Here is a 144,179-nt window from a genome sequence, read left to right on the forward strand (position 1 = left end):
TTTTCTTAGAAAGAAATGCAATGGTTTTGTGTAGCAGTATCAACCTAAGTTTAGTTATATAAAAAGATAATGACATGCGGTAGCATTACCTGAAATGTATTGAGAATGGTAAATTAGAGATGTTTCCTTTTGTTACTGTGTTATACTGTCATAAACAGTTTGTCTTTAGTACTATCAATGTTGTGAATATATCCTGTTATTTCTACTGTTTTTGTTTTTATGACATATTTAAATATTTAAATTCAATCAATATACATAAATATGTTTTTTTTTGTTTTTTATTGTTGATTTGTTTATGTACCTTATGTTCTAGTTAATATTTAAAAAATTCATTACTTAATTTATTTTTGTAAGTGTCTTATAGATGTCTAAAGTTATACAATTGGCTAATTTAGGTCAACTATTGTTTGTTCTTTATTTTGTTATTGGCATGATGATTTGTTTTGCTCACTTTGTAGTTGTTTTTTTCTTACTGTCATCAGTTATTCAACTAGGGTTATTGATATAAGATATAGTCAATAGGTACAGTTATTAAAGTCAGTTCTTTATTTGCATACATTTTGTTGCAGTTGCAGTTGATTATAGCTACTATTACAACTACACCAAAAGTAGTATTTAAAAATATGGCTATGTAATTTTTAATTATAATGAGATATTTGATCAATTTTTTATAGAATATTGTGAAAGTATAGACTATTCTGGCATGTTGATATATCTTTGATGGGCGGACATAAGAGTATAACTGCATTTTTGACCATTTAACGATTTATATGAGAAAATGTGTCTTGTGTATGCCGGCATCAATGGTTTTAACAGTATAGTTACACCATTCGGTTCAAACAGAATAAAAGTAATAACCCATTTCTCAAAATATGACTTCTGTAGCAAAATAATTGGGTTCATAATAATGTTTTTTTGCTCTCCTGAAAAGTTACACTTTTGCAGTTATACTCTTATGTCCACCCATCAAAGATATGGCTGTTTTAACATTTTTAACATTTATTTGATTTAAAAATTCAAATCCTTCGTTAGAGTTCATTTTGTAAATCAATTTATTGACATACATTAATCAATGCATTTATTAAGTACTCTTCTGGCACAAAAGCATTTTTATAATTATTTTATTTATTCGTTATGATTTTATGATACTATTTATATTATACTATATTTCTATTCTATGTAGGCTTGTAATTCCATGTGGAAAAATCGAATTTCTTCCGAAAATGCCCAAGTTTCAACCAAGTTAAATTTTTTCAAAAGGACTTAAAAACCATGTTGTTTTATTTTGCTATTTATATTGTGTAAGGATATTATTTTTCTCATTGATGTGTAAGGATATTATTATAATGATTTTATTTTCCAAATAAAGTTTTAGTGTAGCATGAAGTGTGTCGTTTCTTTAATATCGTTTGTATTTAAAACATTCTCATAGTAAGAAATAGTAAACTAAGTCACATTTTATTATTATTGCGCTATGCATACATTAAGATCGCTAAAATCGTCGAATAATACCCGTCTAGGTTGTTATTCAACGGTAGTACAATAGTGGTGTAGTGGTAGAGCGCTCGCCTCATAATCAAAAAGTGTTCTGAGTTCGATCGCCACCACGTCCCTGGCAGTACCGCGCTCAACTTGTTTCTCCGCGTAGCGATCTTGATCGTCATGGTTTGTGTTTCGAAGTTATAGAGTTGAGAGAGGGTTGTAACAACAACTAAAGCAGCCTCCTTGACTGTAGTGTCTTTTTCGGCTTTGAGGAGGTAAATTAACACACAAAAAAAGGCTAGACACGAATTGATAAATTCTCTTCTTTTCTTTTTTCTGGGATAACATCAGAATGCTGTCCTTATTATTTATTTGCGTAGAATCAAGTAACAATTACAAATTTTACAATCATTAAGTTTAAGGATTAAGGATAAATAATTTAACGTAAAACATTTTGCTAAAATGCACAGTTAAATTATTTAGGAATACAATAAACTTCCTTGTGAGATGACTATTTTATTTGATATAATTAATACGGGTGAATGGCCTATCAAAAAGCTTTTTCTTAAAAATATGTTTCTTGTCATACTATACTATAAAGATAAAAATTGCGATTAGAATATACGTCGTGAGTTAAATATTATTAAAAGTAGTAAATTATCACTATAAAAATGCCCTTAAGTAATAACAATTCGCATGGCAAAGGAAATGCTTTTAGTTCGGTTAACGTATGTTTTTTTTTTAAATTTGTTCGTCTGGGTTAGCAAAATGCCTCGATTGTTTAGTTTGTCTACTTATTTAACGATCTACTTATTTAACGTGACTTAATACGTTAAATAAGTATCCGTAAACTAACGCATGCGCAGAATATCATTTTGTCTACTTATTTAACGATCTACTTATTTAACGTGACACCGGTAATATAATAACAAAAAGCCGTAATAAATCATAACACTTTTTACACTGCCGTTGTCGGATTTTTCTAAAATTTTCAGTAAAGCGTCTTTTAAATTACCTGCTTCATGTCGCCCATTAAGTTATGCAAATCCCAAACAAAAACCGATGAAAGTAGTTTTGTCAGAAAAGAAATGTGCATTTGCAGATATGTAAACTATAGTTTTGACAGGACGTTCACCCATCAGTAGTAATAGATAAAACTTTAATTGAGCATAATTTAGACTTCAAAAGATCAACTTTTTCTCGATATAAATCTGTTAAGAGACTTAACTTTTTTCGGCAAAGCACTTTGTACTTTGGATTTAAGCAAAAAATAAATTCTTTAAAGGCATTACTTTTTACCAACATTAATGGAAGACAACTGGCAATAATGAATATCAAAAGACTTTTATCAACCTTATCGCTATTTTCTTTTGACAAACCACTCATGTTTCGTTTCTTTTTCGGCGTTATAATTTCGTGATCATGTTCAAAATGGTAATCTAGTATACTTTTTGATGTTTTACTTAAGCACTTTTTAGATCTGTTATTACTACATTCATTGCATACCCATTTTGATGTTTCCTCCTCAATTGAGTAATATTTGTATGTCGCTTTAGTAGTTTCCTCAATGGATTGTGTATCAGTTTCAATTTCTTTTTGACTGGATGAAAAACTTAAACTGGTTTCGCCACCGTTATGATTTGGAGAAAACGTATTATTGTTTGACATAATTTAATTATTTAATTTCTTAAAATAAATTTATAGATATTGTTTAGAAGAACTATTTATCTTCTATATATATAAAGGGCAATGTGTGTGTGTGTGTTTGTTTGTTTGTTTGTTCCCTATAGAAATCCAAACCGCCGGACCGATCTCGATGAAATTTGGCATGAGGGTAGTCCTCGAGGGGGAGAAGGTTCTTAGCTGGGTTTTGACCCCGTACCCCGATCCCCGGGGTCAAGGGGGCCCAAAAATGGGCCCCCCTGACCCCGGGGTCAGGGGGGACCATTTTTTGGGCCGATTTTTTAGGCCCATTTTTGGGCCCATTTTTGTGTACAGATATCAGGTAAGCCAGTTTAAATATTGGCCCGGGCAACGCCGGGTAACTCCAGCTATATATATATATAAAGGGCAATGTGTGTTTGTGTGTGTTTGTTTGTTTGTCTTCTATCTTCTATATATATAAAGGGCAATGTGTGTGTGTGTGTGTTTGTTTGTTTGTTCTGTATAGAAATCCAAACCGCCCGACCGATCTCGATGAAATTTGGCATGGGGGTAGTCCTCGAGGAGGAGAAGGTTCTTAGCTGGGTTTTGACCCCGTATCCCAACCCCCGGGGTCAAGGGGGCCCAAAAATGGGCCCCCCTGACCCCGGGATCAGAGGGGACCATTTTTTGGGCCCATTTTTGTGTACAGATATCAGGTAAGCCAGTTTAAATATTGGCCCGGGCAACGCCGGGTAACTCATGCTAGTCTAATATAAAGCAGGAAACCGTTACTTTGAAGTTTCAATAAGGACATTCCATAAAATTTGTTGCGTTGAGAAATTTATGAAGTTATCACAATCAAATCAATTTAAAGGCATTCATTAAAATTCCTTTTAAATTTAGAAATACCATAAACCATATATAATTTGTGAAAAATAGGTAATTAAAATGTTTTGTCTGTACATGTATTGCTCTAAATGTTATTTTACTGAATTAAATAACAATTTTTTTTTTTATTTTCTTTTTTTGGTAGTTTTGCCCCCTTCTCCACGAAAATGTCATGCTATGGTAGTGATATGCCCATAAATTTAGGCATATCACTACCAAATTTTTTTTGTAAGTTTTAGATTGATAAATCATTTTTTCTGTTTAAACTAAATCATAAAATTACTTATATTAAACAATATTAGTAACAAAAATTTAATTTATTCTTTTTCTTTTTAATTTAATACAGTATATATTGGTATATTTGTGTCAGATTAAAATTACGAGTCTCTTTTTTAGGCAGGCCTTAGGCAACTGCTTAGTTTACCTAATAAGTAATCCGCCACTATACCGAATACATAATTAGTTAATTTATTTTTTACAATTTTAAAAATAAAAATAAAAGTAAATAGTTTAACATGATATTTAATTAAACAATATAAATTTAATAAAAAATTTTAATTGTCTAAATTTTACAATCTAATTATTGCAAATGAATATATTAGCGTTTTAAGAATGTAGAGCTAACTAGTTTACGAGTTCTTAAGTCAAAAAATGATTGGAGGTGTTATATAAAGGAAATCCGAATATAGTTCCGGCACAAAACACAACTTTTAAAAATATTGCACCATCTATTTTTTATAAATTTGTTTCACATAATTATTTTTATTATTACATATAGTTTAATTATAAATTGAAAACTATTTCTATTGAAAAACCTGACAAAACACTGAAAAGCAAACCTTTAAGTTCATGGCTTTAGTAAATCACAACTGTAAATTGTAACTTACAGCAATTCGTAAAGGCAAATGAATAAATACTTGCAACTCGAATAATTTATTTTTTAATAAATTGAATTTTTCAAGATTTCATTTTTAAAATGGTTGTAACCGTCTCTGTAGCTTACTCAGTCGGCGCAAGTTGGTATCACATCAAGAGCGTTATTAAAATTATTGCTGGCAGGAAAAGAAAATGAAAGTCCTCGCTTTTTAAAATTTGCTGACCGGCTGGTCTGAGAAGTCTACATTTCCTGACTGACTTATCTAAAAAAGACAAATTTGCCAACTAATTTAACTAAAAGTTAATTGATGGGGTGTCACACACCTTCACAACCAACCACCCCACTTCTTCACGCCGGCATCTCGTTAAATTTCTGGTATCTCTCTCACTCTTTTCGATGTCAAAATATTTAATCAAAATTTTTATGATAATTATTTGATTTTAATTAATCATTCTCATGAAACAATTTTTACTTTATTGTTTCATAAACGTAAGGCGTCGTTACAAGTCATTGCGCTGTGAAATCTTTTGTAAACGAAAAATGAAAAATAGTCTCTCCAGAGTTTATACTGTAATTATAATTCTCTACTAATAATAATTCACTTTTAAAAGCAAACGATAGAGTTAACATGCCTAATCAAATTAGGAAAGGAGCAGCCGATAGAAAAGAGCTTTAAAATGCTGCAAAGAAACGCAAATCGTTAGCTGGATATTTTAAGTAAAAAAGTTATTTTGTTCTTCTTTTTATAATTTTGGTGATGCGGAAGTTATCGGACAAAATAAAAGCGTCAATAACTTATTTATAAATAAAAAAACAAACTATTATTATATTTTTTTTAAATAAAGCATTTTTCTTTTAATAAAAATATATTATTTTTTATATGAAAAAACACCACCATCTGCAATTGATCTCAATTTTGCTCTGACGCCTTTCATATGCGACTGTAAAAAGTTTAAATCAATTTCTTGTAGTTTTAGTTTAATGCGATCAATCAAAACTTGTTCTGTTAAAGCTTGCCAATCTCCCTCGAAAACCTTCTGTGCCAAATGTTCCCAAAAATTTTCAATTGGTCGTGCTTGAGGCACATTTGGGGGATTGGATTCTTTATCAACCTAATAGACATATTGGTCCATCCAATTTAGAGAACCTTTAGAATAATGAGAACTTGCTAAATCTGGCCAAAATAAATAGTTAAAGTCTCCATGATACTTTTGAATAAATGGAAGAAGTCGTTTTTCTAAACATTCATTAATATAGATTGATTAATTGATCGCTACAGCTTTGGAAGTGCGAAACTATGGCTCGGACATACCACGGTCAGATATGGCTATCCACATTAATAATTTTTTTGGAAATTTCTCTTTTCCTATAAAACGAACACTTTTTGGGCATGTCTTTTTGTTGTTTGTGTAGTATCCAGAATTTCCAGGCATGTTGTCCTCTGCAAAACAAAAGTATTTTTCGTCATCGATGACTAGAAGCGATTTTGTGTTATAGAGTTGGTTAACTAGTTTCCTGCTTCTTTTCTTTGCCTTTATTTGTTGTTTTATAGTGTATTTTGGAGTCTTTTCACGTTTTCTATATTTAATATTCATTTTTTTAACTGACGATCAATTGTCGATTGATTTACACCGAATTTAATACCTATTTTTCTCTGACTGACCCCTTTTCGATTGTTGACAAGTCTCGTTAATTCGGCTTTCTTTTCTCTAGTCCAGGATGTCGGACGACCAGGATGCTTTTTATCAAAAAACGATTGAACAGTTTCAAGTCTTTTCAGGTTATCATATATTGTACTTCGAGCAAATCCTTCCTTTTCAAAATGATTTACGATTTTTTTTTTTTTTAATATTAGGTTTATTTACAAAAAACATTTTTAGTCGCTTTCGAAAAGATTCTCGTTCAGCTGCATTTAACCTCATTTTAAATAATTGTGTTTCAAATAATAAAGTTTATATTTTATAGAACGTTTATGCCAACGCATAAAACCACAAAAACTAGTTATTATGCTCAAATAATGAAATTAGGATTTGTCCGATAACTTTCGCATCACCCGTTAGTTAGTTTGATTAGTTTGATATTAACTAGGTATAGATATTAACTAGGTATAGATATTAATTAGATATAGATTATATCTACACGTTAAATTTTTTTATGGTAGTACTTTTGTTATTACTTGTTTTTTATTGTAATGTTTACGCGAGTTTTTTACAGAAATAACGTACCTGCAGAGAGTCCCCATATATATTAAATAACGGGCCTTAATTATACCTTTTCGCCCTCGACACCATCATTTCAGAAATCAAAATACGATTCCAAAAGGCAAATTGCATTGCTGCTAAAGTTTTATGCTTGTTTCCCTCGATAATTTGCATTGAGGAGATAACTGCTTTCCAGGAGTTAGTTAAAATGTATAAAAGTGATCTTCCAAACTAAGAAGCTGTAGATCAAGAGTTCATGTTTTGGAAAAGAAAATGGTCTGCTATTAAACCTGAAGATAGGCCTAATACTCTAGCTAAAGCCATTAAAATCTGCGATGAAAATCAATATCCTAATCTCTTTGAGCTTCTAAAGATCGGATGTACACTACCCGTAACGTCTGCTGAATGTGAACGCAGCTTTTCAGCAATGCGAAGATTAGGAACATGGTTGAGAGCCAGTATGACTGCAGATAGACTTGTTTCATTAGCCATCATGAATATCCACTACAATGAAATTGTTGATTATAAACAAGTCTCAAAATTATTTTTTACTTTACATCCTAGAAAATTGTATGAAATAAGTTTAGTTTTTGAATAAAAATTTAAGTTTTTGAATAAAAATTTAAAGTTTATCAAAGTATTATTAATCTTTGTATCGATACCCATTTTCTAACAAGTAGCTTGCTTATACCCATATGCAGTATAAAAATAGAAAAAATATTCGGAGAACAATAAATTCGTTTATGTAAACATTGTTTACACAAATATAGTTTCACGAAAATTTAACAAGATATTTGTTTTGTATTTTAAAACTGCCTGTTTTTTTCAAAAACGACTCCCCCTTAAAAATTTCACAGTACGGCCCTGGTTATTAATAACTATATTATATAAATTAATTATATTATATATTTATTAATATTTTAATAATATACTTTATATATTAATAATATATAAAATAAATTATTAAAGGGACAAGTTAGGCGAAAGGGACAGTTTGTCCAAGGCGGCAGATGTCCAAGGGGAGCCAAAGAAAAAGAAGGTATCTAAAAAAAAATTAAAAAAAAAAATCCTTCACTGAAACTATAGAGGAATTTTGAGAAAAAGCCATGCTACTATTATTGAGACTAAAAACATAGTCGACTAATTTTAGTTAACTAAAACATTAGTCGACTAATTTTAGTTATTCTAAAAAGTTAGTCGGGTAATTATAGTTAGGCTAAAAAGTTAGTCGGCTAGTTTTAATTTCGGTTTTTTTAGTATAGTTAGTTACGATTTTTAGTTTTGGTCACAACGCTAGCGGTAGTGGTGTAGCCCTACCACTACACCACTACCGCTACAATTCGATAATAATGTAGTGGTAGAATTCTCGTTTGATTAGCGAAAAGTCTCGAGTTTGATCTCCCCCACGCACAGTGGTCTAAAGAACTTGATTTTTGGCCAAAATTAAAAAAAAAGAATCTGTAATTTTTGTTATTATTATTATTATTATTTTTAAACACAACATTACCCAAGCTATTCAAAAATATATAGGTTTCATTTTTTTTCTTGAAAGAAAAGTCAATAACTGTACCCAAAAGCGATTAAAAATCTATGAATAATTTCTTGCAAAAATACAACATTTTTTTATTTGTGTATAAATTTTAAACTATATGCTCATATGCATGTTTTTTTTTAAACGAATTTTATAGCATAGAGTTTATTTTGAAATGATAGTAATTTTTTATTATTGTATTTTTGCATAAGTTTATTTATGTTTATTTATGTTACGTTTGAAACTAGCATAAAATAAGTCTTTTCTTAAATTTCAACTTCTTCCTTAAACTAAAGTCCGCAAGCATGGACTTGATTAATATGATTTTATTAAATCCGATTATGCATATATTATTCAAATAAAAATCAGCTGCAGATATAATTATTTAAACCAACTTTAAAGCTCCCAAAATACATCTACTTTATGTTATCAAAAATACTAGTGTCTCTATTTTTGTTTTATTTCTATAAATACATGTTCAAGAACATTGTTTTTTCTTTATACAATCGTACTTGCTACCTAATTTGTTAAAAGCAGTTCAAATACTCATTTTTATTAAAATTGCATATATTTAACTAGATAAAAATACTTAAAAAAATGCATATTATAGTAAATTTAAAGTCCATGTAAATTGCAAAGTCCGCTATTAAAACATTATATTTATAGTATATTTTGAACATCTTTTATCGCTTAATAATTCCTAAAAAAATCAGCTGCAGATAATTAAATAAAGGTACTAATATTGATTGCAAACTATACCGTATTGACACTATATTTGCGTTGTTTTTATACCACATTTTTAATCGTAACTTTGTTATTAACTGTACGTATACTTTTTATATTGTCGTTTTTAATTTAATGTTTTGACTTTAAATCATCACCTACAATTTTCAACTAAAATATTTAGTTTTGGAATGATACAAAAAAAATTTTTGTTGGGAAGGTGCCTAATTTGTTTCACTCACGTTTGGGGCGTTTATCGAAATCCAACTCAGTCAGATTTTGCTACAAAACTTTAATGCAGTATATTTTTCATTTAAAGGGCATTAAAAAAGCACAAGAAAAAATACCAAAAAAGTCACTTGAAGGAAAAATCAAAGTAATTGGGCGAGCTAAAAATTTGTTAAAACTAGTGACGAAAAAAAGTTAGTGCATTTTAGAAGACGATGAAACTTGCTGTAAAAAAGGTCACTGAATGCTTCCAAGGAATCAACACTATTATCAGTCAAAAGGTTATAAAGTGTGAATTATTGAGGGAAAAAGGACATGAACAAATGTTAATAAATTTCGAGGTTTAAAAAATAATAAAAGAGTGATACAAAGTCAAATTGATGACTTAACAAAAAATTAAATTATTAATATTGTAAAATCGAGGATTGATTTAATGTTGTTGTTAAAATAAAAACTAAATAATTGATTAAATAGTTTTTGAGAAAAATCGTCCAAATTTTAAACGATTATATTGTTATCAGTTAATCAACTTTACAAACTTTTTATTAAAATCAATCACCACCGGCAAATTTTTAAACAAGCCAAAATGACACTAAAATAAACCTCTTTGAATTCAATTATAGTTCTATGAAAGTTTTAAATTAGAACTACATGTGAATGAACTTGAAAATTTCAAAAAATTCCTAGTTGAATATATTTATTTTGGCAAAACACATGTTTTGGATATTAAACTTTTTTTTTTTAATAATTAAAGATACTAATTTTATTATATAGAAAATAGAAAATTTTCAATAAGGAATATAGAAAACAAAACTATACCAAATATATCAAAACAAGAACAATTTAAGAAAATTACTAACAAAATATTTTGAAAGGTTTTTTATTTGTACACAGCACATATAAAAATGATTAAAACACATTTTCTTAATAAAAACGTTTACATTGTTTCTTTATTAACTGATTCAATTTTTAGTAAATCGAACTGTTAATCGACCGTGCGCTATTTTGCATCATCAATGATAACAATTAGCTCTTTTAAACACAAAAAATGTATGAAAACTTTTTGTTTATATTTCATTTTGAAAAACTTTTTAAATTCTCTATCATTCACAATAAATAAAAACGTAAATTTCTAATTAAAAAAAAACAAACAAAAAAGCAAAAATATAAACTTTACCCGCTATTTAACTAATTACTAAACCTAGTAAACGCAAAATCATTTATCTTTTTCAATAGAGCACAAAATGTTATTATTATTCATTGATAAAGGTCGCAATTTAAATATATTTTATCGATATTGCACACAATATAGTTAGTATTGAACGCAATATGATTAAGAGAAAACGCAATTTGGTAGACCATCCACAGTATAGTCTCAATTATAAAAATATCAAAAGTTATAATGCTATTAAAATTTAAATTGTTACCAAATATTGAAATTGCTTATATAAAAATATCTCTTACTAGTATTAGCTGTCATCGAAGGTTAATATTAAAAATCAACACTGAAATGATCTTCTGCTGACTTTTCATTTAAAAATTCACTCAGAGTGCAATAAAATAATTTAACATCAAACGTGGGTCAAAATATGGAATCATAATGGCTTCAATAACTTCTTTATTCGCCGACTGTTTCCAAGTTTTTCGTTAGTATCATTATGATTTGATATTTATTACTTGGAGTTGGTATTTAGTACGACCTGCATTAAGCTGCCACGACTTAAGGATTCTACATTTAAAAATTTGCTTGCCTGCGTTTCTTTACTTCCATTGCTTCAATAATAGGGTGACGTTTGACTTGGTAACGTCTACGTAAATCTTCTATTTCTCTTTCCATATCCGTATCAAGCGAACTCATTCTCTGTTGAAGTTCTTCAAATGAGAGATTCTTTAACTAAAAAGCAAAGTGTTAAAATAAAAATACTTGTGCATAATTTTTTTATAAACGTTTCTTGTAGGTACAAACTCAGATAAGATCATTACATACAATTTATTGTTATTAAAGGTTCAATAAATTCGTTTATCTATTAATAAAACTTACAAATTCAAAATCAATTGGTCCTAAAAGTTTTCCTGGTACATTTGGATCTGACCCTTTAAGCATATTTTCATTGACTCTTTTATTTCCTACTATATTTCTTTGATTTTGAAGTTCTAATTTCTCAAAATGTTCAAGATACGCAGGTCTATACTGTGTTGACTTTCCTGTACTTGATTCCAAACCTAAGAAAATAACTTTTTGTTAAACAAAAACTGAAATACTCTGACACGGAACAAATATTAAAGTTAAAGACTAGGAATAAAAACTTGCTTTTCATTGTACAATCATCCCCATCATTAATTACCATAGTTCCCATGTTTTCAATCATAGTACCAGAGTTAATTGTAATCATTGTATCCATTTCGTGACCAATCATTGTACCACTATTTATAATCATTGTACCATCATTGGAATCAATATCATTGTTCAATATCATAGTTCCCATATCTTGATTTGCCATAATAGTGTCTGTGTGAGCTGTCACAAAGATATCCTACAAAAATTTACAACTTATCTTAAAAAATACAGCATACTAAATTTCAAAAATCACCTATTAACACAGAACTTTTGAAAAAAAAAAGATGTCTTATTTGTGCAAATATACGTTATTGTTTTATATATACAAATGTGCGTATATATAATATACTATTGAAGATAAAAGTATTTTTGCTGTAATTTTCGCCTTACAAACAACATACATATAGCCGGCTTAAATATATATGTATATATATATATATATATATATATATATATATATATATATATATATATATATATATATATATATATATATATATATATATATATATATATATATATATATATATATATATATATATATACACACATATATATATATATATAAATATATATAATTTAATATCATTAATTTAATATCATATATATATAATTTAATATCATATATATATCAATTTAATATCATATATATATAATTTAATATCATTAATTTAATAAACAAAAAACTCATTAAAAGTATTTAATTTTTAAACTAAGAACCTGATCATTGTCATCAATTCCATCTTCATCGTCGTTTCCATTGTTTTTTTCAACTTCTTCTTCACGAATGCGCATTGCATCACTTAACATTTGTGCTAACACTTCTACTGGTTTTGAGTTTTTAATGAATGGGTGCTACAATACATATGAGAGATGCAAAATATTTATACAATAAATTCTTAAAAAATCATAGATATAACATGTCATATAATGTCATACGCTATCCCAGGAGTGGCCACAACTTTTTTAATGAGGGCCAAAGTTAGCTTTTCAGTTTTAAGTGGGCCGGAGGTTTTTAAAAATAGTTTATTTTAAAAATATTGTTGATTAAAATTTTTTAAAATTTATTAAATGTATTTTCGCCAAGGAATACCACGCACACTTACAATAGCTAGTTATTAGGTACAGTATAAATAATAGTTTTTCGGTAATTGTGAACCTGCCTTTTTTTCACAATGTTTTTAATGTCAATCGGCAACTAACTAGTTGCGAAAATATTCTGAAAGTTAGCATTTGTCAGTATAGATCTGGTTTTAGATTTTGCAAATTTTATCCAAGAAAACGCACTATCATACAACTATGTACTACCAAACAAGACACTTATCTTTTTTGCATTGCCAACTAAATTGCTGTATTTATTTTGGTCAAGATTTTTGTAAAACATCATCAAATTTTGTTGATAATACCTCTCTCTAAAAACACCACTGCATTAAACATCAATTAACTTCCTTTCGAATTTGAATTTCAACAGAGAATGGCACTATAAACAACTTGATTTTGTCAGCATTTTTCTTATTATTTGCAAACTTTTTTGTAACTTTTGTTTTTAATTTAGCAATACAGGTAACAAATTCTGGTGTGTTTCCATAATTCAGCTAACCCAAGATTAGAAATGACTGAAATTTCCAGTCCTTAACTGCTGCTTTTGCAATGTTAATTTCATCTGAAAAGCTAGGATAAAGTTATACATTTCAATTAACTGATCTTTTCTTTGGAATTCTTTGTTATACTGTATATCTCATCTAAGTATAATAAAGCTGACCACCATATTTATAGTCATTTTCATCAAGAAATGTCTCATATTACTTACTTTGCAAAGGGTTAGACTTAATGCTGTTTATTGTTTGAACTATTAAAGGCAAGACATTTTCCACATCCATAGCTTTTGCTATTAAATTTTGCTAATGAATAATACAATGCAGCATAATTAACAACAAGTTGCTTTTTTCCATTTTGTTTTATAGTCTGATAACAACACCAATATTTTTTCCAATCTGCAACACCATCTGAACACCATCTGCAACACCAATCTGAACACCATCTGCTGTGAATGAAATCAATCTGTCGTAAGTCAAGTTGAAATTTTTAAAAATTTTCTTAATGGCCAGCAAAACATTTTCTCCAGTTGTTCCACCTTGCATCAAGTAGCACTTCAGTAACAAGAAAATCTTTACCAATACCACAAGTAAAAGTAGCCAATTGAGCATTTTGTGATATATTGATTGATTCATCAATAGCTTATTAATAACATAATGCTTTTATTCTTTCAGCAAATCACAAACTCAGATCATCAGAAATACCACCTGTTCTTTGTCCAACTAAGTAATGTTCCAATTTTTTAGCATTTACCTTCCGTACTTTGTTTACACTGATTATATATTTTTCCTTGTTTGCACTGATTGTAAGTTTTTGAAGGTTTTGAATTATAGTTGCCTTAAATTATACTCTTTCCGCACTGGAACAGATTTATTACATGTTAAACATTCTGGCACCTAAGTAAATTCACCAAAAAAGTTTTTTTGCCATTCATTGCTAAAAACACTGCCATTGATGCCATTTTGGGTAAATTTTAAATAATTACAAATAAATTTTCAAAGTCAAAAATTTTTGACTAAAACTAAGATTGTAAATATTTTAAAAAAATTTATAAACTTTACATATTTTACATTTTTTGTAAAATAATCTCTGTTTTTTTGTAAATTAATTGGCTATATTAATAATAAAAATTTATATAAATGAAGGGCCACAAAAATGGTCAATAAGGGCCAGATTTGGCCGGCAGGCCTTATTGTGGCTACCCTTGTACTATCCTTCAAAACTAGGGAAACTCTGACGATAAATACTCTCGTAAATAAAAGTGTTTTAAATTTTTTTAAATTATTAATTTAATTGTAAATTGACTTTATCTTTATTAGGTATACTATTTGCTAACAAATGTGGAATTGAATGGTCAAACAGAAAAATATTGATAATGATAGAACTACACATCATTTAAGAACAAGAACTACATATCATTTAAGAAAAAAACAGAAATGTACAAAATTTCAAAAACTGATAAACTAACAAATATAAAACTTAAGGAACTGCTGAAACTAAATATTTAGGAAGATTTAAAAAAAAAAAAAGACAAAAAAAAAAGTATTCTTCATGCTAATCGTAGAGTAATTAGAAATGTGAAAAAAATCCATTTGTTAGTACCAACTAACAAAATGGATTAAATGTGAAAAAAATCCATTTGTTAGTGCCGACTAACAAGTTGGATCTAGCATTTGTTAAATGCAACTTGCGAATCAGAACTAGATGTTTCAAAAAACAGTGTACATCAACATTTGGATGTAGGGTTGTCAGCGCTCGAAACAGCTGATCAACAATCAATGTTTGTCAACTTTAAAAAAAAAATGACACTTTGAATTCCAAAAAATAAATTTGATTGTCAACATTTGCAAGTCTAACTTTATAACAAAAATTTAAGCATTAAAAAAAAAGTATCTTAAGGTTATTAAATAAGCATTAAAATTTTAATGTTTATGATTGATAAATTAAACATATAATATATAAATACATAAAAGTTTTAAGACCATATCAAATTTTAGCAATTAAAAAAAAACGCTAAATTTATATTAAAAAATTAAAAAACTGAATAATAAAAAAAACCAAATGTTTTTGATTGATGGAATAAACATAGCATTGATTTTGTAACAGTCTTCAGTTCAAAGTTTAATAAACTGTAAATGAATTTAATTTATATACATATAAATTTTTTGCTTCTTGAACACTGTTAGGTGTTTCTTAAAGATTTTTGGGTGCTGATCACAAATATCACATCAAAATTCACGTATCACGTACGGTTTAAGAGAATTCTTCAATTTTATCTAAGTTTTTGCTTAGATTTATATCCAAACATCTCAATCCAGTTAGTGACTCATCAGCAACATTTTGTGCAGTTAGTGTGTGTGTGCATCATTATAGTAAAGTACAAAAAGTCTGTATTAATATAACAGTAAGCAAATTTAATGCTATAGCTGTTTTGCTTTCTGGCGATATGTCTCGTCAATGTTGTAACAGCTGCGATACATTCTGCTATATCTGTGGCAAATGTACACTTGTGTCTCAGAGATGTTCTATAACTGCTCTTGTGAAGAAAGCTTATCATCTGTATTTTGGCTGCAAAATTGGTGACCAAGACAAGGAATGGGCGCCTCACATTTGCTGCACAACATGGGGTGTCAATCTAAGAGCCTGGCTCAGAGGCACTGGTAAGAGTATGCCGTTTGCTGTTCCGATGATCTGGCTAGAACAAAAAGACCATGTGACGGACTGTTATTTTTGTTTGACTAATATATCTGGTTTCTCTTCCAAAAACAAGAAGTCAATTGAATATCCTAATTTGCCTTCAGCAATGAGACCACATGATGACAGTCTTCCAATTCCGAAACCACCCGAGGATTGGACCTTAGATGAACCCGGATGATGAAACTCCAGTGCAGGTTACTGACAGTGACATTGACCCAGATTTTGAACTTAGCTCATCAGGTGATCCATATCTAATAACGCAGTCAGAATTGAACGATTTGGTTAGAGATTTGGGTCTGTCAAAAACAAAAGCCGAGTTGCTGGGCTCCAGGCTGCAGGGATGGTGTCTGCTGTCATTAGGTACGAAAATTTCTATGTTCAGAAGCCAGCACCATGATATCACTAAATTTTTTGCTCAAGTCGACAGTTTCTGTTTCTGTTGTGACATTGAAGGATTGTTCTTGGCCTTGGGTTGTGATCACAAACCAGAAGAGTGGCATTTCTTCATTGATTCGTCAATGCTAAGCCTGAAAGCTGTTCTGTTACACAATGGCAACGTTTATCCGTCAGTACCTGTTGGCTACGCAGTACACATGAAAGAAACATATGAGAATATGGAACTGTTGCTCAAGCACATCAAGTATAGCAGTTACAACTGGAATATCTGTGGAGATCTGAAAGTCGTTGCTCTGTTACTGGGACTGCAGCTTGGCTATACCAAGTACTGTTGTTTCATCTGTGAATGGGACAGACGTGCCAAAGAGTCACATTATTGTCGACAGAACTGGCCACTCCGCAAAAAGTTAGTTCCAGGACAGAAAAATGTTGCACACAAACCACTTGTCGAGCCGGCAAAGATATTTTTGCCTCCTCTACACATAAAACTTGGACTCATGAAGAATTTTGTAAAAGCACTGAACAAGGAAGGTGAAGGTTTTCGCTATTTAAGACAGATGTTTTTAAGAATAAGTGATGTGAAGATCAAAGAAGGCATTTTTGTTGGTCCCCAGATCAAACATGTTATGAGTGACAAGCGGTTTGAAGAGCTGTTAGTTGGCCAGGAAAAAAATGCCTGGAAAGCCTTTAAAGACGTTGTTGACAATTTCCTGGGCGATTACAGAACGTCAAACTACGTTGAAGTTGTAGACAAACTTATCCGCGCATACCAGAAAATGAAGTGCAACATGTCACTCAAGGTTCATTTCCTTCACTCGCACTTGGACTTCTTCCACATGAATCTCCGTGCTGTCAGTGACGAACACGGTGAGCGGTTTCACCAGGACATTGCTACAATGGAGAAACGATACCAGGGCAACTGGAATCCGTCAATGCTTGCTTAGTACTGTTGGACACTGCAACGTGATGCACTAGAAGTTGAATACAAAAGAAAATCAGGAGCAAAACATTTTTAATTCTGTTGAACTAATGGCTCATGCAGAACATAAACGTGATTAAATAGGTAAACATACAAATGTCTATTTCTTAGAGTTCCTACGTGATGCAGTAAAACAAAAACTATATTTGTGCATACCCTATAGGTACCTGTCATAATCACCTAAAACCTTTCAGGAAGCAAGACTTTTATTAAAATTTGTTGTGCAGTGTATTCAGACAAACAAACAATTTGACGTTACAAAAACTATATGCTGTTCGGTTAATTGTTAAATTTAAGGAAAATTTAATTGTCTGGAAAATTATTTGATCGTCTACTTTTTAATTTTTAACACTATTGCCAATCAGTGTTGATCAACAACCTTTAAATAATTATTTCGAGCACTGAGTTGTAGAGTTGTTCTGCAGCAAAAAAACCATTCATATTGACATAGAACCGAAAAGCATGTTTAAAGTTTGTAAAGGTCTACAGAAATTGGGTGGTAATACAATGGAGATTAATATTATGATCGGATGATTCGATGTTAACCTCAGAAGTTAGCAATTTTGTACTTTGATTAGTAAGCGATTAAACATAATGTAAAATATAGAAACATGGGGGTGGTAAAGATTTGATATTTTTGGTGCAATTTTCATGATTTTCTGGATTTTGACTACTCTATTGCATTATATGTTAATCCCAGAAATGTGCCCAATCCCAGAAATGTGCCTAATCTTTTTATTTGTTATTTGTGCAGTTTATTAGAATTTTTCTTGAATCAATTAGTCTATAAATACATCATTTTTAATTAACATACTTTTTGTTTGTCCATTTTTTCAAACCTAAACTTGTTTCCAAATGGGGTGAGAAAAAGGTGTTTGCGAGCAAAGGGGTGTGAGCATTAGGTTAATTTTTTTAACTGTTCATTAAAACTGTTAATTAAATTCAGGTTGTGCAATAGCACAACCTGAATTTAATTAGTGCTAATTTTATATTTTTATAATTAGTAATAATTTTATGATTACTAGAAAAAGTTTTTAATACAAAATAATGTTACAAGATCCAAAACTTGCAGAATAAAATTTCTTTTTTATATCACAAAGAATAAACTCCCATAAAAAAATAATCATTTGTGTTCTCTTTGTGATTACGACAACATCTTTATTTTTAACATTGTCATATGATCATACATACAACATCTTTGTTTTTAACAATGATCATTGTTAAAAACAATGAAAACAAAGAAATTGTCGTAATCAGAAAGAGAACACAAATGTATATATATTATATATATATAACAATCATTAATAACAATCAAAAAAATAATTATCCATAACAACCATCATGGTATTTATCATCACTAACAATAACAATAACAAATAGTATTATATTGTTTTACTTTTTAATCATATCAATATCATATTGATATGATATTGATATGATTGTTATTGTTAGTGATGATAAATACCATGATGATTGTCATGATTGTTATTGATAATTATTTTTTTGATTTTTAATAATGATTGTTAGTGATTATAAAATACTATTAATAAAATAATGATTAATTATCATTAAATTAATAAAATATTAGTATATAATTCTAGTATCAAAGTGTACAATATATAACTTTATCTCTGCACTACTTTAATTTCTGACAAATACTGCAATAATTTTTTGTGCTAAAAACACACTTTTAACACAAGTTAAACAATACATATATACACCATATATATTTATAATAACAAAAAAATCAAAATAAAAACAACTAAAATTTAATATAAAAAACCTGGAGAAGAGCTGTTGCAGACAATCTATCATCGGGGTTTTTTACAAGACATTTTGAAACAAAATCAATCATATCTTTAGACCACTTTTCAGGATGTTTAAAAGTTGGAGGTGGTTTTGTAGGAATCATAAATATTGCCTATTAAGAAATTTTAACTAAGTTAGTTAAAAACTAAAAAAAATAGTTTTTAAAAATTTAAAAAAATATTTCTTTTGACATTTTGAGTAAAACAGAAGATAAAAACAAAATTTTTTTTGGTCAATTAAAAATAAAAACAGCAACTTTTCAGAACGTATTAAAATTATAAATTCATGCATATATATATATATATACATATATATATATATATATATATATATATACATATATATATATATATATATATATATATATATATATATATATATATATATATATATATATATATATATATATATATATATATATATATTCCTATAGTTTATGGCAAAGAAAACATGTTTGTGGTAAAAATTGGCTCTTTGCTTTTTTGTGGTATTAAAGCTGATGAAGTTAAGGTTAGATTATGTTAGAACACATTAATTTAATTGCAGAAAGTAATTAAACCACAAAACCCTAAATTAAAAGACTAGAATGTTTTTAAAAACATTCTGAATGTTTTTATTTTATTTTTTAAAAACAAAAACACTCTGAATGTTTTTATTTTTATTTTTTAACTGTAAAACATGCGTGGAGTGTTGCTACATCGACTATCTTATAGCCTGATTCGCAACGGAGTGCTGTTACATCGATGACAATCAACCTGACTCACAACGGAGTGCTGTTACATCGACTGACAAATAACCTGACTCACAACGGAGTGCTGCTACATTGACTGACAAATAGCCTGACTCGCAAAGGAGTGCTGCTACATTGACTAAGGGTTTAGTTCGGGCAGGCAGTCTATCAAATAATTAAAATTTTTTTTTTTTTTCGGTTTTTAAAATTAAAAAAAACCTTAAAGTGACACTTTATGATAAAAACTTAAAGATGCAAAAGTATATATATATATATATAAATATATATAAATACATATACAAATATAAATATATATATATATACACATATATATATATATATATATATATATATATATATATATATATATATATATATATATATATATATATATGAGCAAGAAAGTGCTTGATGAACTAAGTCAGAGCTATAACATATAGTATTTGAATTTTACCTGATGCACTGTGCTCTCCTGAGACCGCCAGGGTAAATTTTGGTTTACTCTAAATTTTTTTGTTTATTTACTGTTATTGGGTTAAATAAAGTATTTTAAAATAATTTTTAAAATCTAAACTAACTTTTAAACATAGAAATTTTAGATTTAATTAACTAAAATGTCTAAAATAAATTGCGTCATTTTATGATTACATTATCTATTGGTACCAAATGTTGCAATGCAGATGAAAATAATTATTATTACGGTTAAAAAAGATCATATAAAACTTATATTTTTTGTCAAAATGGCTGACGAAAAATGTCTGATTTGTGCATGTTGTTTTATTTCCTTTGGAAAAGAATCACATAAACTTATTAAAGTAACTCCCGCAGTACAACTTCATATTCAAAATTTATTTTGGAGAGAATATGATGTAGAAAAAGAGTGGTGTCCAAAAAACATTTGTAATTCTTGCAAAACAAATTTTTATGTATTGAACAGGGGTGAAACATCAAATTTAAATGATTGGATTGAGAAAATATCTTAAATTAACAGGCAAAAACTCAGAAGATCATCTGATATTAGTGAAATATCTGAACAGATCACAGCAAATAATCAAGATATCATTGATAAAATTGTTAAAAAGATATGTCCTTCTTGCTTTTCTACAATAGGTATGATTTCCTTAAACAAATTTAAAATATTGTATAACTTATATAATATTTTAGTTAATAAACTATTTCTTCAATTATTTAAAAAAAAAAAAAAACGCATAGAGTCTATGCTAGTCAATGCATAATCTATGATAGACTTATTAAATATTAGTGCATTATTTTTATATGTTTTACAAATATAATAATATCAGAGTTTTTCCTAATTTAAATTTCTATTTAGGCAAAGGAATTTCTAACTTTTGCTGTAAGAGCAAAGCTGTAAAAAACCTAATTATTAAGGTCTTGGAAATGTATCCAGTGAGCAAGTTGCTTCTGGGATTCTCAAAAAAAAAGTTTTTGATTTTGAAAGTCTTGATGATTGTGGTGTAAAAAGATCATTGGTTTTGGCTTTAGTTGAAGATGTTTCAGAGCATAATGGTAATCTTAGCAAAAACTATTGAAACCACTAGCTCTGGGTGATGTAAAATATTCAATAGCATTTGATCTAAAATGTGGTAACTCTTTATTTGGTTTAAGCAGTCACAGTGGCAAGTATGCATGTCTCTGGTGTGAAGGGGAAAGCACTCTTGAGAGTGGAAAAAAAGGAACCTTCAATTGGTATCAACTACAACAAGTTCATTGAAGATGGATGCAAAAAAAAAATCACATGATGGAATTTAAAAACTGTATTTCTCCTAGAGTTGGAATCTTGATGAACCTCTAGAAACTTTAGTAGAACATCTCATTCCTCCACCAAAGTTACACGTTCTTATTGGTATTACTTCTATGTTTGTAAAAATGTTAATTACACTGTGGCCTGATTTTGATTTGTGGCTAAAGTTGAATTACATAATCTTTAGAGGTTACCAAGGAACTGGTTTAGATGGTAAAAATTCACAGAGACTTTTAGATAAATTAGATAATTTAGAAGTTAACCTTTTAAGTGCAGCCTCTATATTACCAAATATAATGTTTCTCCAACCTGTAGTTAGCTGTCTTAGAAAGTTTTCAATTATTAAAACAAAAGGTTTTAGCATGTTTATTAGAGAATCTATTGCTGAATCAGTTTTAGATTTAAAAAAATCTGCAACTTCATCTTCTGGAAAAGTTTAACTACCAATTAAATATAAGCAGGAAAGTTCATATTTTTGTATGTCGTTTTGTTCTTTTTCTTCAACATAGTCAGTTTAGGCTTGGTGTATATGCCAAGCAAGCAGGAGAAAGTGCTTATCACTATCACTTTCAAGTATGGAAACGATACAAGTGTCGTTTGGAACACAATGATTATGCAAAACAGCTTAAGAAAAGTGTGATTGAGTTTGGTATAAACAGTTTCAAGTAGTCCTTTTCTCTTCTTTTAAAACTATTTTTACCAAAAAAATGTTCAAAAGTTAGTTTAGATTTTAAAAATTATTTTAAAACACTTACGTAAATCCAATATTAATAATTAAACAAAAAAAATTAGAGTAGACCAAAATTTATCCTGACAGTCTCAGGAGAGCGCAGTGGATGCCTGATGATTGCAACAGCATGAAACTTAAAGTTGTTAACACATATTTTTATTTTCTATTATATATATATATATATATATATATATATATATATATATATATATATATATATATATAATATATATATATATATATAATTAACTAACCAACTAAAAACTTTATTAAAAAAAGTTAATCTTAAAGTCAACCCTTTTATACATCATTTGTATAGTATCATGTAAATGAAAAAACTTTTTATTTAAATGCATTTTTTTATAATAATAAAACTTTGTACATCAGTAGTTGGTTAAAAATTTTTCAAGTCTGAAACTAAAGAAATTAATATATATATATATATATATATATATATATATATATATATATATATATATATATATATATATATATATATATATATATATATATATATATATACACATACAAATGTATATTAAAAACTACCATCAAAATTTTGTAGATTTTTGAAACACTTTTTTAATTAAAATTTCCTAATATCTGAAACAATAATAATAAAAAAAAAACATCGCAGTAACACTCCAATTAAAGATAATCCTATAACCTAAAATTTATAAATGTGTACATAGGTAAAAAAAAAAATTTTATAACTAAAAAATTAACAACGATTAGTCAGAAAATTAAACAAATTAATTTTTATTAAAATAAGGAAGAATAAATAAACTAACTCTCATAGGATGAATATCAGCATGTGGTGGCTTGCCTTCTGCCATTTCCAATAATGTAATTCCCAATGACCAAATATCAGCTTTACAATCATATCCTATCTCCTAAATACATTTACTAAAGTTTTATTTTTTGAACCTAACATTTAGTGAAATATTTATTTATTTTATTTAAAAAAAAATATTTATTTATTTACTTAACAAAACAATGAAAAATTTTTAATTAAGAAAATTGAATTTCAAACAAAAACCAATTTACTTAATTAAATTATAAAAGTGAATTAAAAAAAAAATTGCTTTTTTGTGCTTATTCAAAATAAGCTTGGAGATAAAGGATAAGATAAGAGATTTTTAGATAAGCTTGAAGATAATTATTTTCTTTAATTATTTTAATGATTTTATTTATACATATATATTTAAATAAGAAAATAGGATGACCAAACTTTCACAAAAATTTGAAAACATTAAAAAAACATTGTTGTGATGGCTGAAGAATAAAAAAATTTGTTATGCTAAAAAGATGAAAATAAAGAAAAATATAAAATCACACTTGTATAACTTCAGGAGCCATCCAGAATGGAGTTCCAATGACTGTGTTCCGTTTTGCCATTGTATCCTAAAATACAATTGTATTATATCCTGTATCAAAAATACAATTGTATTATATCCTGAACAAAATTGTATTATATCCTTGTATTATATCCTGAACAAAAACAAAGTAAATGAAACTTACAAAAGAAAAAGTTCACGAAAATATATTAGTCAAAATAAATTAAAAACACTTATACAAAGTATAAAAATCAAATATAAAAAGTAAAATAAAAAATAAATAAAAAAAATAACAAGTAAAACTTACAGTCAACTGACCAGCAACACCAAAATCAGCTAAAAATTATAACACATAACATAACAATACTTAAATGTAGTGGGTAAGCATTTAGTGTATGTATGTATGTATGTATGTATGTATGTATGTATGTATGTATGTATGTATGTATGTATGTATGTATGTATGTACGTATGTATGTAGTATGTATAAATAAAATAATTATAAAATAATTATAATATGACTCAATAAATAACCAATCAATATAATCAAAATAAAATAAAGTCATTTTTATTAAATAGATAGGTTAATATTATAAGAGAAAGTTTGCTTATTAATATATATATATATATATATATATATATATATATATATATATATATATATATATATATATATATATATATATATATATATATATATATATATATACATACATATATATATATATATTTTTTTATTTCACCTCCTCAAGGCCCAGAAGGCCACTACAGAAGAGGAGGCTACTTAATTGTGGTTATAACCCTCTCTCAACTCTATAACTCCGAAACACGAACCTTGACGAACAAGGCCGCTGCGCGGAGAAACAAGTTGAGCGCGGTACTACCAGGGACGTGGTGGGGATCGAACTCGGAACCTCTCGCTTATGAAGCGAGCGCTCTACCACTACACCACTACCGCATATATGTATATATATATATATACACATATATATATATACATACATATATATATATATATATATATATATATATATATATATATATATACATATATATATATACATATATATACATATATATATATATATATATATATATATATATATATATATATATATATACATACATACATACATACATACATACATACATACATACATATATATATATATATATAGGCATTTCCAAAAAATCACGCACGGAAACTCGTATATGTTTTGTCTATTATTTTAATAATAATAAAAATGGCGATCTTCAATTTGCTCTCATTTAATTCTAACCTATATAAATATTTTGTGAACAAAAAATGGTATACATTAGCAATGTTAACAAAGAATAAATTAAGTTTGAAACAGAATCACGCACAGAACAGAAAAACTCAAATTTTAGTTACTAGATAAATAAACTTTAATTCCTCAAAAAATTTAAGTTTCAGCGTTATATATATATTTTTAAATGATGTTTTAAACATTAGTAAAGCTTTCCAAAAAGTTACAGGATTGCACTATGTATCATAGAGTCACAGCAATCGTTGTAATGCAGTTCACAAATGATCACGCACGGTAGTCACACACGGAAGTTGCGAATTGGTTGATTTCCTGTAGATATTTTTTTAGAAAATAAATTGCTTGTGAGTATTTTAAGTGAAATATTATACTTCTACGACTCATATTTAGTATATTTTCAATGAGAAATGGCAGTTATCAACTATTTCTAGCTAAAGTATAGTGCTTTGAAAATTGTTGTTTATTTTCAAACAGTAGCGATATTATTTCACAAAAAAAAATAAAATGATCAAAATATATATATTTAATTTATTCAGGTAGCCTAAAATATGATAAAAATATTTTTGTTATAAAAGTTTTTTAAGAAAATTATAACAGTTTGCATATTGCTTTAAGTCTCAGCTTTTAATTGCTAATACAAAGAAAAAGAAAAAATCACGCACAGAAATTGAAATCCCCATATATATATATATATATATATATATATATATATATATATATATATATATATATATATATATATATATATTATATATATATATATATATATATATATATATATATATATATATATATATATATATATATATATATATATTTATATATAGACCTGGCCGAATTATTAGAAACACTGTTATAAAACTGCTAAACTAAAATGTTTGTTACTATATTTTAATGTTCCACTCTATTTATATCTGTGTTTTTTAAATTGTTTGTGCTATAGGTGAAGGTTACTGAAAAATAGGTATTTTATAAAAAAAATTTATTGCCTAAAATAGGTAAAGCGAAAGATTTAACTCTGAGGAAGGTTTCAGCAGTAAAAACACAGATAAAAAAGCGGGGCTACAACCAGAGGGAGGTTACTGAGAAATGTCACAACCAATAGGTTTTATTGTGCATTAGATAGAGGTGGAGAGGTTAAGCTATTGTTCTAAACATTTCTAGTTTCACCCAAAACTGTAAGGCGCCAGCTGTGCAATGCTGGATTGACTGCTAGACATCCTCTAAAGAAAGCTAAACTAATACCAGTCATAATGAAAAGTACAATAATATGGGCAAATCAGAACAAAGAATGGACTTCTAACAACTGGACAAAGGTATTATTCATTTTTATCTTATTTAAATAATGAGTACTATTTCCTTTTCCATTTGAAAGTGTTTACTTGCAGTACAGTCTACATGTATGCATTGAATTAACTATTTTGGATATCTTGTTGTTATGCTAAGTTACATGTACTTAAAGTACATTGCATTATTGCTGTAATTGCTTAATACATAATTTGCAATACTGTAAATGCAGATCCTGAGCAACATATTCTTTAGATTGTTTTGTGATTAGAGGTGTGTTTCAGTGATGAGAGCAAAATTGATATCATTCAGGAGTCCTCACTGTTTGTTAGAAAACAAAGCAAAAAAGCTCTGTCTCTAGAATGTGTTTCTGTAACTGTCAAGCATCCCACTTCTGTTATGGTTTGGAGAGCTATCTCTGCTCAAGGTCCAGGTTGTCTGCACATTGTGAATGGGATCATGCACCAGGACCAATACATTGAAATCCAACAGCAGTCCAACCTGCTTCCCCCAAATAGCTGCACAGTTCCCTAACGACAATGGAACTTTCATGCAAGACGGAGTTCCTTGTCAAACAGCAAAAAGAATCACTTAGTTCCTGAAACAGGCAAACGTCCCTTTGCTTAACTGGCCAGGAAACTCACCTGCCATGAACCCTATTGAGATTTCAACCTAACTGACATTTCAACATGATAATTTAATTACAAAAAAGTAAAAAAATCATTTTTGTTGAATAAGTATAAAATAAATTTACTTGGTTTTGTGCATAATAATTTAATTTGGTTTATTTATATTAACAAAGAACTAGAGTTTTAAATAATTTATCTCTATGACAAAATATTTTATTGTTTAAGATATTATTGTTTTAACTTTGTCAGGTTATTTTCAAAAATAAAAGTATTTCATAAATATATCATAAAATAACTTACATTTCATAAACGTTATAACTATATTGCATAAATAATTCTTGTTATAAATAATTTATTTCATAAATACTAAAAATGGAAAAAAAAAGTAATTTATAAATGGTTATTCCTTAAAGCAAATTTAATCGCAATTTTAAATAGCAAAAAAAAAATAAAAATAAAAAATTAACTTTACTAGCTAAAGTTAAATGGAAGTGTTAAAATCTCAATAAAAGATTATGTCTGCTGATGGTTCGAGGGATGTATTACACAGTGATCACCTATACTCTTTTCTTTTTAAACTTCAATTCCAACAAAAGAAAAAAGAGTACTTTCCTTGTGCCAAAGAAGAAAAGAAAAGGGGAGCGGGTATTACTAACTTACTAATAAAAATAAAACTTAACTCATAAATTACTAATAAAAGTAAAATTTGATTTGCAGAAATGCTGTAGCCAAATTTCTGACAACAGCTTAAGTATGGCTGAAATTTAAATTGGGTTGCAAGCACTAATTTTACAGATAAATCGACTAAAAAACTACTAGATTCTTTATCTGAAATATATTCAGTTGAATTATAAGCTCATATCAACATTTTTCCTCCTGCAACTGCAAAAACTGCATCAAAGTGTATTAAAAAATTATGACAACATCCAAAACAGGGCAAAAAGTTTTGCATTACTATTTGTATTTATTTCTGAAAATTGAAGATGTCCCAGATCTTTAGTGCAAATCAATTCTAAAGGTCTAAATGGAAAAAGGTAATGAGTAGTTTCCCTCAAAAACCAGTTCTTGCATCACTGCTATTTGTGTTCTTCATCAACGACTTACCAGACTGCATTTATTACATTATACACCAATGATGGCAAGATCATAGGAGTTATTGAAGTCAATCAAATTTTCTTTGACTATAAAAACTCAAATCGGACATTGACAGCGCTGTTTATTGATCACAAAAATTCAAAATTTCAATGCAGAGAAGTGCAAAATAATGCAAGTTAGTGTTTGGAAAAATTAATTAACACAATGGCTGACATTGACCATAATAGACACAACCTAGATCTATAATGCATAATACCCAAGAACCTAAAAAAAACAATTTTATTTTCTACAAATACATTTTTCATTAAACTCAGCATATAATTTACAAAAAAATAGCCTGTTTAAAACCTCAAAAAAGATTATCCAATACACTGGCACTTTTTTACAAACCATGTTGCAAAACATTAGAATGACAAAGTTGATGCATCTTCAGTAAACTTTTTAAACAAATATGCTACTTTGGCTGCAGCAATATCAATTATTAGCATTGGAAAATCTGGTGTTGCTTTCCTTCATCAAAATTAAACATTTTATGTATAGGTTTGATAACTGATAATTGTTAATTGATATAAATTTTATTATTCTTCAGCTAAAGTCTCATTAGGTGTTGCACCACACTGATCTTGCATTACAAGCTTTCTGACACCAGATGATCAGCTCAGAATGGTGCTACAAAATTTATAACAAAATGACCAATGATAATGGAAATGCAATTTTTTTCCGTGAGATCTCTGAACATTAGCTTTTTGTTTGTTATTCACCTCCCCAAGGCTGAAAGGACCACTTCAATCCAGGAGGCTACTTTCTGTGGTTACAACCCTCTCTGAACTCTTTAACTATGAAACGCAAACCTTGGTAAACATGACTGCTGCGTAGAGAAGTTGAGCATGGTACTAACGGGGATGTGGTGAGGATCAAACAACAAACTTCTTGCTTATAAAGTGAGTGCCACTTCACCGCTACCATATTGAAATAAATGTCTTCAAAATTGTGCTTCACCATTTCCTTCAACAAATTCAATCTAAAATTGGCATTGTGAAAACTGTTTCTTTAAGATCAAGAACCAGTAAATATAAAAGCTTGCAAAATAGAAGACAACTTTATGAAAGAATTTTTCATCTTAATAGTTTGAACAAGTCTTCATTTTTCACTTCCAGAAACACAAGCTTTCTTAACCAAATGTACTCAAAAGTTCTATAGCCTATTTTCCAATCTATATGTATACAAATCGGATTTTTAACATCATGCCAGTATTGTCAAAAAGGGTGAATGACCTTTAAGAAAACCATACTTGATTACAAAAAAGATTGTAGAGTCAATCCCAGTGAACACAGGGTCTAACAAATTATCTTTTGAATGATCAAAATATTCAAAAGACATTCAGAAAGTTAAAAAGATATTTAAAAGCCATCTTTTTTTTGCCCCATGCCCACTAGATTATTGAACAAAAGCATGTACAATAGGTACACTGATGTTGAAAATAAATTGGATACATATCTGTTGTAAGATGACAATAATGATAATAATATTTGAAGAATCTGTCTATCAACTCTAATTGGTGAATGCTAAATGTGTTGCATATGGGTATTTTAATTTAGATGGATTTCATGAAAATATGGACGTAAAATAAGTTTTAGAAATAAAAAAATACTGTCACTAACTTGTATAACTGTACATGCTTTTAATTTAAAGTCCTTTTAAAAATATGCATGATAACAGAGGCGTCTAATCCCCATTATGCCCCAGGCGTCATAAAAGCTCACGGCCACCCAGTATATATATAATAAATAATCAGATAATACAACAATTTTTTAAAAATATATTATTAAGGGACCATCCATATATTACTTACGCATCAAGGGGGTAGGGGGGTAGGTTGTGTCCCAAGTTGAGTAATTTGCGTATAAGTGTGTATGAGGTGGTGGTGGGAGGGGGTGGAGGCTACAACAAATGTATGTATGCAAATACAAAAAATTGAGGAGGCAGTTCACGTTTACTTGCCCATTAACAATAGGTGAACGCTGCTCACATTCATGGCCAGTTAAGTTTATAAAGGTTCAACCTTTATAAAAAAAAAAAAAAAGTGATCACTATCGCGTGCATAAATGGAATTGGGTTAGGGGATAAGATCATCAAGCATACAAAACTTATATGGAGGGAAGGTGAGGGGGGGGGGGAGAGAAAAGGGGGTACGACCACCGTGGGGAAAGGGGTGAGTGGGTAAGTCCGCTAAGCAAACGTATGCATGGAGTGTGGTGTGGGTATAAAGATATAGGAGGTACAAAAGGGGGAGGGGGTCAAAATCTAGAGTTTTTGCGTACATAATATATTGATGGACTCAAATGACAGCTAATAGAAAAGTATCAAAGAGAAGTACTAATCAAAAAACCTAATTTTGAATGACCCTCTGTGTTTAGAAGAATATTTCCAGCCTTAATATCTCTAAACAAAAAAAAAGTTTAAAATAGGTTTTAGAAACTATAAAAAAAAGAAAGATAAATATTGTAATTGAAAAACAAACCTGTGGATTTTTCTTCTCAGATGTAAATACTCTAATCCTTTTAATGTGTCTCGACAGATGCAAGCAATTTCATCTTCAGTTAACTATGAAGCATATATATATATATATATATATATATATATATATATATATACACAACATTAGGTCTTAAAATATTTAAAAACTACATGGCCCTGGAAAAATTTAAGGGTCCCTAATATTATCAAAAACAAAACTTTTTTCAAAAGCAAATAGTCACTATGGTGTTTTAATTGAATACAAAACTTCATAAAAATATTGGGATTTACTTGTTTAAAAATTTAAATTAAGCAATATCAAAATTTACCAGAAAAGTTAATGACTTATAAATATGCCATATATTTTTGTAATTAAATATAATCAAAATTTGTAAAACATTAACAAACTGTTTTATTTCGAAGACGCATGCAGTCTGATACAGAACCAGCTCCACAATATTCCATTACAATCTAAACAAAAAGCAGTAAACATATTTAATTACTTCCTACCTTCTGCTGTTATGCCTCTCTCCCAATCCTATAACCACAATACATGAGCCTTGACAAAGACTGCTAGGTGGAAAAACAATTTAAGAGAGGTACTAACATACTTCGTCACTAACATGGGGTTGCTATGTGATACTTCATCTCTTAGAAAGCATCATAGCTGTTATTATATTACTATCGAATAATAATTAAAACTTAAATTAAAAAATTTAAATTTTACAATCAATTTTATTACTCTTTAATTTTAATTCAATCAAATAATAAAGTTATTAACTTTCTGTACATAATTATTTTTATTACTTTACAGTATAATGATTTATAAATAAAATTTGATTCTTATTCAATTAAATAATGTGAAAAAAAAATAATATAGAAATAATTATAAATAGCAAAATAATAACTTTATTATTCAATCAAATTAAACCAATTAAAAATTGATTTTAATTTAATTAAATAATTTTAATTATTATAAATAAATATTATTTTGCTATTTATAATTATTTTCATTATTTTTGAGTATTTAATTATTTATTAAAACTTTATTTATTTATTTTGTTACACTTTTTTTTTTAACATCATCACATCCAACAAAGCTGCAAGCAACCACTATTAAAGTTGGATGTTACTGGTTGAGGCTATTAAAGTTGGAAGTTACTGGGTGAGAATAGATGAAATTTATAAAGAAAGAATTTAATTAACAGACAACTTTAAAAGATTGCAAATAATATGAATCAGAAAAACAAGAAAGGAGTAAATTCAAAAGAACTGATGTCCAAGGAAAAAACTAGACGAATAAGAATTTTTGGAGCAAATTTTTCAGAAGCCATTATGAACTTTGAAGAAAATATTTTGAAGAAAATTTTTAGAAGTTCTAAAACCTATTGGAATCTTAGGAAAAAGTTTGAATCAAGTAGTTATATGAAACAAGCTACTGCAAAATGATTTTTTTTTCTTGTCAGAAAATTTTTTTTTTAAAAGTTTTTCAACTCCGAAATGTATGCACTGATAGAAGCATTCCTACTAGAAAGCATCAAACTCGGTATCATGCTAAGATGCCAAGCTAAGATGCAAAAGAAAAAGCATGCAAAGAAGCAAGCATACTAAGACTCTAACTTGGCAATAAATGGTGCCAAGTTCATAATTTTCATAAGGATATGGTGATTAATAAGACTATAGCGGAAGTCTGAAGTCCAAGTTTAGATCAGATTCTTATAATCATATTAATTATAAGACTGATGTTTTAGTAAGATCATAAGATCATCTGAACCACAAAGGATACACATATTAAGGAGTAAAGATAAATGATTAGAGTTGTCTTGAAAACTAGTTAGAAAGTTAACTATCTGAGTAAGAGATTAAGAATGATAAAAATTTAGAGCTTTAGAGCAAGCAGAGGCAGTAGAACCAAAACAGGCCATTCAATATGATGAAATAATAGCAACAATATTTGCTGAAGGATAAAGAAAAAAGGGCTCATTAATTTGATCAAAAACAATTCTGTAAATCTTGGGAATATCTGATCTTGGAAAGGAGAAACAGAACAAAATGAATGGTGATTAAATGAGGAATTAACTAAAAGCACATAAAATTAATGGTGATTAAGTAAGGAGTTAATTATAACCACATAAGAATGGTGATTAAGTGAGGACTAAAAACACAAAAAAAGAATGGTGATTAAGTGGGGACTAAAAACACAAAAAAAGTAGTCAGAAGATTCAAAATTTCTTGACATACATATGATAGGCAAATATAATCCTAGGTTGAGCATGCAACCTTTGGAATTAGGAAAAATGAGGTCGGCAATAATTTCCTAATCTCAATCTTTTAGGTTGGCAAAAAAAATTTGATACAAAGGTCTTACCATAAAACATAGAAACAAGGTCAACAGTTTTTTGCCAACCTCAAACACCTTTAGGTCATTATTGCCTAATGCCAAACCTAATTCAGAGGGCTGAGCATGTGACTATTTTTTTGAATTAAAGGAATATAGCCATCAAGAATAAGATCTAAAGATAAATTTAAAATTAGTCTCACAAACAAGAAGGTCTCGTGAAATTTGCTAAAGATAAATTTTAACAGATGAAACATTACTTTGAAGATTATAAATGATGAAAATAATAACAAAGACTCTTTCCATACCCCTAAGCCTAAGAGTATTATAAGTCAGAGTTAATTTCTCCTATCCTAAAAAGGTGAATCCTAAGGCAACAGGACAGGAGGCAAGTTGTACTCGATTACATGTTACCAGTAGCAGGGTGATTATAATGCTCTTAATACCAACCTGACCTGAACGGATAGAAGCAGTTTCATGATAAAAGGATGACCAAGTGTTAAGATAGATTGAAACTGATCCAGTATTTTTTTGTCAAAATTTTCATTGCTATCTTTTTATAGACTGGGTTGAGTATGCTGTGGTAGTAGTTTTTACTTTCAATTTCAAAATTTAAAAATCCTGAGTCATTCACAATTAAACAAGAATCAATTATAATTATTTAGACCTTAGAAACCTTTTTCTTTGCTTAAACTAATTTTAACGCTATTTTCAATCAAGCCAGGATTTACAGATTGCAAAACTTTACATTATTCTGCTTAAAAAATCAACTCTTACTAGATATGAGGTCAAAGAAGCAGCAATCTGTTATTTAATTGACCTGATATCAAGTGAGAGTAGTTTTTTTTACTTGTAGGAGAAGCAAGCTGATCTGATATTGACATATTATCAGCAGTGCTGATGTGCAAGTTGTGGATTAAGCTTTTTTTGTAGCAAAACATTTTTTTTGGCTGTGAGTGTCAAATTTTTAAATAAGATGAAAGCTGGCTAATTGATTGAAGGAGTTTAGTGTCCAATAACACAATATAATTTAATTGCAGAAATAGCAAACTGTGTATTTTAAATTCTAACTGTTACTGTATAAAGCTTCTACATATAACTTCGTTTGCAAAAAATTTTTTTTTGTAGAATTCAGCACTGAATAATTTTTAATAAAACTGATTTTAGTTATTTAATAAATACAACCTCAAAAAATGTCTTCAAAAAATTAAAACAAAATAATAATCAAAATAATAAAAAGTTGATTATTAAAACTGGATTTTGTTTGAGCAAAAGATCTAAATAAGTAATTATTACAGAAAGATTGCTATAAATTTTTTTTTTTATCAAATTTTACTTCTTGCAAAATTTTCTTTCTATTTGAGATTTGAGACTCCAACAATTTTTTTTTTTTTTTGCTCTTTGTTTTAAATTTTACATTTTATCATCCATATTTTGTTTGATAATTGTAATTTTTATTTTTACTTTATGTCTAACTTCTACTAATATCGTGATCACCATAGACATATCTTGGTAACCAGTTTGTAATGCCATATCATATGCATCCTAACAGGACTTCTAAGACAGCAGCTTAATTATATTTACAACAGGAATTGCTAAAGACTTTTAAATAATTGAATAATTTTGTCTGCCTTGTTTTTAAGTACTGTAAATTAACGAACTAGTGACAAACTAGTTATAAAGCATAGACAACTGTCAAAGACACTAATAGCCAAACCAACCAATACCAGTTTCTGCTTTACTACATGTTTACTATAAAATACTATGAATAATTTACTCAAAAAAAAGCATTTGAATAAATTTTACTTGTTGGTAAATATTTGAAAAAATACTCATTATAAAAAGAATAAACAAAATCATTTTAAAATTTATCTAAAAATAAATAAAACTGTTTTACTCCAAATAAAATAACAGTTTATTTTGAATCAAACACTTTGACTAATCCATCAGAAATAACTATTAACTGAAATATTCTTTGAATAAGTATATAAATAGGTCCAATATACCTTTTTTTCTCTTTAAAAGAAGTGAAAATACATATTAAAAATTACAAATCACACTCAATATCTAATAACAATTATTAGTATTATTATAATACATTATAATATAATTATTATAAATATAAAGATAAATCATTAATAGTCATTAATCATTAATAGTAATAGAAACACCTTACCCATAAATCTGTGTTTTTGAAATAACTTCCAAAATACTTTACAACATATGGGCTGAAAAACAAAATTTTAACATAAAACAACAAATATGAAATAGATAATAAATAATAAACATGAACTGTATAATAAAGAAAATAATAAAGTGGTCGCATGTATCAAATTTTATTTTCCAGTTATTTGCAAAGCATTTTTTGGCAAATTTAATGTTTGCAGAAAAGACATCAAAATAATGAAACACAACCAGAAAAAATCAACTTAATGTCAAACTATTGCTGTTTTTTTATCTGCCTAATATCAATAAAACTACTATAGGGTTACCAGACCTTTTCAACCTTGTCCGCTTCTCTGGCCTTTCCTCTGGTAAGAGAGAAGGTCTCCACCTCTTTGAGCGAAAGAATAGTGCAATGACTAATATTAAGTAAACACCGATGTTGTAAATAATGTAAACACTGATGTTGAAAACAATGTAAAAACTGCACTGTGGTTTAATTTTAAGCATTTGCGGACATTTATTATGCGCAAGCGTTACTTTAAAAACAACAACAACATCATAATTTTGATTTTTTTTTGTAATGGCCTTTTACCACAACCTAATAAAAAAGGTCATATCATTGCTTTGAAGATGTATATATCAGATATAAACTTACAAACTAATAAAATGAGTGGCCAAGGAAAACATATTTTATTTGAAATACTTAATTTATTAATTTTTATGTGATAAAATATGCAGGAAAGTCGAAAATTATTTTATGGTCATCCTTACTACTAAAACATCATAATTAAGCATTTATTAGAAATTTTATGCTATAAAGCTATATATATATTTAAAAAAAAGATGGTTTTAACTTTATAATAAAAAAAAAATCAGAGTCCGGTTACTTTTTTAAGTTTAAAAATTTTGTACATCAAATCTTATATTTTAGCAATAAAAAAACATGTAAAAATGACACATTCTGCATTATGTTTTTAGTTTTGTTTCATGAGTCACATGAAACAAAAATAAAAACATTATGCAGAATATGTGGAGAAAGTCTAGATAATGATAGTGTTCTTTTAACAAAACGTATTGCTAGAATAGAATTTTTTTTTTTTTTATCAGAATCGATAAGGACCACCCAAATAAGCATCCTCAAAAAATGTGTTATAGATGCTTTTCAATATTAAGAAATATTGAAAAAGGTTCAAACATTGAACCAAAATTAAGATCTTGGCCTGAAAATTGCAATGTAACTGAATGTGTTTGCTTTAAAGCCAATAAAGGAAGGAAAAAAAAAGAAAAAGAAAGTGGAAGACCTTTAAGTATTAGTTATAGTGAAAATATTTGGACTAGACACAAAATAAATAACATACATATCTAAACTTTAACCTCAAACAAAATTTAATCTTAAACTGCAAGATATTAACTTCACTTTAAACCCTCATGTGCATCTTTGTGTGTGTACTATTTGCAACGACTTTATGCATAAACCAATTATTATAAAAAACTGTCTTCATTCATTCTGTGCACCATGTCTATTACCACTTATCATTGGCAAACTAATATCAAAAACAAAATGCCCTAAATGGTTCCTTTCAATTCCAAGTGATGGGTTAATTTCATCAACCAATGTCATTGAAATGATAGAAAATTTGCAAGAAGTATGCAAGCAAGGTTGTGGTAGATTGTTTAAAGTCAAACAACTGTCAGAGCGAAAGAAACATCGAAAAACTTGTCAGACAACTCCAATATCAAGTTCAACAACATTATCAATATCATCGCCATCAACTTCACAAATAAACTTTTCAGATATATTTGCATTGGATTCAACAAGTGTTATACCAAGAAATATTGAAGATGCTGCTCTGCATGTAATAAAACAAAAAATGTCTCAAACAAAATCCAATGTAATTAAATTTCCGACAGATGGACCAAGGGTAAGACTATTTTTACAAAAAAAGAGACTGTAAAATTACTATAACAAAACAAAAATGCTTTTAATTTTATAATAGGAAACTATAGTATGATTTTTTGAATATTTTAAATAAATTACACATTTTAGCCCTTATGCTTCACATCAACACCAAGAGCCTACAAAGAAAGTTCAGATGTATGTTTAGGCACAATTCGCAGACGACAATTACATCTAAAACATAAATGAGTAAAACATGTGGAGAAAGCATCAGTTCTACAATCAAGCAAACTGCTACTCTTTTGAAATCTTTTAATGAAAATGAAGAAGAAAATATTCTGAGCAAATCAAATATTTCAAAAGCCAAAATATCTGCTGAAAAAATGATCAGTTTAAAAGCAAACATGAGCAGTACTTATGTCAACATGAAAATATTATCTAGGTACACAAGATTGCAATTATTATATAGAAAAATCTTGAAAAGACAAATTCAATACTTTTAATAGTTATTGATAATGAAAAAAACATTATCATTTTAGGTGGTTGAAAAACAACAATGTAATTTGTGCTTCTAATGCAAAACAAAGAAATGTGGCTAAGAAATGGTCATGTGATGATATTATTGTTAAAAATGCTCCATTTATGGTTGAAAAAAAAGATTCAAAAGGTTCTTATGAAATCAAGGAATTGCCATGTGCATATATCAAAAATCTACAAGGACATATAACAAATGTACTAGATAGACTAGATAGGTACAAATAAATCTTTTTAAAAAAATACTTTAACATACTACAATAAATTAAATGCAATACTATAAAAAACAAAAATTAATTTTTCTTGTTATAATTTTAGCAACAACCTCTTATTATACAACAAGATTAAAGACAACGAAATCCATATGAAAATAGGAGGTGACTATGGAGATGATTCGTTCAAAATGTTTTATCAAGTAGCAAATGTGGAAAAGCCAAAACTAATACAACAATATTTAATATATTTGAGGCAAAAGATTATATCACAAATTTGAAAATTTCATTGACAAGATTTACATCAGAAATTGATTTTTTGCAAAAAATGATCTGGAAGTAAGAACATATTACAAACAACAAAATAATTCAATTATCCAAGCACACTAAAATTCAAAAACATCCAACCAATATTTGACATAAACAAAATCATCAACTATTGATTTCTTACCACAATTGTCAGGATTATGATAGATTACAGTTTCTTTTTAAAGAAATGTATAATAATTTAATTCTGTTCAATTTTAGAGAAAAACAGATTCGTGTATTTGTATTCGGTGATTATGAATTCTTGTGTGCAATTTATGGAATAACTGGTGCAAATGGTAAGTACATATTTAATACAGGTTTCTTTAAAAAAACTCATCTGGGCCAGATACATGCAACATGATTTATTTTGCTTTCTTAACACAAACTTGTTCAATTACTTTAGGTAGACACTCATGCCTGTTTTGCAACATAACAAGTCAAGGAATGTCAAATCCAATTAACGATAACATTGAAATGCGATCACTAAAGACACTAGATTTATCTCTAGCAAAATTTAACAACCATGGTGCAGATCCCAAGTTTGCCAAGTTATGTGACAATTTTATTGACCAACGTTTGTTCAATGTGCCACTTGATCAGGTGCTTTGCTTTTATTTATTATTGACATTATTTTGATTTTATTTATTAGGCATTCTTCGCAAATTCACATAATCGTTTATTCAATAGAATACAATACAAGTTATTGGTGGGATAAATGTAAATGGTGGTGTATGCAATTGTAAATAATAATATAAACTTTCTTGTACTATTAGGTAGGAGTTCCTGCTTTACATATCTCACTTGGTATATACTTAAAGTTTTTCAACATGTTAGAAGACTCTTGTCACACAATTGACATAAAAATTGCAGGTCGAATGGCAGTAACCAACCAAACACTTGACTGTGAGGGATTTAATGCATATATAGAGCACCAGCGCCAAATAAATCAACTTCAAATAAGTATTTAGGAACTTGAAGATAAAACAGAAGCACTTGAAATGCAAATAATTTTTAACCCTGAAAATGAAGAAAAAATTAAATTAGTATTTGAACATCACCTGATTCACTTTGAAAAGAAAAAGAAAGAACAGGTAACAACTTTAATTTTTATTATTTACTAAAAAATATTTAATTTAGATTGGTAATTAAACCCGGAATAATACAGTTAAGAATTTTATACATTGGATTATCTAATTTTGTTTCATTGGTTATATTTTTTTGAATTTATCTCAAGAACATATTTAATCATAGATCTCAGAACTGAAAATACTGCTTGAAGCAGACCATATAAAGAAATCATTTGGGCCACTTGTAAACAAACTTGAAGAGGTACTTAACTCATTAGGAGTACAAAGACAGGAATATCACGGGAAAAGTTATGTTGGTAATCATGTTAACAAAATGTTAAAGGTAAAATAATATCTAATATATATTTCCTAAATTTATAAAATCTACTCTTTACTAAAAACAAAGTTTACGTAAATTTAAATGTATAATACAGTATAAATATATATGTGTGTGTGTGTGTGTGTGTGTGTGTGTGTGTGTGTGTGTGTGTGTAAGTGGAATAGATGGCTAATACTAACATCATTAGACATAAATAGATACATAATTAACAACAGTTACTACATATAAAACATATTTCACAATTATTTTATATATTAAATTAGGAGAAAAGTATCCTTGAACTTTGCAACTCTATACCAAACTTTGTAATCAAACTTGGGTTCAACGACACTGATATACACAGAAAAACTATTGAAGTTTGTAAAAACTTCAAGGTACTCTTCTCTAAATTTGGAATATGTCACAAGCTTATTAACTCCTGCAATCAGTTCAATGAAGATAACAAACAGGACCTTGGTATGTCATATGTTATAATTTGGCAGAACACAATAAATAGAGAAAATTATTTTTGTTATTTGATCTTTATCTTTGTTTTTTTAAACCATTGTGTCATTAGAAAATGGGGAGTAGGGCTAGGTACTTATGGGGAGCAAGGTGGAGAAAGTCTTCATGCTGAAATCAACCGCATGAAGTGTACCTACTGCCATATGAAAGGAGTACGTAGATTAAAAAGCATAATGAATGAGCATTTCATAAAAAACAACCCGACTGTAAAAAAATACCAAAAAAAAAAGCTTAGCCAAGAAAAAGAAAAATTGTAGATACTAAAAATAATACGACAAAATACTGCAAAATGATTTAAAAAAAATAAATGGCAGTATTAAACCCTACATAATATTTCTGTCAGTATTTTTAACCTTTCAAATGAAAAGGAAACTTACCAATCTTTAAAAGCATCATATTATCACAAAAAAAAAGTAACCGGTTTTTGATTTTTACTTTAAACGATTCACAAACTTTTATATTAAAAAAAAAAAAATCAAGATAGTCACTAAAAAATTTAAAACTTTAGAATATAGACTATAATGTAAGCACAAGTTAAACTTCCCCTAAAAAAAAGCTTAGATTCACTTTAGTCCCACTTCTATTCTCTTTGAAAAATTATTTAAATGATAGCTTTGATAACACATACCATACCTAAAGTATTGTTTTGATATCATTTCTTATAGACTATTTAGAAATATCTACAAATAAATCTAATTTGAAGTTTAGCAACTTTATTAGTAGTTCTTTGTTTACTTGTGGACATTGTTTACCAACATTTGAGCAGAATATAACGCATGCGCATAATAAATGTCCATTACTAAACCACTGTGACTGATGTTGAAAACAATGTAAAAACTGATGTTGTAAATGATATAAACACTGATGTTGTAAAAGATATAAAAACGGATGTTGTAGACACTAATATTGTAAAAATGTAAACATTGATGTTGTAAATGATGTAAACACTGATGATGTAAATGATGTAAAAATGGATGTTGTAGATGATGTAGACACTGATGTTGTAAACAATGTAAACATTGATGTTTTAAATGATGTAAACATTATTGATGCAAATTATTCAAACACTGATGTTAAAAATAATGCAAACACTGATGTTGTAAATGATGTACACTGATGTTGCAAATAATGCAAACAACTGATGTTGTAAAAGATGCAAACTTAAATGTCATAGCTTAAAATTTACTTATGCTGTTTACTTGATGAAATATTACAACTAACAATAAGTTTTATAAATTCAAAAATTAAATTATCTCATTTTAGGTATAAATTAAAATTATATATAGTGAGACAAGATAACAATCCAGAAAAACTACAATTATTTACACAGCATAACAGCATAGCTAGACAATGAATAAACACAACAGAAAAACCAAAATAAAGGAATGAAAAATGTAAAAAATTGCAAAATAAAATATTTGCATAAAAAAAACCTTAAAAAGTTCCTTTTAAATTATTTAAACATATTTTTACATTAGAACATATAATATGTAAAATATGTTCAAAATAAGTAACAAGTTCTTAATTTTTAAGATTTAGTTAGATTAAACAAAAAATTCAAACAGAAAAATGGAGAAATCTTTAGATATTTTATCATACTGGTCAGGAATTTTCTTAATTTCTGAGAATTAACTAAGGGAAAATTGAAATAATTGTGGTAATATGATTTGATGATATAGTTGCAATTAGTTAGAAAAAATGATTAAATAACAATCATTTCTTCTAACTAATAGCAATCACTTCTTCTAACTAATAGCAAAATAAAAGAGGTGTGTACATGTAAAGCATAAAGATACAGATTAGATATCATTACTACCTTGTCTATAAATCTGACCCTGGCCTAATTTTATCAACCCCAGTGAAAATCTAAAACCAGTCAGTTACAAAATCATTGACATAAACATTGTTTATTTTAAAAGTGGTTTTAAATTAGGTAGGTAGATGTATCTAATTGAGAGTTTTTGGTTTATTCATTACCAATGTGTAACACCACTTTACATATAAATCACTGGTTCCTCAAGTTCAAACATATTAAAAAATTTTATTATCAAATAAAGATTACAATAATTAAATTTTTTTTTTAATCTGATTAAAATGAAATGATAAAATATTTTTGATTAAAATCTGATTAAAATGAAATATATGATAAAATATGACACAGTTTCCTTATACTTATAAATGAAATTAAAAGTTTTTGAATAGATGTTTTGTATTATTTGTTTTAGTAGTTATTTTTGTATTTTAAAATTATATAATTAGTATTTAAGTTTAGCAATTTGTTAAACAAAAGTTATTTAACAAATTATTTAAATTGGAAAAACATGTACCTGTCACACTGCTGCATGATGCTTATTTCTTTTATAATTTCTTGAAGGTCTGTATCAACAGGAACTTGCTTTATAGCCAGAACCTCTCCACTTTCTTTATGCATAGCTTTATACACAGATCCATAAGCTCTAAACAAAGTTTTCATGCACTTATTTGTAATCATGTGTAAACTTACAAACTCAAGATTTCTTAAAACATTTTCTTTATACTATATCCACTTCCCAAAAGCCCCAGGCACCACTTTATACAAGTACCCTAATCATTTTATTCACTTATTTACTAACTGTTACTTCTCTACCATTTTCTAAAACCAAAATACAAAGTTTAACTTCAAAAAACAAAGGTTGACGAACTTGGAGCTGTATAAAAATGCAAGTTGAGCACAGGTTGTAATAAAATATTTTTTTTAAATATACTTTAACTTTATATATTTTTAACTTTTTAGTACTGTATTTTTAAAAGATTTTTAAACTATATATAGCACTAGTGAAAAAACAATAAAATCATATCAGGCCTAGTTAACAAATGTTACACATATTGCATTTTACGTGCGAAAAGGCAATTTGCCTGCGTGTTCAGCAGTTTTACGCTATGCAAAAACTTATATCTTTTGATGTTGTTTATGACATTTTATTCAGGAGATAGTAAAAACAACATTTTTTTAATTAAAAAAAATTTTTAGTTAAAAAAAAAGTTAGCTTAATAACTTTTTTTAATTAAAAATGAACTCAAGAAAATAAAGTGTTTTAAGTTTAAACTTTTCATCAATTAACAAAATACATTAAAAAAATGATTAGCTGTTTATTGCCTGATCTTTAACTGGCAAAGCCCAGGGGTGAATTCACAGGTATTGTGGGAAGGGGGTTGTCACCCTTCCCCCATCCCCCCCCCCCCCCATCATCTGTAAGAAGAAAGAAGAGTCAACATTAGACTTTAAAAATTTAGAAACAAATGACTTTTTAGTATCGAAGTTGCTTTTTCGAAGTTTTTCCATTATCAATAATTTCTAAGATTGATCATAAAAAGAATGTCGATTAGAAATTATCAACAAGTTTATGAATAGTAGACAAATGTTTTACCGAAGTCAAGCTCTTTAAAAAAAAATTGTTGATAGTTTTTTTTGCTTTGCTTAAGCAAAGTTTTAAAAAAGTTTTAAACTGTAAGTAAGTATTTTAAACTGTAAGTAAGTAGTATGAAAATTTTTTGTTTTTACAATTTGACAATTTTTGGCAATTTGTAAGATAAATTATCTAACAAAAAAAAAATCTTAAAGAAAAAGAAAAAATCAAAAATCAAAAAATGAAAATTTGAATAGGAAAATATATTTATATGACGTTTTTTTAAAAACTACTATACTATGCGAAATGCTTTGTAAATTATTAAATACATAAATTATTATGTAAATATATTAAATACATAAACTATGTAATTATTAAATACATAATTAAATATATAATAAAAATACAAAATTATTAAATACATAAAGTACTATGTAAATATATTAAGATTCATAAATTATTAAGTTTAATTATTACTTTATTAAATAAAGTAACAAATTAATTATGTTTACAATAAGCCCATTTTATTTTAAATTATCAAAGTATATTAAACGTAACTACACTTATATAAACATATATTTCTTTATAAATCTTTTCAAACTTTTTTCAGGATTAATTTTATAAAAACTTTTTTTTTATAAATACTAGCGAAAGTTTTTAGCGCTAAAACAAATGTTATGTAACAACTCAAATTTAATAGTGTAATAAATGGAACTGGTTTCTAGAAGCATTAAAACAAATAAAAATTGAAATTTTTATAAAATAAATTTAAAAGGGATTTTAAAAGCTAAAATATTTGTAGTAAATTTATAAAAACAATTGGATAAAAAATACAAATAAATACTAAACTATAAATTTAAATTAATAACTAACTGCAACATTTTAATATAAATGATAAAAACTGGGCTAATTAATACAAAAAATGTAATGCTTTGACATCTTTTAAAAAAATGATTTAACTAAAACAAAAAGAAATATTTTATTAAGGTAGTGATGTGTTCAAGTTCAATTTTGTTTTGTTTAAAAAAAAAAAAAACTGTTAATACTTTGATATTTACGATGTCTGGCGCTTATTTTGAGGGCTGTATATATATATATATATATATATATATATATATATATATATATATATATATATATATATATATATATATATATATATATATATATATATATATATTAAAAGTTATTAATCTATATAATGAGATTTTTTTAAAGAATTTAAACAATTATGCTCATTAAAATATTTATAATTTCTAAATAATGCATTTTTTCATATGGTTTATAAAATTTTTTTTTTCTTCTTTTAAACATCGCTTCCAACAAGGCTGCAAGCAACCACTAATTAAAGTTGGAAGTTACTGGAAGAGAAAAGATGAAGATTATAGAGCAAGATAACGATTGACAGACGACTTACAAGATTGCAAACTATATGAATCAGGAGAGCAAGATGAAGGAAGCCAATTCCAAAGAACTGATATTTGAGGAAAAAAACTAAACGAATAAGAGCTTTTGGAGCACTTAGGAACAGTCACAGAAAAAGGATGAGATTTAATTGAATGATGAGTAACATAAGAATGAACAAATAGATAGAGAATAGAATCCAAAGTAAGAAAGTGACAAGCTCGATAAAGAAATGCAACCTTAGCAGATGCTAATTTTGCAACAGATTTGATATATGGTTTCCAAGAAAGATCAGAAGAGTTAATCCTAGAAGATGAAGAGTAGATGACACATCAAGTACATCGCCGTTCATAAATATAGGAAGATCTAATTTATTGCGATGATGATTGGCTGATTGAGTTTTATCTAAATTGAAGTTCACCAGCCACTGTGAGCTCCATGCTGTAGCAGAAGTGAGATCCTTTTCAAGCTCAAATGCCCCCTCCAAGCAATCAGAGAGTGTTGGCTTCTTATCATGACAAGAATAAATGATAGTATCATCAGCAAACAATGCCACCTTAGATGTGAGAATATCTGGAAGATCGTTAATGTAAATTAAAAAGAGTATAGAACCAAGGATAAAACCTTGATGAGCCCCTGGAGTTACAGGATAAGAAGAAGAGTGCTGTCCATCAAGGACAACTTTTATACTACGATTGGAAAGAAAGGATTCAATAATCTTAAAGAGGTTGCCAGATACACCATAAAAAAAAAGCGTATGGAGAAGACCAGCATGCCAAACTTTATCAAAAGCTTTTGAAATGTCAAGAGCGATGACCTTAACCTCTCCACCTTTATCTAATGCACGATAAAACCTATTGGTTATTACTGTTAGCTGTAGAACAAAAAGATCAAAATCCTTACTGATGATCAGAAAGTAAGTTATTAGATTCAAAATGAGAAATTAAGTGTTTGTTAATTAAAGATTCAAAAACCTTGCTTATAATAGAAGGAAGAAGACTAGTGCGACGGTAGTTAGACAAATCAGATCGCTCTCCACAATTTTTGAAGATAGGGATAACAGATGCCGCTTTCCAGTAGGCTGGAAAACAAGACTCTGATAAGCACTTGTTGAATAGTTTTGAAAGTATAGTTGACAGCTCAGAAGGACACTTCTGCAAGACAATAACAGGTGTGTTGTCCGGGCCACTTGCTGTAGAAGAGTCTAAGCAGGAAATCACTTAAGATACAGATGCTGGAGTGATACGAATGTCAAACAATGGATCAACCTGTTTGTTGGCAATATCAGGTAGAACGCAACTAGTTGAATCAAGAGATGATATTGATGAAAAGTTTTTAGCAAACAATTCAGCTTTGTTTTTACGTGAGGTGACAAAGTCTGAACCATACAAGAGAGGTGGAATTACAGATTTGCCCTTACTATCAATACTATTAAAAATTCATGAGAGCCCAACTTTTGAGATGAGATACAAGATTTTATGACCCGAGAATAGCGGGCTTTGGCGTTAGACAAAAACTTTTTATAATGGTTTCTAGCAGTAATAAACAGACATCTGTTTTCTGGAGAAATGTTTTGCTGATAGATACGGAAGTAATGGTTTTGATTGGCAATTTCACCAGCACAATGTGAGGAAAACCATGGAGAAGAGTGGGGCTTGAACTGGAGTCGTCAAGAGGGATCAAAAGATGTCATGCCAGCTTGAATCCACAAAGTTATGTAAGAAGCACATTTGTCAACAGGAAGACGAAAGATTTCTACCCAAGGGCCATCACGAAGGAAATCATCGAAAGAATCCCAGTCAGCTTTAAAGCAGTTGTAAGAGGTACGATAATAGAGGGATTCAGGTGATGAAGAAGAATGAGATATTAGTTTTAGAGAGATCAAACTGTGATCAGAAGCACCTAAAGGTGAATGTGGAGAAACTGAGCACTGTCTAGGATCAGAAACAAGACATAAGTCGAGTAGAGAAGATAAATGATTCAGGTTGTCTAGAAAGCAAGTTGGAAAGTTGACTATTTCAGTTAGGGATTGAGAAAGGCAAAGGTTGTGGGCTTTAATGCCTGCAGAGTCACTGACACTAGAGCCAAGTCATTCAGTGTGATGAGCATTAAAGTCACTGACAACAACAATATTAGCTGATGGATAAAGAGAGAGGGCTTGGTCAATATGCTCAGAAATAACATCAAAAAGAGTGCAGTCTTGAGATGAAGGAGAGCGATATAGAACAAAGAGAAAGACGATAGAGTGAAGTGGTGCTAAATGTAAGCACATGAAAGAATAGTCTGTGGATTCAAACCTAGTTTCACGACAAATCGGTGAATTCTTACGAATGTAAATGCTAAAACCAAAGCATGCGGCTATTGGAGTCTTTATGAATTAAAGGAAGATAAACATCAACACTAAGATCACAAAATGAGACAGCTGAGCTCAAATTAGTCTCACAAAGAGCAAGTAGGTCTGGTGAACTTTGCAAGAGATAAGACTCAACAGAAGAAAAGTTACTTCAAAGACCACGAATATTAGTGAATGATAGGTTTAGAGAACTTGGTTATGATGATGGTTTTTTGTGTTTTATAGTTTTTTTTACTTTATTCATTTTTAAATTTGTTAACGAACTTGACTCAAAGCATAGATAGTACTCATAACGCTGTTTAATAGCCCAAGCAATTGCCTTATTACTATTAATAAACCCTAAGCTGTAACAAGGGGCTTCAAATGTGGCCTTGACAATGCACACCAAAAGTACAAACAGGGACACCATCCATGCGCAACATGGCACTGTTAATACTTTGATATTTTTCAGCTGTAGATGGAATCAGCCTCTCTGAGAGCTACCACAGACTTCAGGAAACCTGACTACCAGCCGGCCTCAGAACCATAAAATTGAGTTTTAGAGCTGTACCCTTTATAGGAGATAATAAAAATGAGTTTTTAGTCATAAAAACAGAGTCACAAGCAAAACCCATTCATTGAGTCAAGAAGATCCAGCATTCAACATCCTAAATTGGAAACAATGTATTAAAAATACATCTGCGCCAGCCTAATAGATGAAGAAGGGGTGCAAGGCTGGTCAACAGATAGAATCTGTTTACCCCTTAAGTATTTGCCTAGGAGGCTTTCTACAAGACAGTAGCCGGATGCATTTAACATCTGCCCAAGATGAGTATTTTTATTGAGACACCATCTCTAGCCTTTAATCAACCAAGAGCCCCAATGCAAGGGGTGTTTTAATTTGTAGTTTGCATCCCCTCGCCTTTGCCTAAAAAGGCATATCCTACAAGGCAGCAGGACATGAAGCAGATTGTAACATGTTACCAGTAGCAGGATAACCTGACCTGACAATTGAAAAAAAATAAATTTTTTTTCTTTCAGAATTTAATTTTTATCCATTTATTTTGTGTAACGTGTCATGTGGTTCTCATTGTAGAGTATGATAAGTTACTTTAAAACAATACTTCTAAACAATGTCAATGGTTGGTTATAGGGTTGTCCATAAAATACGTAAGCTTTTTTTTTTGATCTCTCCACCCTACTACTCAAAATTTTATGATATTTTTTTAAATTTAGTGTCCCCTTCTTTTCATAAATGACCCCTCTCCCCCATTTGAGCGTACTTTATGTACAATCTTTTATTTGCGTACTTTATGGACAATCATTAATGAAAAAATACTTTTTCTATGTGTTAAGTCACATAACTTGTTTTAAAGTTTTTAATTATTTGATACATTTTTAAAATAGATTTAATAGGGTTCCCACTATTAAAACTGGGACTAAAATGAAGGAGTTTAAGGAGATTTAAGGAGATATTTTCCTAATATTTAAGGAGATTTGGTCGCGAACAACAACTTTTTGAAGGAAAAAATAAGGAGAATTAAGGAGAAAACAATTATATTAAAAACAAAACCTTTCTTTTATTTATAAATTTTAAATATAAATAGATAAACTATTATAAATGAATATATATATATATATATATATATATATATATATATATATATATATATATATATATATATATATATATATATATATATATATATATATATATATATATATATATATATATATATATATATATATACACACACACACACATATATATATATATGTATATAGAAGAAAAAAAAAGTTAGATAAGTGTTTTTTACTAATTTATTATTGCTCTGTTCTTTAAGAACATTGAGCACTTTATTTGTAAAATTCACTAACATAATTTACATATGTATATACAGTGCTGGGATTATTTTAAATACCAAGTATTTAAAATACTATTTTAAATACTTTCACTGTTTTGTACTTGTATTTTAAATACTTTTGTTGGAAATATTTAGTATTTGTACTTAAAATACTTTTTATTAGTATTTTGTATTTTAAACTCATTAAAAATACTTATTGAAAATACTTATAATTCAAATACTGCTTAAAACCTTTACAATGCACATTTATTCTGAAGTGTCACTTAGCCACTATTTATTCTGAATTATTTCTTGTTTTATTTATTTACCTTGGTTTCATTAGGATAAGTATTAAATTATATAGCGGGAATTATTTTAAATTAAAGATGGCTGCGGCTAACAGCGAAAATAAAAAGACTTTTGAATCAGTAAATGAAAATCAAGAAAATAATGAAATTTTACCAGCCATTGTAGATGGTACCTTTTTCAAAATCGTCAGATCAAAAAAAAGTAATAAAATATCAGCAATATGCTTATTATGTGTACATAATTCAAAGCCATTATCGGGCACGCTGGCATCAACATCAAACTTTGTTAAGCATTTGAAGATCCTGCATCCTTTGGCTACCGTTGAAAAACCGGCTTTTCATTGACTGCTTCATGGATTCAATCCTAACATAAGCATCATGTGTCGCAAGACTCTTAACAAACATTTATATTCAAAGCTTTCTAAGATGCATGAAAAAATAAGAAGCAAACTGAAAAAAGCATCATTTATTTGCACAACTGCTGATATACGGTCAGTGAATAGAAAAAGTTATCTTGTCATGACTGCACACTTTATTGAAATGCCTCTAAACGAATCTAGTTTGTTTTCACAAGCATCAGTATCCCTTGCTTGCCGTCGATTTTATGGTAGTCACACATATGACACAATTGCTGCAATGATTTCTCAAATTCATTATCAATATGATCTTAACATAGAAAAAATCTCAGCAACTGTCACCGACAATGCGTCTAATTTTGGAAAAGCATTTAGAGAATTTTTTGAAAAGTCAACTACAAGTGCAGTAGCAACTAATGTAAGTGTGACTATCACACCTAATACTTTTGAAGAGCAAAAAGACATGGAAGAGGATGAAGTTAATGAGGATGAAATTGATGTAATTAATATTGGAGACATTCTTTCAGTTTCACCAGAACATAATGATGATGATGAGTCCATAGCAGAGAGTATTTCTTTGCCATCTCATGAAACATGTATCAGCCATTCACTGAATCTATTGGCAACTAATGATACTAAGAAGACATATGATACAGACAGTAAGTTTAATCAGACCTACATTGTAGGTCTAGCAGGATTTCAATATGGAATGCATCTCGAAAAAACAGTAAAGCATCAGATGCTATGTCAAATATTATAGACAAAGCAATACTCTGTCCCGTGCCAACACGTTGGAATTCTCAGTAGTTGTAAATTTTGGTAAAGTATTTTATATTTAGTATTTTAAATACTTTTTTAAAAGTATTTTTATTTTAAATACTTTTGAAGTATTTGTATTGTAAATACTTTTATAAAATATCTTACCTAGCACTGTATATATATATATATATATATATATATATATATATATATATATATATATATATATATATATATATATATATATATATATATATATATATATATATATATATATATATATATATATATATATATATATATATATATATATATATATGTAAAACATGGTGGAGCAAAAATAAATATTTGGGGCTGTTTTTCTTATTATGGCGTAGGGCCAATCTATAAGATTGATGGTATTATGGACGAAGGTATATACCTTCAAATATTACAAAATACCATGTTGCCCTATGCAGAAGAAGATATGCCCCTAAGATGGGTTTATATGCAGGACAACAATCCAAAGCATACCAGTCGCAGGGTAAAAAGTTGGTTCATCGAGAATAGGGTTGAAGTTATGGATTGGCCTGCACAGTCACCGGGTCTCAATCCAATCGAAAACCTTTGGACGGATGTAAAAGAAGCAGTTTATAGTCAAAAACCAAAATATCAGCAGGAGTTATGGCAAGTTGTCCAGAATGCTTGGAGCAACATTCCTTTAGAACGTTGTCAAAATTTGATTAACTCAATGTCGAATAGATGCAAAGCTGTGATAAAAAACCGGGGGCATGCGATTAAATATTCATTTTTTAATATTGTTTAATTAAATTTATATCATTTTTTTGTTAATAAAATAAATTATTTGCAATATAACATTAAATAAATTAATACTACTATTATTATGTTCAACCTGTTTTTTATACTTATATAATTATTACAAATAAAAGCAGAAATTAAAATTTTTCTACTAATTAATTTATCATCTCACACCTATTTAATTAATAATCCAGTATTACAATTTCATTTTCAGTAACTGTTTAAAGATAATAATATTAATTCTTCAACTTTATTCACACTACTATTATTTTGTCCATAACTGTATATATATATTAAAAATAAATTACTTAATTTCTCAATCGGTCAGATAAAAAAAAATTGTAACTTTTACCCTTCACCAAGTTTTGCCAAAAGATCAAATACTTCTTCTGCTGGCCGATTCAAGCTTTCTTCGCTCAACTTCTTCAAACTAAAAGTTTTATTTAATAAATTAAAACCAAACGAATGCAGGTAAATATTTCAAAAACATCAGTAAAGATTTGGTTATAAACCTTGATTTAATTGATGAGACCAGATTAAACAAATTTGTGATGTAACTTAAAAAGATTGTGGTGTTAAATATTACTTTTCTTAAACAATAATGTGTTTTATGAAATACATCTATATAATTAAGATGATTTTTTATGAAATATTTATTTTTATGAGTTTTAATTTCAACAAATCTGTTTTTATTTTTAATAAATGTCTCAATATTTATTGGCCAACGTCTGCATTCTTCAGTGTTCATAATATACCCTGAATTTATTATACTGGCTATTTTAAAACAATATTTTATTTGCTTTTTTAAACAAATTAAAAAAAAAGAAACAAACACTTTATTTAAATTCTAAATAAAATAATAAAAATAAAGACAAAAAAATGCTTCATTCAAAGTCAGAATATAATTTAAAAAAATAACATCAAAACAAACATTATATATCCAGAACAAAATAGGTAAGATAAAAACATAAAATGTTTTATTAAAATTCTGAATACTATAAAAAAAATAAAAATGGGAAAACAAAGACTTTATTTTAATTCTGAACAAAAAAAAACAAAAAAAAAAGCAAAATAAACATTTTAATTGAATTCTAAATAAAATAATTAAAGCAAAAACGTAAATAAGTTTTAATTCAAAACAAAAAAAAAAAAAAAAAATAAATAAAATCAAAAAGGCAAAAAATTTATTTGAATTCTAAATAAGATTTTTTTAATTTAAATTGTAAACAAAACAATTAAAATAAAACCAGATTTTTTATTTTAATTTTAATTTTTTTAAATTCTAAATAAATAAAAATTTAAACAAAATAAGCAAAACTATAATTTTTTAAAAAATAAAATGCTAAGCTGAGTTCATTTTTCAAATTAAAACTTTGTAAGTAATAATAATAAGTAAGCTTTGAGGTCTTTACTTCCAACAAGGCTGCAACTAACCACTATTAAAGCTGTAAGCTACTGGAAGAAAAAAGATGAAGTTTATAGAGCAAGAAAGGTAATCCTTTCTTGCTCTATAAACAAATGACTAAAAAGATTGCAAATTATATGAATGAAGAAAACAAGCAAAAGGGAGCATATTCCAAAGAACTGATGTTTGAGGAAAGACAAGAATGAATTTTAGTAGATGGCACAAGAGAAGCTAGCTCTTTAAAAGAGTGCCCATTATACTATTTATAAAAAAGAGAAAGAGAAGTAACATTACAACAATGTGACAATGGTTAAAGGTTGGCTAAAAATGCAGGTCCAACTATGTTGACAATGCGTGTTTGCACCTTATCTAAAAAAGAAAGGGCATCATTCGAAGATCCGCCCCATATTGCAAAAATATTCCATACAAGGATGGATTTGAAATTTATAGAGATAAAAAATAGAATCTGAAGTAAGAAAATGGCGAGCATGATAAAAAGATGCAACCTTAGCAGATGCTAATTTTGCAATGATTTTGATATATAGTTTCCAAAAAAGATTGGAAGTAAGAGTTAATCCTAGAAGATGAAAGGTAAATAACTCATCGAGTACATTACTGTTCATAAATTTAGGTAGATCTAGATTAATGCAATAACAATTAGCTGAAAAAGATTTGAGTTTTAACTGAGTTAAAGTTCACCAGCCACTGAGAGCCCCATACTGTAGCAGAAATAAGATCCTTTTCAAGCTCAAATGCCCCCTCGAAGCAGAGAGTGTTGGCTTCTTATCAAGACAAGAATAAATGGTAGAATAAATCTTCAGCGAACAATGCCACCTTAGATGTGAGAATTTCTGTAAGATCGTAAAACACTTGCTCAGCTGTGCAACAAATTATTATATTAGTAAAAATTTTTAATATTAACGTTCACAAGATTTTAATTTAACATTCAAGAGTTTTCTAGTGGAATAGTTCACCATTCATCATTAAATCAGATTATAGTTTTTTCTTATAAATAGTTGTGTTTTTTTCGTCGTGGATATTATTTGGAAGTATATTCCAAAGTTTAGGACCATAGTGGGATAATTCTCAATTACCAAAATGATTGCTGCATTTTATTTCCTTTAATTTTAGTGTTCTTTCTGACATTGAGTAGTGAATCAAATTGCATAATGATGTTGGCGCTTCCAGTTTTATAAATTTGTGCATTATTAAAAGGACCTTGGAATATATTCTTTCTCTAATTTTCAGCCAATGCAATTTGTTAAATTCCTGGTCATTTACATGATTTTCTATTCTAGTTTTAAATACCAGTCTTGCTGCACAACTTTGAACAGATTGCAGTTTTTTTAATCAAGTATCGCCCCTAAACTTTTTGCTGAGTCAACAATTCTAATGCATTCCTTGTTAATAAAAGTACCTTTAATAATATCTTTTTGAATGCTAGGTTGTGCCATAATTAATATTTTTGTTTTCGATTGGTTAATACATAAGAATGATTCACTAATGTATTTAGATATGTATTTTGGTATATTTAGGACTAGTGCATTATATTAAGATCAAGAAAAGAATGCTTTTAGATTTTGATGATCATCTGAGTACCCAAAAGTTTTAACATTGATTATGTTCAGATATTTGTATAGTGGTCTCATATAGATATTAAAAAGTTATGGACCCAGGACTGTACCTTGTGGTGCTCCATATTTTACATTTTGGTTTGTGGAATATGAGTTACCAATTTTAACTTTTTGAGTACGGTTAACTAAAAATGATTCAAACCACATGTGAACTGAGTCAATTATACCTATTTCACTCGTTAATAGTCCAAGTAGTTTTTGCTGATCAATAGTGTCAAAGGCAGCACTTAGATCAAGTAACATTAGTACTGAAGGTGTATGTTTATCAAAGAGTTCAAATATATCATTGGTATAATAAATGTTATTTTATAGTTGTTAAAGGTTTGCATAATATGTTTATATTATGCTTAAAGTTAAAAAGTTTTTGATAAATACATGTATGTGGTGATATGTTACATAGCTGTTTTATAAATGTGTTTATATAAATATGTTTTTATAATAGTATGAAATGTATTTTATCTAATGTGTACATGATTGTTAAATGAGGTGTTTTTGTATGTTATATAAAATTTTAAAAAAATATTGTGTTTTACAATTAGTATAACTATAAAACACAATATATTTGAGATATAGATCTAGAGCAAGATTCGTCAACCTTACCAGTCAAGCGGTGTTCAAGCAGAATAGTTATAATGAAGGCTAGACAACACTTAGACCTAAAGCTTACTGCTTTAGGTCTAAGTGTTGTCTAGCCTTCATTATAACTATTCTGAAAATACATAACATTATCTTTGATAATTTTTTGCGTAATGTTGTTACCTTTGGCTTATCTTTATGTTAGTATCTGTTGTTAAAAATGATTAATAGGTAGTTTCAATATGCTGTAGATGCATATGTAAAAGTTGAAGGCCAGCGTCTTGCTTTTATCAGAAATAATCAAAATAAACTGAGAAGCAAACAGTATGATGACTTACATGAACATGTTAACAACATTGCAAACGAACGTAATGTTAGACCAGGGCGAGTAGTTGTTTTGCCATCATCTTATGTAGGAATCCTAGAGCTTTAAAAGAAAACTTTTAAGATGCTATGGCAATTATTAAAAAGTATGGTAAACCAGATCTTTTTATCACTTTTACTTGCAACCCAAAATGGCGTGAAATAATAGAAAATTTATATCCAGGTCAGACTGCGAATGATAGACCTGATTTGGTCACTCGAGTATTTAAACTCAAGTTAAATAACCTCCTCAATGATATATTCAAACATGGTGTAAGTTGTAATGCATGTTCAGGTTATTGAGTTTCAAAAGTGTGGTTTGCCATATGCCCACATTTTACTTCATTTAGCCAATGATGATAAACTTGAGACAGCACAGGATATCAATAATTTATTATGTGCAGAAATTCCAGATCCGATTGTTAATTGTGAACTTTATGATATTATTAAAACTTGCATGATTCACGGCCCATGTGGGATACTGAATCCTAATTCTCCCTGCATGAAAGATGGGGTGTGCAGCAAAAATTATCCTAAAGAATTTAATGCCAACACAGTAGCTATTCACAATGGTTATCCACGATATAGACGTGGATAACCATTGTGAATGTGGATATAGACGTGGACAATGTATATAACCGTTGGGTGGTACCTTACAATCCTTGGTTATCTAAGAAATATCAAGCCCACTTTAATGTTGAAGCTTGTGTGTCTGTAAAGGCTGTTAAATATTTGTACAAATACATATACAAAGGGTATGATTGTGCGAATGTTTTGATAAATGAACAGGTTAATCACAATGAAGTAAACACTTTTTTAGATAGTCGTTATGTTGATGCACCTGAGGCACTGTGGCGAATATTTGAGTATCCCATAAGTCATATGTTCATCAAAGTGGTAAAACGCTATCTGATTATAATTTGCCTGTTGTTGATGAATTCATAAATTTTAATCTAGAAAATTTAAATGATAATGAGACCGCTTCTCAATGTCAAGATCAATAGAATGAGACCGCTTCTCAATGTCAATCAATTAAATGTAAGTAATGCTGTCCTTGCTGCATTGAACGAGCAACCAAGTGTAGAAAATCAACATTCCAGATTGTTTTTTATGGATGGACCAGGTGGTAGTGGCAAAACTTTTACATATAATTATTTGATTGCTGAAACAAGCATCTGCTTTGATTGCTGAAACAAATCTGCTACAGCTGCATGGACCGGCATAGCAGCAACTCTTCTTACAAATGGATCTACGCTGCACGGCTTATTTAAACTTCCTGTCCCAATACTGAATAACAGTACATGTAATGTCACTCCTAACTCTATTCAGGGACAATTTTTAAAGCAAGTTAGTTTGTTTATGCTTGACGAGACATCTATGATTCCCAAACACGCTTTAAATGCAATCGATTGGTTGTTAAAAGATGTTTTCAACAACAACTTTCTGTTTGGTGGAAAAGTCATTCTTTTTGGTGGTGACTTTAGGCAAATATTGCTTGTTGTGAAAAGAGGACAACCAGCTGAAGTTGTAGAATCATGTATAAAATATTCTTTACAGCGGCAATGGGTGCAGAAGTTTACATTAACTGAAAATATGAGAGTACGTGAGGGAGAAGAAGAATTTTCCAAATGGCTGTTAAAACTTGGTAGTGGAACAATACATGTCAAGGAGGAAGATCCTTTTAAAGGATGTATTGAAATACCACAACAGTGCATTATTAGAGAAAACGAATCATTTGTTGAAAAAATATTTGAAGATGCTCAACAAAATGATTATACTAACCATGCCATTTTGCTAACAGTTGATTCATTGTCAACCAATGAAGAAATGCTTGAACGTCTACATGAAGAGGTCAAAACTTATTTAAGTGCTAATCAAATAGAGACTGACAATCTTAATGAAATAAATAATTTCCCTGTTGAGTTTTTGAACAGCTTATCTCCTTCAGGTATGCCTACTCATTGTTAAAAATTGAAAATTGATTGTGTAATTATGCTACATAGAAATTTAGATCTTAAAGCTATTGTAATTATGCTACATAGAAATTTAGATCTTAAAGCTGGGCTATGCAATGGCACCCGAATGAAAGTTTGTGCTCTCTAAAACAATTATATTGATGCAGAGGTTTTGACAGGTGTTTCTGAAGGTAAACAGGTATTAGTTCCTAGAATTCAGTTGGCTCTGTCGGATTCTAATTTACCTTTTGTTCTCAAACGTTGCCAGTTTCAGGTCCAATTGGCATATTCTATGACATTTAATAAAAGTCAAGGTCAAACGTTTGATAGTGTTGGTGTTTATTTAAAAAAACCATGTTTCTCTCATGGTCAATTATATGTAGCATGTTTAAGAACAAGGGTGTTTAATAGTTTGCTTTTTAAAGTTGATAAACATCCTATTCAAGGTATGGTAGGTGAAAAATGTTACACATAATGTTATATTTTGCAATGTTTTTAATATGTAGTTTTAAAATTTTATTTTAATTATAATTGTCATATGTGTTAATTTGTGTTTATATGTGTTATATAAAGTTATTATATGTAATTGTAATATATTTTTACATTATGTTAATCCAAAAAGCCTTGCTTTTCACACGGGCAATTGTATGTAGCATGCTCGATGACCAGGTTGTTTAATAATTCGTTTTTTAAAGTTGATAAACATGCATTACAAGGCATGTCATTTAACAAATCTTACACAAACAATGTTGTATTTACAAATGTACTCAATTTATACTGCTATTTGATTTTTTGACAATACTTTTTTACAAATAATGACAAAGGCACCTGATGCTGACGTATCGTATAATTTTTACTCATTGTTCTTGTTACTGGAAAGCCAGTTTTTGTTGCCAGAAAGCCAGTTTTTGTTACTGGGAAGCTGGATTTTGTTACTGGAAAGCCAGTTGCATCATGACATTGACTTAAAAGTTTTATAGTCTAAATATGAATTGCTTCTGGATCAACTAAAAGTAATGGTAACTCATTAATTCAATTTTTATTATAGATAAATATAGATAGAAAAAAGTAAGTTGAAGATTTTTGTAGATTTAAGAGCAGTACGCTTTTTTCTAAAGGTACTTTCCATTTTTGGATTAAATCCACTATCACTATGTTTGTTCTATTTTTATATAAAGTACTTCATTAATTTTTGTCATTTTAGAGTTTGTTACTTTTCTGTTTTTTATTTAATAAAAAAACAAGCAATAAATTTCTTTTTCATTTAGCTTCGTGGACTTTATTATCCGGTAACTGAATAATTTTCTTTTAGTAGTTTTTCGCTTGGGTAAAACATTTTCAAAGCATTATAATAGTGTCTTCATTTTTTTAGATAGCAATGAAATATTAAGTATAGTATAGCATATTAAGTAATAGTGTTTTTAGATAGAAATATTTAAATATTTTAGTTAGCTTTTATTATTTAGATTTTCTTTTTCAATTTTTTTTAAAAAATAAATTAAATTAAAAATGTTTTTTCTATTTTAGATCTGTAGCAACAGCTTGGTAAGCAAGAATATATTGCAATTTGTATGATTCATTTATGTTTATTTACTATTCAGTTGTAACAATAGCAGTATTATTGGTAATATGTTTAATGATAATAGTGAAATTGAAATGGATAGTATTAGGCTCGGAGTTATTAGTGTAAATGGTAATAGGCGACATAAAAATAGTTGTTATCAAATAAAAGAGATAGATCTAGGTAGGATAAAATAAATTGTTGTTGAAATGTAAGAAACGCTGCTCAGCGAGCAGATAACTTACTTGCAAAAATTCAGTGTCAAGCAGTGTTAATGTCTGTTGATTCGATTTTACTTTAGACACTTGAGAACAAAGCAAAGTATGAATTTTTCTATTTATAGTAATATTATTTATATATTTATAATATTATATTGAGTGATTTATAGTATATATATATTTTATATTATATATATATTTATAGTAATATTTAGATTAATAACAATTTATAACAAAAATTTACAAACAAACAGTTAATAACATAAATGATTTTAAATTTTTTCATAATTTTAAATATAATTGCTCTTTTTTTTTTTTTTTAGTTGCCTTTGTCATCATTTGATTAATTATGTTAAGTTTACTCTATTAGTCAACAGTCAGAGAGAAGCCGGAACTTAATTAAGAAATGCTGGGAATTTATCTTTAAATCAAGATAAAAATAATTTTGTTTACTGGTAACATAATAAAACCAGTTACTATTATCTATTGCGTGTTCTTTTAATCTTTTTAACATTCTGCTTTGAAAACACGTTCTTTCTCTCTCTCTCTCTTTCTCTTAGGTGAGAGGGAGAATTAATAAAACTTATTACATATTTCTTAATATCACAAATGATAATGACCATTTATAAGAAATATCTTACAAGTTGCTTGCTATTTTTTGATATAATTGTTCAAATTAATAACTATAATTGAGGAATGGACTTGCAAAATCTGATAATTCACTTTTTCAAAAAATCTGACTTGCGCACACCACTGGATAGCTCTTGTAATTTTGCATCAGGAAAATAATTCAGGACATGCAGAATCCAATATTTCTATCACAAATTAATATGCATACAATAGTGTTTCAATTACAACTGCATAACAAACCGATTTTCTGAAAACAGTTTTTGCCAATTATCTCGAAATGACAAAAAAGTGAATTATCAGGTTTTGCAAGTCCACTCCTCAATTGTCCCTCGATTGTTTAAATATTCTAACAAATAAAATCTTTTTAGTTCAAGTATTTTAGTTAATAAAATATCTTATTAAGTTGTGGTGTTATTACATTGTATTGTCTATCCTTTTTATAATATTTTCTTTTTTAATTATTCTGGAGACACATAGTTATGTGTGCTTACAAATATCTTATGCTATGCACTATTGTTACTGTGTTTTGTGTTAATAAAACTAGGCTGTTATAGCTATTTTTTGTTCTTTATATTTTCTGTAATATTATCTTAATTCTACTTACAATAAAATGCAAATAATACTAAATAAGTAATAAAGTAATTTAAAATTGTAATTTTTTTTTCATTTCTATTTTTAGGTATTTGCAGGCTTAACTTGAATTTCCTTTACTGGTACCTGCTGTGTTGTGACAGATTTTAAAAAGAACTTAACTGATGTTAATGTCAGATCATCAGGAGAACATTTTACTCCAAATGACATGGTGATTTTGTAAATTTTTTCGTATGTCGTTGGATCAAAATTTCTTAAAAACTGACCATTATAATCTGATGTGTTTTTCTTTGTTTGGGATATTTGAAGACCAGACCTGAGTTTTCTGATTTTTTCAGTAAAATAATTATTTAAGTTGATAGCTAGTTCTTCGACTGAATCGGCTGTTGGTAGTACATATTCTTGAGTTTTATCCAGTAGCTAGTTTACCAATGAGAACAGTTTTTTATTTGTTAGGTTAGAGAAATATGTTCTTTTTTTTATATAAGCAACTATTGCTGTTTTTTACCTGAGGCGTATATATTCTTTTTTGTCACTTTCATTTTTTGCTCTCCTAAACATTTTTTCTGCTTTTCTTCGTTTTTGCTTAAGTTGCATATATTCTCCATCAAACCAAAGAGTTGTTTTGAATAATTTTATTCTTTTTATTTTTAAAGGGACATGTTTCTGCACAATCTCTTTAATTATTTCGTTATATATGGTTATTTTGTTTTTCATATTTTCAGCTGATGATATTTCTGGTTTATTCCTTGATATTTCATTGTTAAAGGACTGTATGTCCACTGTTTTTAAATTCCTGTATGTAATAATTTGGTATAATTTTTTTATCTATTTTTTGTTCTACTTTAAAATTGATGAGAAAATGATCACTCAAACCGAAGTCTGTTACAGCGAGCATAACTACTGATATTTCATCTGGCTTGTTTATTACTACATCTAGTATGTGTTTCATTTTATGAGTTGGTTCTTTGACATGTTGTGTTAGATTTAGTACATCTAGTATTATAATAGATTTAGTACATCTAGAATATAAATGCCCAGGCCATGCATGTGACTAATGGAATCCTTACAAATTAAAGGAAGATAACCATCAACACTAAGATCACAAGATAAAACAGATGAAATCAAATTAGCATCACAAAGACAAAGCAGGTCTGGTGAACTTTGCAAAAGATAAGACTCAATTGAAGAAAAGTTACTTTGAAGACCATGAGTATTAGCGAATGATAGATTTAGAGAACTTAGTGATGATGGTTTTTTGTGTTTTATGGTTTTAATTTAACATTTGACAAAAGACAGCAAACTCAGCACTTTTTTGTCAATTTCATGCTTAACACTCCTACATTAATTGATTTAAATTTTCTGCAGACCTGATGCAAAAAGTTCCTGACCTTATTATATATATATATATATATATATATATATATATATATATATATATATATATATATATATATATATATATATATATATATATATATATATATATACATATATAGGGTTTTTCCTTTCCATAAATTTAACAATTGTGCTACATTAAGCATATTAGTTTAACTGAAAATTTTTAACAAAATAAAAATTGTAATTAAACAAAAAATACTGCTTATCTACTTTGTTTTATTTTTATTTTATTTAATATATTTTCGATTTCATTTACTAAGAAATCAAATTTACTTAAATAAGTGTGGCGCAATTAAATATATATTTCTTGTAATAGACCTCTTCACAGTTCCGTTAATTTTGTGCGTGCGTTAAAAAATGGCAGGTGTCACTCAATTTTTATTTTTTATGTCACATGTTTAGACATGATTTTTTAAATTTCAATTAAAAGATTATCAGTCAAGTGTTCAAAATATAATATAAAAAAAAAATGATAAAAATTTTTACTTTTAAATTTTTACTAGGGTTTTGTGATTTTAAATTATTATCAAAATATTGTTTTGAATACTAAATTTACATTTTTTACAATTTTTTAAAATAATTTAATAAATAATTATTATAAAATTTATATTTTTGACAAGAATGTTTTTTTTTTAACCTCTGAATTTTTGCAACATTTTTTTATTTTGATGAAATAGAATATTTCATAACTTTACAATTGGTTCATTTCTAATGTTTTAATATTGTTATTTTATTTTTTCATAATTCTACCCATAAGAATGCAACAACTCGAATATTTTAATTTTGTTTTCAATTTTTATAAACACTTCTATGCTGTGAGAAACCAAAACTTTTTATTGCTGTTTTAGATATTAAATATTATTAACAAATGAAGAACGAAAAAGAAGAACTAATTTTTGATTTTACTAAATGCATTGTTTGCCAGGAGAAAGATCATAAAAATTGTTTTTTCTGTTTTTTAAAAAGTAATATTTATGGCCAAGATAATTTGTTTACAAATATTTTCAAAATTTTTATTTAATTATGCGAGAATATATTTAATGAAATTTGTCCTGTAAAACATGTATTGCTTATTTTATTCAAACGAAAAAATTTTTTATTGTCAATTTCGGTAGTTCTTTGAATTGTAATGTTAAGAGACAGGTTTTAATGTAAAATACTTGCTAAATATGACATAAATTTAGAAATATTAAATAAAATGTTTTTTAATGCCCGCTGCAACACATTAAAAATTTTAACCGCCATTCGTCTAGAATTATTGCCATAAAACATTAATTATTGCTTGAATTAACAAAAAAGCTGCCTGTAAATTTGTTAAGTATAAATTCTATAAATATTTTTCAACTAAAAATTAAAGAACTCAGCAAATATCTCAAATAAATGATGTCGTTTGCCAAAAATTATTTATCAATTAAAAATTTAAAAATTTGTCATTTTGATAGGAGATAAAATTGTTGTAGCAATAAACAGTTTAGATAAGCAAAAAAAAAGTTCATATTGTTTACATAAAACAAAAAAGATTTAGAATATATAACAAGGTGATCAACATCTTTTTTATATTTAAGAGTATATCATAAAAATAATAATTTTATTTGGTTCTCGCGCTCAATAAAAAATATTACTTTGTTTAGCTTATTATAAAATTTAAACCAAAGTCATACGATTAATAATAAACGCTTATTTTAAAAAACGAATAAAACAAAAACAAATATTGATTCAAAAAAAAAACTTTGATTTTAAAAAAAAATAATCCTACAGTGACGCCAATGGTAATATACTTATATATTACCATTTTGTACTCTTCTTTCCTGAAAGCTTGTTTTTATTTTTCAATATTAAATACTACTTAGAGCTTTTACACTCAAAGTACATTTTTTTCCCCCCTTAATTACAAATAATATATAACAAAAACATGTAAACAGTATAGATTTTATACTTAAAATGAAAAAATAAAATGAAATTATATAAAGCTAAATCAATGTCTTTTTTATAAAAAAACAAAAAAAAAGTAAACATTGATTCTTTTAAGGTTGTTATCTTAATTTATATGGGTATTCGCTTGTTATCATGCAATTATGCGCATAAAAAACCACTATAAACGTACTATTAAATATGCACGCATGAAATTATCGGAACTATGAAGACGTCTTTTGCTTTATATACACTTTTAAAAATCAACAGCGGATGACATCATTTTTTATCATTTAGTGTTATTATAATTTATAAGTGATCGTAGTTATAGTATTTCAAAATTTCACTGATTTTGAAGAAAAACTTGATACTTGAAAACAATTTTTTTTAAATATAGTTAAGTTGGTGACTCTTAATAATACTAATACTAAATTTGATCATTTTATTTAACATATTGCTTATTTTTATTATAAGCTTATTTTAGATTAATTTGCATAATTTCAAAACTCTTGTTTTGCAAACAAATTATTTCAGCAATAAACATCATTTTTTTATTTTTCTTATGCACAGAGTGACAAAAATTATTGAAAAAAAAAAGTTTGTAAAAATTGAAATACACTTACTTCTATGTTATTTATTCTTAAATGACCAAGTTACATTGCAACCAAACTTTGGCGATTTTACATTATATGTTTTATAAAAGATTATATTTAAAGGTATTCATAAAATTAAAAAATATGTAATACTCTTTGATAACTTAAGTAAAATTTGTTGATTTATACAAAATAATTCAATTCAAAATATATTCACTTCAAGTTTGAGTTTTTTAAGTTTTATTTTAGTTCTTACATTTTTTCTGTTTTGTAAAAAATTCTTATATTTTTTTTTAATATTTTTAGCTTAGTATTCATATAGATGATCACATCATCTATAGCTTTCAAAGAGATCAAAGTCAAGTTTTTAGTGAGGTTTATTTTTGTCTTAAATATTCTGCTGAGTATATTTTTTTCAAAATTTCAAACTTTTTTATTTTTTCAAATGAGATTTTTTTTCAAAAACACAATAAAATTGAAAACTGATATTGAACAACAAATATCATCAATAGCTTGAAGTTTAAGACATGAAATAATAATTTTGTTACCAATAAATGTGCTTTTAACAAAAGCACATATATTTATCATACCTCCACCTTGGTAATCCCTGTGATTTTTTCTAAAAGACTTCATAAGTGATTGTTGCTTAAAGTTTATTAAGCCTCACCAAAAGAGTGGCATTTGTATAAAAGCATATAACATACTTATAAACTTGACTAAAGTTGATTGGGGTTTGAAGTTGCTAGTTCAAATTTTTTTTTTTTAGTAATTTTGATTTTTAAATTAAATTTACTTTATTATTACTTTACAAAACTACTTAAAAATTAAATTTTAATACTTTATAAGATTTAAATATTGAATTTTATTGATAGAGCAGTTACAGGTTACATTAGTTTAATTGAATGTAATAGCATAAAGTTTGTGTTATAATTTTTTTTTTTTTTTTTACAGTAATGAAAGGCATTTTGAGATTGAAACTCAGATAAACATTGCGCAGAAACAATAGATTTTCTTAAAAACGCAAGCGGTTATGGGATTTATATTCAGACAAACAAACAATTTGACATCACTGTAAGGGTATGCTATTGTTGTAATGGTTGATATAGTTTATTTAATTTGTTAATCAGTTTTATATCATTTTTCAAGATGTGTTCTAATTTCAAGTTTTAGTACATTTCCATCTTTGATACCATAATAAAAACTTTTTTTTTTATCATCATTTTATTTATAATTTTTTGCTTTTTTTATTTATTGTGTAATAAAAATTTCATTACACAATAAATTACAAGACACAATAGCATAATTAACAACATTCTAATTCAATGTATTACAAAAATAGTATTAAACAATAACTTAGATTTACAATTAAAAGTGTTAAAGGTTTTTATAAAGATATTTACTTAAAGGTTAATCAGCTATATTTTTCAACTTGATGAAAAATTGCACTATAAAGAATAAAACTAGGTTATTAAAACTTAAATGTTTACTCAAAAACCAATTTATTAATTTTAATTATTTGATTCACAGAATACAATTACTTTGTTATTGAATATATTAGCTACGAGATGTTTTTGTAACACATATTTTAGAGCATACTCAAGTTTTTTAACTTGACATTGTTATGGTAGTAATAAATTTTACTGCAATGCTTTGTTATTGGACTTTTTTCAAAATTTTACTGGTATCGCTACATTATGTTTTAATTTTTGTATACCTTTTTTGATACTTTTAGAAAAATAGTTTAAACATGTTGTTTTTATTATAATTCATTAATTTAATATCAATACTTTGTGTGAACCAAATACATTTGACTAAAATATTATTGGTTTACACATGGTATTTATGTGGTCAATTGATATTTGATACACCATTGATAGACTTAATTTCAAGGATACTTCTCTTTGCTTTTTCAGTGAACTTAAAAGATTTAAAGATACCCCTTATTTGTTTCTAAAGAGAGAGATGTTACACAGTACTGATAGTGCTGTAAAATCATTATGCTGAGAACCAATACTACGGTTCATTTACTAGTATAACTATTACACCTATTAAACACCAACTTTATAGTAATTACATATTTTATAGTAATTTTATGTAATCATAATATTATTTTAATATAAAAACAATCTATTATAAACAAAAAATCTAATGTTTAAGAATGCATTGGAACAAATATTGAGCTTTCCTAAAATAATTTATTACTAGCCTTGCATGCCTAACAACCTATACCTAGCCACCTCTTTACTAGACTAAAATGAAATCTCGCTACAGCATTATAATTCTTACATATGATTATTCACAATTAACAAATTACAAAAAAATGACAAACCTGCGAGACATTTTTAGAAGAACCTTTTCCAAAGAACAACATTAAAATCTCGTAAATATTAAATTTCATAATAACAAGAACTAACCCGTGTAATTTGGAATGTTTTTATATTCATGACGTAAAAAGTTGATGCTCCTTTACGGTACGAGACATACGCCACTTTAAAGATGCTAATTTGCCGAGAGTTGTGACACTGATTGTGACTGATTTCATTGATTCTAAAATTCAAATAACTGGTTTGTATGATAATAAGCATTAAAAAGACTGTAAATTTAAGCTGTTAGATAAAATTAGTTTGATTAAGTAAAACGTTTTACAATTTTTAGACAAGAACTTTCGTTTATTAGCGTTTTATTAAGATAAAACAGAAGACTTCATCAAATAAAGAAAAAAATTAAAAAGATTTCACAAATACTCTTCATAAATTTTGCACTTTATTGCGCCTTGATTAACCTATGTAAAGTTCTATGTTGGAGATTATCATGCGGCTCTTTGTTTTGAAAGTTTTATTTTATTCTGAAATACAAAACACTTATTATTTATTTATTTTAAATATAAATTCTTTAAAGCACCTATATACTTGTTGTTGGATAAATTCAAATATTAATAGAAAACTTAAACAATTCGTAGTTTTATAACTAAATATATTTACGAGTGTTTTTCGTGATTGTTTTACGCAGTTGGTAAAAATCAGGGTTAATGTTTACGGGGATTCTCCAAAAAATTCTTTTGGGGTAATAAAATTCATATATTGCTAAGCAGATATCCCAAACACAATCTTTTAAAAATATAATTAAAAACAATAAAGCCTAGAATAAGTCTTTCAATTTTGTTTTCAATCTAGACTCTCTAAATAAATTGAGAGGGTTGAAACTTTACATGTCCAACGTAGCCCAAGTAAGTTCTCTCATTTTTTGTCTGACATAGTTTCAATTATCACAAGCAACAAATTTGGAGTTCCAGTATCCATTTATTCACTCAACTCTTTTAACAACCTGTTTATTTACACAATGTTTTTAACAATCTTTTAACAACCTGTTTATTACACTGGTTTTCTATTCAAATAGCTTTCTATGAAAGCTATTTGAATAGAAAACCAGATTATATAAGAAAATTGTAAAGCTATATATTTAAGGCTTTTTAATAAATTACATTTTATCACAAAGGATTATCAAAATTTTATCTTTACATTTAAAAAAAAAATCGAAGTTATAAATGTGAAAAAACAAAGTAAAAATAAGTTTGAAGTTATTTATTTATTTTTTGATTCAATATTTTTTTGAAATAATCATTTTTTATTTAGTTTAAAATTGTTATTTAGCTTATAAAAGAATCGTTTAAAAAACGAAATAGTATAGTACCTAAATTCCGTAAACGAAGTTCCTTGAGAATCTCTTCTGTGGAAACTTTTCCTAATTTTCTTTTCTTATTTTTCTTTTTTACTCTATTCAAAATAGCGGATCTTTTTTATAGAAACGATTTTTAAACATTGTTACTATATTTAACAATTTAAAACTAAATCTATTTGATATCTATGACTAACGAATTCAGATGTTTTATCTATTTTAAATGTTTTTTTTTAAGCATAAACTGATTTTTGTGTTTTTTTTTTTTTGTAATTTATTTCGTCACTATTTATTTTACATAAAATTAACTTTAATACATTTATAAATACAAGTATATTTATATGTATAAATTTATAAATAAGATTAAAAAAATTAAAATAATGACAGGAGCAAGTAGAAGACTGCAGTCTTATCATCAGGCCCCTTTCATCTGTAACTTTGCAATAAGTTTCACGTGAGATTAGCGTGACATTAAAAATTCATAAGTAGAAATAAACCAATAACAAAGCTTTGTACGTAACAATCTGATGAATGAGTATAAAAAAATATATATATATATTTGTTTTGTGATATAATCATTGTTTGTGGTCATTCAAAAAGGATAAATTCGTTTTAGTTAGTTATTTTTAATTTAATCTTTAAAAATAGGAGAGTATGTTGACGTCACTTAAGTTAAATAGGTGCTGTTTGACTGCTGTTTTAAAGAGATTTGATGACTTCATGTTTTTTATTTCCTCTTTAAGGATCGAATTCCATAACCGTGGTCCTCTAGATAAGATAGAGAAGTCAGTTTTTTTAGGTAAAGTCTTAGGAATTTTAAAGTTTTGAAAAGAGTACTTCGTTGGGTATTTGTGATCAATGGTGGAAAATTGATTTTCAAAGTATTTTGGCAGCAAGTTGTTTTGTGATTGAAATATAAATAATAAATTTTGGAAAAGTTTCAGCTCGTAAATATTTAGAGCTCCAATTTCCCTGAATACTATTTGATACGCTTGCATTTGTTTAACGTATATTTTTTTTAGTACTGAAGAGTATGTGCTTGCCCAAACGATATTTCAGTAGTTGATATAACTGTGAATGAACGAATAATATATATTTTTTAAGCAAGTTTTATTTAGAAGATGTTTTATTTTATGCATGATGCCGATTGACTTGGAGATTTTATTTTCGATGTGCAAAATATTATGTTTCCAACTAAGATTTTCTTGAAAAATTATTCCCAGGATTTTCATTGAATGGTCTTTTTCTATACTAATGTTGTTGATAATAAGCTCGGGAAGTTGAAGTGGTAAATTAACAGAGTTAGATGGTTTGTGAAGTAAAACATATTTTGTTTTGAGGATGTTTAAGGAAAGTTTATTAGCTTTGAACCACTCATTTAAGTTTTGCAGCTCGTGATTAACTATCGAAAATATTGTTTTTATATTTGAGTGAGTGAAGATAATATTCATATCATCAGCAAAAAGAGTAAAATTAAGAATGTAAAAAAAGAAGCTAAATAGATATCGTTCACATAGAATAAAAATAGTCAAGGTCCAAGAATTGAGCCTTGGGGTACACCACAACTAATTGTTTGTAACCGTGTACATGCAGAGTACTCTGCATGTACCCCAAGGCTCAATTCTTGGACCTTGACTATTGTCGTACAACGTTGTACGACACTCCTTGTTTCCTGTTATTTAAGTAACATCTGAACCATTTTTGGTTGTTGTTTGTTACTCCGTATATCTCTAGCTTGTGTAGGAGGATCTCGTGGTCAATTGTATTAAATGCTTGAGTTAAATCAATAAACAAGACTATGTTCATTATTTTCAAAATCATTCAAAATTTTATTAAATAATTCAATTATTGCATGATATGTTGAATGGCTCTTGCGAAAACCAAACTGTTTGCTATAGAGAATATTATTTATTTTAAGATATATATCCTATTAAACATAATGTGTTCGAGAAGTTTTGAAAAACAAGAAAGAATTGATATAGGCCTATAGTTGGATGCTAAAGAGTTATCGACATTCTTATAAATAGGGACTACTCTTGCTAATTTTAATCGGTTAGGAAAAGCACCAGTTTTAAAGGATAAATTGAATATTGTTAAAAGAGGCGATTCGATAATATCAAAAACTGATTTTAAAACAATTGCATTGATTTCGTCGATGCCTGGACTTTTGTTGGTTTTTAGTAAATTTAAAGCTGTTCGAAGTTCATCCAAGGATATTTCAAACTCATTTATAACTGAGTGTGTTTTTTTTAAAAAGGACTTAAACGTTTTGCTTCCCGGAATTATTTTTTTGGCTAAATTTTTACCAATGTTTATAAAGAATTCATTAAATATATCAGCAATTTTGTCTTTGTCAAAAACATCTGTGTTCATTTTTGTTTGTAAAAGATTTGGAAAAACAGTATTTATGTTTAGTTTCTTTTTTCCAGTTACTTCTTTTATATCTCATTTTTTTCTACCATTTTCTATTGAATTTTCGAGCAGATTGGAGTAATATTTTTATTTTATTTGTTTTTTTAATTATTCAAAAGAATTTTTGTAATTTTTATATTTCGTTTCATTATTTAAAGTTTTTTTTTTTTTAAATTATCGTAGAGCTTTTGCTTCTTTTTTGATGATTTTTTAAGCCCTTTTGTTATCCTAGGGTTACGCAGGTTTTTAGAATGAAGTGTTTTCTTGGTCTTTGGGAAAGCTTTTTCATATAGTTTAAAAATAAGCGTATAAAAAGATCATAAACATTATTTGCGAGGTTGCACTCAGCTATAAGTTCCTAATTGGTTTCGTGTATCAAATCGCGAAATTTTTTTATAGAATTGTTGTTTATTTGTCTGACGTAGGTGGTAAAGGAATTATTGATAAACAAACAAAAACAAAATTGTAAAATTATGATATAAATTCAGGTAATACGGAGTAACTACGGAGAGCATCGCCCGGGCTCAAAAAAAAGTCTTTTGGGGCACCAAAGAAAACAATAAGGAGCACATAAAAACAAGCCTTTATATAATATAATATAATATAAGTAGCAGTATTTTTAATTTTTATTGTAATTAGTTAAAAATTTTATTACTTTGGCTTCTATCACATTTGCTACACCACTGGTTAAGGGGTATACTCCCCCATTTTAAAATATTGACAATAAATAACAACTTTTGACATAAAATGATTAACCATAGCATAAATGTAAAAAATTAAAAAAAAATTAAAAAAATTGGTCAACGGTTGCTGTAGTAACCGTAAAAAACCCCCAAAATAAGCAAAAAATAAGATTTGCGCTGGCCAAGTTTTAGCAAAAACTAATAAAAAAAGGCTGAATGAAACTTTGGAAACACAATTAGAATAGGTTTATGAGTGTTTTAAACAGAACAGATTTTTAAAAAAAGGTTCTGGGCCTGAAGACTTGTGCTCTAAAGTTGACAATAGAAAAAAGTACATTTTTTGAAAAATTAAATTAGCCATACTGTTTTATTCTTAAGTATTTAAAAATTCTGTTCCGTTTAAAACACAGCTTTTATAAAAAGGAAAATTTGTTGAAAGTTTCAGATAAAACGCTCAAGCGGTTCTCTTGGAATTTTGGCCGGCATATTGAAAAACCTCAAACTGAGAAAACGCATAAAAACTGAAAATAAAAGAATAAAGATCTACAAATATACGTAACATTATATATTGGACTATATTTAATATTAAAAACCTCCTGCTTCATATGTTTTACTTTCTTTTTCAGAGGTTTTGTCACTTTTCTTCAGTTGTTTAGCCCTTAACTTTTGACGATGCAACTTGTTATTGGGTTTTAGTTTATAGATCGACCATTTAATGCGTGTTTTATTTATGTCGTTAGAACCGTTTAGTGTATAAAAACCTGGAACCATGTTCAGTTTTTCATATATTAGGATTGAAGACTTCATCCCAATGTTAAAATTGGCAACAGCATCATAAACACCAAACTTCAGCAAAGTCAGCGAGACATATTTTGTTTTTGGTATGCGATCCCAAATTTTCCCATGGAAAGACTCATTTGCATATTGCGTTTTACCATGCAGACATTTTTTAAGCTCATCTTCTTTTGTGAGCTCTTCAAATACAGGTCTGATCTTGTATACAACCTCTAAAGGTAGACCAGGTCCTGGCTTGTAGGTGTTAGTGCTATTTGCTTTGTCTCTGTTAAATTTACACCAGCAACTTACACCTGTTGGACAATGTGGATAGTGCCAATTATTTTCTTTTGATGATGCAACGTGATAAAGGATAGCATGCGCTGCTGATTGTATGGCATCTAAATTACCAGCATTCTGTCTAATTCCCACACCAAAGAAGTTTTGCAGTCGATCAAATGTTGCATCTGTCAATCTACCACAACCGCCCAGTCCCCTAACTTTTTTTTTCAATTTCCGGAGTCTGGTTCCAACACGCTTCTGATAGTGTCCAACACATTCTAATTTATTTACTTTAATATTAGGATAAACATCCTTGACACTATTGTAACTTTTGCTATCTCCATCACCTAAAAAATTAATGTACTGCAACTTATGTTTTTTAATTGATCGCTGGAAAATACGACTGGCTCCTTCACACTCCATTCCACCTGCAGAACCAACAAAATTCATTTTACAAATGTGGGAATTTCTCCACTCAGCATAAGCAGTAGGATCTTTTTTAGAAAGTTTTTGATTTAAGGAGCACCCTCTGCATATTCGACTCATCACCTCAACATCTAAAACTTTTCCACTGTCTATTGAAAGTGCTGCAAATACACCATTCCATGATGAAAATCCCCTACGCTGCCATGTGCCATCACATGATACACCAACATCAAGAATTTCATTGTCTTGACACTGTAGTCTTATATCAGATACAGCATCAGTCATTGTTTCCTGTGCAACTTTCTCAGTAATATTAGCAATTTTTAAAACAAATTTGTCATAGTTTTTTGGCGTCATTGGTTTTGGCATGTTCATGAGGGTTGTAAACCCTCATAAACATGCCTAGGAATGTCCTAATCCAAGAGTCCTCATTGTATATAATGTTCGATTGTTTATATCAAAGTTTCTTTTTTTATTAATTAACTTAGAAAAGTAAAAGTCATTTTGATATTTACACTTTAAACAAATAATAGAAAGTTCACATGCAAGTCCTTGCTTTTTGCTTTTGTTTTCAATGATTGCTAAAGTCGTTTGGAAACAAGTTGGACAGCTCAAAACGCTAATAACATCAGACAAAATCGAACAACCAATAATTCTATATCCTGTCAGAACTTTGTTTTTAGTATTGGTATATTTTTTTGATGTTGAGCTAATGACTGCCTCAACTTTGCAAAGAGAAGAGCTTGGCGTATCGAAGATGTCAGTTTGACTATTTAAAGGTAACTCGATATTTACACTTAAAGATGGAAAATTTACATTATTTACACTCACACTGCTACGTAAAACTTTTCTATTAAAAATCTTCTTTCTTTTGCCTGCTCGCTTAGTTCTTACTTTAATTCGATCAGCTTTAACCATGTTTGAAGACTAAAAAGTATACAACTTCTGGCAAGAAAATGCGACAAAAAATGAGCTACAAATCAACAAAACGAACTTAGTTTTGATATACCAAAAATAAGTTGTTAACAAGTCTAACAAGAAGTCAAAAATGCTTTTAACTTGTGAAATCAATACATAGTTTTGGTTTACGAGTGATTATTTTAGGGGTACCAAATTTTCTCTTTTTTGTACCTAACTCTCAAAAACAAAAAGTTTTGGTATTTATAGATATTTTTAGGTAAAACCATTATGATTTCTGAAACCCCCATATATTTAATTAACTAAATCAGTTTTTTTTTTTTTGATTTTTTTTAATTTATGGGGGAGTATACCCCTTAATAAAATTAAAAATATATTTTTCAATTAATTTAAAAAGGTTTTTTTAATTAACAAAAAAACACTGCTTTGCATTAAATGAGCTTTGTATGTTTATTGGCAATTCTTGCACGTATCGTTCACCATAGTAGAACAGCAAGATCCACACAAAAAATTGTCACATGATCTGCAACGCATCCATAATTGCTGTTGAGCTGTAATTTTATCTCCAAAAATAAATGTCACAAGCTTGATATTTTAAAACTCAAATTAAGAGACAATTAGCAGTAATATTGAGAAATGTTGATAAGTGTTGCGAATGTAAAATTTACTGGTAAATTTTACATTATAATATTACTGCTAATTGTCTCTTTCGTTGTTTATCCTTGAATGATCAAAGTTAGAGTATTTCAAAATTTCTCTAGTTTTCATAAAAAAGGTAGTTAATTTTCAAAAATTAATGTTTTTTTTTGTAAATATAATTAAGTTGGTGATTCTTAATAATACTAAGATTAAATATGATTATTTGTTTTAATAATTTGTTTATTTTAGATTTTAATAGCATTTAGATTTTAATTCGAGCAGCCGATGCGCAGGCACTTGCCTCAGAAACAAAGGATCAGTGGTTCAAACTCCACCTATGGGCAAGTTTTGTGACATCGGTTAAAAAGGAGGCGTGAATCCGCAGTGCTTTGTGATATGACAGTAAGGTCTTCTTGGGGCACCTAAATAAATAACTAAAAAATAGCATGTATTTTTTTAAATTTTTGTTATGCTAAAGAATTATCAGCAGGTTGAAAATAAACATTTTTTTTTTTTTTATAAGTTCATATTTACGAACTAACTACAAATATTATTTGAGAGTAAAAAGTTTATAAAAATTGAATTTATATTTTTTCTTAAATGACCGAAGTTACATGGTGACCAAACTTAGGCAATTTTACGGTACGGCAAAACATTTATTATCTAATTATATACTGGACTGCCGAGGGGATAGGGGAGGGGGCGAAAAAGACAGTTTGGCCCCGGGCGGTAGATATTCAAGAGGCGTCAAATGAAAATAAGGTACCTAAAAAAAAAAATGCATAAGGGCGCCAATCAGGGTTGCTGTCTCATTCGACGTGACGGCTCTCGGCGGCCCTGAATATATATGTATATATATATATTCAGGGCCCTGAATGTATATATATATATACACGTGCGGCCGTGGCGCAGTGGTTAGAGCGCTTGCTTTATAAGCAGGAGATCCAGGTTCGAAACGAGCTCTGGACAAATTTTCGCGTCACGGTAAGGAAGGAGGCGTGAACTTCCTGGTTAAATGCACTTCCGCGGTGCTCTGTGACAAGACCGTTAGGACTTCTTGGAGCACCTAAAATAAAAATTAAAAAAAAAAAAAAAAAAAAAAAAAAAAAAATATATATATATATATATATGTGTGTGTGTGTGTGTGTATATATATACATACATATACATAAAGATAATGTATTATTATGGTATAATAATGCAAATTCTTATCGCATGGGGTATGGGAGATGAGACAAAGTTTACGACTATTTTGTTACTAACCTCACATTACCATTTTTTTAACATAACACTCTTCGTCGACACCTGTGCGTAATTTTGAACATTTCAAACTTACGTACCATCAAATTTGTTTCAATAAATTTAAAAAAATTTAAGTTTAGTGGAGTGGTGTTGTCAAACCGGATCGGGGGAACAACGCTCTGAGACATTTTTTGGCAACGGAACGCGTTCCGGTTCCTTTTTTTTTTTTTAAATAACTTAAGATAAGGTACCAAAATAGGTAACAATAACAATATTTGTTTAAAAAGCAATAATTTCAATTCTTGAGTTTTTATTAAAATAAATTCTTTATTCGAAACACTGCTTTATACTATTTATTTAGGTTTATATCAAATTACATCAAATTGTTTAGCTCTGTTAAATTAAAAATTATAATTAGAGACAAATTTAACTTACTTATTATATTCAGAGCTACTGCCTAGTTATTTATGTATTTATTTATGCAGTTTTATAAAACATAAAGCATGGTAGGTATATTGAATTGATTATAGTTATTATTTTGTTTATTTCCTAAATATCATGGGATTCAGTGATTTTTTAACAGACGTATTTTATTTGCATTTTAATTTAATATTCTGTGCTTTATTTACCCCTTTTTCTTTCTTTTTTCCTCATTACAATTTCTAACAGAATGTTTTGAAACAGTAATATGCTCAAACAGAAGTGAAATAAATAAAATTGACAAAAAATAAATAATTATTAATTTGTGTTTATGTAGTTTGGTCGCATTTATTACAATTACAAGTGGGTTTTATTCAAATTATTCGTTTTATTTCGAGAAAAAAGAAAAGAAAAGTAAAGTACTTCAAGTTTAGTTACAAGTACAAAATTAATAGCGTTATACATCAATCTATAAATTTAATAACGACATAATTTTTAATTTTATAACTTAAAACATAATAATTTAAAAATGTCTTAATTATAATTTATAGTCGGAAATTAGTCAATAGGTTTATCATCACTCTCTATTAAAATCCATGCGTAAAGCTTTATTACAAATACGCAAAATGGCAGAAAAACAGAAAATATCTACGATTACTGATTATTACAAACAGCAAAAGTGTGACAATAACAAAACTTGTCAACACAGAAAAATTAGATATGTATGCCGCAAACGGCCAGAACTGACAGTGTCTCACAAACGTCCAGAACTGAAAGTGTCTCAAAAACATCCAGAACTGACAGCATTAAGGAACTAAAGATAACTTACCCCTAGCTTATTAGATATTACAAGATAACTTACACCTATCTCATTTTGAAAAACTTGGGTATTGTTTAAGTACATTAAAAAAGACCTTGGGAGAGTCTAAAACTCAATAAGCCAATCTTTTTAAGGAGTGGATTTCAACGTCCGTTTCTTATTATGGAAAAAATAGAAGTGCATAGTTGACATGTGAAAAAAAATTTTGATAATTGAGTGATATTCAAGTTGGATGTGGGGAGAAAGAAATAGATTCCTTTTTTCAGATATTTAATTTGTCATCTGAAAAATGTGCTAATGAGTTAGGCACTATTTAGATGATGGAGGAAAAAATCCACCTGGAGATAATATGAAACAGTTATTAACATATTCAAAGCTAATACTATGCAGCTTTTTTGAGTGTGAGAGAGGTTTTAGCAGTATTTATTTAATAACCATAATTATAAGAATAAAATAACTAAAAAATAGTTTACTTTTATTTTAGATTTATTTTTTAACTTACTTTAATATTCAACTTTCACATCAATCAACATAGTTAAAAAAAAACCACTATGTATTTTTGACGGTAGCCGAATTCTTAACCACACCGTTCTATATTTTAATCCTTGGCCGTTCTGGTACTTTTTTTTTTTAGCACAACACCACTTGTTCGGAGGTATTTTGTATTGTATTGAACCATCGAAAAACAAATTTTGATGCATGTTTGAAACCAACTTAAAAAAGTTATTATATTAAAAGTAAAATTATTATATATATATATATATATATATATATATATATATATATATATATATATATATATATATATATAAATTAGTAAAAACACTTATCTAATTTTTAGTTGTCTTCGACAGCATGTTTCGCCATCAGTAGGCTCATCAGGAAGCTTCCTGATGAGCTTACTGATGGTGAAACATGTTGTTGTTTATTTTTACTAATTTATTATTGTTCTATTCTTTAAGAACATTGAACCCACTATTTGTAGAATACACTAACATAATTTATATATACCAGGTCTATAAGTATGAAATGAGCGTTTTTTTTTCAAAATAAAACACTATTTTCTAATGGAAAAGTAAAAAATATTTTATTCAAAGTATTTCCCATTGTTTTCTAAACATTTTGACCACTTTCCTGGCAATTTGTGGATACCACGCCAATAAAACTGATCGTTTTTTGAGGCAAACCATTCGGAGACCCATTTTTTGAGATCTTCGTAGGAATTGAAGTGTTGCTCATTCAATGCGTTTCCTATCGATGAAAACAAATGGTAGTCGGAAGAAACCAAGTCTAGTGAATACGGCGGGTGAGGTAAATCTTCCCAGCCAAGTGATGTTATTGTTTCCTTGACCGGTTTTGCTGTATGACTCGGAGCATTATCATGCAACAAAATTACCTTTCCGTGTCTTCTGGACCATTCTGGTTGTTTTTCGATCAATGCATGGTTCAAATTAATCATTTGTTGTCGGTAGCGTTGCGTATCAACAGTTTTGCCAGGTTTTAGAAGTTCATGATACACTACTCCCTTTTGGTCCCACCAACACAGAGCATTGTCTTTTTTCCGAACCGATCAGGCTTTGCCGTCGATATTGATGCTTCTCCTGGATTTACCCATGATCTTTTGCGTTTGGGATCCATAAAATAAATACATTTTTCATCACCAGTCACAATTCGATTCAATACTGACTTCCTTTTGTGTCAATTGACACCCATTTCCCGCACTTTTGGATCTTTCCCATAGCTTTTAAGCGGTCAGAAATCGCTGGTTGTGAAACATTTAACAATTCTGCCATTTGTTTTTGACTTAAAGTGCCATCTTCATCCAGTATTGCTTGCAATTCTGTGTCTTTAAACTTTTTTGGTGGTCATTATCTCTGAACCGTTGAAGCCATCTTTTGCATGTTGCTTCCGATAGAGCATGATCACCATAAGCTTCGACAAGCATTCGATGCGATTCTGCAGCACTTTTCTTCAAATGAAAACAAAAAATTAGTGCTTTCCGCAAATCATCATTTTCTGGTACAAAATTCGATATTTTTAACACGATTAAAAAATATGATGTTGTTTATACAATGACTTGATGTTGACTAAATATGTTTGACAGATGTCATAGCAAAAAAATTAAAAAAAAATTAAGGCCCGTTCACAACAAATGTTCTCTATCGATACATTTGTAACTCGACGCTCACTTCATGCTTATAGACCTGGTATATATATATATAATATATATAAATATATATATATATATATATATATATATATATATATATATATATATATATATATATATATATATATAATTACTTTTATTGATACTTTAGTTATAAGATGGTAAAAGTTGAAATATTTTGTTACCAAAAAAGATTTTTCGTCATTTTAAAAAACTAATTTGGTATTATTAATGATTTTTCAAAAAAACCTTTTATTAAGGGTGCGTTCAAATGTATATCAATGTTACCCTGTTTTTAGTTAAAACTGCTTATAAACGCAGTAAAGTGATTAACTACTTTCTTTGGTTAATCACAATGTTTATAAGATAAACATTGGTTACAAAGAGAATACAATGTTAAAAATTATTAAAGTTTATATTAAATCATTATTTTTTATTATCATTACGAAAATTTTTTTTTTATAAACAAATAGAAATTATACAGAAACAAGCAGAAATTGTTAATACTAGTATATAAAAAGTTTGAGTAAAAAAATACTCTTATTTAACCAATCAATCAAAGTTCTAATTCCTAATTCTTTAACGTTAAAGTTTTTTTTTTTTAAAAAGGGTTAAAAATTTTGCTTTAAAGCTATGTTACGTAGACTTTGTTGGTCTTTTAATGCGTTTTACGTGTGTTATAATCTCGTTTATTCTCTTCTTTAATGTTGTAATTCGACATGCAAAGTTAATTGACCTCCATAAAGCGCTAGATAACAGCGATAGGTAAGTGAAATCTCTCAAAACATGTGTTAAAGTACAGTTGCATAAACCACATAAGTTTAGATACAAAGTCACTCCACAAGCTGGAAAATAGGTTATAAAAAAAACAAATAGCATAATAATGAAAGATTGGTTGACTCGCTGCTCTGCAGAGTATGATTTCAAATTAACTTGATTGAAATTGAATATAATATTGTTTTGGTTGGTGACTTGTTTATCGTTTTTTTGATTAAAGATAAAATTTGGATTAAATTGACCAATCTTATACAAAATGTATTTTTCCTTGTCGTAAAATTTTTCGTCTTGGCTCTTTAACTTAGAAGTTTTTTTGAATTGACTTTCTTTTGTTATTTGGTTTACTTTTGTAAAGGTTTCGTTAGTTTTCTTTCTTTCGTCAGAAGTTAAAGATAGTTTTTTTAAATTACAAGATATTACAAATCTTGTTTTGTAAAGATAAATCATCAAGATCAGTGCAATAAAAGTCACGGACACCGAAGTAAACAAAAAAACAGAAAGGTATTTAACGTATCCCATTGAAAAGTAAGGTAACAAAAGCAGCAATGAAAGAAACCACGTTGAAATTAATATTAAATTGCATGTTTGATTAGATAACCCATTTCTGTATACAATTGGTCTTATAAGAGCTATGATGCGATCCACGCATAGTAATGCCATGGAAATAAAAGAAACATTACAAAACATAAAAAGTCCTAAATGAACTAAAAGAACTTCATAATAACTAATATATTTTTTGTTGGCTTCTTTAAAATGAAACGAAACAGCACTAGCATCATTTACCGCGCCAGTTAGCAGGTCAGCTATTGTTATGTTGAGTAATAATTTATAAAAAACTGCTCTTTTGAAGACTTTCCTCTTGTCTCCTAGTATAGCTGTTATTAACAGAGCGTTTGTAGTTACTGTTCCCACGCATAACAACGAAGAGAAACTAAGAGAAAACATAGATAATGATGTAATATTATGTGTGTCATTGCAAGACGTAGCGGCGGCCATTTCTACAAACAAAATATATTCTGTCGTTAGCAAATGATAATAACTTGATAAAAATACACAAACACATATGTTTTTATTATGTTTTTGTTAAAACTGCTTATAAACGCAATGAAGTGATTAAATACTTTCTTTGATTAATTTCAACATTTTGATATGTTAAACATTGATTACATAGAGGACACAATGCTAAAAAATATACAAGCTTATGTAAATCATTGTTTTAAAAAAAAAAGGTTTGAAAAAACAAATAATAGAATTTATTATATAAATATTTATGTAATTAATATTTTTATTTAATTTGAAATAGTATAAAAACAAGATTAATTTATAATCTTTATTTTTAATATAGTTTATAATCAAAGTTCAATTGCGACAAGTCTGTCAGGTGCTGACAAAAAAGCGAAAGCAATTTTTTTATATGCTCTATATTTTAAAAAAGAGGGAAAAAAAGACAAATGTAAGGAGTGAATAAGTTGGTATTAGATAAAGTTTGTAGATAGCTCTAAACGTTTGTCTGTCTTTTTTTAAATCTTGAAAATTCACTACATTGTTTTATACACAGCTAACAAATTAAAATTGTAACACACACACACACATACACACACACACACACACACACACACACACACACACACACACACACACACACACACACACACACACACACGCCCTTCTTATCTCATATATTTCTAGAATTGCCCCTGCTCTTTATATATATAATATATATATATATATATATATATATATATATATATATATATATATATATATATATATATATATATATATATATATATATATATATATATATATATATATATATATATATATATATATATATATATGCAAATATACATTCTATATATTACATTTTTTTACAAAGTAATTTTTACATTATTACTTTTCAATAAATTAATCAAAAGTTAACAACAACATGCTCATGTAATGATCCTAACTGTTATATCATGTATAGTGATGTTAAATTAAAAAAACAAGTTATTTAATGTGTAAATGTGTAAAACAAGTTATTTAATGTGTAAAACAAGTTATTTAATGTGTAAATCAAATCCTTTTGGAATAATTAATTTTCATTTACTAAATTGATAATTACTTCAATGAATTTAGCTAAGTCTTCTTTTGTTCGACTTTGAAAGCATCAGCGTAATAATTTTTGAAAAAAATTCATAAATTTGAAAACAATTCTTCTAAATTTGGTGATGTAATGTAAACAAAATTTATTAAAGATATACATTTGAAATTGTTGCAGCTGCTGCCATCATGCAAACAATTTATTATAGGTTATAATATTTATTCAATATCATCGTGAAAGTTCTTTTCAATTTACCGACTGAATCAAATCATGTACAAATAAGACTAAAGAAAAAAAAAATTAAATTAAGGAATGCAAATAAGTACTATTGGAATCTTTAAAATCAAGTTAATAACTTAAAAAACTAGAAGAGGAAAAAATTTGGGGTCTGAGAATCAAAAATAATTAAAACTGGTTTAATCAAAAATAAAGTATTCTGCAAGTATATTTACAGGTAGATCCTTGGGATAATCCTTACTTAAAGTTTAGTGTACCACAAAAGCAATGATAAGGGAAACCGCATTTATCAGAAAGGTGTTTATTAAAAATATTTGTTTTCTTTATTTACTTCATTAAAAATAAATTTTTAACGAGAACTTTAAATAGGTAAGTATTTACATTGTAATTTACGTTAAAAAACATTTAATTCTTATTGCAATACTTGTACTTTTTTTAAGTGTTTATATTTTTGAACAGGTTGTTGTTGTCTCCACAACCTGTCTCCACTCAGCAACCATAAAAAGCAAACGTACTTAAAATAATGATTTTAATAAGAATGTAAGTAATTTTAAACTTTAAAATTGAAGTTTAATAAAATGGCTGTAATAAATTACATGGTTAAATAAAAGTTTAAAAGATAGTTTAATCGATAATATGTAGCTTTTACTGTGTGTTTTTTTATAAAGTTTAATTTCCAAGTTGATTTTTACAACTACTTTCTTTTTCAATTTTATTTAGATAAATAGTGCCTAATTTAATTCCATACTTCCCAAGTATCATTTTGCAAAGTTTTACGCTAACTGCGAATTTTAAGAAAAACATTTTGATCTAATCCACACAAACAAAATGGAAAACAAGTTTTCCATTTAATTTGTGTGGATCACGTATTCTCCTTTTATTATGTACTTTTTCTATGCATTTTAGAATGCACATATAGAAATAATGTACAAACATTTTTTAGCATTTTACTTATTGTATAATACAAAAAGCTTTACTTTATAAAATTTATTATACCAAAATGAAAAAGATAAAATTTAATTTATTTGCATTATAAATGAAGATTTTTGCATAAAAATTAATTTTTGGTAGAAATAAAGTGTTTACCAAACACATTATTTTAACTCCAAAGTACCAGACTACACTGTAAAAAAACTCCGTATCAGACTTTTCCGTTGTTATGTTACGGAAAATTTCCGTTTTCTATAATCTACGATCTTTTACCGTACATTTAAGACTTTTGATCCATCATTTTGGATGATTTTGTCCGTATTTATGATAAGGTGAAGTTCCGTAACCGTTAAATTACGGTTTTTAACCATATATTATAGTATACAAGTAAAATTAAACACGTAATAAGTTTTAAGTAACAGACTTTTATATATTTGTATTTGCTTAATTAGAAATCAAATGCAACGTGATTTTAAAGAAATACATTAAAATAGCGTATTTATTAAAGAGACTTCTGAAATTTAGTCTCCTATGTCATATTTCCTATATCATATATTTATATGATTTAAGAACATTTTCTGGTAATGTTGCAGAAGAGTGGCGTAAAATCATTTTATTTTTTCGCTTGTTGCGCTCACGTCAGTGGAGGCTTTTTAAACATTAGGAGTAATTCGTTTATGTGATAATGTGCATTATTTATATATTAAAAAATATAAAATAAAAATTGGTGCAAAAATAAAATAATAATTATAATATATACTTCAACAGCTGTATATGTGAGTAATTTATTAATTAGCCTAATTTTAGTTGTTAGTTAGGTTTGTAGCGACTTCGTAATTTTTAATAAGAATTTAATTTTGTGGCAACACTTATATATAATTCTGGTTAAAGTTATGCAAAAAAAATTTGAGTAAACGAATTACAGAAAATGCTTTTAATTGCGGACGTCAAAAAATCACCATCATATGTCTGTCCTCTTCACAGAAGCACCATCTTATATCTTTGTCTTAGGAGGCATCCGTGAAGTACGTACGCCGTAAAACCACTAATTAAAGACGCCCTTTCCCTTGTACGCACCTGTATGCTTTAAACTACCCCACCCCCTCTGCGTACGTACGCATCATTTATTAAAAAATCAATCCCTTTTTTCCCAACGCCTTCATTTTCAAAACATTAGAAACAAAAAAAAATTAATTAATTTAACATATCTTTGGCAAATAACATAATATTGATTTTCTAAGCTCGTGAAACTCGATGCTTTTGTTAAAAATGCTAGGAATCAGGGTTTTAAGAAAGATAGACATTGAAAGATCAAACCACATTGAGAGTCAAACCTGAATATGAATTCGCACGTTTTTGGGTAATCGCTTCCCCTCTCATAACTGCGTACGTACTTTATGGAAGACCCCTTGTTTGCTTAGCTACGTTGCGTTTATCATTAGTTTTAAAATTTTTTATTTTACAATGTAATGCTTTTGACTAATCAAACCAAATAATATTGTTTTAAGGGCGTCGAACAAGTTTTAACTTGTTCCAAATATTTATAACTTGTAAAGAAATTGAAAAATAGTATGCATTCTTTTACCAGTTTTCAGTTTATAATTGTGACTACTTGTTAATAATATTCTACAAGCGGTCCGGACCCGTAAAATACGGGTCTTGGTAAGTCTTTTCTACACCGACCATTTCTATACTTATTTACTTCAATATTTTTTACAAAGCAAAAGTATCTTAAACGTAGATGACAGTTGCGTAACATTTCTCCTGGTCTTTTGTAAACTTAAGGCTTAACTTATAATAAAATATTGACCTTCTCGTTAAGATTATATTTATTTAGAAAGCAAAAGAGGACACAGAAAACTGATCGCGGGAACCTAGTTACGGCAAATAAGGTAGCTCTTTTACACTTTTTATAAAAACTTTTCTGCAATAAACTCTTGACAAATTCTTTCAATTTTGCTATTTTAATAACGCTTTTGGCGAGTTATTAAATTATTATAGCTGTTCTTTGATTTTTTAGTACTTCTAAGTAATCAAAGATTACTTAGAAGTATTAAAAAATCAAAGAAATATTACTATACTGAGCATTTAATAAAACATAAAAATGATCCAAAAAATACTTGGAACATTATTAAGGAAGTAATTGGCACGAAACAAACTGACATAGCCTTCCTATAAATCTAAACATTGCAAATAAAACTATTACAAATAAATCTTTAATTGCTGAATCACTTAATCAATATTTTGTCAGTGTAGGTTCCACTTTAGCGTCGAAAATAGAAACTACTGAAGTAAACTTTGAGTCATATTTTACTCCTAATAAGACCTCTAAGATGGATAATTATGAAATTACTGAAAAGGAACTCTTAGATACCGTATATCTTTTAAAACTAAACAAAAGTGTGGGGTATGATAATATTAGTAGTAACGTAATTAAAAAATCGATAAAATACTTAGCAATCCCTCTTTTACATATTTTTAATCTATCTTTAAAACTAGGTATTTATCCGGAGAAACTTAAAATTGCGAGGGTCATACCTATTTTCAAATCAGGAGACATTTCAAATCCTGAAAATTACAGACCAATTTCAATTCTTCCTTGCTTCTCGAAAATCTTAGAGCAAATTATGTATAACCGAATTTTAACTTTTCTTAATATAAATAATATTCTATATAATAAACAATTTGGATTTCAACCAGGTTATTCAACTGACCATGCCATTATTAATATTGTTCACGATATATTTAAAGCATTTGACAAAAATAAGTTTACCCTCGGAGTTTTTATAGATCTTAGTGAAGCCTTTGATACAGTAGACCATGGCATTCTGATAAAAAAACTTGAAAGTTATGGAATTAAAAGCACATATTTAGAATTGCTCAAAAGTTATCTAAGCAATAGAAAACAATACATAGCACACGAAGAAGGAAAAATTGATTACTTGACTATAACTTGCGGTGTTCCCCAAGGCTCAATTCTGGGTCCACTGTTATTCCTTATTTATGTAAACGACTTTCATAAGTTTTCAAATATTTTAAATTCAGTTTTATTTGCAGATGACACAAATTTATTTTATTCTAATGGAGATGTCAACCTTTTATCTAAAATAGTAAACAAGGAACTCCTAAACTTAGTGGAATGGTTTAAGGCAAACAAATTATCATTAAATTTAAATAAAACTAAGTATACTTTTCTTCATAGAATTCACGATAAAGACAATATTCCATTAAAACTTCTTGATTCTAATATTGGTAACTCTAAAATAATTAGAGAGTCATCATTTAAGTTTTTAGGAGTAATACTTGACGAAAACTTGACATGGAGAGAACACATAAGAACGTTAGAAGATAAAGTTTCAAAAAATATAGGCATTCTATACAAAGCTAAGCAATTATTAAACCAAAACTGTTTAAAAATCTTATATTTATCCCTCATTCATTGATATATAAGCTATGCAAATATTGCATGGTGCAGCTCTAATGTAAGTAAAGTTAAAAAATTGCTTAGTAAACAAAATTACACATTCTAAAGAACTATTTAAAAATCATCACATACTTAATGTTTTTCAGTTGAACCTTTATCAAATTCTTATATTTATTTACAAATTTCATAATAAATTAACTCCTATAATATTTAATACACTTTTCAATAAAATTAACCACGAGTACCCTACAAGATTTTCAAATTACAATTATGAGCAACCTAAAATGCACTATTTGGTTACTAAATTTTCTATTGCCATCAGAGGTCCTAAATTATGGAACACTTTGTTAAATAACCAGCTGAAAAAGTGTTCTTTGCTTTCTCTATTTAAACAAAAACTAAAACAAAAAACTTCTTAACGATGTTAATGAATTAAATTCTTTTTAAGATTCTTTATTTCGTCGTCTTTTTTTTTTTTTTTAACACCTATCTTATTAACTGGTCTTTAATTTAAATTTTCCTTAAATTCTTCTATTAACTTATTTTTAATTTTTAGGTGTAATTATTTTATTTTTTATTTTTTTTACGATTTTTTTTTTTTTTTTTAATTATAGATAAGTTACTGATCTTAACATACTTGTAAAATTTGTATTTATTTTTTATATCGTACAAAGTAATTTTATGTTTACATTTTAATGATTGTACACGCTTGCTGATGAAAGCACGTCGGGGCGTAGTGTTAAGGCAAATTTTGTCTTCTTTTAGCCCCGGTCATGTAAATTTTATTTATATAAAAACGGCATTGTATTCTTTTTTTTAATGACGAAATAAATTAAAAAAAAAAAGTAGGAACTTTCAAAAATCAGTCATATGGGAAAGAATTTGACCTAAATATGGACCAAAATTTTTGTTGAAAACACTTTATGTGTTATGTACTCTATTTATTTGAAAACTCAAAAATGTGACTAAATAGATAACAAATAATTAAATTACTTTGTGACATGTTTTTCTTTTGTGTTTTTGTGAAAGTTTCAAGATTGATTGTTGCAAGTTTGGATCATGAACTCTTTATAAAAAAGTAGTTTTAATCACAATAAGATAAACCTTTATGTTGTTATTTAAAAACTAAATCCTTGGCTTTTAGTGGATGATTAGATATAGTCAGTTTCAGTAATGAAACTACTCAATAATCATTTTTAACCATAGACACCGACGAGAAGGTAAGCCATGGTGTCTGTCAACATAAAACATCACAACAATAACATCACAAAGATTAACAAATAGCAAAACATATTGCACTAAACTTTCAATGACTCAAACCTTCTTGGGACCAAGAAATTGAATCAGGTTTATGCTAAAAGGGGATAAGTCACGAAAATTGAAATTGAGTTCATAATTGTTTTGATGTTTCAAGAATAGGTTTTAACTATTTATGATAAAATTAGACATGTCAGATGCTTGGTTACCACAGTAACTGCAATCGATTGTAGAGCTGTTTATGCTGTAAGGATTTTAGTCACTAACTTATCCCCTTTTAGCATAAAAGTGCCTCTAATGCCGTTTAACTTCCTATATATTATTACTTATGTCAGCATATTAAATCCTATTGAAATTATGATTAAACATTAGGGTGTCCCAAAAAACAACATTTTTGAAAATAATCTGCTCTCACCCCCTAAATGTGTTCTATCTGATACAAAAACACTAAATTTAAATTTTTTTTTGAATAAAAAATAATTTAAGGGGTCCCTCAAGACCCTCAAATATTTAATGGTTCCCTAATATTTTTGAAAAAAAAGTTTTTCAAAAATATGTTAACCTGGTACTCAAATAAAGCGAAATTATATAAAAATTTTAAAAATAATTTTTATTTCAAAAAATTCTCCCCACCCCTTTCTTTTATTAAAATACGCTCCTTTTTTATGCTTAACTTTATGTTTAACTTTATATCTTGTGTTCTTATGTCATTGTATTGTACTGTATAGCCTAACCTAAATAATAATTAACTTTATACATTAACTTTAAGTTTTGTGTTTTTAATCTCATCATAAATAAGTGAAAAATGGAAATAAATTCAGATGAAAGTGATGAGTTTCTTAAGAAAAAAGTTAGGAAAACTGATCCAAGTCTTTGGAGGAGAAACATTATGGTTGCCAGAATAAAAGGTGAAGAAATTGTTAACTACTGTAAGAAATATTGTACCTCAAAAGTGCACTGGCTTACCCTGCAGGTAAATTATTTTGTATTCAATGTTACTAATAGTTTTACAATTTCATTTTCAGAGGTAAAATCTTGAATAAAACGCAATATAAAAGTACTTTTTGTTTTTTTTTAGCTGCAAGAGGAACAACTGTTTTAACAAAATTAAAGAGGAGGATCAAATGGATATTGATCCTCTTCGTTTAAAAAACAAATTGAATGATTGCGAGCATTCAAAATGATTGGAAAAAACCCGTAGGATAAAAGAGGACGTCACATAAAAGTAGCATTGTCTAAAGAAACCAAACCTTTTATTAGACAGCACATTGAAAGCTTTCTAACTAAGGTAAGCCACTTGAAGAGCCTATATGCTATCTAGATGTCACTTTAAATGTTAAAACTGGCTGTTTGAAGAAAAATACTTTTCAATAAAAGTTAGCAAAATGAAGTATTTCAACTACTTAAAAGAAAACTATAATTTTAAGTTAAGAAGTCCTTGTCTCAATGAGGCAGCAAAGAGATGCGCTCAATCTGAACTTGATGTCCATAAATAGAAATCAAAAAATTTTTATAATCGAATCCAAAAAGACGTCAATGACAAAGACAATAGCCAAACTTTATCATTGTGTTCTGACTTTATGCAGAACATACAAATCCCAAAAATACCAGTGCAAGAAACCTATCTGAGGCAACTTTCAGTTAATGTTTATTGTGTTCATAATAATTAAAGTAACAAAGCACACATTTTATTTACCACCAAAGCAGGCAAGGGTACAGATGGAGCGTGTTCCCTTCTATTTAATTGTTTAATTAAGGTAGAGAAGCAGTTTACCGAACTCCAATTATTCTCAGATAGTTGTTGGGGCTAAAATAAAAACCATTCATTATCTAGACTACTTTTAGCTATGACTGATTTAAAGAAACTTGAAAAGATTTAGCAATTCAACCCAATAAGAATGTGCTCCTTTCTACCGTGTGATTAGAATTTTAGCATAATAAAGCGGAATCGGTTTAAAAGCTACCTGTCAAATAGACAGCAATACATTTCTCATAATTGCAGTAAAACTAACAATATGAATATAACTTGTGGAGTACCTCAAGGCTCTATATTAGGACCGCTCTTATTTCTAATATATATCAACGACTTAAGTAAATCTTGTAATATATTAGACTCAATCTTGTTTGCAGATGATACTAATCTATTTTATGCTCACAATGACATAAAAATCTTATTTAAAACTGTAAACATAGAACTTCAATATCTTTCTAAATGGTTTAGAGCAAACAAATTATCTCTAAATGTAATAAAAACAAAATATACTTTTTTCCATCGCTATCATGAAAGAGACAAAATTCCATTAAAACTTCCAAATCTTTGTATTAACAATTATGAAATAAAAAGAGAGGTATCATTAAAATTTCTAGGCGTACTCCTGGACGAAAATGTAACTTGGAGATGTCAGATAAAATATATTGAAGGTAAAATATCAAGGAACATCGGCATGCTATATAGGGCAAAACCATTTTTAAATCTAAGTTGTTTAAAACTCTTATATTTCTCCTTTATTCATTCCTATCTTAATTACGCTAGCATTGCATGGTGTAGTACCAATAAAAATAAATTGAAAAAACTCTTTAATATGCAAAAACATGCTATCAGAATTATACCCAATAAAAGCCGCTATACACCCTCTCGACCCTTATTTATTAATTCAAATATACTAGATATCTACCAAATAAATATTTATCATCTCCTAATTTTTATGTTCAAAATTAATAAAAGTATCATTCCAAAAATATTTAACCCGTTATTCAAAATAAAGGAAAACAAATATCTAACTAGATATTCAAATAACAGATATATACAGCCCAAAAGTTATTATGCAGCAACTGATTTTTCAATTTTCAATAAGAGGACCAAAGGCATGGAATAAAATACTTTCAACTGAACTTAAAACTCTAACAATGCTTAATGAGTTTAAGACAAAACTAAGACAGCTACTAATAAAGAATGATTTACCACAAAACTATTTCTGAAATTACATTATGATTTATCTATCAAATACATGAAAAGTATATTAATTTTAGAAAAAGACTGAGTTAAATTTATTTATGTCCTAATATATATATTTTTATTGTTTTTGTTTTTTGCTAAGCCTATAGCGCTTCTAGCTAATTTTTCACTTTTTTTTATTAACAGATGTTTTATTTATTATTTTACCACTTTTGTGCATTTGTTTATTTTATAAATTTAACGAAGTTTCTTATTTTAAAATTAAACTTTATATTTACGGAATTTATAAAGGGGCTTGGTGATAAGACATATTAGTCTTCTTCTCGCCCCTGCTATATTTATATTTTGTTAATAAATTACGGAATGTATATTTTTAAACGGCAAAAAAAAAAAAAAAAAAAAAGAATTAAACCGACAATATAGGCTGTACACAGTGGACCAAGTATGTGACCCTATTAAAACATCCTCCTTAAATAACAAATTTGTGATACAAAAAGTTAAGTTCTCAGAAATTTTAATCTTCAAGACGTGGTGGCCGCAATTTTACAAAAAAGTTGTTTTCCCGATAAAACCAAAGGTAAGCAAGTTAAAAAGGACAAAAAGCAGTACTTTTCAGTAAGCAAGTTCATGCACTGTACATGTGATATAAAATTTCCATCTAAGGTTATTTACCAACCTTTCATCGATTCTATAACAAATCATACCTTTTCCTTTAGAGTAGCGGGGTGCAAAAACTTTAGAAGTCTGACTTTTTTTTTCCCGTGAACTTTGGGAAGTCACTTCCCGAAGTTCCCGATCTTCCCGAAGTTCACGGGAAAAAAAGTCAGACGAATTATTGTCTACAAAAACTTATGTTTACCAAGCTTTCCCTGCAGGAAAAGTACCAATAAAGATTTAATGGTAGATATAAATAAGATATAAAAGACTTTTATGCAAAAATTATATGCGGCTACCAACCGAAGTTGTTGAAGTTGAAAATGATGTCTAAGTTTTCGTTGCTCTAATTTTTTATCTCAAACAGAGATTTCTTTGAAGATAATATATATTTCTAAAAATATTTTTTTATATATAGGAGTGTATGTAAATATTGATTTCTTGGTGTTTTTAGTAAAGAACATTATTTTTTAAACACATTTAGCTGTCTTTTTTTAAATTATGCTAAAAGGGGGTAAGGCAAACAACTTTATTGATTTTTTTCATATGAAAACATTGTAAATGTCATTAATCAAGTGTTTTTCATGATAACTGGGGTAATAAAGAGTTTATATACAAAAAATTACACCTTTTTGAATTAAAATGTAGTTAATGCATAGTTTTACCTAGTTTTCTCAAATCTATGTGCTTTGGCTACTCCCATTTTAGCATGAACCAATTCAATTAGCTTGTTAAAGAATGTTAGAGTCATTGGGAGTATTATCCATAAATATAGTTCAATGGAATTCAGTTTAAGTTATTATAAGGTTATGAGTTATCCAGAGTTTATTTTACATATTTTAACTAATACCAGCGTAAGATACTTGTAAGTTCACATTCCATTGCGTAACATATTTGGCAATACATTTTATGATTAAACTAAATACAAACAGGCTTTACTAGGTGTTTAATCATGACAATACACCGCTTGGCTGGCAAGAACAATACTTTTGCTCTCAACAAAATCAAGTCCTTTTATAACAAAATACACCGCTTGGCTGGCAAGGATATCACTTTTGCTCTCAACAAAGCCAAGTCACAACACTATGATACCACGGAAACAACATAATAACCGCTCATAAACTATAAACACTTCATATATAACAGGTATTTATACATTTATGACACATAAACACTTACAAAGTACATCCCATATAACCTTAACAAATACATACACATAATAAATAATAAATAATACACATTAAAAAATCCTATGAAACATAAAAATTCTTATCAAAAACTATAAATTAAGAACATTTACAAATACAACCTTACTTGTGTAATATTTGTTCCGTGACATACTCTATAATGCATGTTCATCAACTTTAAAAAACAAACGAACAATCGATCTGGTTTTTTATATTATAAAAGCATGCAACATACGTAGTAATAGTGTAAGTTTTGTAGTGTAATGTACGTAATAATGGTTTTAGTCTTTGCACTCGTCTGTGAAAATTTTCTAATTTTTTCCGATTACCAAAAATATATGCCATGTCTGGAATATGGTGTAGTAGTGTGGTCTTCATATCATATGAAGACCACACTGCTTCACTATATTCCAACACTCTGGTCTGGTAAATGGTTTGTATAAAAATTTCATTAATAATGTATTACTGTACAACGCTTAATACCAATGGTCCTGCATACTTTATTGCATACATAACTAACCTCTTGCTTTCATTTCATACCATTAGATAGCATAATACCCGGTTATCGGTATAATAAGGGGGAATGAACCATCTTTTGTTGCTACTATGTAGTTGTAGTTATTATTGTTTTTGCCAATATGCATCACTTTACATTTTGCATAGTATAATTTCATCAACCAACTATTACAACACTCAACTATTAGATTAAAATCATTTTGAAGAGTTTAAAAACCATTTAACTTGTTTGTTTCAGTAATAGTTTTATAATTATCAGCATATAATTTAGTTAATTTTGCAGTACTTTGCATAATTCATTAATAAATATTATAATTAGTAATAACTCTAGGACACTGCCTTGTGGTACTCAACTACTAACAAATACCCCAAAAGATATATATTATTAAAAGAATTACTCTTTGCTTCCTGCTGCTCAAAAGCTTTTAATCCATTCAAGTATGTTTCCACAAATACTATACACTTTGATTTTCTTTAGTAGTTATTCATAGGAACAACGTCAAAAGATTATATGATCAGCATATGACTTATTTCAAACGCCAGTAGTTATTAAATCAAAAGATTCGTTACGCATGATTTTCCCTTCATAAAACCATATTGATTTTATGTTGAATTTTAAAGAATGTTTGAAATTTAATGTATAAAAATTTTTTTCTCTTATAAAAGTTTCTAAAATTTTACAGCAGATGGATGTTAACGATACTGGTCATAGCTTTCTGCATGCAATATTCTTTCCTTTTTCAAGAGGTCGGGGGGGGGGCGCAACTTCTGTTTAATTTAATTTATTTGGTAACTCACCACTGCTTAATTATTGTCCCAGATGATACATAATGGGTTTATTAAGACTACAGCAGAATTTTTTTAAATCACTCCTTTTACGCCATCTATACCTACACTTTTGAATAGATGAACTCCAGAGGTGGAAAGTAACGAACTACATTTACTCACGTTATTATAATTGAATAGCTATTTTGTAAAGCGTATACTTTATAAGTATTTTTTTAAAGATTTATTTTTACTTTTAGTTGCGTATATTTTTAAAAAAGGTATTGTACTTTGCTACATTTTAAATCATTTAAGTTACTAATTTAAAAAGTTTACGTGTTAATATTATTTAATGTCACAAAAAGTATGATTTAATTCTTTTATATGATAAAAAATAGCGACCTTTTTTATTATTCTAATTTAACTTAAATTAAAATTTTATCACGACTTAAAGTCGAACTATAATAGATAGATGTCCACGACACTACACTGACTTATTACTAATGAAGTTATTTACATTATATTTTTGTTAAAAACTGAATACCTTCGTAGTTTATTTGTCCGTTAGGTCTCTGTTAATTTGTACAACTTTATATAGAACTTTAGTAGCTAGTGCTGGACTAAGGATGAGAGGAGACTAGGGCTTTAGCCCCGAGCCCCACAGTTTTTGGGGCTAAAATTCAAAACAAAAGTCTTTTTTAAAAGAATCTCTGTAAATAAAATCTTTGAATTTTTTTTATTTTTATTTTTATTTTTAGTACCCCAAGAAGACCTAACGGTCTTGTCACAGAACACTGCGGGAGGTTATTTAATAAGGAATTTCACGCCTCCTTTTTTACCGATGACGCGAAAAATGCTCAGAGTTTGTTTTGAACCCTGAACCTCTTGCTTCTAAAGTAAGCCCTCTAACAACTGCGCCACAGCCGCTTTTTCCTGTCATTAATCCTTGATAAATGTTTTTTGATTTTTTTTTTTTTTCAACTTAGCCGTTAACGTGAACGGAAGTGCTATTAGACAAACAACTATTTAAAAAATAAAGATGGCAAAATTAACTATTTCGCAAGTAAAGGAGCTTCTAGAGATTCATGAAAATGCATTAATGATATTATTTAATGAAAAATTTGATAAAATGGAAAACAAGCTTGTTAGTGTGTTGTTAATGGAAAACTCTAAAAAGAGTATTGTAATTGAAAGAGCACATCGAATTGGAAAAAAAGAACATGGTAAAAAATTGAAAAACAGAACTATAGTTGTAAAATTCTTAAATTATAAAGATAAACATTTAATAATAGAAAATTGCTCAAAGTTAAAACTCTGGACAGATCGTATATACATAAACGAAGATTATAGCGAGAGAACAACGGAAATAAGATAGAAATTGTTTATAGAAGCTAAAGAACTACGAAAAAAAGGTAAATATGCGAAAGTAGTTTACAATTAATTGATAACGCGTGATTTTTTAGAATAAGGTTGACCACCCTAATAATACAGACCACATGATAACTACATATAAAACGAATAATTCTGCTCCATCACTGTCTACACATCACACTTACGCTTGACACTAACGACAATTTTGTAAAACAACAGTAAATGACTCTTATGTATCTCGACTATAGTTGATTGTTAGTGTTTATTTTTACAACATTTTACTTATCATTTTTTTAGTAATTTTCTACTTTGAGGCTCTTTGTTTTCCACTGGACATCTGTCCTTTTGTACTTTTATCTCACTCGGCTAAACTCTTTTTAACTTATTATTTATCCCTAAGGCGTTCACTGCTCGGTGCAGCTTCACTAAAATGCATTGCTTTTACGACAAAATTTTTAGGTGTTTATGTTGATAATAACCTTACTTGGAAAACTCGCATTAAAAATTTATGCAACAAAACTTCAAAAAGTATAGGAATTTTATATAAGGTAAGAAGCTTTTTAAGTAATAAAAATCTCAATTATATTTCTCTTTTATTTACAGCCATATTAACTATGCAAATATTGCATGGGCTAGTACCAATAAAAGCAAACTTGAACCTCTTCATCTTCATCAGAAGCACATAGCACGACTAATAAATTTTAGTGAACGTTTTACACATGCAAAACCTTTATTAAAAAAAATGAATGCACTAAATATATATCAACTTAATATTTATAATGTACTATGTTTTATATTTTTATGTAAAATCAATTCTTCCCCGGTTTCTTTTCATAATTTGTATTTGTCAAAAGATAAAAATAAATACATTCTACGCAATGATACTTTATTAAGCAGCCATATTTTCAAACTAATTATAGTAGGTTTTGCATTGCTTTTCGAGGACCATTTTTTTGGAACAAACTAGTTTTAAAAAATTTTTCTCAGGTTTTTATTGAACAAAGTAACTACAACTCACTTAAACGAAACCTTAAAGAATTAATTTTTACAATTGATGGTTTGGTGATGTACTTTTAATGTGTATATATATATATATATATATATATATATATATATATATATATATATATATATATATATATATATATATATATATATATATATATATATATATATATCTATATATATATATATATATATTCATATATATGTGCAATTTTTTTTTTTTTTTAATTTCTAGTATATACATCAGATTTTAATAATTTTAACGAATTTTTCTGTAAATAAAAAATTTGTAAATATCTTGTTTATCGTTTTCGAATATTCCAAGAAATTATCACGTTTATGTTAGCGGTTCTCGACGACAAGACCTAACGGTCTTCTACGAGTCCCTGCGTTTATTTATTTTTTATCGATCTAATTTTGTAAATTTTTTTATTGTCATTTACTTATTATTCTTATCTTTTAAGTGTAGTTTTTGTTTATTTCTTAGGTTTGAAACGGTAAATTTTTTACCTATTAAATTAAACCTATACACCAGTTTTAGAAAAAAGTTTTACCCTTTTGCTTTTCGTGATCTAATTATTTTGTCACTTGATGTTGACTGCTTTATACCAAATATAACTAGACTTTTGTCTCTCTTAGTTTTTTCAATTGCCTTTTGTAAAAGAGAATTTATTTAATCAAGCTGATTTTTTAAATTTTTTTGTCGTTACCAAACCCATTGATTCACATCTAGATATACAGGCCCGTAGGAAAAAAAAAGTATTAGAAGGGGGGTGGGAGGTGGTGGAGTACTACCCCAAAATAGTTTTAAGGACCTTTCTTTTCTTTTTTTTTTCCAGTCAATTTTTCAGTCTATTTCTTCGAAATTATTTATTTGAAAAATTATTGCGGGGGCAAATGCCCCTGTTATCCCATCCCCCCGGTTGCTACGGACCTGATATAATAGGTAATAGGTTGAGTTTAAAACTTTTATTGAGTTTAATTACTATTCAATTCAAATTTTTTTTTGACCAATAATCACTTTATATTAATTATTTAGCGAATATTCCAAGTTTTAGGTTTTTGAAGTCGACAATCTACAATAGCTTTTATCAAATAAATATTCTTTTTTCTCTCTACGACAGAGTGTCCCTTGGTATTTCACTTCATGAATTGATATTATGGTTTATGGCAGACCGAATTAAATGTTTTGATTAGCAACAAGTTCGATTTAAACAATAATATCTAAAAGATTATCATCAGTCATAAAAACAAAGGAATATCACAGTTGTTAAACAAAAGAAATCGCCAAAAATGTAAACAAAATGTACGATATCTATGCTCTTTTAACCAATAACCAATAAACATTTTTTGCAAGTAAAATATGTTCTATCTAGATTTGAGCGGAAGTTCTAACACAAATTAAACTAATAAAAGTACAATGATTACGAAACCACATATGTAAGTAAACTATTTATTATGAACAACCTTGTTTCTGTGATCAAAAACATAGAGATCCGAGATAATGGAAAACCAATTTATAATCTAATTTAATTATTTATTAAAAAAATTTAAGATTAGATTACTATCAAGAGCTTTTTTAGATGTTTTTAAAAAACTCTTGATAGTAAAATTGTGAACAGAGGCTAAAAATTCTTGAAAACTGTTGTATTTCTTTGTTTTCACGTCTGACGATAATGTTATAGATATTATAAATTATTATAGTCTTTGTTCACACTACCCGCAATTTAAACCTTGATTATCTATTCTTTATCTAAATTATATATTTTTCTAAAGTTTTTCTGCATTAAAATATAAATAAATTAATTTCTAACCTCCGTGTACAGCAAATTCAACTATGAATACTTTTCAATTTATTTTCGCAAATTAACTGTGCTTAATGTTTAATTAGTCTGGTAAACACAGATTGGTTCATAATTGATCAATATTTTGGTCGAAATTGGTCGAAAAATGGGTAAAACTTTTAGCGACCTATTATTGACTAAAAATCGGCGCTAGATTTAAAACGTATAATTCAAACTTTTTTATATATACGTTTACTAAACGTCGATTTAACGTTTAGAATATCGACTTAATTAGTCAATATTGTAAACCTTTAATCGACCTTAATTAAACGTAAACATTTATAGATTTAAAATCTATGCTTTAAATCTTTTAATATATACGTTTATTAAACGTCAATCAAACGTTTATGATATTGGCTAATATAAGTCGTTATTCCAAACGTTTGATCGACGTTTAATAAACGTTTATTATATTATAATATATTGGGTTGGGGAATAAGTTCGTTAGTTTTTTTTCAAAGAGGATTATTTAAAAGATTTATTTGTTGTTGAGCATAGTATTTTTATTCATTAGACAGTGCCTTTTCTGCTCTACAAAACTGTGTTATTTGTTTTTTCAAATATTTGTAGTTTTTCCTATTTTCCACTTTTAAAGATGGAATACCCAGGTGGTAAAAATCAGCATTTTTGACACCTCCTTTTCTTCGCTTTTCATCGCGGTCAAAAAGCAGCTGAAGCCGCTCGTGACATATGCAACGTGTATGGAGAAGGTGTCATAGGTAGGCGTGCAGCACAGAAATGATTTGCGAAGTTCAAAAACAACGACTTTGACCTCGAAGACATACCTCGCAGCGGACAACCCACAGAATTTGATAAGGAGCATCTCATCTCTCTGGGTGCCTCACAAGCTTAATGAAGTCAACAAAGAAAATTGTCTTCAAATCGCTGCTATACCTTGCTATATCGCTGCTATACCTTGCTATATCGCTACTAATACCTTGCGCGCCATCAAGCAACAAGCAGCCATAAATAGCGCTTTTAGTACCAAATCGTCACGGGAGATGAGAAATAGTGCCTGTATTTCAATATGAAACAAAGAAAGGAGTTGGTGGCCCCAGGAGACACGCCGACGCTGAGAGTCAAGTAAGATCTCCACCCGAAAAAGACCATAAATTGCAATTGGTGGGACTAGGAAAGTATGATACACTGGAAAATGCTTGAAAGGAACGCAACGGTTGACAAGGAGCTCTACATTGCCCAACGATGCCGCGTAAATGAGGCTATGCAGCTGAAAAGACCTGACCGACAAGGCTAAGTCATCTTGCTCCACAACAACGCCAGACCCCATCTTGCACAAGTCGTCAAAACCGCACTCCAATAGCTCGAATGGAAGGTTCTTCAAGATCCACCGGACTCTCCGGACCTTGCGCCAACAGATTATCACCTTTTTCGCTCATTTTCAAATCAAATGAGGGGTCTTAACTTCGACGGCAAAGAGGACCTCAAAAACTGGCTCAACAACTTCTTCGACACTAGACCGGGCGATTTTTGGCGGAGCGGCATCAACAAATTGGTCGAGAAGTGGGAGAAGGTTCTAAACAGTAACCGCGAATACATAACTGATTAATTTATTGATATAATTATTGTTTTTTGTTTCAAGAAAGCTCTTTGAAAAAAACCGAATTAACTTATTCCCCAACCCAATAGTAATATAGCCATTGGTCAGAAGACTCGCATAACAGCATAAGTCACGCAGCTTAAATAGACATAATTAAAACGAAATAAAAAACATATTAAAAAGTTATTTTTATTGGCTAAATAATTAAATTAGACTTGAATGTGTTTTCAAGATTCACTTCCTTACAACAATGAAAGCAAATTGACTGATAAATAAATAATAAACAAGTTTCGGGTGCGCCATTTTAATGGACCGTTCCCTCTATAGAAAAAAACCGCGGTGCACTTTGGTCTTTGTATTCACCGAAAATAAACAAATTATCAAAACATAATATCATGTCAGCAATAAAAAAAGTTGATAGCTATGAAACTAGTTTGGAAAATGATTCAAATGCTATTGATATTGATCCATGTTTTTTTAAAAACATTTCAATCGCTGCTCAACCAGTATTTCGAGAAATATCTAGTCAGTTTAACCAAATAGATGCTGAAGAAGTTGTACAAGAACAAATAAGCTCTTGGTCAAGATGTCTTTCCTTACTACCTAATATAACCCAAGAAAAAATACACAAATATTTAATTATAGACGATAGTTCGACTGATTTCGGAGCTAGAGGTGCTTCAAAGCATAAAATCTCTGGGTATCAGCTATTTAAGGAGAACTTCGTTAAAAATTTAGTTGTAAAACCTAATGTCAAGATTGAAATAAATTCTATTCTTGTTAGAGCTAACGTTTCAGCTTCAATGAAAAAAAATCAGTACCTTATTTATGTACATTTTTGTCAAAAAGAAGGAGATATTTTGTATGCTAAATGTAATTGTAAAGCTGGTATGGGAGGATGTTGCAAGCATGTTGCTGCAGTATTATTTCAGTTAAATGAATATAAGCAATTAAATTTAAACTCTGTACCATTCGATAAAACATGCACAGAAGTGTTACAACAATGGCATGTTCCTGCTGAAGGAAAAAATTCAGAACCAATTAAGCTTTCTAAAGTTTCCTTTAAAAAGAGTGATTTAGAAAAGGATTTAAACAACTCACGAAAGCGTCCTTTTGTATCAGGAAATAGAAATTATGTGGATCGCTTGGATTATGTGCAACCCCAATTTTCGCACATAATCCAAGCGATGAAAAAATTAAAAAACTGTTTGATAGTTTATATAATCTAGGAGAAGGAATAGCATTCGCAAATCTTTTAAAAGGAATCAATTATCATTCCACGTTTTACTATGAAACATCAATATCTGAATATCAGCTAAATGTAAAAGAACTCTATTTAAATTCTGATGTCATGTTTAATCTTGTTGATAACATAATTAATGGATTTGAAGTAGAATTCAGTGATTCATTTGAATTTGATGAAACTCAGTTGATGTTTATTTCAAAATATTTAGTTCTATCAAAAAAGAAAATAAAGACTTTGGAAAGAGCTACTTTATCACAATCTACAAGTTTATGGCTTGAAGAAAGAAAAAAAGGCTTGACATCTTCAAACTTTGGTTTTGTTATTAATAGACAAAAAAGTATATTTCCTGCCTCTATTTTGAATAGAATTTTGAAAAACAATGAAAAAAGCTCTTGCAACAAAGCTTGTTGGGGTAAAATAAATGAAAACACCGCAATAAAAAAGTATGAAAATATAAAAAACGTATCAGTAAGGAGATGTGGATTTATCATAAACCCAAAATGGCCTTGGTTCAGTACAAGCCCTGATGGAATTGTATTTGTAAATGAAAAAATAAGGGCTGTTGAAATCAAATGTCTTTATTCAAAAAAAGATTTAACTATAGCTGAAGCTTGCCTAGATAAAACATTTTTTCTTTCTGTTGTTGATGGTAAAACAATGCTTAAACAAAATCATGTTTATTTTTATCAATGTCAAGGTGTTATGGCATTATTAGAGGTCACAGAACTAGATTTTATAGTTTATACTGAAAAAGATGTTTTTATCGAGAGTATTAAATTTCTTAAAGAGCAATGGGAAAAAACTTCTTTACCAAAATTAACTAAATTTTACTTTGAGTTTATGCAAGAAAATATATTTGCAGTTTAGATTAACTGTTTTTCTATTTTTTACAAACATTTTATTTATCTGAAACAAGTTGTGGCAAAAAGTTTGCTAAATAACAACAAACTATCCAAGTTTTATTAATTTAACATAAACAAAATAAACAGTAACTTCCAACTTTAATTAGTGGCTGCTTGCAGCCTTGTTGGAAGCAAAGATGTTTAAAAAAAAAAAAAAAAAAAAAATTTCTGGTGCCATAGACAATTTAAATGGTGTTTGTAAAATGTGAAATTTTTTATTCGCTGTATTGCTCTTTCTACATGAATACGAGCAGCAGCAATTTTTCTAGTTTCATTCTCATCTTCTAGACTGAGTTGAGCTTTTCCATTTAGAAATGGTGGTATATTTAATGAAACGTTTTCCGGTAAATCATCAGCAATATCAAAACCTCTATCTGCCATTACACTGTCTCCTGGTTCAAGCAAGTTGTATATGCCACAATCTTTAGTAATTTGGTTGTCCGAAAAACGACCACAGTATAAATCAGAAACAAAAGTTATGGCTCCATTTGGTGCTATTCCAATTAATCCTTTTGCTGTATTTTTATGTTTATAATTAGAAAAAGTTGCAGACTGGCTTCGAAAAGATGTAGGCATTTCGATAAACAGTTCAGTGCAGTCTAAGATTACCCTTGTTGATTCATATTTTTCTTTAAAACATTTTGGCATTGTTTCTTTTACAGTTTGTTTTGTTGCCCAAATTGGTAGCATACGCATTTGAGAATGCAAAAAATCAGTCCATGTCACTATGATTCTACTAACATGACTTGAGGATATGTCAAAGCGCAGTGCCATGTCTTCAACCAAAAGGCCAAGTCGAAATCTTGTTAAAACTAAAAACAATTCAGACTCTGAACTCATTATGCGTCCTCTTCCCTTTTTATTGTAATTAAAGTCTGTTGTTTTTTTAATGTTTGTATTTGACCCCCAATATATAAGTTTGCTTGCAGCAGGTTCTAAATATTCTAGTAAAACTTTAAATAGATTGTATGATTCAAAGCCAGTATAAAATTTAAAGTGGGCTTGATTATGTTTAAATCTGTCAACTGTAAATTTTAATTGAATGATAGTGTGATTTTGGTTCATAATAATATTTTTCATTTCTTTCTTTTTAGTTTTTATAATGTTCAGTTTGTCCTTTAGGATAATAATTTCTTTTTTTAACTTTTCAGGCTCGGTTTCTTCAAATGAAAAATTAACATCATTTTTTTCGTTTTCAATTTCGTCTATTTTTCTTTTATATCCAATAGAACTATTTACTGTGATTCTTGGTTTTTTTATGTTGTCTTTAACTTGTTTTGACAGTAAAGATGGACAGTTGTTCATATAAGTCTTTTTTCCTCCTGTAAAGTGGACTGAACAAACCCGATGAGAAGTAGAAGGAACAAAGTTTTTCCTACTAATTAAAGAAGAAGCCATTTTTTTCTCAAAATACTTTCTTTTGGGATGATGTAAAACGATAAGTTTTTGTTTTTGAGCGAATTATTGTTGCATAATGGAACACAACAAGTTATGCCACCGCGGTATTTTGTTGTTGTTGTTGACTCAACAGTAATATTTTCTTTAATAGAATGAGTTATTAGTTTATCACAAGATATTGTATCATTTGAAATCATTTTGAAAAGTCTTTTTAAATTAAATTACTTGACTGTTTATTTTAAAAAGCTTTAACACAGATTTGTTTATTTTCGGTGAATACAAATACCAAAATGCATTGCGGTTTTTTTCTATAGAGGGAACGGTCCATTCATGGAAGTTAAAAAGCTTTTATCACGACAATCTACCTTCCTAAATGCCAACAAATCAATTGACTCCGATGTTTTAGAAATTATTGGTGGCGACAGTTAAAAAATATGAGTTGCTGGTTTCTCGTTTGAAAGTCCTGCTGCAAGAACCTTTTTCGTAATTTTTATAAACAGTTTAAATTCATTTTGTAAACGCTAGCATGATTGTGTAACAGTAGGTATTCATCTTTGCAATAATCAAGAGGTTTGTTATATTAGGTTTTTATTTTAAAAGCATTTTTGCTTAATTTAGTTACATTTGCTAAAGAAAATTGGTAAAACAGAGCTTGTAAAAACCACTGCATATGTTATGTTGCGACGTTACTAATTTTTTAATGTCAAAAATAAGCAGGGATGACCCAGAAATTTTCGGAAAACTTTTATTCAGAAAATCATCTATATCTAAAGTCGTTCTGTGTAATTCCAATTTTGATTTATAAATGTACGTTTAAAATGCTAACTATTTTATCCTAATTTTTTGCGGTTTCAAATCCGGTTACATATATCCATATTAAATTTATATATATATAAAAAACGTTTATACGAACTTTTGGCTAAACTCTAGACAAAAACTAATATAAACTTTTAAATTTTTTAAAAAGCATTTTCTTTTTATGAGGCTTAATTGCTTTATTAAATTGATTTTTTATTTGTTTCGTGTAATTAATTAATTTACATATATTTCAACATTTACATAAATATTTTCAAGAGTTTATAAAATGCTTTTTATAGAAATATTCAGAATAGTTTTTATACAGTAAGTTTTTTATGGAATAAATTAGGTCGACTTTAAAAGCTGCAAAGTATCTTCATAACGTTGTTGGACATTTAAAGAGTATATTTGGCTTTTTATTTTATCTACAACAAACTTAGTTTTCTAAGGAGTCTCTTTGCAAAAATCTATGGATATAGGCTGACAAAAATGTACAGACGAAGGAGCTGGATTTTGCCAAACAACTCTACTAGTTAATAAAATAATATAATTAAAAATATGAATTTGTTCTAAAAAATGCACAACATGGTGCTTTCAAAAAAGTTTAACACTTTATATTTATTCATAAAAAGTTTTATAGAAAATAACTTTTAAAGTGATAAAGCAATTAAGTTTCAATTGAACATTTACGAAAGTATGAAACAGTAGGGCTTCAAAAATGATCTTTTTACATAAAATTAGCTGAAATCTCTACATTTTAGTAAAGATTAACTATTAAACTATAGAAAAAAATTGAAATATAATTTCAATAGTGAAATTGAAATTTGAGCAAAAAACGTTTATGATACGTTTTTGTAGTACTATTTTCCACAGTGAGGTAGACGGTATTCTAGGAAGATTTTTACCAAGCATAAACCAGAGAAAAAAGTGATCCAAAATATTTGCTTATGAGTTTATCAATTTCATTAGTAATCTTCAACTTAATCTTAATGTAAACTTTTATTTTCTGCTAATGAGATTAAATTTAAAATATATTTGATAGAAATTGTTACCATAAAATTTCCACGGCAAAAAGCTTGATCATTTATTTTTTTTTAATTATCAAAACATAAACAAGTATAGTGCACAAACATTTTTTCTCTAAATACCCACTATTTGAAATCGTTTTATAAAACTTAGGCTAAATCTAAACGCTTTATATACGTATAATACGTTTGAAAATAGACGTTTTATGTACGTTTGTTCTAAACTTTAATCTGGATTTCATTCTGAACGGATAATTGACCAAATCTGAGCGTTTTGTCAAAACGTTGTTTTGACGTTTGATAGACGTTTGTGTGTTTACTGGGAATAGTATATTTCTTATAATCTGTTGTGATTTTCAGTTTACTAAATAACACAATTTGGTGTAATAGGAAGCTGTTAATGAGTTGTTAATGTCAGAAACAACATAGTTGTTGTGTATACTTCCAAAAACTCTCTATTCAAACAACCATATTTTTGTATTTTAGAAGTAAATTTGTAGCCAACTGAGAGTGAAGGTGTCATATTGTGTTTGAGTTATAAAATTACGTGCACAGCAAATTCGTAATTCGTTGTCCATAGTTTAAGATACTAATTTCTTGTTTTAAGAAATGTATTTCTTGTTTTAATAAGTAAATTGCGGGGTAGGAAGTTTTTTCAATAAAAAAAAAGAAATATATTTCTTGTTAAGGAGTAAATTGCGAGGTAGGAAATTTATTTTTTAAAACAAGAAATATATTTCTTGTTTTGAGAAATAAATTGCGGGGTAGGAGTTTTATTTCTTAAAACAAGATATATATTTCTTATTTCAAGAAAAAAATTTTCTTAATAAGAAATGCAATTTTTCTGTGTGTATTAAAGTGATTATCCAGACACAAGTTCAGCTTTTCTTTTTAAAAAACTTTTATAGAATTATTATTATTATTTTTTTTAATTTAAAAAGAGTTTGGCTCCTAGAAATCAAAGTATTCTTTCACTGCCCTTATTCCGACAAGTATTTGTCAAAGTTACTCAATAATTATATTCAGAGTGTAATAAAACGTATTAATCTTTAAATGATGTTCTATGTCGTAATGGCAGTAATAGCTAATCAACCAATAAAATTAATACTGTATAATTCAAATGCGAAAGTTATTTAATTTTTAGTGTGGAACGAGATTACAAACACCCGATTTTTTTTTATCATAAACATTTTTAATTATTTTTAACTGTTGAAAAACTTATAACAAAACCTTTCTAGCTTCACCTAAATAAGTGTGGGTCCTTCAATGTACTTTGAATAGGTATATATTTAATATAAATTTTTCCAAACTTTTTTTAGTTTTTAATGCTTTTTTTCCAAAGCTTCATTTATGAGATCTGTAAAATTTAGTAAAAATGATACCAACAGTTTACCTAAAATAGATAGTAAGATATGAATATAGAAGTATGTATTAAAAGTTAAATAGATAAACGTATTTATTTATAAACTTTTATTAGTAATCCCTAGAGGCAATGAATGTTTTAAAAGGTATAATATTATACGGAATAAGCGTTCTGATACCATTTTACAAAAGAAGCTCTGTATCAAATATTCTTCTTCTGAACCGAATTTCTTCTTGAATAATTTCATTTGCTTAAATAAAAAAATAAAATTCCGAGACAATCGTGTTTTGGAGAAAATCTCAAACAAAAAAAAAATTCCAGTATGATCATATTACGTTTATCCTTAATGTAACTTTATTTACCTTAATGTAACTTTATTTGCCTTACTTAATTTAACTTTATTTACCTTACTTAATGTAACTTTATTTACTTACTTAATGTAACTTTGTTTACCTTACTTGCATTATATAAATAGTGCTTAACAGATATAATGATAATAACAAAATTCAAGATAGTTGCATAAAATAATTTTTTTATTTTCATGACACTTTCATACCATTTAAATTTTTCTCTTCTCTTACTTACGTCATTAAAGTGAATAAACTAAAAAGTTTATAAGTTATATGCATGATTATTATTATCGATAGTTTTATTGACAACTTATCTAAATTTCATATTATGCATAATCATGTATTCCATTATAGCTCAACTTGCCCATACAGTTACTCAACTTACCCTTTCAGATTGAACAGCTCGTTAAACTTTAGGCAATATCTTCTTAACTAATTATAATTTGTTTGAAAAAAATATCTTTTGTTTTAATCAATTTTTAGCAGGTTAAATTATCTTTTCAATAGTAAAAATATTATGCAAATTCGACGCACCGTTCATGAGGCCTGCTAAATTTAGTAAAAATATTACCGATAGTCTACCTAAGTTAGATAGTCAGATATATAAATAAACAAATATATGCGAAGATAAATAGATAAACGTATGCATAACGTATTAGAAAAATAGTTAGTTAGCTGAAACTTTGATTGCAGTAAAGTTAATTAATTATTATGACTAACTCTAAAATTTTCTACTATAAACTTTTTAAGGATGTAGTTTTAACCATACCAATTGGCAAAACATGAACCTTATTGTCAGCTATCTTAATCAATGCACTAAAACTGCCAAAATAAAGTAAACTTTTTGTTTCTTCAATTACTTATTGATCTCAATGTATGTATCTCAATGAGACTTTTATTTTGGATAATTGAATAAAATTTATAAAGAGCTAAGTTACTTTGACTCTAAAACTAGTTGAAAAAATATTCTTAAGTTATTTTAAAATATTTTGTCAACCTTTTTACTTGTTATCTTTTGATCAAATTTTTTGTTTACGTAATTTTTACAACTAATAAAAGTTTTTAAGGTAAATTTTAGAAGACTGCAACGAAACTTGCGATTATGATATAAGAAAATTGTAATGAAATTTGCATTTATGACATAAGAAAGTTGTAATGAAACTTGCATTTATGGCATAAGAAAATTGTAATGAAACTTGCATTTACGACATAAGAAAATTGTAATGAAACTTGCTCTTATGAAATAAGAAAAGTAGAAAAAAAATTAATTGATATTCCAAATATAAAAATAAAAACGCTATCAGATAACTCAAAAAATAAGCAAAAACGTAATAAATAATTATTAATTAATGATAATCTTCTGCAATATAAAACTGCAGATAATAAAAATAATTAATCAAAAACCACTTCAAAATAAAATTCACACAAAAAAAAACTATTTTTTAATATTCAGTTACCAGGCTCCAATTACCGAGTACCAAGTTCCATGCTCCATTATCTAAGAGTTTAACATCCGACGATTATAAAGTAGTTTGGAGTTTGCACAACTCCAAACTCTTATACTTATGCCAAAATTTGTGCTTTGTTATATTTAAAATCTAAAAAAAATACTTTGGTTTACATCGCATTAAATGGCATCATTGGCAGTGTAAATAAACGCATTTTAAATCAACACATTTTGAATATAAAAGTTATCCCTAAACAATACTTGATTTTGTACGCAATCTAGAGAAAAATAAATTAAAACAAGGGTAACGCATAAATAACAATTTTAAAAATAAAATAAAAACTTTTTTAATATCACACCCTATCACAAAATTTCTTTGTTTTGTCTAAACAGGTTAAAAATATTTATTTCAAACTTAAAATAAGTATATGACATTAAGCAAAAAAAATTATAATTATCTTTATTTTGTTGGCAAAAACACATTAATAGTTATTTAAAACCAAATTTTTTTACAATTATCAAAAAAAAACCACTTGCAAAAAACTTTTATTTTGTCACATCTTTATCTTTTCATCTTTATTTTTAATTAAAGCTTTATATTTTATTGTTTGTGTGCTTGTTTGTCATTTTGTGCTTTAAGATTATTTTTTCCCAAATTTATTTCCCTTTTACATAATTTGCAAGTCTAAAATTATAAAGTAAAAAGCGTTTTGTTGCCATTTGTCCAATGTCATTGTTTACCACCTGCCCAGAGTTATCTATATATCAGTATATATACCGGTTTTAATAAGGGTTCTCATCTCGAATTTTTATTTTAATATAAAAGCAAAACATATTAGAATGCACTAGAACATAACAGGACAAATTTTATTTGATTAATAATTTCCTTTATCCTTTTTTTCAAAGTTATAATTCGTATTGCAAAATTTATTGATCTCCACAAAGCGCTTGATAATAGAGATAAATAAGTAAAGTCTCTCAAGATATGTATTAAACTACAGTTACATTGTTCACAAGTGTTTATATATAAAGTTACACAACAGGACGGGAAGTAAGTTGCTAAAAAAACAATGAGCATGATTATAAAAGATTGATTAACTCGCTTTTCTGCAGAATATGATTTTATTTTAGTTTTATTTTCGCTGCATCTAAAACTATGTTGGTTGATTGGTTGTTTAGGCCTAACATTTTCGTTTAGTTGACTAACATTATGCAAATCATAGTTTTTCTTTTTATTCCATATATCAATTTGAAATCTTCTTTCTTTAGATATTGCGTCGTTTATTTGGTTGGATTTATAAGATTCAACTGACGAGGAGGACATCTTGTCTAAATTACAAAGCAATGCAAACCTTGTTTTATAAAGATAAACCATCAATACCAGTGCAATAAAAGTTACAAAAACCGAAGTAAAAGAAAAAACAGTCAGATAACAAACGTATTTAATAAAAAAATATGGCAACACGAGCAAAAATGAGATAAACCAAGTTGAAACTAACAATAAAATGCAAACACGATCAGATAATCCTTTTCTGTATTCAATTGGCTTTATTAATGCTATGATGCGATCTACACATATCAATGCCATTGAAAAAATAGAAACATTACTAAGCATAAAAAGTCCTACATGAACTAAGTAGACTTCATTCTGACTAATAACCATTTTTTTAGCCTCTTTGAAATGAAATGATATAGAGCCCACATCTGTTATGATACCAGTTAGCAGATCAGCAAATGTGATATTAAATAACAGCTTATAAAAAATAGATTTTTTGAACACTTTTCTTCTTTTCCCAAATACTGCTACTATAAGTAAAGCATTTAGAGATACTGTGCATACGCATAATACGATAGAAAAGCTAAAAGAGAACCAAGATAGCAATGTCATATTATGCGTATCATGGCAGGACAAAGGTTTACACATTATTTGTTCTAAAAAAAAAATCATCACAGACAATCATATATGTACATATATGTATATGTATATATAAATATAAATGTAAATATATATATATATATATATATATATATATATATATATATATATATATATATATATATATATATATATATATACATGTATAAACAACCATATATGTATATGTATATATATTTATATATATATATATATATTTACATGCATATATACATCTGTGTGTGTATGTGAATAACTTTAAATGTATTCTGAAAAATAGAGTGCTCAACGTTCTTAGAAGAACAGAGCAATAAATTAGTAGAAAATTTCTTATCAAATTTTTTTCATTTTACACAGTGTTTCATCAATAAAGACTCATCAGAAATAAATAAGAATGCAATAAAAACTCATTTGTGTGAAATGAAAAAACTTGATAGGTAATTTTCTACTTATATATATATATATATATATATATATATATATATATATATATATATATATATATATATATATATATATATATATATATATATATATAATTTAGTAAAAACATTCATCTAATTTTTTCATATATATATATATGTATATATATATATATATATATATATATATATATATATATATATATACATATATATATATATATATATATATATATATATATACTATATATATATATATATATATATATATATATATATATATATATATATATATATATATATATATATATATATATGTATATATAATTTAGTAAAAACACTCATCTAATTTTTTCATCTGGAAGGTAAACCTGCTCATGGAGAAACAAGTTGTTAAAGAAAATAAACTAGATGAGTATTTTTACTAATTTATATATATATATATATATATATATATATATATATATATATATATATATATATATATATATATATATATACTAAACACTCATCTAATATTTTTAATAATTAATAATATATATATATATATATATATATATATTTAGGATGTTACTCAGGTGGCTTTTTAAAGCCGGAGTTCGAACTGGAGGAATGGAAGTTGGAAACGATATCAAAATTTTAGGCATAGCTTGTGTGTAACTGTTAGCACAAGTCTCACAATACAATACATTAAATAATTCAGTAACTGTAAGTTCGATTAAACACATTGCAATCTAAATTTAGGATATCATTATAACTTCCGATTCGAAATTAATAAAGAGCCAAGTTTTGTGGTGTAAAATTAATAGGAACTTGCAACCTTTCGTAATGATGATGATGAAATTTTTTCGTACTTAATCCAATATAATATTTTGAACAAAAGAGGAAATATATGTATATATATATATATATATATATATATATATATATATATATATATATATATATATATATATATATATATATATATATATATATATATATATATATATATAAAGGAAAAAATAAATTACACAAATACTTCAAAGCTTATTAACACACATGAAAAGTTAAAAATATACTACGTAATCATCATTACAGTTGTTACAAATGACATTTCCAACGAAGGGTTCATGCACTTTAAAACCATTTTGAAATCGTCAAGATCCCTGAAATCATTGTGCTAAAACTAAACCGAGCAGGATTTCGTTCACAAACTAGCAATCCCAAAGAGATCCCCAAAAGCATAAAATATTGATATAAAAAACATCAGAGGTTATAGTGAACGATCAATAACTTAAATTTTTTCGCAGTTAATGTTACTGCTTTTGAAAATTGAAAATCAAATACAATTTAAAAGGTTGCTACATATGCACTACTTTTCCTTGCGTGCGCTAATTAACTTGATATTACATTGAAAGAAGATTTGCCAATTGCAAAGGTAATTAAATCAAATCAAATATATACTGAAATAGATTTTAACTTTTTTAGAATATTTACATATAGTAAAAGTACTAATTTCAAGTAATAATAGTAAGTAAAAAACAAACCAAAAACGATTACATGTGAGTTTGGGAATTTTCTGATGGAAAACTCCAAACTTAAACGCATTATGTCAACTTAACTATGTAACCAACTAGGCCTTCAATTGTTTTCCTAGAACAACTTCCAGTGCGTTGTGTGCGTTGTTATGCATTATTCATAAAAATAGTTTATATAAATTATTAAATTAAAACTCTGGAGCAGTCAACATATTTTATTAAGAAAGTATAAAACAAAAGAAACGTTCGAGCATTTAACGTAATTTATAAAAAAGTTTAAAACAAAAGAATTATTCGAGTATAAACATAATTTCTTTTTTTATGAAGTACTAAACAAAAGAAATATAATAATAAAAATAATTATTAAATAACACACTCTTATCAAAAACGCTGTTTCAGAAAATATTTTTTTGACGCAATACAAAAAGTGTTAGTTGAAACTCTAGAATCATCTTTTTAAAAAAAAAGCTTTTTTTTTAAATATAATATTTGACATACATTATACTTTTAATTAGGTTTAACTGCTTATTATCTTTTGCCATTATTTTTTATCAAGTTTAAAAAAAAAAAGTTAAATATGAAAAATAGAAGACTACGTAGAACAACTTTAATAACCTGGGTCCGAAAATAATTTGAGTTACCATGAAAACCATAAGCACTTAATAAAAAAAGTTTAAATGTTGTCAATTAAAATCCTTAATTAAACTTACGAATGTTTTTAATAATTAAAATGCTTAGCATTAATTAACATTTAATAAAATAGCAATCATAAAGTTCAATTAAAAGTAGCACATGTTATTAAAAGATATTTTTATTCTTTATCTATATCTATTCTTATATCACATATTATTCAAGCCCGAAGCAACTGGGGGAGGAAGGGGGAGGGGGCAGCAGTGACATTTACCCTCCCCCCACCTCCCAATAATTTTTCAAATAAATAATTTTGAAAAAATTGACTGAAAAAATGACTAAAAAAAATAAAAAAGGTCCTTAAAACTCTTTCGGAACCCCTTAATCCAGCACTACCTCCTCCCCCAACACAATTATTGTTCGTACGGGCCTGTTATTATTATTAGATAGTATAATTTTTTATACTACGATAATATAGATTAGATATTTCTTAAATATGTAATATAAGAAATATGTAATATAAAAAAGCTAAATGCGCTCAAGAAAGTTTAAAAAAAATACCTTTCAAAAATGTCAAGAAAATTACCGAGCATTTTTATTTCTTTTTTGATTATCGACTTAAAACTTTTTAAACTTTATAGAAGAAAGAAGATTGTTTTTATTGATGTTATATTCAAAAAAAAAAACATATTTTTTCAATTCGAGTTTCTATTTAAAATCTAACACCTATCAACCAAAAATGGAAGATCTAACTTCACAAGAATCTTTGTATTGCTTTTACAGATGTTGCAAGTGTTAAAAAATTAAGAAAAGAAACGAAAAAACTTTCAAATAATCATATAGAAACTATAAATCATATAGAAATAGTAAGCAAAAATGAAAGTTTCATTAAAGTTTAACTAGACTTTGAAATTAAAAAAATAGTATAAAGTATTTAGTAACGGTTTTTTTTACAAACATACCATTTTGTGGGTTTTTTTTTTTTTTTTTTAAGACTTTACAAAGATGAATTCATAAATTTTAAACAACCTTTTAAAAGAAGGATTTAAAAATATTTAACAACCTTAGTTTTTTTAACATTTAATCATAACCTTTTTAACTTTTAAACATTTTAAACTTTTAAGTTTTTACAAAACCTTATTTTTCTTTTGAAAAATGTTTGTTCTCCATTCGGTGTTGGGCACAATAATTATTTTTATGAACAAAATAGTTTTTAGAATTGTTGAATTGTTTTAAACATTGGAAAGTGTTAAATCTATTACTAAAGATAATTTTATGCTATATTTGATTAACTATGATTAAATGACTACCTTTTTATTTTTTATTTAGTTACTATTTTGCTATTCTTTTGAATTTAATGCATTTTTCTATACAATCCTCTTAGGAGCATATAAGGTTATATATATCCAAAGATATTGTTGGCTTCGCATAGGAACATCTACAAATAGTCATAAAGACTAATTCAAAGCAGCGTCTGTTATTGACCAATATTTTTGCCTACAAAAGCAGCTACTCAAGCGTAGAGTTAGCAGTGGATGAATTTGAACTCGTATCAGGGTAAACATTTCGCTTGACGTTCTTACAAAATGAGCTATCCAGGAACAAATTATTAAATTCACTTTCGATCATAGATCAAAAATTGTAATTATTTAAATATTTTTTTTATATTTACAATTAAATCTGTTAACTCAATTAGCTATTATTACAATATATTTATTTTATATATTTTTTAGGTTATTGGACATATTAGCAGTTTAAATAAAAGATATCTCTTACATTTTGATTGACGTATGTGAGTATAGTTTACCAAATAAAACCTTTGCAAAGTGAGTGTAATTGTCTTATTAAAATATGGCTTCTAATTAGTGTTGGGTGTTTTGCAAAAAGCTGTAGATTAACTGACCAACTATTATTCAAAGCTTTTAAATAGTTATAGTTTTATTTTAGTTTATCAATTAATAATGTTGTCTGAGACAGACAACATTATTAATTGATAAACTCTGACATTTTAATTATGGGCAGCATGTTTAAATAATGTTTAAATTTATTTTCAATACAGATAAGAATATTTAACCGCTGTCATTTTTATAATGAGATTATATAACCGCTGTCAATTTCATTACGGGTGGCATGTTTTAATATTGTTTAAACTTTTTTTCGGATACTAGTAAGATTATTTAATGATAACCGCTGACATTTTTGTTACTGGTGACATTTAAATAATGTTTAAATATTTATGGGTGCAACGTATCTGGCGCATCCATAAATATTCATAAGCTAATGTTTTTTTAACTTTTTTTTTTTTTTTTACCGTTTGTTAAAAATTACAAAAAAAAAAAAAAAAAAAAAAACTGCAATAATAGAAAATCTTGAGCAAGAAGAAGACAAATTTTGCTTAAGCAAGAAGAAGACAAATTTGCTTGAGCAAGAAGCAGACAAATTTTGCTTGAGCAAGAAGAAGACAAGTTTGCTTGAGCAAGAAGAAGGCAAAATTATCTTATCATCCTCGCTTCATTTGTTGTTTTAAACGCTTTTTTAAAAATTTGCATACATAATAAGTGATATATAAAACAGTATAAATACATAAAAAACTTCAGCAATAAAATAAATGATTGCCAACAATCTTCCAGCGGAATAATTTAAAAAAATAAAAAAGGCAAAAAAGAATTAATAATTAAAGTCTATTTACAAAGAATTGCGTTATTAATACACAAAAAAGTTATGCTTTATTTAAAATAATGCAATATAAATAAGTATTTAGGGTATAATAAATTTCAACAAAACGCAATCAAAAATGAAAAATAATTAGTAACAAAACCTAAAGAAAATGTATTAATTTTATAAAACCTAAAGAAAATGTATTAATATTACTGGAGATAACCAGCATTTTTCTTTAAACATAAATAATATCACTTGATAAATATTAAGCTTTTAAATATTTAAAGTTCCAAGCTGATGTAAGAGAAGTTTGCATTGTGCATTTGTGTTTACCCCAAATATTATCCTGCGAGCATGTTTATATTTGCTATAAATATTTTTTGAGTTTAGTGTGATTACTGTGATTAGTGTGATTACTGCTACCCTATGCTTTCTTTGAACAAAAAGTATAGCTTTTTTAAATATTCATTATTAAAAAAAGGTTTTGTTCGATATAACATGGAAACATTTTGAGATCTTACTTTCGATATATTTAATGTGGAATTTCCGTGTCAATTTTTCTAAAAGTAATCCTAGAAAGTTTGCACCCAATACCTTTTTAATTTCTATGTTAAGAGGAATTCCAATTCTCTTTTACATACTAAATTTTACGAAGAATATTTTCGGCTTCACTAGGTTTATGGAGTAGGATAAATTTTGTTTTCTCTACGTTTAATGATTGGTTACTTATAAACCAATCTTTGATCTTTGATTAATTAAAATGTTCATTCTGTAAATTGTGTAAATTGTAACAAGTTTAGTAAATTTGATACTTCAATACTTTAACAAAAAAAAAATTCAAGAAAAAGCAACTAAAGCAACTAAAATTTTTGCGTCACGGTAAGGAAGGAGGCGTGAGCTTCCCGGTTAAATGCACTTCCGCGGTGCTCTGTGACAAGACCGTTAGGTCTTCTTGGGGCACCTAAATAACAAAAAAAAAAAAAAATTAGTACAATTTATTATGGGAAAAAGTGCTTCGTCTCGAAAGGATATATATAGTGCCGTGCCGCAGGGTTCTGTTATTAGTCCTTAATTGTTTGTTATTTAAACTAATGATTTACTTGATAAATATTTAAAAGGTGTATGCCAAAGGTTTAATTCTGTAACAAGTCTTAACTTTCTACAAAATGATCTAGAAGAAGCTGTCAATTGATTCAGGGCTGTATTGAAGTGGGGGCTAATGGGACTGCAGCCCCAGGTCCTTTGAAAAAGTAAGCTCTCTAGCCCGTGTCCTTTTTTCCCCCAGGGAATCAGATAACTATTTTGTTCGTGTGTTTTTCAGTTTTTTTAAAATTCTTGGTAGCTTGGGAGACGTTGCGAATAAATTAATAAAAACATAGTATTCTTTTTAAGCTTCATTTTTAATTTTATGGCCACTTCCGTTACCGTAGAAAATTTGATCATTAATCATTTGTATAGTTTGAGTTATATAAAGTTTTGAGTTGTGTTTAATTGGAAAAGGAGTTACAGAAGACTCTCAAAAAAAAAAGCTGCATTGAGTGCTTCCGATACCGGTAGTATCGATACCGGAGTACCGGTATTACCAGACTTTTTCAAGTACCAAATATCGGTATTGGTTTGGTTCAATACCGGTATTAAAAATATATGTAGAGGGCTTGTGATAAAGCGGATGCAATCGCTCTATTTACATGAAACACACAAGTAAATGAAATATTTAAAACTTCCAGTCGCGATAAACAGTGGTCGTTCATTTTGTAATGAGAGTATAAAATTACGCTCGCTAAAGAGTTTAGGATGGTGAAAATAATAAGTTGTTTAATTGATTTTTTATAAAAAAAACTATTGTTAAAAAAATATTAGTTTAATTTAAAAATTGAAAAAACTTGTTTAATTTAAAAGTAAAACTTTGTCTTATTTTTATTAACAATGCACTTATTTAAAATATTATCATTACGTCACTAACTTTAATGTAGAACACATGTTCGGTGTAGTTAAGGCAGTTTTAAAATATTATTTCGTCGGTAGATTTTTTGTTAACCACGACATATTTCCGTTAAATGAGTAGGTTTTTAAATTATGAAAAGACGAAAAAAATTAAAATGAAATTTTGCGGTATCATATAAATGTTTAGAGCGAAAACATCTTCTTAAAATCACTATCGCTTGTCCATATTTCAATAAGATTTAAAAAAAATACGTTTTTTAGGTAAAATTAACATCATCGTTTAATAATGTTTTAAATATTTATGAATTAAACATCTATCAAAGTCTGATATTTATGTTTAAAATTCATAACAACATGCTTCCAATATATTTTCAGCCTCATTTCGCCTTAATTAATCACAAATACTCTACAAGACATTCCACTGGTAATCTTCTTATTCCTACAACATCCCTTAAAAAATCAGACTTCTTAATTACATGTCTAGGACCACGTTTGTGGAACTATATCGTGAATAAAGACATGAAAAACATAACTTCAATTGAACTATTTAAAAGAACAGTTAAACGATATTTATTAAATTTAAATAATAAAAACATTCTTTTGTATTTGTAAAAACACTTATATACTGATTTGTTAACACGTATATATGCATCTTATAACTTATGTATATTTTATGAACTGTAATATGTTATAATATCTATAAAACTTGTAATATGTACAAAATTTGTAATATGTGTAAAACTTATATAACGTATATTTTAGGAACTTAATACGTAAAATTTTATTGAAATTTTTACGAACATAGGAGCAGGGTGATAAGACGCATTGTCTTCTACTTGCTTCAGTCAGAATATAAAGATTTAATTTTTAATTTTTACAAAAAACATTGTAAAATGACTGTTTATTGACGAAATGTATATATATAATAATAATATAATAATATAATATGATCTGTTCTGATCGTTTATTGGCAATTTTTCTTAATTATAAGCTCTTTCTTGATCGCAATTCTAGTATTTTTTGTGAAAATTGATAAAAATATTGTATTTTGGCAATTATATATAGTTAATATACGCCAGAACCAATTAGAACTAGGATCTATAGTAAATTAAGGCACTTTTTCAAAAGATTTCAACTAAGTTCATGTTAACGCGGATGAGCGAAAGTGATCTAAAGACTCCAAAATGGTGTTCTTTAGATTCATTATTAGGGGTAGTAAAAAAGTTTTGAAAATTATATATAAAAAAAAGAAAAGTTTCTTTAAATATAAAAAAAACCTGAAGCAAAAAAAATTATACCATCTAAAGCTCTTGTTTTAGCTGTTGTTTCAAGTCTTGCGCCAGTAAAATTGGCTCTGGAAGCATTGTGTTGAAATAATGCAACAATAGTTGTCAGCCGATACAACACTAATATTCATTATAGATAACCTTGGAGAAACCAATTTAGCTGGAAAGTTAAAAGCTATGTTGGTGCGACGATTTAATGAGCGACGCGCATCTTTTACCGGCCTACTACAAAATCTGCACAAGGGCCATCAACGTTACGAGAATTTGGATTCAGCGCTCTTTTAAGCATCTTAGCATATCAGCCATTGTAACTACAGTTGCTCGACTGAATGATCGTCTTAATCAAAAAGCGTATAATCCTCTCCCTTCTACCAAAGTTTCTTCTGAATGCAAAAACATTTTTTTTGTTGAAAAACGTTGTAAACTTGTCATTGAAAGAAATGCTTGACTCGGCAATTTTGAAGAAATGTACAACACGGAAGATTAAATGTTTTGAATAATTTATCCAAAATAATATGTAATGAGGTGGCAATTTTTGAAGAAGGAGAAAATCGTGGCTTATATTTGCAAAATTCCTACGAATACTTGAAAAATGTAAAGCCTATAAGTGTCGAATTGGAGCGTGAACTTTTAGCACGCGGCAACATTGTCACAAAATTACGATCATCTCTTAAGGATGATACTCTGAACGCCCCATATTTCTTGCAGGCTTATTTTACATAAAAGAAAAAACCAAAAATGAAAAAGTCAGTAATTTTGATATAAAAAAAATAAGCTTATTGAATCCATTAAATTGTTACTGTTAACTTGAGATTTTATTCATGTTAAGGTAAACTAAAAAAAAAATTCAATACCGTATTATACCGGTATTACCGGTATTGAAATTATTCATTACCGGAATAGCGGTATTGAAAAATAGTATCGGTATTGGAAGCCCTTGTTGCATTTAACATAAAAAAATGTAAAAGAAACAATGAAAATTAATACAATATCACGTGTGAAAAATTTGATCAATTTTTCAAACCAAGAAATAATCTCACGTATGAACGTTACAACATAACAAACCAAAGAAAGTATTGTAGGTTTTGTTACTCAATTACAAAAAAAGCTGAATGTTATGCTTTTCTAGATGTCATTGAGACAGTAAAGGATCAATTTCTATCATGTCACTTCACTCCATAAAAATATACCATGTAATGTCATTTCAATACCAAGTCATTCCATAAAAAGAGAAGAAAAACTTCTCAAAGATAGAATGAATCTCGAAAATATGTTGAAATTGGTCGCAACGTAGAAATCGAAACAACAAGCAAAAGATTATCCGAAAAAAAAGAACAATTTACAGAAGATATCGACTCAATTGACCATTTAAAAAAAATTAACCTTTCCAAGAAGACAAAAACAAGCAATAAATTTGGAGTCAGAAGCTAAATATAATGAAGGTAACCCTGACCCCTTAGAATAGCTTTGAAATTTTAGGTGTTTAAAAGTTATAATAAAAGTTTGAAATTAAATATTTTATAAACTAAAAGTGATTTTTTCTCAAGTTTTTCTTATTGAAACAAACCAAAAATCACAATATAATTTTATTATGAAATAATAAAAATTATATTGTGATTTTTTGCTTTTAATCATTAATATATTTCGGCATGGAGTTCACTAAGTTCTGAGTAATCTCTTTTGGAACACTATTTAATAAATTTTACCATGATTGTGGTTTAACCCAGACCACAAATTCTCTATGTAATTAAGATCTGGACTATTGACAGGCCAAGACATGGTTTTAATGTTGTTTTCTTCAAACAGTTGCTTGCAAATATTAGGAGTATGGGGGCATTATCTTGTTGGAGGATTCCCATGTCTTTTGGAAAAATATCAATAGAAGGCATAAAAAATTATCCAATATGTCTAAAATATCTTTGAGAATCGAGCCTTCCATCGAATATTTTAAAACAACCAACACATTTTATGTATAGAACGAAACACGACCATGTTTCGTTCTATACGTAGAACAATTTGGGTCTATTTTTTTATGTGGCTTTCTTCTCACCGTTACTTGGTTTTTTCTTAAATCAACCTCAATCTTTATTTCATCTCTGAGAAGAACGTTGTGCCACATGCTCATAGACCAAATTTTATGATCTAAACACCAGTTTTTTCTTGTTTTCTAATTTTTTATCAATAGATGCGGTTTTTCACAAGAAGCTCGCCACATGTGTTCTTCTAGTACACAACAACAACACCAATTTTGAATGAAAAGTCCAATTTCTTTCAACTTTTTACAAAAATGTCAAAAAATTGATTACAAATCTAAAAACAAATGAATTATTACTAAATTTAAGCAATCTAATTTGATTGTGTCAACACTACATTTTACATTATAAAGTTCTAAATAAGAACTTTATAATGTAAAATGTAGTGTTGACACAATCAAACGTCTTTTAAGGTCTGCAAATCTATTTGGAAGACGTCCTACATAGAAATTTTTTATTTATATAAATAATTGAAAAGCACGCTTAAGATTTGCTAATGAACATTTGAATTGGGCTAGAAAACACTGAGTGAAAGTACTTTTTAGTAATGAATTTAAGTTTATGTTATTTGGATCTGACAATATTATATAAGTCCGTGGACACAAAGGCCATAAAAACGATGCTAAATACCAGCTACCAACAGTAAAGCACAGAGGTCGAACTTAATACTTAAGAATGTTATGCTACCACATGTTAAGGAAAAAATGCCTCAAGGAAGGATGTTTTAGCAGGACAATGACCCAAAGCACACTTTAACCCTTGTGAAAAACTTTTTCAAAACCAAAGAAATTCGATTAATCGAATAGCCTTAGCAAAGTCCTTACCTTAATTCTATTGATTGTTTATGTAAGCTCATTGATCGATAAATTTCAGGTCGAAAACCAACAAGTAAACGTGATTTATTAAATACTCTGAAACAAGAATGGTGAAAAATCAAAATTATTGTGATTATGAAGCTGGTGGACTCAATGCCTTGTCACTCTCAAGCAGTAATCAATGCTAAGGGCTTCCCGACAAAGTACTAAAGCAATTTACTTTAAAACAAAGCATTTTGAATTTTAAAAATGTTTAAAAAAAAAATCTAATTCAAGTTTTTTTTTTCTGTCCGGATACTTTTGCACGCGCAATTTTTAATTAAATGAACTTTTAGGATTAGATTGCTTAGATTTAGTAAAAATTCATTTGTTTTTCAATTTGTAATCAATTTTTTGACATTTTAGTAAAAATTTGAAAGAAATTGGACTTTTCATTCAAAAGTTATCTCAAGTTATGCTCTTGTCCGGTTACTTTTGCACGCTACTGTACGTGCTATTGTATATGAATATTGTGAAAAGAACAAAGTTTAACATCCTTTTAGTAAGACAACTTGCTGGTGAAGACTTTGTTGCGTCATCTTTCTCTCTAACTTCGCTAGTCTTGGGCTTTTCTTTAAACAGAACTGTTTCAATTATTTGTTCAACATCTGGTTAAGCATACTAAATGCAGTAAATTTAACAAGGCTTTGCTAATATTAGATGGACATAGAAGCCATACCAAAAATTTGATGTTAATTGATTTTGCACTTGATAATGGTTTGTTTGTTTTATTAATCCCTCCGCATACAACACATAAACTACAACCTCTAAATAGAAATTTTTTTAAACCATTTTAATCTACATTCAATGCAGCTTGTTCATTATGCGCAACCCTCAAGGTAAAAGAATAAACACAGATAACTTAGGGAAATTATTTTGTGATGCCTATATGAAAATTACAACCCCTTCTGTAGCAGCTGCAGGCTTTGAGAATGCAGGTATTTGACCTTTAAATGCCAATATTATTCCTGAGAGTGAACTTATTGCAAGCAATAATGAACTATTCATGAGGTCAAATTCAACTTTTGGAAGTCATAATAATGTTGCTCTTGATAAAAGCTGTGTCCCTGGATGCAATATTACAGTATAAAATACCGTAGTTCCTAATGACTCAATTAATGATATTGTTTCCATATCTAACTTACCAAACTAAAGAAAAGAATTGAGGAATCTCTTAAAAAAATTGTTCAAAAAAGTAACCTAAAAAATGTCTATCTAAGCTTTTCCGACAAAAAAAAAGCTTAGATAGACATGCAAGAGAACTCAACTAAATTTCTACAACTGATAAAGAAAAAAATAAACAAAAATTTTTTATTTGGTGCATTGATTCTTAGATAGAAAAAAAACAAGAAAAAAATGACAAAAATTTGAGAACTTTTATTGAAATAACAAAATAGACCAAACTAATACTTTGTGGTGAAGCCACGGCTTTTGATCACTGCCTTGCACCGACGAAGCATACTCTCAACAAGTGATTGTAAGAGTTCCCCAGAAATGTTCTTCCATTAATTTTGAAGAATTTGAAACAACTCTTCATTATTTTTTGGAGCTCTTGTCTTGATTCCATGATCCAATATACTCCAGAGATTCTCGATAGGGTTCAGATCAGGACTTTGAGCTGGCCAAGAAAGAACCACTAATTTTTTGTTCTTCAAATAATTTTTCACATTGTTTGCCATATGTTTCGGGTCATTATCTTGCTAAAAGACCCAACTTTTATCTTTAAAGAGCTCATTTGCACTAGATATCAGTTGAAGAATTAAGATTTGTTTGTACATTTTACTGTCCATAATACCAGGAATTTTATACAAACGACCAACACTTGATGAAGTAAAACATCCCCATACATTCACTTTTTTTATCGTGCTTTACTGTTGGCTGTGTTACTAATGGATCGTAACGTTCATTATGTAACCGCCAAACACGCGACCGTCCACTGAAGCGCAAACAAAATGGTGACTCATCACTCCATAAAACATTTTTCTATTGTTCGATTGTCCAATTCTGATATTGCTTTGCCCATTGAAGTCTTTTTTTCCGGTTACTTTCAGAAATAAATTGTTTTTTAACGCTCTAGTAAGATTTAATTTTCCCAATAGAATGGATCCTTCGAAGAACCGTCCGTTCATCAACATCCAGTTTAAAATTTCTCTTTATTTCAGCCGCTGTTATGTTTCTATTCTTTTAAACCTCTCTTATAAATAATATGTCCTCTTTGGCAGTTGTTTTACGCCTTCTTCCGCTCCCTTCTTTGCGTTTAAAACTTCCCGTCAAATAATACTTGAACAAAAATCTTCGAATTGTAGTGCACCATCGTCTCAATTTTTTTCCAATTTCATGGTCAGTGTATCTACTTTCATGCCATGCCACCATGGCACTTTTCAAACTCAGTGAGTTGTTTTCTTATCTTTTTTTGCCTTGTGCATTGTTCGACTTGGGTGCTTTGATAGAAAAAGCGACAATTGAAGCAAGAAAAATAATTTAGGATTACTTTTTGCTCATAATAAATCTTTTTTTTCACAACTCGCCAAAAATTTGTCCGGAACTCGACATGTCAAGCTCTAATTGACAAATAATAAAATGACGTAAACATGCGGTTGTTGTTTGCCCAAAGATATTTCTAGAATATTAAAGATACACTATTGAAATGAATTATTTCTTCCTGAAATAGTATTAAAAATATATATATATTGTAAAGAATATTTGATTGTCATTCTTTTTTGTTGTAATTTTTTGAGAGTTTACCTCTTTGTGAACAAGCAAAAAAGCTTTTTTTTGTCGAAGTAAAAAGAAGTTCTAGTCTTTTACAAAAAAAAAAGTAGCTGTTAAAAGGCCTCCCATTCGCAATGAAGAATGTTTTACCAGAAAACTGTGAATGTTATGTAAGTAGTTTGTGGTGGAATGGTGTCAGAAATAAAAATGATTGGTTTAGATGTATTATCTGTAGATTTTGGGCTCATCAAAATTGCCAATCAGTTTCAGTATATTTTATTTTATTTATGTGAGCTATAATTATATTTTTCGTTAAATCTTAAATTAATTAATATTGACAAGTTCATAATATATACCAGTTTTTTCCTTTTTTGTATTTAAATCTTAAGTTTGTTTGTTTAAAAGCATTTTATAATAAAACACCAAAAATTTCTTGTTTTTAGTTGTTATTACTTTTAGAGATGTATAGGCGTATGGGCGGGTAATTTATATGGGTATGTTATTTTTTTCTTAGAAAATAATGTCTAAACAGGTTTAAGCAATAGATAACTTGTATTTTTGCTTTTTTAAAGCTTTACAATCAAAAGTAGCTGTTACTTTTTAACTGTCCAGTTTTGCCCCACCCACTTTCAAAATATAAAAAATTTTCTACTCTAGAGTTTTGTTACTTTGGTTGTCCTAGTTTATTTTTAGAAATTTTACAAAACTTACAAAAAACAGTGTTAACTATAATTAGTTTATCCGCAACTACCATTTGTTTCTAAAGTGTCCCTATATGGCTCGCTCTACCATAAAAAAAAACGTTGAAACATTCAGAATATTAATCAACTGAGTCTGAAACATGATAAAAAATCTTAATAATAATAGTAATTTAAATATCTTAATAATAATAGTATATTTAAGCTGAATCCAATAATTGAGTGAGTAAAATACACTTCCGTTTTAAAGTCAAAAAATTACAAAACTCCTTTTACCAAAATTATTATTATTTTTTTTTACACAAACATAATTTTTTTTTCAATTTCTCAAAAATTGTAGCCATTTGCAGTTATTGCCATTTAATGCCCAAAATTGAGCTGGTCATTATTGTGACCATAGTCATTATATTAGATTTTTCATACTACAGCCATCAGCAAAATTTAAGACCACTTTGTAGTTTAACCATTTTCAAGTTTTTAACTTGAAAATGGTAAAATTTCTGTTCAAGTGTTAATACTAGAATAAAAATTTTCGTTATAAAAGACTGTCGTTATAAAAGATTTTGATTTGATAATATGCTCTTTCAAATTCATTGCATATTTGGATGTTTCAGAGACAATTTTACGGGGATGATGCAGAGTGGATTTGTCTGAAAACATAACTCTGATCTAGTCTTCAGCTGTCCAAGTTACTTGCTTTTGGCAAATGTTATAAGTTTGGATTTCATATCGGCAATTAGTTGGGGTTTACGATCTGGTTTATATAATTTAAGACCGCACTCTAACCCCAAACGACAGGAATATGTCATAGAACTGATTTCTGTACTTGTCTAAAGCACATTAGCATGTATTTTTCTAAAGGAACCTATCGGAGAACGAGTAATTATACGCTTTATTAGGTGGTCATCTCTGAGACTGGTTTTCCTTACGCCCACATCTCTTCTTGTCACAAAAACTCTTAGAAGTTTTGAAATTCACAATTGCAGTGTTCACAACTGTCTTACTAAAACTTACTTTTACGCTAATATGTTCAAACTGAAAGGCAAAATTCAAAATAGATGTTTGTTTAATAATTTATAACTGCTCTGCTCTTTAGAAACGTTAATCACTCTTTTGTAAAATAAACTAACGTACTTGACATACATCATATTGATGTCCGGGGTCAAATCACAAATCTAAATAGTGGTTAAGGGGATCTATGGTTTAAAATAAAAGAAAGGAATTATTTGATAATATAGCGAGAAATTTGATAAAATAGGTTAGAGGAAACTTTTAGAAGTCTGAGTTAACGTTATAATCAAGAACCTTTAAATGGGTCACATAGTAAACATTTTGAATTTGTGGTTTTTTTATATTATTTAAATATTAAAGAATGTTCATAAGTACAAAATACAATTATTTTGTATATATTAATACAAAAGTATGTCATTTTGTTATTGTAATAATAACTCACACATAATAAAAACTAGTTTTTATTATGTGTGAGTGTGCACGTGAAGGTTGAGGGTAGTGTCAAGATGGTGTCGGATTAGGTATATAGTTTTTGTATAAGTTATATTTTTTATATTGGACTGTTTTATTAATTATACACACTAAAAAATAGGTAGAAATTTCTACCTTAGAGTAGGATACATGATATACCCTTAGTAAGGTATAAATTTCCACCTTTTAAGGTGGAATATATTAAAAGTTAATATATTGAAACAATGATTTGTCATACAATTTTCTACCTTAATGGTATAATTTTCTACCTTAAAATTTAGAAATTAATTACCATACCAAGAGTATCTCAATTATTCTACCCTAAGGTAGTAACTTCTAACTTTTCTTAGCTTAAATTATCTTGCGAAATAGAAATTCGCTATATAACTTAAAGAAGAAAATACCAAATCACAAATACAAATTTAAAAATACAACTCACAGAGTAAACTTAGTACAGTTTAGCTGCAGGAAATAATTACAGTAGTGCAGTAATTCTATACTTGGTACTACAAACGCTTGTTATATAGCAAAGAAATTAATAAATAAAAGTAAATGTAATCTATATATGAAATCTAATGAAAATCTATAATTAGTAAAGATAAAAGACAATTAATTATTGTAAAAAATATATATAATTAATACTCTCAGCAGGTACTACGAATTTCCTTTACACGTGAGATATAGTCCAGCTGGATACTTCATAAACTCAACAGTATAGCCATTCTGATAGAGCCAAGATAGCTCAGTTGGATAGTATACTGCAACAAAATAAAGATAACTAAAAAAGCCCGTTAAGCAGGGCTGCAAGTTTAATTAATGGCTCCGTCGACTCGGTGTATGATTAGCACTTCAGTGTGAAAGGAACTCGCCTTGATTAGCTCTTCTACACACTAACTTCTACTTCAAGGTAGTATATGTGATATACCCTTAGTAAGGTATAATTTTCTACATTTTATGGTAGATAATTATATTGAAAACATTGATTTGTTATTCAATTTTCTACCTTAAAGATATAATTTTCTACCTTAAAAGGTCAAAAATTATTTCTTTCTAAGGGTATATCAAATATCCTACTTTTTTATGTTAACAAAAGTGGTTAAAATCCTGAGATAAAAAAACCCAACATTTTAAGATCATTGCAATTTCTTATACCAAATCATAATTCATTAATCAAATTTCCTTTTTCTTTTGAGGATGAGAAGGTTTGCATTCAAATATTATTTATCCCCGGGTATCACAAAATCTCTGTGCGCTCTTTCATCTGTTTTGCAGTTAGATAAACTTTCAAATTTATATCTAAGCAAATATAATATACTAATGTCAAAGACATACGATTGTATCAAGCTTTGTTTCATCTGAATATATCTCAACAGTTTCTTGTACTTTTAATTTACACCAAGAAAAAGTCTTTTTTAGCAGAAACTTATTAATGTCACTGTACTAAAAAATGCTGTTCCAAATTTTAAAAGTAGACAGAAACAAAAAGAACATTTGTAAAAGTACAAACTCTATAAATAGATAATAAAGTAAACAGAGGCAAAGAACATTTTCAAAAAGTACAAATAATATAAATAGATCATAGTAATAACAATAAAAAAAAAATAAAAGAACAAAAATTTTACCCTTTGACTTTTTGTTATATCTCTATGTTCAATTTATCAATTTAGATGTACAATTATACAAGTATACAAACATATGTTTAAAACTACACCAATCACTCATATGAAAACACTAAATGTGTTTTGTGAATGAAGCCTTATTTTTTGTACTCGTAATATTTTATTTGTACAAATTATTTAACCTAATATTAGTTCAGATGAGATGTAATATCTTTTCTGTAATTACTTAGTAACTATATAATTAAAAGATGTAATGTCTTCTCTGTAAATACTCAGTAATTATAGAGAAGAAATCTTTTATCGTAACAAGTCCTCCTAAAATTGAGCTTAAAGTGTAATATTAGGAGTGGTAAAGTGTAACATAAGTTATAGTGGTATAAGTTAAAGTGGAGAATCATTTATCTTTTTTAAAAATGAGTATAATAACTTAAATACCAATGTCCAAAGAAATTTTTTTTTCTGTATATATATTTTTCAAAATAAACTTCAAAATCAAAGTTTTTAACATTTTATAATAACGAAATAAAATAAAATTACTACTTTTTGTCAAAAGCAGATTGAACAAAACAGTGCACTAAAACGAAGTTCAGTTTTCAAAAATTATTGTTAAGTAAAGTTAATTCAGTTGATAAAAAATAAATTCATATTTATTTTTTATCTACTGAACCTTTAAGTAAATGTTTATTTTAACCGAAATTAAATTTTTTTTTACTACAAATAGAATTACTAAATATTTATTTAAGAATACTAAACCTTCTACTCTGATTTTTATGGTTTATATAATTATCTTTTGTTAAAAACGGTTTACAATGTTTATAATTAACTTTATACATTTATATACATACATACATACATACATACATACATACATACATACATACATACATACATACATACATACATACATACATACATACATACATACATACATACATACATACATACATACATACATACATACATACATACATACATACATACATACATACATACATACATATATATATATATATATATATATATATATATATATATATATATATATATATATATATATATATATATATATATATATATATATATTTAAATATCTAGGGCGGATGCAGTAATTTTTTATGTTTTAAATAGCTTACTTCCAGACATGAAGCAAACTCCAAACATTTGTATGTTTATACTTATACCAAATAAGAATGCTTAGCAATGATTGGATACACCTGCGCCAAATTTTAACTACACCTGCCCCAAACGAGAGAGCAACTATTCGACAAATTACATATTTACTATTATTAGTATGCACTGCCATATACGACCCACATTAAAATTTCTAGTCGGGATCTTACATAAAGTGGCATAACTGTCATGCCACTTTATGTAAGATCCCGACTATAAATTTTAGATCTAATTTTATACTTTGTAAAGATCTCTGGGATCTTTTCAAAGTATATAAATTGGCATAGCATTATTTTAATAAATTTTTTACATTATTGTATATATTTTATCATATCATTATATTTATTATATATATATTATTATTATTTTATTATTTTTACATTATTATATATATTTTGCATTATTATATAAGTTTTTTACATTATTAAGTTTTTTACATTAACTTATTTTAATAAATTGGCATTGAGAAATCATATAGGCCAAATTGAATCAAAAGTATTGTTTGCAATACGCATTTTATATAAATCTCGATCAGTTCTAGATTTTAGTTCACAAAGAAAAACTTAACTTTAGTCTAATTGATTGTCATGCCTCATATGCTAATCTAGTAACTCATGAATCAAAATTATATTACAAAATTTGAAAAACCATGTGTACAAAGCAATTCATTATCTAAGTAGAATGGATAACTCTATTAATGTGATCAAAAATATTAGAGTCTTAAACTTGGAAAAAACTTAATTTTATCAGATTCTAATTTTTTGTTGAAATATATAAATAACATGTTACCAAATACTTTTTTAGATATATTTTCGCCAACAATTTTGCAAAGTTATAACTTGGGTTCAAATAGTTTCTATAAATATTATCATAAAATATTATTTTATAAAACTAAAAAACGGTAACAAAAGTTTTCAATTATGTCACAAGTCATGGAGAAGCTTTAAAAATTAAACTTTAATTGTTTCAATGGATCATCGCCTAAAATACATACAAAACTGCATATTCTTAATAGTTGAAAAAAAAGCTCAAATAAATAATAATAAAATAAAAAAGTAATAAAATAGATTATTATCTACAGTCGGGTTGTTACAGTCGGGTTGTTCAAAGTATTACTACCGAATTTGAAGCAACAAATTATACAGGCTTAATTGACTGACCCTCAAATAAAAGTGTTAAACTTCAAATGTTCAGATCAATTGAATTGCCTCTGACCTCAGAAATACTAGGCATTAAAAACTTTCCATCCCACACTAATGCTGTGGAAAGTGAATTGAAGAAATTTACTGAAGCCAGTGTGAAAGTTAACGAGACAATTTTATTTTTGCAAAAATAAAGAACCGTGATCAGCTATAAAACTATTTAACCCAAAACTTCAAAATTTCAAAATTAAGTTTTTGCTGACTAGAAACAAATTTGAACTAGACTTAATTTATTTTTTTTAAAGTAATTATTTTTCTTTATTTGTTATCTCACCTTAAAGCTCTGCAATTTACATAATTACATCTTCCTTAGATTATGATGTAATTTTATAATCATTTATACAGGTTTATTATACTAGAAACTAAAAAAGAACATCGATTAATTTTTAACCAATTCATTTTTTGTGAAAATATGAATTTATCAGTGATTATAGAAAAATTTCTAACTGAACGAGGTACTTTAATACAATTTTTAGAATATTTTTAAAACATCTCTCATCTGGTTAAACTATTCCAAGCCAGGGCAAAAACAAATTTTAAAAATTACATCACCTTTTTGGGAAAATTTCGTGATTTTCAAAGTTATTGGAGCACCTTAAAGTAATTTCTGAGGACATTGCAATTTTTAAAGAGTGTTTCTGATATCAATGTTTCTGATATCACTTTTTGTGTCACTTTTGTACACCCAAGCAAAATAAGTTAAGAAAAACTTTATAATTTTTTTTTGATGGTCGTTTTCCAAAACCCGTAGAAAATTTTTTTGGATATTAAAATCCTTGGAGCATTTGAAAAATGTTTTCCAGAGCATTGCAAATTTTGAAATTATAATACCATATGTAAATAATTTATGATTTTCTGGAATAGAAAAGATAAAGTTTATAAAGCATGATAACGATTTTCAGACAACTTAAAAGATTGCAAGTTATATGAATCAGGAAATCAAGAAGAAGAGAGCGAATTTCAAAGAACTGACGTTCGAATAAAAAAACTAGAGAAATAAGAATTTTTAGAGCACTTAAGAACAGTAAAAGGATGAGACTTACTTGCATAACAAGTAACACGAGAATGATTTTTAGTAGATGGCACTAAAGACGCTAGCTCTTTAGAGTAGCACCCATTATAGTATATATAGAAAAGAGAAAAAGAAGCTGCATTACAACAATGTGACAGTAGTTGAAGGTTGGCTGCAAGTGCAGGTTCAACTATGTTTACAACCCGTTTTTACACCTTGCCAAAATCAAAAGGTTCGAAAATCCTCTGCAGATATTGCAACAGTATTCCAATCAAGGATGAATTTGAGATTTATAGAGATAAAGAATGTAATCCGGAGTAAAAAGGTGGCAAGCATGATAAAGAGATGCAACCTTAGTAGATACTAATTTTGCAATGGATTTGATATATGGTTTCCAAGAAAAATTGAAAGTAAGAGTTAATCCTAAATTATTACGATTATGATTAGCTGAAAAAATATCTGTAGCAGAAGTGAGATCTTTTTCAAGCTCAAATGCACCCTCCAAGCAATTAGAGAGTGTTGGCTTTTTATCAAGACAGTAATAAATGGTAGCATCATCTGCAAACAATGCCACCTTAGATGTGAGAATTCTTAGAGATCGTTAATGTAAATTAAAAAAAAGTATAAGGCCAAGGATAGAACCTTAAGGAACCCCTTAAGTTACACGAATTGAAGAAGAGTACTATCTATCAAGAACAACTTTTATACTACGATTGGTAAGGAAGGATTCAATAATCTTAAAAATATTACCTGATACACCGTAAGAAGAGAGCTTATGGAAAAGACCATCATGCCAAACTTTATCAAAGGCTTTAAAAATGTCGAGACTGATAGCCTTAATTTCTCTATATCTATCTAATGGACAATAAAACCTATCGGTTATTACCGTTAACAAATTAGCAGTAGAACAAGACGATCAAAATCCATATTGATGATGAGAAAGTAAGTTATTAGATTCAAGATGAGAGATTAAGTGTTTGTTAATTAAAGATTCAAAAACCTTGCTTATGAAAGGAAGAAGACTAATGGGACGGTAGTTAGACGAATCAAATTGCTCTCCACAGTTTTTGAAAATAGATATAACAGATACCGCTTTCCATCAGACTGGAAAACAAAACTCTGATAAGCACTTGTTAAAGTGTTTTAAAAGTATAGACGACAGTTTCGGAGAGCATTAGTGAAATCAAGAGATGAGATTATTGAAAAATTCTAAGCAAACAACTCAGCTTTTTTTTTAGATGAGGTTACAAAATATGAACCATGCACGAGAGGTGAAATAGCAGATTTTTCCTTATTATAGACACTGTCAAAGATTCTCAAGTCTCTGGAGAATCTTTAATAGTGATTTTTTTCTCTGGAGCCTAATTTTTAAAATGAAATACAAGCTTTGTGACCTAAGAATAGCGGGTTTTGACGTTAGAAAAAACCTTTTTACAATTGTTTCTAGCAACAGCAAACAGACATCTGTTTTCTAAAGAATTGTTTTGGCGATGGAAGTAATGGTTATGATTGAGAACTGCAGCAGAACAAGGAGAGTAAAACCATGAAGAAGAGTGAGGCTTGACTTGGAATCGTTTAGAGGGAATAAAAAATTTCATACCAGCCTGAATCCAAGAAGTTACATAAGAAACTCATTTATCAGCAGGAAGACAAAAGATTTTTACCCTAGGGCCATCACGATGAAAATTGTGGAAAGATATGCAAGTATATAATATGCAATATAATATAAAATATACAAGAAATAATATGCAATTAAATTGTAATAAATTATGATATGCAAATAACTATGATATGAATGAACCATTTTTTCACAAACAATATTAATTTTAGAACAAAATTTCGAAATAAAAGTTTTACTACTCCCTTTGGATATATGAGTTGTTAATTCAAATATTATTTGCTTCACTATGCGTCACTAAACGAAAGTAGGATTTTACTTATATTTTTTAAAGATTTTTCCTATTTTACGGAATTAGGTTAACGGTATTTTTTTATTAAAAAAAGATTATTTAAAGTTATTTTAAGTAAATATAAAAAAACTCGGGTTTCCTAAATACTTAAACTTTTTTTTTTTAATATGGATAAAAATAAGTATATGATGTCGTAAAATTTATTTTGAAATATTTAGTGGTTCTCGGATTATTAACCTATTAATAATTTCCTTTTTTAGTAGGAGCGCAACGCTCAGTGCGTCTCTGCAATTGCTTGAATAGCAACCGTATTTCGTTAAACACCAATAAAACTGAACCCATTGTTTTTTACCCTCCAAAAAAATTGATATGAGTATTAGAACTGTAAGACTTTTCCATCTTAGTATGTAAAGAATCTTAGAGTACTTTTTTGGCAATAACATACCATGGAACTAATCCATTTAAACCAAAAACTCGCACAAGCCAATAAGTTGTATTTATTTTTGTTATAAAGTTATTATTATTATAATGTTATTTATTTTTATTTTATAAATTTATTATTGTTGCAGAGTTACACTTGTTATATTTATTATTTAAACTTTATAATTTTATTATTGAATGATATCCTGAATCATAAAAAATTGTTAAAAATAAGAAAATGTCCTGCTTAGCTCTGGATTGGGTGGTTGGTTCATTGGAGAACAAAATAAAGATCTGCAATTCGGTATCAGAAACTCGCAGCTCTTACAATTAAGTTTGTAAATTATTTGTTAGCTTTTGTAAGCTCAACACAAGTTCTTGAAGAAATAAAACTTTTGAATATTTACAAGTTAAATTTAACAAAAATCTCTGTATTAGCGTATTTACAAATTTTTATAATTTAAAATCCAAAAATTATTATGATCTTTGTGTTCGTAAAAATTTTCTAAAGCCATTTCAACTTTTTTTTTTTTTTTCATGATCCTTTTCTATAGAACAAAATAGTTGGACAAAGGTTTGATTTTTGCCATAAAATGGACTAATTTTTCCTTTAAATAGAAAATAAAAGAACTTATTTCATCAAAACAAAATTAGTTTTTCTACCTAAATTCTCTAATTGTTTTGATTCATACTTTTATTTACTTAGTATATACAGTTTTGGCCAAAGAGATCCGACCACTAATAATTAAAGTAGATAATTACTTTTAAATGAAAAATATTCAAGGTTACACATTAAACATTGCGTGGGTAATTACCTATCTATCAACCAATCGGAAAAAAGCTTATATACTCTATATATTAAAACCATATGAAGTTCAATCATTATTATTTCATATTACAACTTTAATGGCAAGTTTAAACGAACGATTACTGCGCATTTTAAGGCAACTGTTCATAATAACATTCAGCGCGTCAAGTCAACAGATGACATAAATCCAGTAACGTAGCAAAGGGCCCGCAGCCACTAAAGGAGAGAGGGGGAAGGAGGAGGAGAAGCTAGACCCCAAGCCGACTTTTTCAAAAAGTTTTTTTAAAAAATTGTCACTCTAAAAGATAACGTACATGTATATAAACATAGCAACAATAACAATTTGTATTGTTATATATAGCTAAGAATTAACAACTCTTTTTTAGACTATTTTTTTAGCTTTAATAATATTCCTCACTAATTCTTCAAATAGAGTTAAACTCTTAATTTTTTTATCTAAAAAATCAAAACAAACTGCAAAGTGGCAAGTATGATGTTGTAGCGTTTTAATGCAAATTAAAATAGTAATGTTTTTGTAGTAAAGCAATAACTCGCTTTTAAAAAAGATCGCCTAGACGGATGTTGAGGTGGCGGTGTAGCTATCTACATTACTGACGTATTTAACTCTCATTAAGTTTATCAGTTCTATACAAATCTTTTTGAACAAGTTTGAGTATCTGTAAAAGTTAACAATAAACATATACTTATTGGGCATATATAGAGACCAAATAATGTTAATATAACAAAATATGTCGTTGAATCCTTCAAATTAGCATATTGCTTAAATAGGAAGCCCAAAGATGGCAGCTTTATAGTCAGTGATTTTAACTTCCTCAATATAAAGTGGTCTAATGATGGTATTAAATATTTCAACCCAAATAATTCTACCGAGTATAATATCTAGAATACTTACCAAAATACCCTCTTAACACATTACATCACATTTTCTACTTCCAGATATCCTATGGTTTCTCAAATAATATGCTAGATTTGTTATTTACCTACAACGGTAATTCTATTTTAAACTTGACTCCGAATGCTATATTAAGTAATAAGGCCGTGGACAACTTTACTATCATTTGGAGAATCTTAGTTTTAGAACCTTTTCCCGAAAGTGAATCTCAACTGTTTAGTTACAACAAAAGTGATTACCATTTAGTCAAAATTTATTGCATCAATCAACTGGATATTTAATTTGAACATAAACCTTGGATCAAATATTCAACTTGTTAATTTCTAAAAACTGTACTGCTTGCAAATATTTTATTCCCAAGATTATTAAAACAAAGAAAAAGTATGATCATTGGGTTATACAACATATTAAAAATCTATTCGAGCAAAAAAATCTGCATCATATATCAACTGTTCAACTAAATGGAAGAATAATGAACTTGAAATATATTACAACCGTCTTAATCGTTCTGTAAAAGCTGAAATATTTATAGCAAAAAGAATACATGAAAAAGAAATAATAATAAAATCCCAGAATACCCAAAACTCATCAACAAATATATTACCCAAGCAACTAAAAATTAAAGATAGATTTTGTTCTCTCAAAAATACTTTAGGGAGAACTATTGAAGGTCTTTCTAATATAATTGATCTTTTAAACTCTCAATTTATATTCAAATCTATATTCAAACAAAAGTGATATTAAATCTTAATGCATTTATAATGGCAACATGGGTTTCTCTATTTCAGACATTACTAAGGTACTTACCGATACAAGCCCGTATAAATCTTTTATGAGTCCTTTAATTCTAGAATAGTACCCACTCTCTGGTTTTCTTTTTCTCTCTTTTTCTTAGTTTGGTCTAAGAAAAAGAGAGATTACTGGCTGAACACTGTTGACTTATTGCACTAGCCATTGTTGCCTGCAAAATCTTCAAAAAACTTGTTAAGAACAAAATCTTAATGCATATTTACAATATGACATGCTCTCTGCAAACCAACATGGCTTTCTTCATCATAGATTATGCGTAACTAATCCAAAAGAGACACTTAATTAGTACTTTGTAGTCAATACGTAAGAAGCTCTACTAAAGAGCGTGATTTGGGAGTCATTTTTTAATTTAACGTCAAGTGGAGCTCACATATTCAAACAGATAGCTTTAAGTTCATGCGAATTCTTGGTATGCTAAAAAAGGCACTTATTTTCATTAATGAAAATATGGCTTTAAAACCATATAAAGTATTTATAAGACCACACCTTAAGTGTGCAATGTCTATTTGGGTTTCTTATTTATAAACTGATATAGCCTTTGGTTGAATCTGTTTAATGCAAAGCAACAAAGTGGACATCCAGCTTGAAACATTTGCAATACTGCGAAAGACCAAGAAGATTAAATTAGCCATCAATTGATTTTCGGCGCCTACCATGCGATCTAGTCTAAATAAGTTAGTGATATACATCTGCAAATCAGTTATACAAAAGATCAACAAAGTTCTGGAACGAACTACCTGAGCAAGAAACCTACTCCACTGTACTAACTTTTAAAAGTAGACTAGACTCTTTGTTGCAGAATAATTATGCGGAACTATCATTTATAAAACTAGTTGTTTATAGTGGTGTGTTTTCCCTGTTCGCTGTATATACATTATATGTATAATTCATGGCTACAACTGCAATAATAAGAATAATAAAATGCAACGATTTTGTAATTAGTGAACGTCTTTTTCTCGACGCAAAATAAATTTTCGAAACGGAGATAATAGGTATGAACATTATTTCAGACTTGCTCAAATTGTTAACAGTAACAAGACATTGCACAGTGAAAATCACATGGCCGAAAATCAAAAAAATAATTTACTTTAACCATTATGTCATGAAGTATTTTATGAAATTCTAAATGTGACAGGCTCGATAGTAATGGCTTCTTGATAAATAGATCATTGAAAAATCGACAATATATACATCATTGGCAAGGTTATAATATAGACTGTTAAAAATAAAAATAAAAAATCTCCTGAAAAAGCTGGTACTACAATTTTCATGCATTGAAAGTAAAAAAATTCATTACAGAAGTACTATACTTCAACTTTGATGAAGAATTAAAAAATTGTTTCAATTTGTACTTTTTCCATATTTTAATATTTTTTAGTCTAGAGTGTTTACTAACTACCCTGAGAAGTGTGGCTGCAATTATCCGTGATCTTAAGCGCTGAATAGTTTTGAAAAACTGATGTTTTTTTAAACAAATAAAAAAATTTTTCGAATAAAAGCAATTTCTTTTTTCATTTAACTAAAAAATCTACTTTAAAGCATGAAAGACTAAAGTAAATTTGTATTTGCGTTGTTATTGAAAAGGAAAAAATTATTTTTTATTCTAATTTCAAGTATTTATGTTTTTAAAATACATAACTAATTTAAGAAAAAATAATTCTAAAGTGCATTTTTAATGTCCCACTGATCGACCAAAAACCACATGAGTTTCTAAATGTTGTTAAAAAGTTTCTTTTTACTTTGTAAGTATATTGTTTTCAACTAAGGGAATGTAGAAAATGTATGTAGAACTTTAAGACAAACTGTGCAATGCTTTCAGGCTTCGAAAAATACTTTTGATAATGCAGATATTGGGTTTAAATACATTATTATTGAGATTCAAGTCAGAGAAGACAAAGTAAAGTTATTAAGAAAGAGATGACAATTAGCTCTTGCAAAGTATGTTGCACTGCAGCATGCGTCATATCAAAAATAGAAATATTTAATTAAAGAAATCAGGTTCGATTTCAGTCAGTTTTCAATACAAGCAAATAACTTAGTTAAATCACTAGCTAACCAAGAGGGTTTATTAAATAAATCAGCAAAAAGAGGTTGACCAACAAAAGAGTCTGATGAATCGAGCTCTTGCACCAAAAGACGATTGATAGGAAATATATCATTGATTCAAAAACGGAATCCGTCGAAAAATTATTGTTTATGGTACAAAGAACAGCATTTAATAAACGCGAATAAATCAATCAAATTACTTAGTGTCGTTACAAAAAGGCGACATGCATCGTTATTGCTTTTCACTCAGCTAACAACGTTGCTGAGTTCTAAAGAAACTTTTGCAAAGATATTGATAACAAACTTTCAAAAAGTTTCAAAATACCATCAACATTTTAATTATTTTAATCAAAATAACCTTCAAACTTCGGATCCATTTGTCACAGCTTTATTACCTCTTCGACTATATGTACGTTCAAATTCAAACAGAATTTTATTAAATATAAAATATAATGTTTTAGGGAATACACAATGTCTCATAGTGCTAGATTCTATAGATTAATAATGCTGGAGAATATAAAGTAAAATAAAGAAAAATTAAGGAGAAGATTAAAAAAGAAACTCTTAACTTATATTCTGTTAAGTTTTACCTTCCAGGACATAAGTTTGTTTTGATCAACTATAGTTTGTCTTTTTAACGATTGATGGGATAAACTTAATTAACATAAGAGACATTTCTTTGAGACAATGTTGTCCGATTTCTTATGCAACACCTAACATGAAAAGCAATTTAAAATTTTTTTAGGAAATATTTGTTACAGATAGGCAGACATTTTTGCTACGGCATTTTTACCACTACATGTTTGGATTAGGTTATTTAAAACTATTTTACATATTTCATACAAAATTGAAATAAAAACTTGAAAAGTAAAAACGGTTTTAAAAGACCAATATTTATTGAGAAACAAAATTATTCACGATATGATGTTTAAAGAATTTGGTTTTAGAGTTTATAAACCAAGAGCTGGCAGATAAGAAACTAGTTATACCGGAAATTTATGCCGACAAGCTTTTTCTGAACCTCTATTACTCAGCAAAATTTTAGAAATTGATGAAGAAATTATTATTAGATTACATAACATTCTAATTACAATCAATTGCAAAGATTCAATTGATCTGGAAAAAAATTATTTACAAAGTATTTGCACATACTGGAAAAATTATCATTAATTCACCAGTTTTACTTGGTTTAATGGGAAAAGAAGCAGCTGAATCTCGACACAGAATTTATAAATTTGATTATGAACACCATGCTAGGAAAAAAGTATAGAAAAAACTTATACGACATTTTTATTTGAGCTATACATACTTCTAATTCCCTAATTAAATGTTGACAACGTTGACGAAAATTAAATGTTGACAACGTTGACGAAAATCCAAAATTAGATATAGATGTAGAAGAATAAAGTTCTAAACTGTATAATTTGTGTAATGTATAACTTTATATTAAAAATTGCAGTGATTCGGCTTAATTTATTGGAGTTTGGAAACAAGAATACCCCAAATGTTTATTTGTTCGTTGTATTTTCTTTTTATTAATAATTTTTCTATTATCATTTATTTTTAGTTGAGAATTAAAACGACAGATTTTAATTCTCAACTTAAAATCTGTTAATGTTCCAATGATATAGCTGTACACAACTGTACACCCTCCCCAAAATGAGAAGGTTTTAAACTTTGCATGATCATAACTTTAAAAGAATAAAAGATTATTCGATGAAATTAAAAATCTGTAAATAAATTTAAATTTAGTATAAGATAGCAGCGACAAATTTTTTTTAACCCATTGCCCTCATTATTGGGGTGGGTCCTATCTTTTTTGGGAATTTTTTACCCCGGGCTTCAATCAGCGCAACTTTTTTACAAAACATTATATTTTGACAAGCATAAACATGATAAGTTCGGAGCATTTAGAAAACTGTCCATTATTTGGGCAATGCCTAAAAGTATCATATATAAATAAATTCAACTGGTGCCCCCAGGGCTCATCTTCATCTCCCCTCTCCCCCCTCCCCCACCTTCTTCCTTCCATCATAACTCAAAAATAAAAAAACATTATTTTAAGTCTTTATTTTACTCAATTAAGGATTAATATACACATAAAGACAACAATTATAAAGTGTGGGAATATGCTACGAAAATTGAGTTAGGAGGTTTAGTACATCAAGTGATTTAGGGAGAATATGCAAAAGAGTGAGATGCTATATTTGACTGAGGATTAAGGTTGGAACAGCGATACAGTTAGGGTTAAGAAAAATTTTTCGCCTTGTATTCTCGCATTTTACACGTTAAAAATTTCGCAATACATTTTGTCTGCGATAACGCAAAACATTTTGTCTGCGCTAAATCTAATAGCAATTGAAGCAAAAATAAAAGCTCAGTTAAATTTATAAAGATTTTATAGAACAACTTGTAGCTATGAAGGCAAGAAGAAAATTTTCATTAAATTTTATACTTCCTAGTATTACAAAGTGTAACATATTATATTAAAATTGAATTTAATAATAAGGTTTTTGTCTTCGTGTATAATTTTAGTCAAGTAATGGAAAGGTTGGGGAGAGGGTGGGGTCAGGTGGAGGGGGTGGTGGAAAGAATTTTTTAGGTGCCCTGTTAAAATTTTGCGGGAAAATCATTTTTTTGTTGCTACGCTACTGCGTCAATCTAGAAAAATCCATTGGTGGAACAAAAACTACTACTTCAAAAACGGACAACATAATACGCCGTTTGTTCTGAAGGACATGCAGATTTCAAGCTCACAAATCTTTACTCAACTGCCTCCTAGTATAATTATATGTACCCCTACAGTTCAAAGATTTCTTGCCATGAGCTTAATTTTTCAACTATACCATATTGTAATAAGTTCACACCTTTTTCAAAAAAATATTCGTGGTTGTCTCAAATTTTGCAAAGAACACAAGTGTTAAATGTTAAAATGTGGCGAGGTGTCATGTTCTCAGACAAAGTGCAAGTTAGCAGTTTGCAGCACATAAGGTCAATGTTTGTCAAATATGCAAACTCATGCTTAAATGCTCCTTCTGTTATGCAATGTCCACAAATTATGTTTAGGGGTGCAATGCTACCAACGGTTGTGCTGGTGTACAACAAAAATTGTTAAGACATAGTTTTAAGATTTTCCCCAATTAAAACTCCATTAAAAACTGTTTAAAAAATTGAAAGCAAAAGTTTCTAAGCAGAACCCAACCTCACTATTATTTCTAAAAAGAAAAAAAGACAAAATGAAAGCGCGATGTCATAAAACAACATCCGAATATAATGAGTCTTTTGCTGCCTCAATGCCGTCAAGAATAAATGCTGTTCTAAAAGTTTAAGGAGCCCATTATTTAGTATATTAGAAATATTATAGCTTAAATCTAAATTTTATAAATATAGAATTATAAAAAGCTTCGTGATATGTTTAATGCAATGGTCGATCCAACCTACATAAGTTGCTTGATACATTTCAAGTGCCAACATGGATACAATTTTTATAAGAAAACCTTAATAATAATTTCTTTACAGTGTCATTTCATACATAATACCTTTTCAGAGCTTTGAACTACACATAAACTGATTAAAAGCCTTCTACCACTCATTTCACGATATTTACTGAAATGTTTTTTCAATTAATAATTTTGAAACCAGCTAGTCAAACTAAATTCTTCTGAAGTTGTTATCCACATCAAAAAATGCTTTATATGTTTTCTTCTATATATGAACTAATCAATAAACAAGAAATTTGAAACTCTTGACAGACCTTAATAACAAGGGGATTGATACTTTTAAGCTGGCAAATACTACTATTTTCCAACAGTAATAATAATCAATTCCACTTTTCAAAAAGAAATTTTATAATAAGATAATGAGGGAAGTAGTAACTTTTCTAATAGCAAACTATATGTCTATTTTGATATAATTTTGCATCAGAAAAAATTAAATTATTTTATTCGTGTAAATTGCATATCCTTGTGATTTGTAAATAAAAAATTTATACTATATTTCTAGGGTACTTTTTGATACCTTCTCTCCAACTTCAACTGAATAAAAGAAACAAAATTAACAAGCATACCGACACTGGTCAATTTACAAACATTACCTTTTTGAAACCGTTCAGATCATGAAACTGGGTTTACTTTAAAATATAGTTTTACATATAAGTCATAGTCAATGTTTATACTCTCAAGGGAGTAATATCCCTTTCCTCAAAAAAATTTGAAGACCGGTTTTCATTGAAAACCGTGTGTTATACACGGTTGTCAAAGAAAACCCAGCCAAACAAAAACTTTAATTAAAATCTCTGGCGCTTTTACTTGTATCTTGATTTCTGAAATCATCTGTTTCATCTTGCGAATGATGTTTATATATGCAAATGATGTTTATATTTGCTTGTGTAAAGCTGATTTTGATTGATTAAGAGATAGCATTCATAAGATGTTTTGGCTGATAATAATTGTTGGTATATGATTTTTGGAACTGTTTAATGTTATACGTTTATTTATTTGCAGAGATATATCTTCAAAATAATTGATACATATCGGTGAGTTTTCTATGAGAATCCAATCAACGTGCTTGACAAACTTAATCCAAGAATTTCGAAGATTTAGATGATTGCTATTAGGAGAACTACAGACAGTTTCGTATGGTGAGTGATGCATTTACTAGAACATTCTTTAATTTTTCGCTTAGAATTTCTTTTACAACATACAACACAACAACTTTTCGGCATTGACAAATAAAGTATATTTTATATTTATAACTTAAATTATGTAAATGTTGTTAAATCTGTTTATTTGTAAACTTTAAAACCATTTTTTTTTTGCCCACTAAGTTTTAGCCTATAAAGCAGAAAATCCGCCCATGTTATATAGTAGCTGATGATAGCAATTATTAAATGTAAAATAATGAATATAAAATGAAAATGAATGAAATAAGCGAAATGGTTGAAATCAATGAAATAAATGAAATGAATGAAATAAAATGAATTAAAAGTATTTAATAATCTTATTAAAAAATAATGATTGAAATTTTTTTTGAATTTCTTTTTTCATTTAAATAAGAGAATACAGTTTTAATAAAATAAAATAAATTACTCAATAAGTCGGTTTTACTGGTAAGAACAAATTATTTGAGTGAGTCCTCAGATGTGTCTTTATTTTATTTTTGACTTTCTAAAAATGTCTCACTTTGCTCGCTTTCTAATGAATTAAATAATTTAGAATTCATTTTAATATTTTAAGTTTTTGGGCATACTCTCAAATTTGCTAAACCCGGATCTGAGGAAATTAGAAGTCTTTTATGGCTCCGTATTTGTACCTATTCGCGATATTTTCCTTCTAAATTGTTTTCTATATATAGGGAACAACACATCTAGAGAACAACTATGCTGGTATCCTGTCTTCCTCAAATAAGATATATTCAATCTAAGATCACCAGTATAACTGGTATGATGTATCGAGTTCGCTCGTATATCAATAAACAAAGTCTTAAACTAATATATTTTGGATTAATTCATTGCTTCATCAGTTATTCAAATATATTATGGGCAAGTACGCAACCATCAAAACTTGAAAAAATTTATAGCATACAAAAACATGCGTGCATAATGATTTACTTTAAAAATAGGCGTGAACCCGCTAAACCTTTAATGAATGGTATGAAAAGGATGAATATTTTTAAAATAGATATCTATCAGCATTTAATCTTTATGTATTAATTCAACAAAAATTTCTCTTCTGAAAACCTTTATAATAAATTTGAAATAAATAGAAATGAAAACTATTATCTAAGAGCAAATATAAGTAACCTATATAGACTACCTCAAAACTTTAATAAATATATTAAATATAGCATTGCATATCGAGGACCAAATACATGGAATCATTATCAAAAAGGATTTAAATGTATAGCAAAGTCATTAAGTTCATTAAAGTTTCAAATCAAAAAATAAATTTTTAAAATTTGAGACTCATTTGTACTTGATTAACTCTGAAGTTATTGATTCTACTATTTCAGTTGTTTTTTTTATCTTTGTTTGATTTACTGATCAGCACAGCAGTTTTATGCCCATTAAGGTTATTGATATAATATCTATATATTCTATATGAAATATATTCTATTGAATGTATATAGGGGCTCTATGCAAAGATTGCAATGACGTATTGTCATCTTCATCTTCTTTGAGCCCCTGTCTGTTTAATTCTATATTTTACAAAGATCATTGTAAATAGAAATGTTTATATATTATATTGCATATGCAAAAACAGTGCTTGTTGGTAGGATTTTACTGTCTTCTTCATTCTACGGACATATTTTTCTTTCTTGTATATATATTTTGATTTTTTTTTGTTAAATAGCAAAATAAATGAAATACAAAAAAAAACTATTGTTAGGGAATAACAAGCAGTATA

At 27.9% G+C, this 144,179-nt stretch overlaps 4 protein-coding genes and 2 long non-coding RNA genes across 7 annotated transcripts in view; 3 read left to right on the top strand and 3 right to left on the bottom strand.

Moving 5' to 3' along the window:
* The window catches only part of LOC136079554 (uncharacterized), a 2,886-nt gene extending 1,504 nt beyond the window's left edge, over window positions 1-1,382 (top strand). The window contains exon 2 of the long non-coding RNA XR_010638021.1: window positions 1,184-1,382. This is a non-coding gene — a long non-coding RNA (uncharacterized LOC136079554). The remainder of the gene's footprint in view (window positions 1-1,183) is intronic.
* A 5,966-nt stretch (window positions 1,383-7,348) lies between these two features.
* On the top strand, window positions 7,349-7,690 carry LOC136079174 (52 kDa repressor of the inhibitor of the protein kinase-like). Its single transcript, XM_065794897.1, has one exon. The coding sequence runs from the start codon at window positions 7,349-7,351 to the stop codon at window positions 7,688-7,690; it is 342 nt and encodes a 113-aa protein (XP_065650969.1).
* A 2,750-nt stretch (window positions 7,691-10,440) lies between these two features.
* On the bottom strand, window positions 10,441-66,701 carry LOC100198643 (serine/threonine-protein kinase 3/4). Of its 2 annotated transcripts, none has more exons than XM_065795400.1 (15): window positions 66,484-66,641; window positions 51,669-51,746; window positions 42,457-42,585; window positions 35,277-35,328; window positions 31,171-31,233; window positions 30,767-30,849; window positions 30,635-30,687; window positions 24,256-24,284; window positions 23,950-24,015; window positions 23,403-23,504; window positions 19,364-19,501; window positions 12,633-12,767; window positions 11,886-12,108; window positions 11,616-11,797; window positions 10,441-11,468 (listed from the first exon to the last, which is right to left on the bottom strand). In XM_065795400.1, exons 1-15 carry the CDS (start codon window positions 66,492-66,494, stop codon window positions 11,310-11,312), a joined length of 1,503 nt encoding a protein of 500 aa, XP_065651472.1. In that variant the 5' UTR covers window positions 66,495-66,641; the 3' UTR covers window positions 10,441-11,309. The 2 variants fall into 2 exon arrangements, with proteins under 2 accessions (XP_065651472.1, XP_065651473.1); XM_065795401.1 differs by having other exon boundaries at window positions 11,089-11,468; window positions 66,569-66,701.
* A 12,411-nt stretch (window positions 66,702-79,112) lies between these two features.
* On the bottom strand, window positions 79,113-81,646 carry LOC105847149 (uncharacterized). The gene is made up of 2 exons (XM_065795402.1): window positions 81,500-81,646; window positions 79,113-80,390 (listed from the first exon to the last, which is right to left on the bottom strand). Exon 2 carries the CDS (start codon window positions 80,386-80,388, stop codon window positions 79,252-79,254), a length of 1,137 nt encoding a protein of 378 aa, XP_065651474.1. The 5' UTR covers window positions 80,389-80,390; window positions 81,500-81,646; the 3' UTR covers window positions 79,113-79,251.
* Window positions 81,647-97,122: 15,476 nt separating this feature from the next.
* LOC136079555 (uncharacterized) lies at window positions 97,123-114,271 on the top strand. The gene is made up of 5 exons (XR_010638022.1): window positions 97,123-97,220; window positions 108,981-109,625; window positions 110,615-110,756; window positions 113,583-113,839; window positions 113,932-114,271. It is a non-coding gene; the product is annotated as an uncharacterized LOC136079555 (long non-coding RNA).
* On the bottom strand, window positions 106,814-114,089 carry LOC105849937 (uncharacterized). The gene is made up of 2 exons (XM_065795403.1): window positions 113,975-114,089; window positions 106,814-109,643 (listed from the first exon to the last, which is right to left on the bottom strand). The coding sequence occupies exon 2, from the start codon at window positions 109,633-109,635 to the stop codon at window positions 108,547-108,549; it is 1,089 nt and encodes a 362-aa protein (XP_065651475.1). The 5' UTR covers window positions 109,636-109,643; window positions 113,975-114,089; the 3' UTR covers window positions 106,814-108,546.
* Window positions 114,272-144,179: the final 29,908 nt, after the last annotated feature.

This window comes from Hydra vulgaris, chromosome 04 (assembly GCF_038396675.1).
Source record: "Hydra vulgaris chromosome 04, alternate assembly HydraT2T_AEP".
NCBI lineage: Eukaryota > Metazoa > Cnidaria > Hydrozoa > Anthoathecata > Hydridae > Hydra > Hydra vulgaris.

Coding starts and splice junctions, on each gene's coding strand:
- LOC136079174 (XM_065794897.1), top strand. CDS start 7,349: ATGTTTTGGAAAAGAAAATGGTCTGCTATTAAACCTGAAGATAGGCCT.
- LOC100198643 (XM_065795400.1), bottom strand. Junction 31,234..35,276: donor TCAAAAACACAGATTTATGG/GTAAGGTGTTTC, acceptor CTTTTTGTTTAG/ATTGTAATGGAATATTGTGG. Junction 12,109..12,632: donor GAATTGATGACAATGATCAG/GTTCTTAGTTTA, acceptor AAATTTTTGTAG/GATATCTTTGTGACAGCTCA.
- LOC105847149 (XM_065795402.1), bottom strand. CDS start 80,388: ATGGCCGCCGCTACGTCTTGCAATGACACACATAATATTACATCATTA.
- LOC105849937 (XM_065795403.1), bottom strand. CDS start 109,635: ATGTGTAAACCTTTGTCCTGCCATGATACGCATAATATGACATTGCTA.